The sequence below is a fragment of the Panthera onca genome, chromosome B2 (assembly GCF_046562875.1).
Source record: "Panthera onca isolate mPanOnc1 chromosome B2, mPanOnc1 haplotype 2, whole genome shotgun sequence".
Classification (NCBI taxonomy): domain Eukaryota; kingdom Metazoa; phylum Chordata; class Mammalia; order Carnivora; family Felidae; genus Panthera; species Panthera onca.
Window position 1 is genome coordinate 120,351,632 of NC_138343.1, and position 144,179 is coordinate 120,495,810.

At 42.4% G+C, this 144,179-nt stretch overlaps 2 protein-coding genes and 1 long non-coding RNA gene across 11 annotated transcripts; 2 read left to right on the forward strand and 1 right to left on the reverse strand.

Annotated features, from left to right (window-relative positions):
- The first annotated feature begins 4,520 nt into the window (after positions 1–4,520).
- Positions 4,521–40,349, forward strand: TBPL1 (TATA-box binding protein like 1). Of its 8 annotated transcripts, none has more exons than XM_060616711.3 (8): positions 4,522–4,939; positions 11,688–11,770; positions 32,335–32,513; positions 34,562–34,644; positions 34,795–34,858; positions 37,528–37,631; positions 37,735–37,829; positions 39,806–40,349. In XM_060616711.3, the coding sequence occupies exons 3-8, from the start codon at positions 32,379–32,381 to the stop codon at positions 39,883–39,885; spliced, it is 561 nt and encodes a 186-aa protein (XP_060472694.1). In that variant the 5' UTR covers positions 4,522–4,939; positions 11,688–11,770; positions 32,335–32,378; the 3' UTR covers positions 39,886–40,349. The 8 variants fall into 8 exon arrangements, with proteins under 8 accessions (XP_078303465.1, XP_060472698.1, XP_060472694.1 ...); XM_060616710.2 differs by lacking the exon at positions 4,522–4,939 and adding an exon at positions 5,570–5,913; XM_078447337.1 differs by lacking the exon at positions 4,522–4,939 and adding an exon at positions 5,992–6,070.
- A 1,898-nt stretch (positions 40,350–42,247) lies between these two features.
- On the reverse strand, positions 42,248–100,684 carry SLC2A12 (solute carrier family 2 member 12). Of its 2 annotated transcripts, XM_060616707.3 has the most exons (5): positions 100,413–100,674; positions 79,691–81,022; positions 60,705–60,827; positions 56,062–56,194; positions 42,248–44,285 (listed from the first exon to the last, which is right to left on the reverse strand). In XM_060616707.3, exons 1-5 carry the CDS (start codon positions 100,525–100,527, stop codon positions 44,180–44,182), a joined length of 1,809 nt encoding a protein of 602 aa, XP_060472690.2. In that variant the 5' UTR covers positions 100,528–100,674; the 3' UTR covers positions 42,248–44,179. The 2 variants fall into 2 exon arrangements, with proteins under 2 accessions (XP_060472690.2, XP_060472691.2); XM_060616708.3 differs by lacking the exon at positions 60,705–60,827 and having other exon boundaries at positions 100,413–100,684.
- LOC132667656 (uncharacterized) lies at positions 81,662–91,000 on the forward strand. Its single transcript, XR_009605286.3, has 3 exons — positions 81,662–81,755; positions 85,552–86,266; positions 88,569–91,000. It is a non-coding gene; the product is annotated as an uncharacterized LOC132667656 (long non-coding RNA).
- Positions 100,685–144,179: the final 43,495 nt, after the last annotated feature.

The following is a 144,179-nucleotide window of genomic DNA, read 5'->3' on the forward strand; positions in this document are numbered from 1 at the left end:
TCTGGGTTCTAGACTGTCTTTCTTGCCTCCACTGTGTGTAAGTAACCTAGTGTCCCAAACAGTGTCACCATTTAAGAATATCATCTCACGAACAGTTTACAGTTTTGGGTAGGGATTTTACTTGTTGTTGCTAATTTAGTAAATATAAGAGGGAGTTCAAAATGCCTCTAATTAGTTTGTGTGTGCCTTTTCTGTATACTTTATTTATATAAATAAATGTCATAATAGTTTCTTTATATATTTATATGTTATTCATGCAGTAAACGTTTCGCAGAAGTCATATATATATATATATGTATACACGTAGTGATATATATGTGTATATATATATATATATACACACACACACACAATTAGTGTATATGTACATACATACATATCTCTATGTACATACATACATACATATTACTCCAGCCAGTAAATTACCTCCTGTTTTTGCTTTTTGTGGCAGTGGTATAAGGAACCCCAAATGGCCAGATGGTAGTCTCGTCTTCCAATTCAGTGAAACCATTGATATATCTCATGAAAGAAGCATTCTCCCTTTGGGGACTAAGGTCTCTACTCCGGCAGCAAAGTTTCCAGGTAAGGGAGGGAAAATTTCTGAGGGGATTATAAGGTGAGGTTGTGAGAAGAGCCGCTCCCACTCCCATACCTTGATTCTGATGTGTTCTGGCTATGGAAGCGAGGGTACCATGTGATGGTCTCTGATGCAAAACGTATCCTGTAAGACAGGCTTTCATTTCTTTCCAGGGTGTTGCCTCTCAGCTGGGCTATGGCTGAGGCTTCAGTAAGTCATTTCACTGTTCAGTTCAGCCGGCTGCTTTCAATCGACGGGGAATGTGGTAAGGCCCGTTAATTTCCTATGCATGGACGCATGGCTGCACTTCCTTTGCCGTGAAATGAGTTCCCCGATCGGATGCGGTGCCGTGTGGAATGCACTGCTGGTAGATGGCACACCATTTTGTGAGTTCACAAACACTAGGTGCTGGCAGAAACATTATGAGCAGCAAAGACTATCCATTTTCAGGGTACAGGAGTACTCCAATAAGGATGAATCTGTGCCCCCTCAAAGGTGGAAGAGGTCCAGTACGATCAATCTGCCGTCAGACAGCTGTTTTTAGTAGCCCAGGGAAAGGGGGCCGGATCAAGGACTCGGTGTTGTTTTCTGCTCTCTCTCTTGACAGCAGTGTCAGCAAGGGGAGCCTCGGTAAGGAGACATTCAGATTGTTGAGCGTATACATAGCCTGCATCCCCACCACCATGGCCACTTTGTTCAAGGGCCCACTGAGCAAGCCCTGGGTGGCTAAGCAAAGAGGCTGCCTGACATCCAGAGACAGTGCCATTTTACCCACCTGATTATTAAAGTCTCCTCTGCAATGGGTACCTGTAGCGTGTATCCAAATGGTACACACGGATCTTCACAGTTTGTGCTCATGAAAAGAAACTTATCTATATACCTCTTCCCCACACTACCTCGTCACCAATCTTCCAATCTTATTCCTTTCCAAGTCCCTGTACATCTAGAAGAAACCACTAGCAATCGCAACTCCCACTTGGACCCACATTAGATTGGAGGTAGGTAAAGAGCAAACATAGTTCTCCAAATAAGAGGTGTAAGTACTTTTCCCAAAAGAAGAGAGGTGTTCTTGGCTGACAAACCAATAAATGTTCCCTACATGTTACCCTTTGGCTGTTCAGTGCATGCGCGCGCACACACACACACACACACACACACACACACACACACACACTGGTTTTCACATAGCTGTAGTTTCTCTTAACATAAAGCAACTATCCCTTATGCAATTGACAATGTACTCAATCCCTACCCAATGCTAGAGGAAAACTCAATGTCACCTGCAGCCCAAATTCAGGATCTTTGAGTGTAGCCAATCTTGATAAGGTCCAGATCTAGCTAAATGATAATGATAATGGATTTTTTCCCCAATGCACAAATATATAATAGAGGGGGGTGGGGAACAGGATAACAAAACCTAATAAGAAAGGGCAAAAAGGAGACTCACTGTGCCATGGTTGAGCATATACTGTATAATGTAGAATAAGCATAAGAAGGACTTCTCTTCTCCAGGAGCAAACTGAGATCTCTTGTCAGTCACTCAAAGTGCCAAGATCTCCTTTATCTATTATCCTCAAAGGCTGTCCTTTAGAGAAGTAGTGAAAAGGAATTTCCTGGGACTTCCCTGGCAACTGAATTCATCTTTCTGCAGATCCCAGATGTTGTCTTTGAGACAGCACAGCAGTAGAGGCCTTTTGCAAGGCTAAAGGCTTTCTGGCGATCCCTTAAAATTTACTTGGCTGTCAGTCAATGTCATTTAGGGGAAATCCATTAGCTTGTTATCAGAAATCTCATTTAGACAGCAAGCTTTAAATAGGGACTTTGCCCTTCTTGTTTCCATCTCTTGGAAACTGGCCTGGCAACTCTACTCTGTCAATCACCCTAGATCTTAGTTCACTGTCTTTGCCACAGACTTTATCTGAGGGCAGGGAGGGAAGCAGGCTGGGATTGTAAAGCCAGGTTACAGCTTCAGACTGTCCCCTAAGTTGTGCCCCACTCAACTGGCACAATGGGAGAAATTATCTTTCAGTTGGTAAGGGGGCAGAGCAGAAGATATTTGAGAAGAGCCCCGAGGAATGAGACATCCCTGACTCCATTGTCCTGCTGGGTCTCTGCAATCCTGTCTAGTGTTTTAACCTTATGAGGGATGAAGCGGGGGGGGGGGGGGGGGGGGCAGAAAATCTAACTGTTTGAATTGGCAGAGTAGATATTATCTGATCACTATCAATGCAAGATAACTAACCCACTGGCAGAAAGGACTCCTCTTACCAGCTATGTAAGTACCACTTTATTATTGCCCATCTCCTTCTAAGTGGCCCTGCTGAACCAGTCTGTCTCTCTCAGAGCACCAAGGGAGTAAGAAGTATCCAATATATTCCAATAGCTTGATTAAAAAAAAAAACAAAAACGAGTTTTCATAAAGCTAGAAGCCTTAGTGGACACAGATATCTGTTGTGAAGGATCACTTTTTGCTTGTTTGTTTTTAGTTATCAACTCAACACAGACAAATGCTTTCATAAATAGAAAACTGCATGCTTAGGGGCCACATTAATGTCAAATTACTAAAAGTTTCAAAATGCTCCTCTCAATTTCTATACCTATTTCATTGCTGATCAGTACAGTTTACAGACTGGCTTTGGTCCATACATCACATTTTAAGGAGCACTTATCTAACAGATAAATCTCACTAGGTTCCCAGCCTAGGTATCAATTTCTGTATTAATGGAGAGTCTTGGTTCAGAACATATACTGTATATTCTAACCTTACCTACCACCTGAATAATGAGTAATATTATAATCTTACCTGGCACCTAAATAATGGAGCACATTCTAAGGCCAGTGAAGCCCACTGACTCTATCTCATTGTTTTACGTCTTCCGTGGTGAAGTGAATTCCTTGGTCAGAGGAAGGGTGTATGGGCTAATGTGATAGGTCTACGGAGAATGGGGCTTGCTTGCAGCAACATACATCCATTTCCCGGATGAGGCACTTGTAGTGTGACAAATTGTCGACTAATCTACGACGAAAGGGAGTCTGAAGTAATTGACTGGCTTCATACTAGGTATCTTGATGGTCCCCTGAAAGAAAGCTGCCTCATGAAGACCTTAAAATTGGTCACCATTGATGTGAAATTGACTTTTCAGCCTTGGCACTAATCAGGGGATTACAGCCTTTCCCTTGCCATTTCCTTGGCAAATCAGACCATGTTACACTACAGCTTAAAACCCATCACTTCCTCTAGCACTTGGAAGAAAATCCAAACTCCCTTCTGTGTTTACGAGGCACTGAAGTTTTAAGGCCTGACTTTCCCTCCAATTTCATCTGATGTCACTCTTTCCCTTGATTTGATCAGGATGCTCCATCCACGCTAATGCTTCGGCATAGCAAACTCTTAGCATATCTTGTTCCCTCTGTCCGGAACACTCTCTGAACATCCCTTCCACTCCCATAGCTTTCAGTTAACAGATGAAATGTTACCTCCTAAGAGTCATCACCCCAGTATGACACAGACATTACTTTCCAGTCAAGCCTCGTTTATTTTCTTCACTTATACCTAACCAAGCTACAATTATTTAATATTATTCGAAAATAAGTTAGTACAAATACTGCAGCAAAATGGAAATTCCATTCATCTACAGAGCTTTTTAAATGCTCAGATATTTTTTGAATACTTAGAGTAGGAAGCAAAAGATCAAGAGCCATCCTTAGAGACCCAATAGATAATAAAATACCCAAATGGTTGCATACTCCCAAATCCCCTGAAGTCAGCCCTTGCCTTCATTTTCAAACGGATAGTGGCATTATCATTTTTCACCCACGATTCACACCAATCAGAGACCAGATACCCATGACCCCGCCTTGTGGCCTTTTATTAAATCAGAGCTGCCCATCGGCCTTTTCTGTGGCCAGAGGCTTCTGGCTGCAGCTGAGCTCGGGAGCAGACGCCCGTGCCAGCCTGAAGAGTGGGACTCCGGGGGCGCCGCGGGGTTCTGCGCTGCCTGGCGCTCCCCAGGCCGTTACCCGAGTCTCGCTCCCGCGGGCAGCGCCTCTCAGGCCACCCCCGAGAGCTCATCGGACCGCAGCGCGGCCGTTCAAACTGGCGAGTGTGCGCCTCTCGGGGTTCCCGGATTCCAGGGCTACTTGGGCGCAGAGCCGTGAAAGAGTCTCAGTCCCCAGGCGCCCAGCTTTCGAGTGACCGCCCTCCTACGCCCGTCGGCCTGAGCCACCGTTTCTCCTGCTGGGCTCCCCAGCCCTAGCCTGCAGCCGCCCTCGCCCCGGTCCATCCTTCCAGGATCTGACTGCGCCGCGTATAAGCCTCTGAGGTGCTCGGGCTCCCAGGCGGAGTCCTGACCGCAAACCCAAGTTGAGTAAGGAATAGGGAAGGGAGAGACGACAGAAGTGTGACCTAAGCTCCCTGCCTCTATCTCTCTGTCTGTCTATCTATCTATCCATCCATCCATCCACCCACCCACCCACCCTTCTATCGATCTGTCCATCCATCCTTCCGCTATCATCTCCTGCCGCTGTATTTTAGGACTAGAATTAGAATTCCTTAATGAGAGGTTTATCATGACGTCGTAAATTAACGCGTTTAACTGAAAAAGCGAAAATAGGACTTTTTCAGACAGAAAATGTCTTAGAAAATAAATTTACTTGTTGAGAACTAGTTTTGCTAATTGCGTTAAATGGTGGACCTTGAAGTTGAACGAGCTAACGAGAAAGTTCTAAGGTTTTGACAAAAAAATTAAAGTCCATTTATACTATACTGTATGCCAGGAACAACGTACTCATGTTTAGAGATGAGCTAGAAAGGTACAAAGATCACGCAGTTTTTTCAAAACCTTTTTAGGCGGTCCTCCAGCAAAAGAAGTCTAGCCCAGTAGCACTCCCTGCCCCCAACACCCGGACGTCGCCAAGCCCAAGAGCGGGAGGGGCCTACCTTGGGGGACCAGGAAGGAGGAAGGGAAAGTGGGGAAAGGGGCGGGGGAAAGTGACGGGAGCAGTGAGAGCCGGAAATGAGTGGCTAGCGAGGAGCCCAGGGGCGCCCTGTCCGGCGGCGCTCTAGCCCCCGCGCACTGTCTCTATGTTCCCCCTGCGTCTGGTCTATTTATTGTCGCGGGGAAGAAGCGGCCGCCCAGTACCCGGAACAACAAAGCACGAAAGACGGAGCCCGAGCCTCGGGGGCTCCTAGCAACGGGTCGGGGCGGGAGTTCCATGGAGACTGGGGAGCGCGCCCGCCTCATCATCATCCTTGTCCTCCAGCTTATCCTCCGCGTCCGACGTAACCGGCAGCAGCGCTGCCGCCGCGTTCTCTGCCGCCGCCCCCTCTTCCCACGGTAACCCCGTAGGCGACCCTGGGCGGGGGGAGCGCGGGCGACCGGGCGGCCTGAGCGCCGGGTGCCGGGCATCTGGGCGCCGGGGCTGGCGTGTGCGAGCCGGGCCGTACGGTTGGTGGGGTGTGCGGGGGCGGACGACCCGAGGAGAGGAACTAAGGTGGGAGGAATTGGTCCGGGGGCCGAGGGAGGGTCTACTTCTTAGGAGGACCGGGTGATATTTGGGGAGCTCATCAGGGATAACGGCGTGGGGGGCGGGGCGTCCCTGCCTGCGAGCTTAACCGAGCGGGGTGTAGCAGAAGAAAAGAAGTGTTTTATTTTTCCTGTTAGCCACCCCTGGGAAAGACAGAAGGGAGATTCCCCATCCGTTTCTGTGAAGCCCTCACCCTGGAGAAGAAGAATCGTGCAAAGATGCTGGGGGTCCATTGCTTCCCAGAAAACTTCCAGCGGCCTCTGCCGCGGCGGGAATGCTACCAAATAGCATCTTCCCCGGTTACTGGTGCCGGCAATGCCAACAGCCCCGCTTTATTATTATTATTATTATTATTATTATTATTATTACCCAAATTAGGTTTGATGAAGGATCCGGAACTGAGGAAGATAAAATGAATTGTGGGCAGAGCTAAGCGAGGATCAGAATTGGGATAAGCGCTTAATGATAGCCCGTAAGAGCCCTAAAAGTAATTTAATTGAGAATGATGGTTTTTAAGACTCCTTCAGCCGCGGTGTGCATCTGCGGGCTCTGTCAGTGTGCTCATTGCAATAAGACTCAGACTGCAGCCAGCCAATTCACATCTGTGAGCTCTCTGGCTGCGTCTGTCACCTGCAGTTGCAAAGCGACACTGGCAGTTAACCAGCGTGGGCTTCTGTATTTAGGGTTAAGAACAGTGCCTTAAAATTGGCTGTGGGTAAAAAAGAGAGAGAAACAAGCCTGGTGTGATTTTTGTGTGAAGAACCAATTACAGAATCCCTGAGAAAATTGAAAAATAGAAATATAAGGAAAAGATTTAGCAGTCGGAGCGTAATCTGCTGTCTCTTTTAAAGTTTGAGAAAATGGCAGGCCATTCAGATGGAGAATCTGGTTTAAAGAATTATTTGCAGTTTGGTACCTCCAGGTAAATATTTGTCAGCTTATATGATCTCTGTGCTTTACATCACTATTTAGTGGTTTTATACTTTCCCAAATCATTCCAGGTCAGTCAATGAGGTTTCCCTATGGCATACTGAAATGGCCACATATACCTTCAAGAGAATATCATCTTCATGTCCAGTGAGAATAAAGCTCTTTATATAAAGTTGAGGATTAAAAATGAAAATAAAACTGATAAATCACAGAAGCAATTATGTCAACCACAGCTTCTGTTTGTCTCAAGCTTTTTTTTTTTTTTTTTGGCTAAGCTGGCTTGTCTTAAGCAAAATGTGTCATCCTTATTCTCAGCCCCCTCTTTCATACTCTTTGCCTTCAAGATCAGAAACTAATGGTCTGCTAATAAGTGCTCTTGATTGGTTCACTATAGCCAGAATAGCGTTTTTAACACAGGCATTTTCATGGAGTTGGGGTTCAGTATCTCTTGTTAAAGGACTTTCATGGATGTGCAGTTACCTTTAATGGAAAGTATAAACATTGGGAGACTTAGAGTTGCGTTTTAAGATTCTAAGAGGAAAAACCCAAGATTGTCACCTTTAGGTTAATGAATCAAGGATTGTTTAATCTTTTCATAAAGCTCTCCTTCTATGAAGGATATCCTGGGGGAGGACCACACTTGAAGCTGTTGGATGTTGAGTCCCAAGATTTCCATAGTGCACATGAGACTTAAGTGAATTCCCTCAATCACAGGGTTGCCATCACATACTTCACCTAGACCTGTTTGTGGTTCCCTGTCTGTTCCGTGTTTGAGTGGGGGTCAGGCCCTAGCTTCCACCTTTAGTAGCAATCCAAATTCTGTGTTCCCTGCTCTCTACTGTAACATTCCCAGTGTTTGGTGTTGTTTTAGTTCCTATCCTTATTTAATCATGTAACAGTCCAAATGATTTTTTGGGCTATTTGTATTGTTTGTTTCTTACGGAGTTTTCGGTATACATCCTTGGGCTATATATCCTTTTCATTAATGTTACTTTGTTGTATTTTCCTTCTTCTGTATGCCTCCCCTTTATTTGTAGAATTGAAGTGGTCATGTCAGATGTTCTGTATTCATTCTGTTTGTGCAGAACAGCAGGTTAAGAGCCTCATGCTGGGACTGTATTGAAATAAAGCATGTAAAAAATATTGTCACTTTTCAGAATTAAAAGGTGTTTTACAAGTTCAAGTGGTAGTACTATAATTACAGACACAGTCACTTTTTTAAAGGTTAAAAGTATTGTAGAGCTCACTGTGTGTTTTTAATTGAACCTCAGATTTTCATAATTTTTATTCTGAAAACCTTCTTAGTATCAGTCTTTTCTGATCATTTTGCATCTGAATATTTAACTGAAATTACATTTTGCCAAGTTTGAGGGAACAATTTAAGTGATTCCCACAAATTTTTCTTTATGTGGATAATTTTTATATCAAAACTTTTGTGGATATACAGTAGTCCCCTCTTTATCTGTGGTTTTGCTTCCTGTGGGTTCAGTTCCCCCTGGTCAGCCAGGGGCTGGAAGCAGACAATCTTCCTTCTGATGTATGGTCGGAATGTCAGTAGTAGCTTAATATTAGGTTATTAGGTCATAGGGCCTACATCATTCACCTCATTTCATCTCAACATATATGTATTTTATCATCTCACATCACAAAAAGAAGGGGGAATAGAGTACAATAAGATATTTTGAGAGACCACATTCACATAACTTTTCTTATAGTACATTGTTATAATTGTTCTGTTTTATTACTCTTGTTAATCTCTTACTGTGCCTTATTTAGAGATTACACTTTAACATAGGTATGTATGTACAGAGAAAAACATAGTGTATATAGGGTTTCGTATTACCTGCAGTTTCAGGCATCCACCAGGGGTCTTGGAACATATACTCTACAAATGAGGGGAACTACTATATACGTGTATAGAATGTGCAGAATTTGCTCTAAAGTAGAGCAAATACATATGAAATATGCAACCGAATGTTATTGGAGAATGTTATTTCTTATCATGGATGTGGCACATCACTTACAATAAATATTGTGTAATCTAGTTGAATGGGTGTCAGCATTGTTTTTAGGCAAAGGGAGCCGGTAAGAATCTGGTGATTGAACGGATTTCCTTCCGTTGCATCATTGACCATGTGATGAAATTATTATTGCTTTGAAAAATAAAATTTAAATTGATTTTAGAAGAATTTATAGTAGAATGTTTCCCCCGTGTGTTTAACTGAAGACCTGTAGTGCTTTGAAAATTTAGCTGTGTTGTGACATTTGAATTAAAAAATAAGGATTTCCTGAAACGTACACTCAGATTTGTTACACCTTTTATATGCCTAATGCTGCATCGAGTACGTAAAGCTGGAAGAAAGGTGGTTCTCTTCAGGTGCTTTTTGTGCACTTGTAGATAGCAGAGAAATGGACATACCATGAATACCGAAACACGACACACAAATTTGTATTTTAAATCCCTTGTTACACACTGCCTGGTGCTATTGATGTACAGATTTCATCATGCCTGATAAAATTAGGACTTTCTGGAGGATCAGGACTATGAGTTGCCATCCTGTTGTATGCTAATGTCATGCAGGTGTGTGTACATATTTTGAAGATTAACATGTTAATAAAAGGGTATATTTATTTTCTTTGACTTCGGAGGGTAATCTGGTAGATGAGGGGAACCTTTAATTATCTAATCTAATTAGTAATCTAATTCTTGATGCCTACAATTTCAGTTATTTTGTTTTTTTGTTTTACTGGCTGCAAATTATAAGCAAAAACTTCTCTAACATGATTGGGGATTTTTTTTTTTAAACCAGTTCAAACAGTAAAAATAATGATTTACTGCCTTGAGTAGCTGCAGTATTTGCTCGCATGAATACCACCTTGGGAAATTTCGAAAGGGTGAAAGAGTATATGCGTGTTTGAGGTCTTGCCAGGCTACGTATACAAATTTGACTTTTGTGATACAACCTTTTATTAAGACGAAAGATACGGAGTGTGTGTGTCTGTGTAGTTGTGGAAAAACCAAGATTCTAGAAATAGGTCATTAGTGAAAAAGAATCAGTTTGTATCAGAAGTTATATTCATCTGTCTTATCGTGTGATTGGTGATAAAACTCAAAATTTGGCTTCGATGGCTTGTTTTGGATGGGACACCTGCTGCTAGGGATCCCATTAAATGTTAAACACACTAAAGTGAGTTCTGGGACAGTTCGGATGGGCCTTCGTGCAGGAATCAATAATGAAACTGTTTAAAATTTCACGAAAAAAAAAAAAACGTAGCACAAAAGTTTGGCTGGCAACTTCAAGCATGCAGTATTCATTCATCAAGCAAGAGTACTGAAAATCAGATTGTGTACTGAGGACGCTTTTGTCAGGACATGTGTGGATGAGGACTCTTACTGTTTTAATTGTATTTAGCACCACAGAGATCTGTTTATAAACATTGGTCCGTGGTATGTTTTTTTGTTTTGTTTTGTTTTATGTCTGTTTATTTTTGAGCGAGCGAGAGAGACAGAGCAGAGCTTGAGCAGGGAAGGGGCAGAAAGAGAGAGAGGGAGAAACGGAATCGGAAGCAGGCTCCAGGCTCTGAGCTGTCAGCACAGAGCCTGATGCATGACTTGAACCCACAGACTATGAGATCATGACCTGAGCTGAAGTTGGACGCTTAACTGGCTGAGGCACCCAGGTGCCCCTGTTTTTGGTTTTTAACTCCCTTGATGAGAATGCATAAAATTTTAAAAGAAGTAAAAATTTGTTTTTGTTAATTAAATAGTTCCAAAGAATCAGGTGCGAGCCTTCTTTTGTTGATAAATTACAGGTATTTTCATTGTGAGGCAGAACAATTTTAGTCAAAATCAGTTATACTGTTTTCTTAGGATTAGTCTTAATATAGCACTTAACCGTATGGAATCAGGATACAGGCTGTCTGTGTTCAATACAGTGGCCGTGCTGCTCTTTGATGATATGGCCTGAGTAATTTATTTCACTGCCTTGATTCCCCAGTTGTTTCAACTACAGTATGGGACTAATCCCAGTACGACCCTGTAGGATTGCTGTGAGAATTAAGTGAAAAGCATTTGGAACAATGCTCAGCATAATTAGGTGAAAAAATATTCCCTGATGCTAACAGCATTGGTACTAGGCAGCACATGAAAGGTGAACCAGCTATATAGTTTGTGTCCTTCATATGGAGGCTTTCTGTTAAAGCACTGGAATTCTTGATGTGTGATTACCGACTTAGACTCATCCCTGCTGTTAGGTTCCGGGGGGAGGGAAGCACTTTTGTTTTAATTTTGAATTATCACACAGGCATCTGGTTAGCACTTACGGCAGATGGACTAAGTAAAAAGAGACATCTCTGTTTCTTGGGAAAGGAAGGCCAACAAAGCCTGATCTGGCACCACGTTGCAGCTATTGAAATGCTATTACCCTGTGGACTTGACCACTTGTTTTGCTGTATGGTGCTTCTGAATAAAAGCAATAGACCCTGATGGTTTTATTTAGCAGAATTCCTCTTTCTTTGGAGGATACTATTTTTGCTTGTATAACCTTAAATGGTGATAAACTTGAAACTTGTTGGTGTCTTTGTCAGGCCATTTAACTTGTGTTTTCTGTTATCACTATAAATGTCCTACATTGTAGCTTTCTTGTAATTTTAGAAGTAGCTGAGACTGCTGCTCTGCTCCAGTAATTCAAGTGACTCAAGGATGACCGCATAGAACTGGAAAATTATTTGTTTATGGTAAGGCTAACACCAGATACCGAGGCTTACCTAAGCAGGGGAATAGCTTGATAATTGTAGTTTTGTTTAGGCTGTTATTAAAATGGTTAACTTTTTAAAGTGAAGTACAAATGTTTTAGTTTAGTTAGAAGGACATTTGAAACTGCTGACTAGAAAATAAATGTTTCTGCTTAAATACAGTGAATTGCAAACTGTTCTTTTCTGTTTTGGCTGACATCCAGGTCTTGGTTTTTAGTTGAAATAATGTTTTCATGAAAGGTATATTACAGAAGTTTATATGAAACGTGCTATTAAAAATATGTTTTGCTTTAAACGTACAGGGGTCGAGTTTTATAACCCTTCCATATTGTGCTGTTTTGTTTTAGTTGCTTTTTATACTATTTCTCCCCTAAGAAGATTGGCGTATATGCTTGTATGTAGAGATGTGGCTTTTGTTTTCCTGTTTAAAGAGAGGGAAGTTTAGTTGATGTTCTTGATTTAGTTGAGTAGTCATTTCGTTGACTAGATTGATATAGTATTGATATAATATTGTTAACATTATTCCTATAGCCATCATGGATTCTGGATCTGAAAAATATTGAGATAAGCAAAGAAATGTTCATGGCTATTTCACTGATACCTATATCCATATGTATCTATATATATCTCTGTAGATATCTATATCCATAGATATATATCCATAGATATATCTATAGAGATATAGATATATAGTTTATACATACACACCTCCATATATCCTTTTAGATATTCTAAGGACTATAGTGGGAGATTTTTACGAAAACAGGTCTCCAAGGTGTTAATATTGTCCAGAATAAAAGCCCGTTTTGAAATAAAGGTCTGACTGACACATTGTTAAATGTTCCCTAGTGTTCTTTCCACCACACTTTTTCAGGGACAGGTGTTGCTGACCTTGAGATGTAAAGATAATAAAGCTGATGTGTAGTCTAAAAGCACAAATACGAAGATGGGAATTTGGTTTTTGACTATGGGCACCATTTATAGAACCCATCGTTGTTTGAACCTCAGCTAACATTCCTGGTAAACCTGAACCTTCTGTGGAATAAGAACCACCCCAGTCCTTGTAAATTGCTGCAGAGCCTCTTTCAAGGTGCAGAGCCTTTTCTTTTCCTTACCAGCTGATGGCTACAGTGAGCTTCTTGGCTGTCTCCAGTTATTCGTATGCATGTGTAACCCGGTGAAGTTGTGATGAGCATCCTTTAATTGCACGGCTTGACCATATATATCCCAGAATCTCTGCTGGGGGCAGGTTAGGGTAGATGTGTATGGTACAATCTTCCTGAAGGCATAGTCACCAGTTCATGAGACCTGCCTCAGCACAACGTTGGTATGCTAATCTCAAAGGTACACTAGATTTCTTAACCCAGTTCTTTCCTCCTTTTTTGGTGATGGTGGCAGTTAAGGTATGTGACACAGCTGAACAGTTTATGATTGACGAAAAGCCACGCGAATAACTCTTTTATCATCTCAGCAGCATACTGCTAGTGTGAATCCTTAGGTTAGTAAAGCTGAGAAAACCTTTGGCTGGCCAGTGATCTTGAAAATTCTCCTTCAGTGCATAGTACAGTACCACTTGGATAATTGTTTAATTTGTGTGTCTATTAAGAATGTGTGTCTATTAAGAATGTGTGCCTTTTAATTTACTCTTTCTAGGCTTTTTGTTTGGGGCCGATTAAATTGGAAGAGTTTCAAATGTCTGAAGCTACATTCTTAATTCGTCTTGTGTTACATCCTCACTCTTACTTTGTAAAGAGTGGAATGATGGCTTTATTATCATATTCATTTAATTGCGCGACTGGTAGGCTGGAGGCAGCTGACCTGTTGGCTGGTCTGTGACCAGCTACCATGGAATGAACTTTGGGTATGGATGGTTTAGGGCTCACAGGACTCCTGGGGTTAAAATGGAGAACGTAACCCTTAGGAGAAAGGAAAGGGAATATATACATCAAAAACGTTAAGGATCTGTATGGGTGTTTTAATTAAAATAATTCTTTCTTTACATCAGAAACATACTTCTGTATTTGTAAAAGCTCCTGAGACACAGTTGCCCTTCAGGATTTGGGGGTTTAAACTGAAACCAATAATAACTTGTTAGGTGTGTGAACACTAAGCAGAACATACCAGTAAGTTAAATAAGGGACATAATAGATGCTGTTAGAGAACTTGAGTGGTTTGGGGCTACTAAGATTCTTACCTGTTACAGTGAAAAATGTCTGCCCTTCCTACTTACTCCCCAACCCCACAATTCGGTTTTTCACTTGTTCTTGAAGTATTCATCTAATTTAGCAACTATTTGTTGAGTTGATGACCCAAGTGCCAGCTAAGCCAAATTCTAAAGGTTACACATTTATATTAAACAGCTCTCTTCAAGGCGTGTGGTGCCTACAGCACACGGTCATCATGCAGACGGTACCTCTGCGGTACCCTCTGCTCGGAGAGCTCCTCTTAGTGTTTCGTGACTGGTTCCTTCTTATCCTACAAGATCGCACGTTAAGAATAATTTTTCGTCTCTGAGGAACTTAAGAGGCCTGCCTGCATCATTCCTCCTAGAGTTTCCCTTGTGTCCTCTTATTCCCTTCACAACATAGATCACATTTTCTTAATTATTTTAATTGCTTATCTGTTCATTGTCAGATTCTTCCGCCGGAATACAGCTGCCGTGAAGTTTCCTTCCCTGACCGTTGTTCTGAGCTGTATTCCCAGTGTCCAGCTACAGTGCTTGGTTCGTATCCATTGTGTATTCAATGAGTCTAACCACAAGTAAGAGTCTGTTAGTGAAGCAATGAGGAAAGGGCATCCTAGGCAAATTTAAAATTAAGAAAAGGTCTGCTGGAGGAGAAATAGTGAATAGCTGAGATTGTTAAGGTGTGTTGGAAGTGGAAGAAGATTAGGTCACAAAAGGTAAATTGGAGGCTCGAAGCTCACTGCTTTCCAAGCCAAGCAAGTTAGATTCCATGTGTCCCTGCAAGAGAGCCAGACTTTTCTTTAAGCAGGGGTGTGGCACAGTTAGGAAGAGAGCTTATTTGTTGGACGGACTAGATTGCGGATACTGCAAGCAAAGTTCCATTAGAAGGCCGTGGTCATAAGGACACGTGAAAGCCTAAAATAAAATGTCGATGCTTCGGATGCAGAAAAGAAGCAAAGTGAAAAGTTAACTGGGTATAAGAGAAAGAGAAGAGCTGAAGGATGATTGATTCTGAAATTTCTGATTGAGGTGTTGAGTGTTGGAGGGTGGCTTCATCAACTGAAATTAAGAATTAAGAGACCACAAGTATTTCTGAGGGGATTAACTGATTTTGGATATGTTGGTTTAAGTTAATGAACATACCGCACAGCCAGTGAAGAAAATGGATTCAGATCTCTGATAGGTTAGGATTGATGTAGGAGTCATAAACTCAGAGATAACAGTTGAAGCTTGGAAAGCTTATAGAAGAAAAGGTTTATAACCTTCAGGGCTCTTAAATTCATCGAGAATATGAAAAACAAATGGCCTCCTCAGGTACACTTCCAAATTTGTGTGTGCACAATTTCAGGGGTTCCTCACCTCTGGAACCTATTGTTGAGCTTTTCAGGAACTGTCCTGGGATTCAGTGAGGAACTTCCAATTTGCGGAGCAGAAGAGTATTGTAGATGGGAGGAGAACCTAGGGAAAGGTGCCTCAGAAGCCAAAACTAGGGGTGGTGAGGGAGAATTTTGAGAGTCAGGAGTGCCCCGTGCTTTGTGCTCTGGAGAGGTCCATCAGGAGGGAGTTTCAACTGCGACATCGGATTCAGCAGTGAGCCGCTCGTTCCTAAACATTTCATACCATGCAGAGGCACAGGGCAGAGTGTGACAGTTTCATGCATGAATCAAGTTAAGGAAACAACGCATGGTAAACAGACTACAGAAGTCTTGATGTTCTCTAATGATAAACAGGCCTAATATGAGAATAGAGTCCATTTTAAGGACCTGCCGAAAGGGAAATTCCATTATTTTGATGACCTGTTGTGGTGTTGCAGCCCAGTGGTTCTCAGCTGGCTGTCCACTAGAAACAACTTGGCAATGTTTTTAAAAATTAGGGCCCCCATGAAGGTTAGTTAATCAGTATCTCTGGGGGTTGAGATTTTGGTAGTTGTTATTTTGTTTTATCTTTTACTTAGTAGTTAAGAGCTAGTGTTGCAGTCATTATCATTCCTGATTTATGTTCTATGTAAGAATACTTTCTTTTACTTGTATGTTATCTAATTACTCAGTTTACTGTTGTGCTGTTTTAAAATATTTTGTCTTTCTCGCAGACCTTAATTTCCAGTTTAAAAAACGTGACTCAGCCCTCAGTCAATTAAAGATCTGACAGTTCTGAGTAAATTAAGACGTTCTTAATGGTGCTTACATGTGGAAAGATATTCATTCTGTAACCCTGTTTGCTTTTATTTAAGTATGTTACTTTTTTACTAAATAGTAAAAACTGCTTTTTACCTAGAAAAGTTTGAACTCTGTATTACTATTTTCCAGCTAGCTGATTTATTTCATAATTCTACCTTCCTTTTCTTAAAATGGCACTCATACATGACATAGACCTTAAACAGGTTGTCTACACTAGAGCACACATTTTATACGAAGGGTAAGCCTGTAAAAGCAGTTGAAAGGAAACCATCAAAATAGAAAATTTCTCATGTTGTATTCTACCTTGGGGTGCTTTCTCTTGATTAAATTCTTGGTGAGCTGTCGGCATTCAAGTTTGAACCCTGCATTCACATCCCTGACATAAAAATCAGAATACAGAATACGGAGAACTTTGAACTTTATGGGTGTCAACCCTGACACCAACCAGAAGGTGAAAGAGGGGTTGTTCAGCTTACTAGCCGCCTAGGGAGTTAATATTTACACTACCAAGAAAATTATAATCTTTTTAAAATTATGTGGTTTTATTAGCTTATTAGTGGCTTAATTAGTTTCACAAAGTGTGGTTACTTATGAGTAAGTTAGGACAAATATCAGGATTCTCTATAAAGTGACAGACGTAACTAGTTTTTGAAATGATGGCTCACAATATGGGAGAATACGACATATAAGACTGGGGAGAAAACCTGTGCCATACACTTGAAATGAACAGAGTAGATTTACACTTTAAGCGAAATGAACATGATACACAGTTTTGTTGCAGTTTAGTTTCCAAATCTGTTGTACCTCTAATTTTCCTGTGTTTGCAGGTACCTAGCTGAGTAAAAGCAAAATATATATTTTGCAATATGTAATAGACTTGGTCAGATTCTTTTTCCCTCTCTCTCCTTGTTCCCCTTCTCCCCTAACCCCAACCCCCCCCCCAAAAAAAAAAAACTCTGCATAATAAGCACTTGGTTTGAAATGGTTTTATTATTGAGGATTTTTTTTTTTTTTAACGTTTATTTATTTTTGAGACAGAGAGAGACAGAGCATGAACAGGGGAGGGTCAGAGAGAGGGAGACACAGAATCTGAAACAGGCTCCAGGCTCCAAGCTGTCAACACAGAGCCCGACGCGGGGCTCGAACTCACGGACCGTGAGATCATGACCTGAGCCGAAGTCGGACGCTTAACCGACCGAGCCACCCAGGCGCCCCTATTACTGAGGATTTTTTAAAAAATCACTGTTAAATCTATTTTTTTATAATACTAAACAGACACATCAAAATTCTTTATTTTTCCACTTGCTTTTTTCTTTTTTTCTTTTTCCTTTTATTCTTTGTCCTTTTTAGAGTTTATTTATTTTGAGAGAGAGAGACAGAAAAAGAGAGAGAGAGAGAGAGAGAGAGAGAGAGATCCAGAGTGGGGGAGGGGCAGAGAAAGAAGGGGAGAGAGAGAGGATCCCAAGCAGACTCTGCACTGTCAGTGCAGAGCCCGACTTGAGGCTCCAGCTCACAAACCACAGGATCATGATCTAGGCTGAAATTAAGAGTCAGACACTTAACCGACTGAGCCACCCAAGCACCCCCAACCCCACTTTTTTTTTTTTTTAAAGAGAGAGAAAGCAGAGGAGAGGGGCAGAGGAGCCTGACATGGGGCTCAATTCCATGACCCTGAGCTCATGACCTGAGCTGAAATCAAGAGCCTGACTCTCAACTCACTGACACCCCGGTGCCCCTCTACCCCTTGCTTTTAGACTTGAAAGAACATGATTTGTTTTTGTTTTTGTTTTCCAAAGCTTGAGGACCACAGCAGATAACTGGAAATCCTTTCCAGTTTTGAACACTTCTGTATTCATGGAAGATAAAGAAAGGAGATAATAATAACAATGAGAATTGCTAAGTTTGAATGCTTACCAACTGTTAGTACTGCACTGTGTTTTGCATGAAATTTCAATTTTTGCAACACTCCAGGATAGGTCCTATTACCTGCCTTATTTAATAGATGAGGACATTTAGGCACAAAGGCATTAAATAACTTACCTAGGGTCACACAGCTGATAAATGGTAGGGTCTTGGTTTAACCCAAGTGATCTATTCCAGAGTCTGAGCTCTGAAACCTCTGTGTGTGTGTGTGTGTGTGTGTGTGTGTGTGTGTGTGTGTACTGCTTTTTAATCTCAAGCTAACAGTTAAGCTCTTCCAGACATTTTATTGAATGTGTTTAGTGTCTTGGGAACTATGCTAAGGTTTGGGTGTAAAAATAAGTAAGATTTGATTATGTACTTGAGGAGTTTATTGTCTACCAGGGAGACATAAATAAATACGAAATTTTACTATAGTGTGGGGAAATCCTGTGATAGTGGTTTGCATAGCAAGATGGTACTGGGACTCAGAATAGGGACACCCTGGCTCAGTCTTAGGGATTGGATGTCTCAGTTCCTTTGATTTCTTATTTTATCCGTCGTGGTTTTAATTACCTTCTCTACTCAGGTTTTCAGATTTTTACCTCTAATCTGGACCTGTCCTGAGTGATGGACTGTTACCTAATTGTCTGCTCTGTACCTCCCTATGGATGTCTTCTAAGTTCCTTCAACTCAGCATTCCCCAAACAGAATCCTCACCATCGCTCCTTGTCCTGTCTGCTCTGCAGCTTGCTCTCCTTCCAGTGTTTCTGTAAATAGTATGTTAGGCAACAAACCTGGAGTCATCCTCCACCCCCTTTTCCTCTTTCTGTATCAGCCACAAAGCTGTGTTCAGTCATCTCCTAGAAATGTCACTCTTCTACTTCTTTGCATCTTCATCCACCCTGTCTCCACTGCTTCCCTCTCTCACCAGGACTGCTGCACTGGACCCTGACTGAGTTTCCTGCCCGTTCTTATCATCCAGTCCATTCTTCCATTACAGAAGTGCCGGGGATATATTTTTAAAAAGCAAATACTTCATGTCATTTCTTGCTTCTCTTTTAGTTCATTGCTCTTGGGATGAATGTGAGAATGTGAAAATCCTTAACGTAGTCTGGAAGGCATGACCCCTCTGTGCATCTCCAGGCTCGTCTTGCGCCACTCTTTCCACTTGAGCTGTGCTGGCCCTTCTTCAGGTCGGAATAGTTTTTACTCTTCACCTTGGAGCTGAGAACACCTGCATTCCCTCTACCAGGTCTTGCTCAGGGCTGGATCCCCAACCACCCCCCACCCCCCACCCCCCCCCCCCCCCCGCCCCCAGCATGAGGCCTAATGCTTAGATTTCCAATTCATTTCTACAGAATTGATTGAATGAAGGGGATGCTGAGCTATAGAACAAATAGGAGTGAGACAAGTGAAGAATTTTAGCGAAGGAATAGCATAAGCCGGCAAAAGATTAATATTCTTTAACATATAAGAGCTTGTATAAAGCAGTAAGAAATCTCAGAAGGAAAATGAACACAGAATCGAAGACAGTTAACAGAATAAATACAAGTGGTAGTATTTTAAAAGTGCATTCTTATCAGTATTCAAGGAATTTCACCCTCACCAGTTAATTCACTATTGGTTTTTCTTGTATCTCAGATTGTCAAAGACCTTTTCAGAATACTTTGTTGGTGAGCTATGACAGAATATACATGTGATCTCAGTCTTGTTTAATATGCAGATAAATGTAAGGATTCAGCAGCCTAAAAACATGTGCCTTTTTGAGCATGGGGGAGGGGGGACCTTAGTAATTATAACTGTGGTAGGACTTGTTTTTCTTTGAGTATTTTGTATGTGATTGGAAAATGATGTGGTATCTTCCTTAAAATCCTGCATTAAGGCCATTTATTTGAAATACTAAGAAAGCTATCCAAAGTAAATTTTGTTCTTCATAAGGAATTGGTACACTCAATTTCTCATCTTTTGAGTTTGAATCCGCAAATTTCAAGTTATATTCAGTAAAATATACTTATTTTCTTGTTATCCACAGTAATACATTAGTTGATGTTAGCATTGACTAATATGGCATTAATTGGGCACATTATGATTTGGGAGGTGTTCATTAATTTCTCAAAACAAATCATGTGATGAGTAAATGGTGTATGCATTTTGCAAATAAGTGTAGGAACGTTCAGAGCCAGCCCACTTTCACAAAGCTTCCACTAGGATCCAAGTTCTCTTACTTTATTTCTGAGAGAGAGAAAGAGAGCCTCTGCTCAAGCACTGGGGAGGGGCAGAGGGAGAGAGAGAATCTTAAGCAAGCTCCATGCTCAGCGTGGAGCCCAACCCGGGGCTTGATGTCAAAACCTTAGATCGTGACCTGAGCTGAAATCAAGAGTCAGACACTTAACCAACTGAGCCACCCAGGCACCCCCAAGTTCTCTTATTTTATAGATAGATTTTAGTACATGATGAAATAGTGAAATTCTTAAGTGGGCTACTATTTAAACATTATTAATATGAGGTAGATATTAGTTATTCTTAAATTGCAAAAATACTTTGTTTTGTTTTAACTGGAACTTTTTCTTTGAGTGTAAACCATTGATTTGCCTTTCATTAAGCACACATTCAGAAAATCATCAAGTTAAATTAAATTAAATTTTCCTCCATTATTTTTTAGGCACCATTACAAATATTTTTACTGACTGAAACATAAAAATTTTCCTTACTATTTTTTTTAAATAGATAGTTGCTGGCAACCCACACTTGTTGTTAATTAATTTCCATAAAACGGTATTTTTGTAGTTTTCTTAATACAGATTTAAAAAATCGTAACAGTTCATTTTGATGCAAGGTATTTACATGAATGCTACCAGCTTGCTGGTCTTCAGAATTGTTATTTAGACTGAGTCATAGTAGGTGGACGCAAAAGTAATGCAGATACTTTAACTTTCTGTTTAACTCAATGTAATCATGGTTTGTATATCAAGTACTTTTTGCTTTATACTTAAATACTTGTTGAATGTTTTATGTAATATGGATGGCATAATATATAAGCTTTTCCTTTGGAAAGTACAAGGGTTTTTTTTAGGCCAGGCGTCCTGTTAGTAAAATTTTCTTTCTGTGGCTAGAATGCAAAAATGCCAGCCCTAAGGATGGGTCCCGGAAGTGCACCAGGTGACAGAATGATAGAATGTCACCCTGCCACACGGGTTCAAGGTTTGCAGCTTCGTCCATGTGCCTGTGCTGTTGCCCTGTAGTGCTGCCAGTCGTCTCCCTCCACCTGCCCCTTTGAACATACACGCATGTTGAAGGCAAAGCGGGAAGTTGAGAATTGGGATGTTAATTTAACTAAACTGACACAGTAGCTCTAGAACTGAAATAAAAATTTAGTGTATAATGCCTAGTTTGTCAGTAGCCTGTCTTCATCTAAGATGTTAGAATCTGGGATTTGAGAATTAGGTGGGACCTTAGAAACCATCTAGTCTCATCTTATACTCAATCGAAGACTCATTCTATAACATTCTTAACTGTTGGTTAATTCTCTAGCCACACCTCCCCCCCCCCCCCCCCCCCCCGCCTCCTTTTGTGACACTTCTCTTCTGTGGAGTCCCCTGCTTTGCAGTGGTATTTGTTTATCAGTGTGGCTTCATGAGATCTGCTTCCATGTGACTTTAACTGGTTCTGTCAGTTTCCTTTTTATTCAGATATTTGAGAACAACTGCTATCTTTTCTTTCCTGCGCTAAATGTCCTGAGACTTCCCTCACACACTATTTTTATATCTCATACCATCCTGCTTCCCTCTGGATATCTGGTTATCATTGCCCTCTTTAAATGACAATGTTTGGATATTGAGATATTTTGGTAGCAAAAAAGGCTATAGGCACTCCTTTGCTGTAGGTGCTCCTATCTAACCTAGGTTCTGTTTGTTTTTTAAGTAATATAATCACAACTTCATGTTGTCTTAGTATGGCCTAGTGTGAAGTAAAGTCTTTTCTTAAACACTTTTTACAATTATTGTGGAGAGGCACCTGGCTGGCTCAGTCGGTTAAGCATCCAACTTCGGCTCAGCTCATGATCTGACCTGGGTTCGAGTCCCACGTCAGGCTCCGTGCTGACAGCCTGGAGCCTCCTTCGGATTCTGTGTGTCCCTCTCTCTCTGTCCCTCCCATGCTCGTACTCTGCCTCTCTCTCTCTCTCAAAGACAAACATTAAAAAAATTATTATGGAAATTTTCAGAGAGAATTAGAGGGAGAATAGTATAATGAATACCCATCTGTATGTCTATCACGTACATTTAACAATTGTTAAGACATGCAACAGTAACATGACATTTTTTTGGTCCTAAAATACAATTATATTTACTGTCCATATCTATTCTGTATCCCAGAATAGATTGTCCAAATTTGTTTGGTTCCTGTAGCAGGATTCCAGCATCTAGGGAATCATCTGAAACTTTATCCAAATCTATTTGTTACTGAGTTCAGATAACGAAAAACACTTGCATTTTAACGTAAATTATAAACACGACATGCCTCCCTGAATATTTTGGTAGTGTCTCTAAAAAATAAGCATATTTGTCTATGTAACTAGTCTGTCATTGCACATAACGAAATGAACAGTAACTCCCCAATATATGTATCACTCAGATCCATACTGATGTCCTTCAAATATTGCCTACAACTGGTTTGTTCAAACCAGTGTTCAATCAAGGACCATGACAAACATATTTTATGTATTTTAATAAAAATGTAGGTGGGGCGCCTGGGTGGCTCAGTCGGTTAAGCATCCGACTTCAGCTCAGGTCATGATCTCACAGTCCGTGAGTTCAAGCCCCGCGTCGGGCTCTGTGCTGACAGCTTGGAGCCTGAAGCCTGCTTCAGATTCTGTGTCTCCCTCTCTCTGACCCTCCTCCATTCATGTTCTGTCTATTTCTGTCTCAAAAAAAAAAAAAAAAAAGTAGGCTTTAAAATTTATCAGTGTTGCATTTTATTTTATTGATACAGCCTCATTGGGCCAGCCCAGGAATTAACAGACTTTTTTTTTTCCTTAAAGACCGGATGGTAACTATTTTAGACTTGTGGGTCATCAGGTTTTTGTCATAACTGCTCAGTTGTGCCACGTGGTCATTAGGTAACACTTGAGCATGGCATGTTCCAATAAAACTTTTTTTACAAAATGGCCACTGGCCCATTGTATGATTTGCTGACCCCTGCCTAATCTGCGGCGATCTCCATTTTTTTCCTCTCTGTTAATATGGCTTCTCAAGGTTTGCATCGGTTCATGAAATAATACTATTTGGTTATAAAATTCAACTACCTGTGAATCCATCAAGCAGTAATAGCTGTCATTTAATTAATGCATGCTGTGTGCTGTATGGACATAGATAACCGTACTTAATCCTTCACGGCACCTTGGTGGGGGGTTGCGGTGATACCGCCAGTTTCCAGACGAGAAAGGGAAGAAGTAAGGTTTCTCCTGTCCCGTGAAACAGATGTGAAAGAACGTTGGCTTTTTCAAAGGCACAACGTTAGCTGGGTTACAGGCGTGTGCTGAGGGACTGTCAAGTCGTCTGTTGGAGTCAGGACACAACGTCTGTGTCCTGATGTGCTATTTTGAGAGCTTTATGAAGAATATGAGGTTACTTTGGACGGCATGCCTCACCTGTAGAAAAGAGCAATCTCCAGGAGACCGTGAGGGTTCGTGTTGTTTGCAAATGGGTCTAAATCCAGCCTTCCCCTACTTTTGCCATTTCTCAAATCATGGAGGGTGATCTTGTGGTTAAAGCGTTGGAGGCCGCTCTCCCGGTGTCCTCAGATGCAACTTGAATATCCTCAGAGTAGCTAAGATGTTATTCTTCTGTGCTCTGTTTATTTCGTTTTGTTCTTCTGGCCTTTTATTAGGTTTTGGGGGTATTTTTGCCTTGTTTTTACGAAGAGTGTTTTTTGTGGCCTTTCAGTTTCAATATCTTTCCTGGTGTGGAAAGTATAAAATGTACTAGAGCTATTACTGGTCTTAATGCGCTCCACAGATACCGCGTTTTTGGCAGACGGGAGGTTTGTGACAACCTTGCACCAAGCAAATCTGTTGGCACCATCTTTCCAACAGTTAGATGATTCCCTCGGTGTTTCAGACTTACTCATTATTACTGTGTTTGTTATGGTGATCAGTGATCTTTGCTGTTACTCTGTAGTTGTTTTGGGGCCCCGCGACATGCTCCCGTTTAAGGTGGCAGACTTGAGACGTATCGGGTGTGTCTGCTCACCAGCTGGTCGTTCCCCTGTCTGTCTCCTCGCGCCCCCCCCCCCCCCCACCGTGCCCTGAAACACAACAATATTGAAATTAGGTCAGTTTGTAGCCCTCTGATGACCTCTAAGTGTTCAAGTGAAAGGAAGAATTACACTCCCTTGAAATCAAAGCCAGATACGATTACGCGTCGTGAGTGTCAAAAGCTGCAGTAGGCCAAAAGCTAGGTCTCTTGTGCCAGTTAGTCAAGTTGTGACCGCAAAGGAAACGTTCTTGAAGGAAATTAAGACTGTTACTCCAGTAAACACACTAATGGTACGAAAGTAAAACAACTGTATTGCTGATACAGAGAAAATTGTAGTGGTCTGGATAGAAGGTCATACCAGCCCCGACATTCCCTTAAGCCGAAGCCTAATCCAGAGCAAGGCCCCAACTCTCTTCAATTCTGTGTAGGCTGAGAAAGATGAGGAAGCTGGAGAAGAAAGTTTGAAGCTCACAGAGGTTGGTGCATTTAAGGAAAGAAGCCATTTTCATGACCTAAAAGCAGGGTGAAGCAGCAAGCGGTGATGTAGAAGCTGAAGCAAGTTATCCAGAAGATCTAGCTAAGATAAGGAAGGTGGTTACATTAAACAACAGATTTTAAGTATACACAAAATAGCTTTTGATTGCAATGAAATGCTGTTTAAGGATTTCATAGCTAGAGAGAAGTCAATGCTAGCTTCAAAGGATAGACTGACTCTCCTGTTGGGGGCTGATATAGCTGGTGACTTTCAGTTGAAGCCAGTGCTCATGTACTATCCCAAAAATCCTAGGACCTTTAAGAGAATCTACTCTGCCTGTGCTCTATAAATGGAACAATAAAGTTTGGGTGAAAGCACATCTATTTGCAACATGGTTTATGAATGTTTTAAGCCCACTGTTGAGACCTACTGCTCAGAAAAAAAGATTCTTTTCAAAATATTACTGCTCATTGACAGTGCGCCTGGTTACCCAAAAGCTCTGGTGGAGATGTGCAATGAAATTAATGTCGTTTTATGCCTGCTACCACAACATCCATTCTGTAGCCCATGGATCAAGGAGTCGGTTCAACTTGCAAGTCTTATTGTTTAAGAAATACATTTCCATAAGCCTATAGAACTGCCCCAGATAGTGATTCCTTTGATGGATCTGGAAAAAGTACATTGAAAACCTTCTGTAAAGGATTCACCATTCTAGATGCCATTAAGAACATTCATGATTCATGGGAAGAGGTCACAATATCAACATTAAGAGGAGTTTGGAAGAAGTTGGTTTCAATCCTCATGGATGACTTTAAGGGGCTCAGTACTAAAGTGGAGGAAGTAACTGCAGGTGTGGTGGAAACAGCAGGAGAACTAGAATTAGAAGTGGAGCCTGGGGGCGCCTGGGTGGCTCAGTCGGTTAAGTGTCCGACTTTGGCTCAGGTCATGATCTCGTGGTTCACGAGTTCAAGCCCCGCATCGGGCTCTGTGCCTGACAGCTCAGAGCCTGGAGCCTGCTTCCGATTCTGTGTCTCCCTCTCTCTCTGACCCTCCCCCCATTCATGCTCTGTCTCTCTCTGTCTCAAAAATAAATAAACATTTAAAAACAAATTCAAAAGAAGTGGAGCCTGAAGATGGGACTGAATTGCTGCAATCTCATGGTCAATCTTGAATGGCTGACGAGTCGCTTCTTAGGGAAGAGCCAAGAAGGTGGTTTCCTGAGATGGAGTCTACTCTTGGTGAAGATGCCATGAAGATTGTTGAAGTGACCAACAGAGGATTTAGAATATTACATGAATTTAGCTGATAATGCAGTAGGTTTAATGGATTGAGAGGACTGACTTCAATTTTCAAAGAAGTTCGACAGTGGCTACCTACTATAGGGAATGCATCACTTACTATAGGGAAATCGTTCATGAAAGGAAGATCCGATCCATGTGGCAAACTTTATTGTCTCAAAGAAATTGCCGCAATCACCCCAATCTTCACCCCAACTGCTTCACTCTGATCAGTCAGCAGCCATCAACATGGAGGCAGAACCTTCCATGTTCTCCTTTTCCTTTCCGCCAGCAAAAAGATTGACTTGCTGAAAGCTCAGATGGTTAACATTTTTTAGCAATAAAGTACTTTTAAAATAAGGTTTATACATTGATGATTTTAGACATAATGCTGTTATATAATTAATAGACTGTAGTATGGTGTAAACATAACTTATATGCACTGAGAAACCAGAACGTTTATTTGACTTGCTTTATTGAGTTACCTGCTTCATCATGGTGGTCTAGAACCAAACCCACGCTATCACCTGTAGTCTTTGATGCAATTTGTCTTAAAAGCCAGGAGGTGGCGGTGTTTTCCAAGTAATGCTTTAAGGTTGCAGTTTGTGAGGGTTACTGAAGTAATGTTTTTGAATACCACTGAAAAGTCAGAGAACCTAACACACAATGTGTTCTTACCCATAAAATCATTGAGTGAGGAAGAAGCTGCTTCAGCCTCTATGAGGAATTTTTTCTAAGACTATTTAAAAATTTTTATTGAGATACAATTGACATATAATATGTTTCAGGTATACAACTTAATGATTTAAAATATATATATATATATATGTATATAGGTGTGTATATGTATATATATGTGTGTGTATATATATATATATATATATGAATTGCAAAATCACCACCACACTATGTCATTAGCATCCGTCACCACACATAGTTACACATTTATTTTCTTGTGATGAGATCTACTCTCTTAGCTTTCAAATATACCATATGGTAGTACTAACTCTAGTCGCCAAGCTGTACATTATATCTCCAGGACTTACTGGTTTTATAACTGGAAGTTTGTGCTTTTGGCCACAACTGTAATGGACTTAATAAGAAGCTAGAAATATGATAGTTCCTGAAGTTAGGGCAGGGGCAGTTTTGAATTCTGCTTTTTATTAGGAGGAAATATTTGACAACTCATAGTAGGCATACTTGGAGCACAGGACGAAACACCTGATTAACCCATGCCTTAATGTTAGGCCCTGTGCAGTGAGAAAGTCATTGATAATTCTATTTAAATCAAAATAGAGTTAACTGTGCTTTTCATATATACGTTGTTTTTCTCTAATATATATGTTATTTTTCTATACTGTACAAAGATTCTAATATTTATGTTGTTTTTCTATACTATACAAAAAATTGAAGAAATTAACTTTTTAATATTCCTATATGGAAAAACTATTGGAATCTTTTACATTTCAAAACTTGGAGTTGAATTTTTCTTTTATTTCTACCATGTTTGTTAGTTATAACTACCATGTTAGTTATATTATTTCTACTTTCATTTACCATTTTCTTCCGTCTATTTTGTGGTTGTCATTTACTTGATTTCTTGGATCGAATGCTTAAGTCATTTATATTTGTCCTATACTTGATTTCTTGGATCGAATGCTTAAGTCGTTTATATTTGTTTTCTTTTTTATGGCCGAGAAGTATTCCATTTTGTATATATACCACATCTTTTTTTATCCATTCACCCATCAGTGGACATTTAGGTTACTTCCATAGCTTGGCTATTGTAAATAATACTGTGATGAATGTAGGGGTGCATATATCTTTTCAAATTAATGTTTCCCCTTTCTTCAGATGACTGTCCAAAAGTGGAATTGTTGGATCATTTTTAATTTTTTGAGGAACCTCCATACTGTTTTCCACAGTAGCTGCACCAGTTTACATTCCCACCAACAGTGAACAAGCATTCCCTTCTCTCCACATCCTCACCAGCGCCTGTTATTGTGTGTCTTTTTGTTAACAACCATTCTAACACATGCGCAGTGATCTCTCATTGTGGTTTTGAGTTGCTTTTCCCTGATGATTAGTGATGTCGATTGAGTATCTTTTCATGTGCCTGTTGGCTATCTGTATGCCTTCTTTGGAAAAATGTCTCTTCAGTTCCTCTACCCATTTTTTAATCAGATTGTTTGTTGTTTTTGCTATTGAGTTATAAGAGTTCTTTTTATTTTCTGGATATTTACATCTTACTGAGTATATGATTTGCAGCAATTTTCTCGCATTCAGTAGGCTGCCTTTTCATGTCGTTTGCTGTGCAGAAGCTTTTTAGTTTGATGTATCGCTCGCTTGTTTTTGCTTTTGTTGCCTTTGCTTCTAAAGTTAGATCCAGAAATTCAGTGCGAAGACTGGTGGTATCGTGGAGCTTACCACCCGTTTTCTTCTAGTTTTATAGTTCCAGGTTTTACATTCAAGTCTTTAATCCATTTTGTGCTATTTTTATGTGTGGTGTAAGATAGGAGTGTAGTTTTATTCTTTTGAATGTGGCTGCCCGGGTTTCTCAGCACCACTTCTTGAAGAGACTGTCTGTTCACCATTGTGTATGCTTGCCTCCTTATTCATACATCGGTTGACTGAACGTGCATGGGTTTATTTTGAGCTCTATCTCTATTACTATAGCTTTGTAATATAGTTTGAAATCGGAGTCCAGCTTTGTTCTTTCTCAAGATTGCTTGTGTGGTTCCATACAAATTTTTGGATTGTTTGTTCTATTTCTGTGAAAAATACCATTGGGATTTTGATAGGGATCGCATTGAATCTCTAGATTGCTTTGAGTGGTATGGACATTTTAACTATTAATTCTTTCAATCGATGAGCATGTAATAAACATTTACTTGTTTTTCATTTTCTTTCATCAGTGTCTTACAGTTTTCAGTGTACAGGTTTTTCATCCCCTTGTTTAAATTTATTCCTAGGTATTTTGTTCTTTTTGATGCAATTATAAATTGAGTTTTTAAAATTTCTCTTTCTGATAGTTTGTTATTAGTATATAGAAACAGAACAGATTTTATATATTGATTTTGTACTTGGCAGCTTTTCCTGAATTCATTTATTAGTTATAAAAGTGTTTTTGGTGGAGTCTTTAGGGTTTTCTATATATAAAATCATGCCATCCACAAAAAGTGACAATTTTCCTTTTTCCCTTTCCAATTTGGATGCATTGTCTTTTTCTTGCCTAACTGCTCTGGCTAGGATTTCCAATATTGTGTTGAATGCAAGTGGTGAGAGTGGGCATCCTTGACTTGTTCTGGATCTCCGAGGAAAAGCTTTCAGCTTTTCACCATTGAGTATGATGTTAGCTGTGGGGTGAATCTTTGTTAATATCCAGCACTGCTTTCTTGTTTTACAAGGTAGCTAAATTGACTGCAAGTGGGTTTTTTGTTGTAATGCTTCAGAAATGTGGAGTCTTTCGTGTAGGATACCTGACTCTTTTTATTTTTTATTTTTTATTTTTTAATGTTTATTTATTTTTGAGACAGAGAGAGACAGAGCATGAACGGGGGAGGGGCAGAGAGAGGGAGACACAGAATCTGAAACAGGCTCCAGGCTCTGAGCTGTCAGCACAGAGCCCGACGAGGGGCTCGAACTAACGGACCTCGAGATCATGACCTGAGCCGAAGTGGGCTGCTTAACCGGCTGAGCCACCCAGGCGCCCCGCCTGATTTCTTTTTTAAGTACTGACTCCATATTCTGTCCTTGATTTAAAACGTATTAAAGCAATAGTGTTTTCTGAGGCTGCTTGCCAGGTTATATTCATCTAAAATATGAACATTGAGTAACTTCGAATGAACTACGCCTGTGATCTCATTTTTAGAGTTTAAGTTACTAAAGTACAGGCACAATTGTATTAATTTCAAGTCTTCTTTGCAGTCACCGAGATTTGCTTTATACCTACTTTCTTGACTTATTTTTACCCTACATATTGTCCTGATATTCTCGCCTTAATTTGTTTTAACTTGTTTTAATGTAAAAAACAAAATCTGTGTGAAACAGTAAATTTAACAGTTTCTTCATACGAGTTTCTTTTTAAGTAGTGCTTTCTGTAGCCTGTCTCTAGGGATGTGCATCCGTTAGGATTAGGCTTGGCTGCATATGACAGAAATTCAGCAGGTGAGGGCCTTGAGATGGAAATTGATTTTTCTCCCACCTTCATCAAGTCTGGAATTAGGAAGTACAGGGGTAATAAGGAATTTCATTGGATTAGGGACTCGGGCTTGCTCTGTCTTACTGTTCCACTGCCCTTATCTCATAGTCTCATGATCAGATGGCTACTTGAGCTCCCAATTCTTGCATCTAAAGTCCAGGCAATAAAAGTGAAGAAGGGTAGGAAGGCAAAAGGGGTCTTGGCTGGCTTAGTTTGGTCACTCTAAGCAATCTTTTCTTCGCAAAAGATACAAAACCATTTCATTTTACATTTCGTTAATCGTGACAGGATCGTGTGGCCCCTTGGCTCTACCTGTTCCCAGGGAGCCTTGAAAGTATGGATAGTATTTTATTTCTCCCAAACACCTGGGTTCTGTTCACTGTGCAGGAAGGGTGGAACGGATGTTGGGGTATGCGGCTAAGAGCCTCTTTACCTCAGTTATTTCATAGTTTTTACAGGAAAATAGAAAACCTGGTGAGGTCTATATGGCTCAGCATCTGGGCTATAATATAATCATGGGAAATGGTAGTAAGAGATCTCTGCTTATTGATTATTTTATCTATATTAACTGTCATTTTTGTGTTATTATTGCCAAATATGTATGCTAAGTACTTTTTATACACTCTGTATAATCCCCACAACACGTTCTAGTAGGACACTAGATTCCATGCCACAAATGAGAATACCGAGGCACAGATAGATTGCATACCTTTTTCAGGTTCTCGTACCTGGTGTGTGGTGAGTCAGGGTATTGATCCTGCTGTTTAAGATCAGTGTTGATAACTGCCTCCATCCTCTTTCGTAATCCGTCTACTTGTATATGCACTGCTACTCCTGCCCCATCCCTTGTACGTAACAATTATTTGAGTTGACTTAGAGATACACAGAAAACAACAAAACAAGGAGATAAGCAGATGGAAGGGAACATAAAAGTCAGAAATTGGTGAAGCGGAGATACAGGTGGTGCACAGAACTGAAGGCTCCATCATCCTAGAGAGGTGCCACAGGCCTGGTCTGACTTGTGTTCTGTCAGATCCCAAACGGCGGGAAAACAAGCTTGAATTTTCTTTATCGGGACTCTTGGCATCTTCATTGTTTTAGTCATACAATAATTTGAATCCTTATAAAGAATACTAGTTTATCATATTGTAGCTGCAAGGGATCCCCAAGATCATTACAATGGTATTGTTACTGTTTTCTGGTATTCTCTTTGTGGGTTAGGTGAACTAAATTACCATTACTTGTTTTTTAAGATGTGGAAACCTAGTCAGAATTTTTTAACTGGAAATGGGTCATATGCTTACTGGTAAAAACTGGGGCTCTTTTTTGTTGGTTCATTTATAGAAATGCTCGTATCATAGTTTTAAAAGGATACAGACCTTGAAAGACTGTGATCCTGACGAAAATGGTGTGCTATTTGTGAGAGCTTCTTCCTACACTCATAGACTTGTGAGCTCCTTGATGACAAAAGATTTTGCCTTATTCATTTTTTTCCTGGTGTCCTCAGTGCATAGAAGGTATTCAGTAAGTGAATAATGAATGGCTGACTAGCAAATGAGAAAAATCTATTAATATTATAATTAATATTTCTGCTTCTTTAAACAGGTAAGTCAGTTACCTAAAATAGAGGAAAGACAGGTCATCCTTCTTTTTGCCCTGGCAAGTTGTATGAGGCGGGTTACAGTACCACTAATGATTGGACATTGGGACCACAAAGTCCCACCCTTAAACTTGGTGTGTTTGGAGAATTGCCATAATTATGATACACCCGAAACATAGTGGTTGTAAAGGGAAGTAGCAGGAGAAAAGTCTGGTAGGCTCCTGGCACGTAAATGTTACTTTCAATTGTAAGGAATAAAAGGTCCGGATTTTGAAAGATTCTGTACGACATGTTTGTTATCTTTTTAAAAATGACATTTTTAGTGAGGAAAAGAAGGGACATGATTTGGTTTGAGTCACATTTGAAAACTAAATAGTCTAATTCATTTCTTATATTTTAATTTTCAAGACTATTTATGAAAAATAAATTAACAGGATATTTAAGTGTAATTACTTTATTTTGTTTTCTTTCTCAGGATGTGATCTTCGTGGTGGGAAGCTCAGTTTTTAAACTACCCCAATGGATGCAGACAGTGATGTTGCATTGGACATTCTAATTACAAATGTAGTCTGTGTTTTTAGAACAAGATGCCATTTGAACTTAAGGAAGATAGCTTTGGAGGGAGCAAATGTAATTTATAAGCGTGATGTTGGAGTAAGTATCTAAATTTTGGCGTGTGGGCTACATAGACTGGTTTTGTAGCGCTGTAAATGATATACTAAAATACATTCACTTACCGATAGTTTAAGAGCACCTTACCATGTGCCGGCTGTACTCAGTACAATATGGAGCCCTGTAGAAGCGCCCCCCTGCTCCCATGAAGTGCCAACTTTTGCATATACATATCTCTAAGTCTTAGCAAAGAATTCACAGGCTACTAGACATTTTTTTCTCTTAATTTCTTTTAACTGAAGAAGGGGACATCTGTACAGTGGTGTATACTTAATTCAAATGTAATTTTTTAGTTGCATGAATGATGCATGATATGAATGAGGTCCTAATACGTATGTTGTGATTTTTGTAGTATGTTGTCATACCCCTCTTTATTTAGCTAAAATAAAATAGTTGGAATTCTTAGTAACACATGGCTGAAAATAATATGATTCATATCCTAACCTGGATACTTTCAATTTTAGTTTTTGTTAGACCTCTACTATTTAAAATAAAAGCATTGATAACTTGCCTTTAACCTTATTGAAGATTAACGTTAGAAGTGACAATACGTGTTCATTGGATTTTGTAAACCACATGATGTTGAGATGTGTATCTTATACATTTATTATGAAAATTATGAATGTATATGAACGCTCCAAGCTCTAAAAATAAGGTGCCAGTATACCTCAGTAAATTATCATTAGTTCTTAGTACTACAAACTAAGTTAAGGGGAATTGAATTCAATTAAAACTTAATAGTGACACAATTAAAGATTTTCAAGTTCATCAGCAATGCCATCGTCACCTAAATAAAGGAAGGAATATGTCCCCTGAAGAAGGTTAGTGAGTAAAAGGCCTCGTACTGCTTTGGATCTTGTGTGTGCCATGGGACAGGGAAGTCATTTTTCCTAGGAAGATGAACTGAAAAGGCTGAGTTGATGGTAAGCAGGTGCTGAAAGGCACTTAAATGCAGAATAAACTCAGTTTAGTGTTTCCCAGCCACTTGTGTGTGAAATTTTATACTATCTTTTGGTTCAGATTTTATTTTGACTCTTTGGGAAATTTTATCCTTCCAGATTTAATAGCTTTGATAATAGGTGGGTAATACGGCATATGACAGAGAAAGGGCAAAACTCAAAATGCCAATGGAAGTTTGAAGGCGAAACGTCTAATTCATATGCTATCGTAATCAGTATACATTTATTTCTCTTATGCACAGTGGGCATATAATTAATATTTCCATAAATGAAAAACTACAATGAAAATTTAAATTTGTTGTTCTCTTGGACCTTAGTCCTTGACCGACTTATGCTCATTCTGTAGATAATTTCATTCAAACCCACAGCTTTAAATAAATGGCTCTCATATCTAAGGAATCTAAAATTACATCTCCAGCTCCACCGTTTCCCCTGCATTCAAGATTTGTGTATTGAACTTGAACATGTAGTAGGCATCTCAACTGTAAGGTACAGAAAGTAGCGTTGAGTCCCATGAAGCAGAATAAAGCAAGGTGGGAGGTGGGGAGCGACAAAGGGATGGGTGCATTGATGGAGTGGTCAGGGAAGGCCTCTCTGACATCTGGTGAGAGACCTGAATGAAGTGAGACTATTGAGGGAAGAACATTCAGGATGACAGTAACAAACACTGCAAAACCCCTGAGGTGTGAACAGGTTTGGCATGTTTAAGGATCCATTTATGTGGATTGCGAATTGCAAATTCCAGTTATGTAACCAGCGGGGAATGAGAGTTGGAAAGTGTACAGACTTGTGGCGTATTGATTTCAAGTATATAGTAAGAGGTTTATGCAGACCTTGTATTTTTGATTAATTGAATGTCCTTTTGGATTAATATGTTCTTTGTGTTCGGTATGGAGCTCGATTTCCGAGTGGATGATTTGGAGAACAGTTATTTATTTCAGACTTGGGTAAGCGTTGAGTAGTCAACTCGTATTAAAATGGCCACATAGAGCAGCACCATAAGTGAAAATTAATATTTAATGTGTAATCAGGTTTTGGGTCTTGTGTGTGTGTTTGTGTTGTTTTTTGCAGAAAGTATTAATGAAGCTTAGAAAACCTAGAATCACAGCTACAATTTGGTCCTCAGGAAAAATTATTTGCACTGGAGCAACAAGGTAAACTTTCCTTGGACTTTTAATGTTTCCTTTGTACAAGGGGAGGACGTTTTCCTGGACTTAAAATCATGTGTGAAGTTTGTCATGTTTGTCAGTATAAAGTTTATTTCCTGTGTGACTGATAATCTTTTCGTCTCCTTAAAACTGTAGTGAAGAAGAAGCAAAATTTGGTGCCAGACGTTTAGCCCGCAGTCTGCAGAAACTAGGTTTTCAGGTAATGTTTTCAAAAAAACATCCAAACTGCAAATATGAAAGGATTTAGTTTGTAAAGGTAAACTTTTTAATTTAATAGACTGAAGAGATCACACAAAAACTTCCTCACGATTGGCCTTTTTCTTACTGTCCTTCAGTACAAAAATTACGCAGTGAACTTACCCACGTGAGTCCTTGCAAGGATCCTGGCTTTTTCACTGCCCCCTTTCTCAGAGAGGCTTGTTACCTTACACGTGACCTGCCTTTTCAGCTCTTCAGGTTGTTCACTCCTCACACACACACCAAGTCATGTTTTTGATGACCTCAAGAGTAGTTTGTCAGGATGATGAGTAGGGAGTAGGGCCCTACGTTCAAAAAGTTGAAGCGCATTTGTTTTTATTTATAGATAGCTATCACGTAAATTATAAAGAAGAAAAAAGATACTAGAATGGAACTTGCCTAGATCTATACATTTTATGGCTAAGAGTGAACAGTGTTCCTACATTTTATGGCTAGTGACAGCATTACCATTATAACAGGAAATTGTGATTATTTAAAAATATGCAGAACTGACTGAATCTGTGCTTGAGAAATAACAGCACTTGCTGGTGTAAGTTGAAAAGGATTCACATGAATAACTAATACTAAGTATACACCTGTGTGTAAGAACTCAGAAAAGGCTGCATTTTGTAAAATCAATCAGCTGTATTAAAAATGACATGAATCCTGGGGCACCTGGGTGGCTCAGTCGGTTAAGTGTCCGGCTCTTGACTTCGGCTCAGCTCATGGTTGATGGGTTTGAGCCCCACATCGTGCTCTCTGCTGTCAGTGTAGAGCCCGCTTCAGATCCTCTGTCTCCTGCCCCTCCCTGACTTGCGCTGTCTCAAAAATAAACATTTAAAAAAAAATAGCATAAATCCAAAACAAAATGCACAGTGTTTGAAAACGGACATTGTAAGATTGGCCTGCTGTGTTAAATCCACACTTTAGTCCACAGAAAGTACATACTGGTTGGTGGGCTCTTACTTGTAAAGTGACCATCACTGGGAGGTTAACTTTATCAGATACCATTTTATGGAGGCATACATTTGGTAAAATTGCTCTGTAGTATGGACTTGTTATGTCACTTGCAAATGATGAGTAAACGAAAGAAAAATAAAGATGTGCTGTGGTCTCTGAAGAGATGGGCCCAGGCTGTGTGGAATTCAAATGAGCAGTTGTGGGAAGTTGAGTTTCTCTGTGTCTTCCTCAGTCTTCCCTGAGGTGGAAGATACTAGAAAGGTGCCGGAGTACTGATGGTGGGAGAGGGGGAGGGTTGGTGCTTAAGGAAAGTGGCAGTATTGAGAGTCGTGACTGATGGTGGGGCCACTTTGGACAGCGTAGTGACTTTCATCAGCTGCCTTGTGCAGGTACTCAGATGGAAGATAGTTAACCCAGAATTGTGGTTTTACTGGGAACGTTTCAAAAGATAATAAACTGCTCCATTCAAGTTATTGGTAGGAGTGGCTGAAGTTACTTTTCAGCCTTGGACCTTGTCTTATTATAACATTAGACATGTTGAGAAAAATCCCAGTCAAAAACACCACTTTCTCACTCTACCCTCCCGAAAGAAAACGTCTAACTAAACTCACAGAAAGGTCATTTTACCTTACTCCTATAAGCAAAAGTCTGACCTTTCAGAGCTCAGTGTACACGCAGTACTCAGTATTGACTCAGCGTATACTCAGTATTTACTTATTTAAGTGGCAGCTTCCATTTTGACTCTTGAGAAGGATAACTCTGCTTTAATTTTTATAATCACTATTCTTTCTCCTGTCCCAGCAGATTAAATATCCCACTTAAAGTTTAAAAAAATACAACATAAGATTCAAAAGGCCCAGATGTTTTAATCTTGCAAATCTCTCAAGTTCTATGTAATTTTTTGATGAAGTTTTTGACCTTTTTCTTTAATTACAGTGGGCCCTTGAACAACACAGGTTTGAACTGTGCGGATCCACTTAAGTACAGATGTTTTTTGATAAATATATTACAGTGCCATATATGTATTCTCTCTTCCTTATGACTTTCTTAATAACATTTTCTTTTCTCTAGCTTTATTGTAAGAATACAGTATATAATATGTATACAAAATATGTGTTAATCGACTGTTTATGTTATGGGTAAGGCTTCCAGTCAATCGTAGGCTATTAGTAGTTGAGTTTGAGGAGTCAGAAGTTATGCGTGGAATTTTGACTGGCAGGGGCACTAATCCCTGCATTGTTCAAGGGTCACCTGTATGGTAGTAAGAAGTCACCGAAAACTAAATCAGTTCGTCAGGTGTTGTTTTTCTTTCTAGTTTGTTCTGACTTTTTTTTTTTTTTTTTTTTAACGTTTATTTATTTTTGAGACAGAGAGCGACAGACCATGAATGGGGGAGGGTCAGAGAGAGAGGGAGACACAGAATCTGAAACAAGCTCCAGGCTCTGAGCTGCCAGCACAGAGCCCGACGCGGGACTCGAACTCACAGATCGCGAGATCATGACCTGAGCCGAAGTCGGCCGCTCAACCGACTGAGCCACCCAGGCGCCCCTTGTTCTTACTTTTAAGGATTGAAACAGTTATTTATAGTTTCCCTGATGAACAATTTCTATTTTCTGCTGAGCAATTTTTTTGTTGCAAAATAATTCATTGAGTTGTACTTCTCTCCTGAAGGTAATATTTACAGATTTTAAGGTCGTTAACGTTTTGGCGGTGTGTAATATGCCATTTGAAATCCGTTTGCCAGAATTCACAAAGAACAATAGACCTCATGCCAGGTAGGTCTTCGAAGAATCAGGACAACTTACCAAATTTGTAATTGTTTGTCAGCCTATAAATATTTATATTAATTGTGTTTTGTTTTTTTTTTTTTTTGTACAGTTATGAACCTGAACTTCATCCTGCTGTGTGCTATCGGATAAAATCTCTAAGAGCTACGTTACAGATTTTTTCAACGGGAAGTATCACAGTAACAGGTATTTTATGATACTGAAAGCAAGCGTATGGCCAATTATGGTTTGAATGAAGTGCTTATATCCAAATACAAATATTGTCTCATTGTCCCCCTTCAGTCACTTCTGCCCTTCAAAGGGAACCAGTCTCCTGACTTTTGAAACTGTAGTTTCGTTTTCCCTGCTTTTTCTACTAGTTTTAAGTCTTACACATACTATTTTGGGTCAGTGTTCTTTCATTCATTATTATCTAGTGAGATTCATTCGTATTATTCCATGTAGTTGTAGATTCATGACCTAAGCCAAAATCAAGAGTCAGACGCTTAACCCACTGAGCCACACAGGCACCCTAAGAGAAATCCACTTCATAAACTTCATAGAGGTTTTACATAAGCAAAATACTCATATATCACTGGTGCCTATTTATCACGTCTTATGTGTATTTTGTTATGTATCTTCTGAGTCCTAAGTATTTGGAAGGGGTGGTTTCAAAGACCAGGCATAGATGTCAAAGGATCACATTAGCACACAGGATGGTTTTTAAAAGTACTGTGCGTATAAATTGTACGGAGACATCACTTGAGAGTTAGGCCCAACCTTTGACTAAATTGGATTCAGGAAAATTTCTTTGGTGTCCTTGAATTTTTCTTTTTATTCCTTTAGTCCTTAAGAGAAAATACACGTTACCAACACCTTTAGACTCTGAACAAGTAAGTTTTAGTTTTGACTCATTCTATGGGCTTTCACATCTTCCTTGGAGACTTTTAAAACCTACTGCCAGGGTCATGCCGAAATCTTAAAATGGAGTGTGGGGGAACAAATCCATTTGTTCCCTCCTTTCAACTGCCTCTTCCTACATTTTGGAGCCTAGGCCTCTGCAGAGCCACAAAATCTGTTGAGAAGTCCCCATTAAGTGTAGAGTTTATGATGCATAGGTAAAATCTACATTTGAGTTAATAGGTAACTAAACAACATCACAAACTGAAGACAGTTAGGTTGATTAGTATACGCTATATATTTACATCTGGAACATCCTATGAAATGTTAACAATTCAGTGAACAGATACTGAGTGGTTCCCATAGGCAAAGCACTATCCTATGTGGGGGAAGGGAGAGGAATCAGGAAAGAGCAGACCCTGATAACACGTGGTCAGTACCTTCAGAGAGTTCACAGTGGGTACAATATGTGTGTTTTTAAGATCTTTCGAAAGAGTTAAGTGTACGTTAGTGAAACCATTTTTATTAAAATGTTTTATGAAAATATTTGGTCTTTTTTTATGTTTCCTTTTATCTATTCAAGTGGAATATTAAATTTTTTAAAAACTAGTTATTCCTAGCATTATATGGATTAATTCATATGTAGCGTCACCTCATTCCCGTGTGTGTGTGTGTGTGTGTGTGTGTGTGTGTGTGTGCACGCGCGTGCGTGCACGTGCACGCTTCCCTATTTACTGAGTGAACTGTGAGGATGAATGGCCAGGTTAGTAATAAACGTGGGGGTGGGTAGTGAGTACTAATCTGCGGGGCGTTTTAGACCAGTTAGCTAGTCACAGCCCTCTGATTTCCCAGAACTTTGGAAGCAGGCTTGTTGTACTTTACTGGGTTCCTCAGCACTCCTGTGAGCCTCAGAGGCGGCCTAACCAAAGCCAGACTACAGCGACCAAAAGGATAGTGCCCAAAATGTCTACTCCCGTTTATCATTCCTTCCTTTAATCAGTATCTCACATCGCTTCTTATTCTCCTTCACGGCAGTCTGTGTGTGGTTTTTATGTACACTGTCTTCACCCTGGGGCCCGAAAACAAGACGAATCACATCATTTGTGTTTCAGATTGCCTTTAATTGTTCAGAGAGGATTTTATTCTCTTGGTTTTTGCTGTGACTGTCTGACTATGTAAAGTGTAGATCTTTTTAAAAACAACCCCGTATATTTTCAGTTCTGGGAAATCCGCGTTCCTGGCGCTCTTCTCACCCCTTCCTCTCTCTGTTGTGTTTGGTACAGGGCCCAACGTAAAGGCTGTTGCTACCGCTGTGGAACAGATTTACCCGTTTGTGTTTGAAAGCAGGAAAGAAATTTTATAATTCATCGCTTAATTGGTTAGAATCCCTAACTGAGCACCTTTTAAAACCTGCTGCACATTGGACTCAAAACAAAAGGAAAACTGGACCAACAGTAATTGAGGAAATAGACTCTTTTATTCATTCACGGCTACAGTGTAAGCTCCAGGCCCTTTGGATTTTATTTCAGACCTTGCTGTAATATAAAAAGGAAGTTTACAAGACATGACATTGCTGCTTTTACAAAAGGACATTCTATTTATTTTCGCAGTAATTCTCATGTCCCCGTAAGCAGAGCTGTCACAGTGTGCACTACCTTAAATTGTTCTGTTGTTGTCATTAGTTTTTTCCAGTTTGAGCTAATGTGTTTTATTTGTGAATAGTCTTTTACATTTTTGTATGCTGAATATGGGCACCAAAGAACCTGTAAAAGTTATCTTTTTCAATTGAATGTGCACAAATAAAAGTTTGGAAAAGATCTCTCTTCATATCCATTCTGTAACTTTTATTCCCCATTTTCTATTTTAACAAAAATTGTATTCACAATTCTTTTTTCTTTTTGATCTATGCAAGCTTAGACTTTTGCTAAAAGTGTGTTGGCTTCTTTTTGAAGTGTATTTTGTAAATATATATATGCCACGTGTGTATAGTATCTTTTAATGCTCTGTTACCAAATATCAAATAGGCAATTTTTTCTTGCAGATTAGAAATAAAAATATGTGTATAAATTCTAGGGAATGAACCGGAGTAGAACTTTATAGATTAAGCATAATGTTTTATGTTGCTAATTTAATATGATAGAGAATGTTAAATATCTTTTAAAAGTTACAGAATTGTAGTTTTAAAAAGCAAAACCTCTTACCTATGAGATGGATGTGAGAAAGAAGCTGTGATGGGTTGTACCTCGTATGTACTTCTGTGATTCTGGTAAGACTCAACTCTAGTTGTAGGAAAGTAGTAATCTGAGGTTGGCGTTCGAGGCTATACTAAGAGTCTTGTCAGAAGTTGATACGTTGTGCTGTTTTAACAAGAAGTGCCCACAAGCTGCCTCTGTGCCACAGTATAATTATAATATAGTTCAACTTGAACTTGAAAGCCATTTTGCAAGACATGTCTTTCCCCTTGCTGTGTCTTATTCAATGCAGCCGAAGAGTGACTGCCTATCCAGTATTTGGGATTGCTCCTCTTAAAATGACAATAAATGTGCATGTGTGAAACATTGGCTCTCTGGCTCACCCGCGTGAGCCCTGGGATGGTGGTGTGCGAAGCAGGCTGCAGTTGCGCTCCACCCCTGGGGTGAGGAATTCAGTAGAACCAACAATAATTTCAACTGGAAGTGAAGTTGAGTGGAGAGTGCAATTAGCTTCTCAGTAGAAACTTACTAGAGACAGTATTCCAACACAATCCCCCACTAAAACCTGAATTTCCAAAACGTTTTGAAAGCTTCGTGAGAAATGGCTGCGTCCTAACCTCCATATTCGAGTCCATTTTCCTCACCATCTCATAAAGTCTCCCAAACCTCACTTACATCCTGCCCTGAACAACACACGTTATTTTATATTTATTTTTATCTTCTTTCCTCTCGATGCCTTTCCCTACTGTGCCTCTCACTCTTAATGGCGGGGGGGGCGGGGGGGCAAAGGCTAACTTTTATATTTTCTTTCTTGTGAAAGACTTGTGATTTTCAAACTTCCGTGCACCCTCTCTCTTTCTCTCTCTCTCTCTTTTTTTTTACATTGTGTTTATTTGCTTCACATTAAGAGCCAATAGGATAGGTAGACCTCATAAAACACAGAGGATACCATTCCGTGAAGAAGTTACAGGTTCCGGGCAGACTATTTTAAAAATTGAGATTTTCCACTTAGCTTTAATTAACAGTAACAAGTGACCTGTTTTGTAACGTTCCCCCAAAAAAGAAATGTAGGAAAGGGGGGGGGGGGGACATGATTATATGGCCAATGTGCGGATCCAGATGTTGTAATATTTTCAGCATTCGAGTGACTTGAAAAGTGGGTAGATCAGTAGCGCATCAAAACGCTTTCTCAGAAAAGAGGAAGAAAGACAATCTAACCAGTTTAGGTTTCAGGGCTGCTGTGTGAGCGTCACCTGGCAAAATGTCCTGGCTGACCCACTAAACTTAAAGCTGGGAAGAATGAGCATGTCTGAGGTCTTCTGCTGGCTCTTCACAAGTGCTGTAAATTTTTTGATAAATAAAAACTGTGACTATATACATACACATTGTAAGTATTCCCCCTTTTTTATTTTTGAAAACCAAAAAAAGCTCTGATTGGGGGCATGTTGGGTAAAAGTTGGTTCGAAGACAGAATTATTTAGTCACGGACTCAGGGTAATAAAAGAAACGTGTAAGAGTGTTTAAGGTACCGAAGTTGAAATCACCAGTGATAAACCACCTAAGTTTATGAACAATTTCCTACCCATTTATGATGTATGGCTAAAACAAATTGCTAATGTATACGTAGTGCTCAGACTTTGAAGGGAACATGTAACAGTTTTGTTAAATATCTCACAATCTGGGATGTTTGGCAAAGAAAAATTCGTATCAATTCCCTGTCTTGATTAAAAAAAAAAAATCTCAGCATCTAATTCCACTGAAGATTCATAATAAATTTCTTAAATTGATCCTCTAGAACATACTTTTCCTTTTTCCAAAAAAAAAAAAAAAAAAACCACCCAACACATGCTCTAACTTGCATAGGAAATGTGCTGTGGTAGAAGGAAGATCTCAAGTCTCCCTCATAACTTTCCCTGCCAATTTTCATTATGTAATTCGTTTCAGAATCAGGACTTTTAGTCATTCTCCTGAGTCTCTGCTAGTACAGTTTCCCTATTATACAGATTTGTAGTCTTTCCATTTTGTTATAGGGAAATGACTAGGTCATATACCCTTCTGTCAAACTGGGGCAGTTTGGTTGGGGCCAGTAGGAAAATCCCAACCTAAACAACAAAGGGTTTTGGCTCTTAGGATTCTCTTTTCTTCAGGCCAAACATACTTGGTTACTCTTTTTCAAGTTAGGTTATTCGTGCCTTAAGTCTTTGTGTGCCTCCCATAGCTTATAATAGTAACTTAATGGGTTACTCCTGAAGTGGGTCAAGATTCTTTATTGTAGGTTCTCTGTCATCATATCCAAATTGGTAAAATGCCCCACCAAGTCCTAATATTCAACTGGAGAAATACAGAGGAAAGCAATTCATTGTTGTGGTAAAAACTCAAGCTTCTGGTATAGCTGGTGACCTCTGTTTCATCATAGAGAAGAACATAGTGAAGGAGTTGTCCTGATGTCCTATGTCTGCAGTCATCTGAAAGTCAGCATCAATTATAGCCAGTATGCCATGACCTGAGGTAGTGATATTCCTGAGGAGTGCAAAGAATTGCAGGAAACTATGGATCGCTATTAAGTCATGAAAGCCTTACAAGGAGAGAGTTTTATAAGCTTGACTGCATAACCCAAACCTAATTGATTATAGAGATTTGGATAAATAACCTAACGGCCTGACTCCTTTTCTCATGTTTTACTAACAGCTACTACTAAGTATATATGGTCCCAGGATTTGGAAATTGCCTTTTCTATTCATATATATTTTTTTAAATGGATGGAAAAGTGTTTGTTTTTCTTAACTATGGCAGAATTGCTTCTTTTAATATGTGATAATACATAAAATTTATAAAGGTATTTTGCATTACACTGTTGTTCATAATTCATAGAATAAGCTGCATAATCTTTGTACTTGTTGAAATATAATTAGGAATTATCACTGAAATCCTAGCCAGGATCCTATCCTAATCTAAAACCTAGGTGCAACTGTCCACATTGTGTCCTGATTCTTTTTTACAGAAGACCCAGTGTAAGTACTGTCGTAGTGGGCAAAAAAAAACCCCTGTAAGCTCGTGTTCAGGCCACTTACGTGTCCGGATAATAAAGCTGCGACTGGCCTCCGTACGTACATACCTTAAGGCAGAAGTTGATCGTATTACTAGTTCATAGTTTTTCAAAGGCTGCTATGTGAAAAGGGTGGGAAGTATTGAACCAGCCAGTATTTTTCACCTAGTATCCTACTCAGAGTAAGAGATCACTTGGGATCTTGCACCCCATTTACACTTCGAGAGGTGGACATGAAAGGTTGTCCTTATCATTTCAGGGCGTCCCTCTAAAACTAGCTCCGTGACCCTAAGAAAACATGGGAGTGGCCAATAGGTGTTGGTACAAAGACACCCTTCTAATTTGTCAACACTTGTAAGGTTTGAGGCCATTAGATCTCTGGAGAAAGCCACCTTGCTCGTCCCCTACCACACAGCTTTTTACACTCCAAGAGCTGCTCTTGGGGGTTTTCTTTTTTGAAGCTGTTTTGGCACTAATTCCTCTTGATGATGACTCATAAAACAAATGTTGTTTTTCACAAAGTTCCTGAAAGAGAAAGAGGCACTAATGAAAATGTCGTTCTTAATTTATAGTACTGGGGTGGGGGGGGGTGGGGAGGAGGCGCAGGCTTTTTTTTTTTTTTTTTTTTTTTAAACCACCTGGGGCCTCTCGTGTTTTAGCTAAGCAAAAAAGACATTTTCATTGGAAAGCCCTGACGTATCCTGACATTCAGTACCCCACAGAACTTGTGTCGATTTCATGCAAAGGGTAAAATGGGGAGGGTGACTTCTCCGAACACAATCAAGGCATTCCTACCAGCAGAGTTCAAGGACAGTATTACACAGAACTAATGGAGATAACGTCCCAGATCCTAGTTTGTCTCCATTTCTCGAACCCAATTAACATGCCTGTTTGTATATCTACATTGTCTGCCTTCTGCATTATCCCCTTGCTCCTGCAGTAATCATTTTTTTCCTACAGGATTATTCCCATTATGGGATTATTTCCCATAAAAATATGCCCTAGTATTTTACGCTCATTTAAAAGTGAAACAAAGGGATGCCTGGGTGGCTCAGTCGATTGAGCATCCGACTTCGGCTCAGGTCGCCATCTCACGGGTCGTGAGTTCAAGCCCTGCATCAGGCTCTCTCCTGTCAGCGCAGAGCCTGCTCTAGATCCTCTGTCTCTGCCCCTCCTCCCCCTTCTCTCTCTCCAAAATCTACATTAAAAAATAATAATAAAAAAAATAAAGCCACCTTTGAACCTCCTCTTTCAAAGATCTTTTCCTGTAATTTAGCCAGTTACTTAAGTGGCTACTATGCACCTAGTACTACGCTAGATACTGAGGATAGCGTGGATATAGAGTCCTGCTTTCAAGGAGCTTACATTTTAATAAGGGAGACAGGCACATAAGCACCTGATTTCAAGTAGTGAAAGTGCTAATGAGAAAAGTAAACGGAAAGAAAAAAAAGAAGGAAAATAGTTGGGAGAGAGGCGACTATATCCCGCTGGCATCGCTCCCAAGAGGTGACATGTGATCAGAAACTGTAACGAGAAGGTAAATATGTGAAGCATTAGAAGCACTGTGTTTTCAGAAAGATCAGAGCATGGTGAGTACACGAACGACAAGACGGGAGGTAGGTGGCAGCCACAGTAAGAAGTTTGCATTTTATCTGAAATGTAATTTGCACCATGGCATTTTGAGCTGAGGAATGACATTTGTAAAAGATCAAGCTGACTGCCCCATGGAGGGCAGACTGTAGAGGGCCAGGGCTGGAAGACCAGTGTGGAGGTTAGTGTAGTCCAGGAACTCCGAATGGTACTGGCTCAAAGTGTCAGATTCATGTATGTCATGCCGACAGATTTAACGAGAATTAGTGACAGTATGGTTGTGGAGCATAGTGATTATCGTGGATGAATCCTAAGCGTCTGGCCTGAGGAGCCCCTCCCGACTACCCCCAGGCAGAAGGCTTATGGAGGAGGGTGTGTGCATTTGGGTGAGTGGGTCTGAGAACCAAGAGTTCTGTGTAGGTCATGTCAAGCTAGAGACGCCTATTAGACATTCCAACCAAAGATGTTAAGTAAGCAGTTAGATTTGGAAATTTGAAAGTCAGGTCAAAGGTCAAAACCTGGAGATCGTAGACATTTGGGAGTCCTCACTTTTTGGATGGCTTATAATGCCTTAGGGATAGGTCTAAGAAGTAGACGTAGGTATAGATCTAAGGACTGAATCCTGGGCGCTACTGGGTTTTTTATTTTTTATTTTTTCTAATCTTTATTTTTGAGAGAGAGGGAGACACAGAGTCTGAAGCAGGCTCCGGGCTCTGAGCTGTCAGCACAGAGCCTGATGTGGGGCTCAAACTCACAGTTCGTGAGTTCATGACCTGAGCCCGAAGTTGGACGCTCAACCGACTGAGCCACCCGGGTGCCCCTTGGGCACTACTGTTTTTAAAGGTATACAGGAGGAGGGGGAGAGGGAGGAAGCAAAGGAGACCACGAAGTGACTAATGAGGTAGGAGGAAAATCAGCAAAGAGTGGTATTCTGGAAGACAAGTGAAAACAAGTGTTTGCAGATAGGGAGCATGAGGAACCGGGCAAGTGCTTCTGGGAAGTCGAGTAACGGGGACTGAGAACTGTCCCCATGTTTGATAACTTGGAAGTCCTAAGTAGCCTTCGGAGTAAGAACATGAGCAAGTCTGAGTGGAGTAAGTTCAAGAAAGAATGGAAGGTGAGGACACAAAGACAATGCAGAGTACAGTAAAACCTTGGTTGGCGAGCATAATTCGTTCCAGAACGTGCTTGTAATACAAAGCACTTGCATGTCAGTGCGAATTTCAAGAACCATTGGCTCAGTTGTGATCACGTGACATTCGGTGTCACATACCACTCGTATTGCAAGACATCGCTTGGATATCAAGTTAAAATGTATTAGAAATGTTTGCTTGTCTTGCACAACTCTCGCAGAACAAGTCACTCGCCATATAAGGTTTTACTGTACTTGAGAACTGAAAAGTAGGCAGGGAAGGGGTGGGTTCCTGGAGGAAGGAGGTATATTGTTTATGACCTCTAGGGAGGTATATTGTTTATGACGGTAAATACTGCAGCTCTGTGTGTGTGTGTGTGTGTGTGTGTGTGTGATGATAACCTCACAGAAGGGGGAAGTTGATGACAGCACATAAAGGGAAGAGCTGGCATAGATGGATATGGGCATAGATGTAGGTAGTTTAGTGGATGGCATGCAGGATGAGTTGGTCTCTCTATTTCTGTTTTGTCAGCGAACTGAAAAGGCAAGATCGTCGGCAGAGAGGAAGTGGGAAGGGTACTCAAGGCTTGAGGAAAGAGTATAGAGTGTAAGGTAATCCTCTTGGAGAGGAGGGAAGTCAACTCTCTGGGCCACGTGGGTTGTAGGACTCGCCCGAAGACCTACTTGAGATTTATGTTCATAAATCTAAAATCAGTCTTGTCAACACGGTTGTGTGTTTTCTTCAGCCATGCTGCGCCCCTTGGGTGCAGGGATAACATAAGAAATGGTTTCGTCAGAGTTGGGTTTTCCCGAAATGATGGAGGAAGCGAAGGCAGGGAAAAGGCGGTGGTGGTCCATGAAGTCTGAGCAGGGGAAGCCGATGGCTACTCAGTGGATTCCAGGCCCTGGTGTGGCGCGGATTTGTTGCGGTGCTGGTACTTGGGAAAGTGAGCTGGGGCGCAGAGGGGTCACAGGGCGAGGGGTAATGACAGTCCGTGATACGACCATCCTGTTTGCTCCCCTTCTGAGCAAAATGACAGAAGGGCTGTAGCTGATTCCCTCACTTCGTGAACTTCTGTCCCATCTCAAGCCTCAAACCTTCTGTCCTGTCACTCCACTGAGACTGTGCCTGACAAGCCTGTGGTCACCTTACTCTTTGTACTTGACCTCTCAGCAGCTTTTGGCACCATCTGGTCCCATCTTCCTAGAACACTTTTTTTTTTTTTTTGGCTTCAGTGATCCCATGGTCTCCTGGCTTTCCCCCAAACTCACTATCAGCTCCTTTTCAGTCTTTTTGGATACTCCGTCTCCTCTGTTGGATCTCTAAATGTCGGGTTAACCTAGGGCTTGGTTCTGGACTTCCTTCCCTTCTCTCGGCTCTTTGACTAGATTCCATCCGGTTCCACAACTTAAATGCCATCTACAAACTACATACCAGCCCAATCTGACCCTGTCCCTGAGTGTCTTTCAGACTTATTATATATCGCACAGCTGGCTAATAATATATCTCCCCGATGCCTAATGGTCATCTCAAAATGAATATATCGAAAATAGTACTCTGGACTCTCTGCATCCCCGAAACCTAGTCCCCCTTGTGGCTACCCTATCTTACCATCCATGTAGTTTCTCAAGCTAAACATTTAGGTGTCATCCTGACTACTTCATTGCCTTACTCTTATATCCAATTCATTCATTCATTCATTCATTCATTCATTCAATAACTTTAGCTGAGATCAATTAGCCAGTGAGGCTGATAAAGAAGTTCTCTAAGAAATAAACCTTAGGGCACAAAAACTTTAAAATAGTGGGAAGATACAACGGAACCAGTAGAGGGTGCTGACAGGAGACAACCGGGGGGGGGGGGGGGTCCTCGAAGGCAGTGAAGCCAACTATTTCAGGAAGAAGGGCATGCTCACCTCGGTCCAATTCTGGGAATGGTCACCACGCTAGCCATTAAGATGAGGAAGGAGAATTGACCACTGGCTTTAGCATTGTAGGGGGTAACTGGGATGCTAAAAACAGCAATTTCTGTAGAACGGTGGCCATAAAAGTCTTACTGGAGCAGGTTCATAAGAGAATGGGAAAAGAGGAACTGACAATGAATATGCTAGAATTTGCTATAAATGGTAGCAGAAAAACAGCAAAAGCCAAAGAGAAAAATGGAATCAAGGCCATTTTTTTTTTTTTTTTAGATGGGGAAAAATTGCACAGGGTTTCCCTGCTGGTGAGCAGTTGAGATAAAGGGAGAGGTAAAATGGGCATGATGCATGGGTGAGCAGAGAGAACTGTCAGAGAATGTCCTGGAAAAGGCATGGGGGGAGAACATGAAGTGATTGGCCTCAAACAGGAATGCTGAGGCTAACAGAGAAAACCCAGAGGGATGGTGGCGTATTTGGATACAAACACGTGCGGGTTGGTGTGCCAGGTTACGGAAGTGTCCATTTTTCTCAGTAAAGTCAGAGGGGCAAGGCCGTCAGTGGGAGTGAACAGGGCTAAGAAAGAAGGGAGGTTTCCAGACAGAGAAGGCAGTATGGAGCAGTTGTCTAGGAGACAAGCAGTTAATGGACCAGGGACACGTGCGATCGCCAGGCAGCAAGCACTGAGGGCCATTTGAGGTCAATGATCGTGATTCAAAATGAGAAAAACCCAACACCGCGCTTGTGTGCTTTCTCAGCCACGTTCCGCTGTGCGACTGCACAGGCTTACTTGGCACACCTCAAAATGTAAATCAGATCATGTCACTCCCTGCTTAAAATATTTTAGTGGCTTCCTATTGTACTTAGAATGAAATCCAAACTCGCTGGGCCCGCAGAGTTCTGTATGCTCGTCTCTACCGACTTTCTGACTAATCTCACACAGATTTCAGCTTCCTGGGCTTCCTGCTGTTCCTGGAACAGGTCAAGTGCATTTCGGATTAGCCTTTGCGCTGTTCTCTCTGCCCGAATTCTCCTTCGCCCTACCTTGGTTGGCTCCTTTATTATCACATAGATTTTATCTTAAATGTTGCCTCTCAGAATAACCTTCTCGGATCAGCTGATCAAAAATAGCCCCCTGGGGCACCTGGGTGGCTCAGTAGGTTGAGCATCTGACTCTTGACTCTTGATTTTGGCTCAGGTCATGATGTTGAGGTTCGTGAGATCGAGCCCCGTATTGGGCTCCACACTGACAACAGGGAGACTTGCTTGGGATTCTCTCTCTCCCTCTCTCTCTGCCCCTCCCCCACACTCGCTCACTTCTCTCTCAAAATAAATAAACTTTAAAAAAAAATAAAAACAAAAAACCTAGGCCCTGATTAGGAGGCTCTCTTATTGCCATGTTTTAATACGGCCTTTTTGCTTGTTGAGTAATGTTGCCGTAGCACCTAGAACAGTGCCTGGCACATATTAGATGCTCAGGAAATATTTATCGAATTAGTGAATTTGGGTGAATGAATGAAGCAATGACCACATACAATAAACTGCTGGAAGCGGAAAATAACCTAAGTCTCAGAGCCAAAATATTTCCAAAACGTTAGCTTGTTAATTTTCTCCATTTGTTCCCGCTTAACCTGAGGAAAAGCATCAAAGTCACAGCTGAAATAGCAAATATGGCAAACATCCCATTTTGAGTTTGTGGCTGGCAGGGCAGAAGTTCAAAACAAAATCCTTTCAAATTACATTCTTGCTGAAATCTTGTCCGATCTCTCAGCTGAGTCCCTGCTTATTTTATAAGAAACTTAACAACCTTGGGAGAATATTTGTTTTCTCAGCCTCGCGGAGATGGAAGCACAAGAACTGAACTCCGGAGATGAGGAAAGAAAAGTGCTAAGCGGTATGCAGGCTCAGCTTCGAAGTTAATTTGACATTATAAATTGCTTCCTTTCTTACTCCTTAGGAAGTCATTGGGAGATGCATGTCAGGACTATCTCTTTCCATGGTGGCAAAAAATGATTCACTTGTTTCATAGACTCCTAAATTTGCAAAGACTTGCTTGACGTAGCAGCGTCCTTCCGCAGTCTCTAAGCTCCCTTAAGCTTCCGCGTCCAAGCCAGCTCCCTGGGCTTTCTGCTGCCCCGCATTTACTTAGCTGGTTGGAGAGCCATTATGTATTTTATCTTTTTATTTTTGTCGCTGACATTTCCCTCCAGGAAACCTTTTTTTTTTTTTTTTTTTTTTTTTTAATATATGAAATTTATTGTCAAATTGGTTTCCATACAACACCCAGTGCTCATCCCAAAAGATGCCCTCCTCAATACCTGTCACCTACCCTCCCCTCCCTCCCACCCCCCATCAACCCTCAGTTTGTTCTCAGTTTTTAAGAGTCTCTTAGGCTTTGGCTCTCTCCCACTCTAACCCCTCCAGGGAACCTTGTCTAATGTACAGACTTTGGCCAGTCTGCACAATTCGGGCTGCTTACATTTTCATTTGAAAAGCCTTTGCCGACCTGCTTCTTCGAGCTCAGACGAACCGCAGGCTCTCTACTACTAGATAAACAGGAGTTAGCCAAGGGTTCCCAGAGCAACTCTTTCCTTTCCGCCCTCCGTAATGGGTTTCCTCACACCATACACCCTAGGAGATGCCTTCACTGCTGCTGTCAATTTCACGTGCAGGATTGGTTTGCCACCTCCTCTTTTATAATTCTCCGCATCAGAGCTCGCATCTATTTTTGGTCTCCAACACCTGGTACCCGTGTCGTCTTGTCTAGGGTTCACGGTGCTTTGGCTTCTGGATTCCTCTTACTTTGCCGTTTATCACTTGAGGTTCGGATTGAATACCTTGCGTGACTCAAAAGTAACAGAAATGTGATTCTTTCGAAAACCTTTCATAATCCAGAGCTTTACTGATTTAGACGGATTCCTTCCCCACGCTGACGCTGAATGAGTAAGTTTTGTTGCGTTTTAGACAGCCAAATCAGATACTGTTAGGGAATGTCTTATTCTGGAGGTCTATTAGATAGAAAGATTGGCTTTTCTGAGGGTTTGTCCTCAGATTTTTATTTGGTTTGCAATTGGATACATTCTGACAGCCCCGTGTGAAAAATAGATCTGAAAGTTTCTTAACCTTAGCTCATCCAGAGCGTTCCTTCCACTTTCAAGTTAGACTTAAAAAGTTAATTCCTAACTGCTTTCTCCCTGCCTCAATTCTGTAGTGTTGTTCACGAGAATTTTAACAAACGTTAATGTTTTAAAGGAATTTCACACCCCCAGCTAATAAATGGGTAGTTAAAAAGTGCTTACGCACACGGTGGACGGACTTACCATGAAGCCAATGACACATAAGCCCCAGGGTCCCTCCCTGCACAGCCTCTTCCAAGACCTACATAGTCACACCTAATTTCACATTCATAATTTGTATTTTTTTTTCCTTCGACAGGGCCCCTCAAAAGCTTAGGCTCCACGAAATGTGGATCAGCCCCCACTTACATCCCTATGCACTGATGTGTTGAGGGCCATCTTCCTACCGACACCGGTCTCTCCGCTCCCTTGGTCCATTTGCATGTCCCAGAGGCACCTCACAGACAGTCCGTACAGACTGAGTTCAGGGTTGTCCCTGAGCCCTGCCAGGCTCCTGTCCCCCAAACCTGCTCCTCCTTCTCCTGGTCTTACGAGGGCACATGTCGCCATTGTGTATGGGGTTAGTTCTCTAAGCTTGAGGGAGATTTGCTCCTTTCCCTTGACCATCTTTTCCAATCCAGGTCTAAGTTGTCTGGTTCCATCCCTACACGCCAACCAGCCCCATAGTTTTCTATCTGGTTTCGTCAACACACTCCCGTCGGTCTCCCTCACTCAGCTGCCCCTCCACTTCCATTCTCTGTATTTGGCCAGAGTCCTCCTTCAAAAATCGGTAACTCTTCCCTCCTGTTCGGTTACTTTATTTTTTCATTTTTATTTTTTGAATTTTTAATGTTTATTTTTGAGAGACAGAGCATGAGCATGGGAGGCGCAGAGAGAGGGGGAGACACAGACTCTGAAGCAGGCTCCAGGCTCCGAGCTGTCAGCACAGAGCCCGACGCGGGGCTCGAACCCACAAGCCGTGAGATCGTGACCTGAGCCGCGGTCGGATGCACAACCAACTGAACCGCCCAGGTGCCCCTAAACATGCCCCACTGCCTTTAGCACCAACTCCAAACTCTTTACCAAGAAGGATGAGCCCCTTCCTGACTGTTCTCTGCCTTCTGCTCGGCACTCCCATCTCAATCCTCTTGTCCTCTCCAGACCACACCAGCGAGTATACTGGCCTCCGTGTGTGATCCCCCTGTGTCTCGCACATACACCTCTTTGCCCAGGCAACTCCTTCAGGATTCTGCTTCAGTATTATCTCTTTCAGGAAGATTTTATAGGTGAGATCCTCCAATATAGGCGATCTTCCTTTGAGCCTGCCAACAACGCTAAATATTTGTAATAGTCTGTTTTCTTGCCTGCCTTCTAAAGAAGCTATGGATTCTTTGTCTCCTGCGTCTTCAGTTCTTTCCTAGAACGGTGTCTGGTGGAGAGCAGATGGTCAAAAAAGAGTTGAATGAGTAAGATGAAACCGTGGGGAAGGGAGTGGTGTGGTATAGCCAGTGGTGTGGTATAGCCAGTCGGGCTCACTTATCTGAACACATACCTCTGCCTCTTCCCATTGCACAGGCTCCATTCAACTGTAGATGAAACCACACCCTACAAGCCACAGATCAACACCTATTGTGCTCCACACGGTCATCCCAGCTCTAATCCCCCCACACAATGAATTCAGCATTGGCCTTGTTCATAGGTTATCAAATTGAACAGCGGATACTTTTCCACCATCCTCTAGGAATCAAGATTATGCTAGGCACCACACAGAGGTTCCGGAAGAAAGACAATGGGCAGAGGCCACTCCTGGAAACCAAGACTTTACCGCTTAGTTAAGGAGGGGAAACCCCTAGAGTCCTAGCTATGCCAGTAGAGAAGAAAATGGGACTCGAAAATGTGAAAAATCCAGGAGGGAGGAATGCTATCCAGGGCTGGGGTTATGCAGGGCTTCTAAGATGAGGCTTTGCATGGTCTCTCAAGGCATAAGGATGACCGGCTAAATCGGCAATGATAACTATAATGTAGGAAGAGAAGGAGAGATAAAGAAATAAGTATCAGTGAGGCAGGAGGGAAGCCAGGAAAGAAAACTGTTTCACAGGCGCTAAAAGAGAATTTCAAAAAGAGTAGGTGTGGAAGAGTCAATGTGGTTAAAAACAGTTTTTTGTGTGCGTGTGTCCATCTCATCAAGAGATTAAGTCAATGTCTACAGCCCTTGATTCTGGGCTGGCCTTGGGACTTGTAGGATGCTAGATAGTAATGCAGGTAATGCAGTGTGACTTCCAGAACGTATACCCCACAGGGCCTTATAGCTCCGGCTCTCACCGCCGTGGAATGCTGCCCAGAGTCTGCCGCGTGAGGAAGCCATGTTAGCCTGGAGGCTGAGGCCACGTGAAGGGCAATGGGAGCTCCCCACTGAGTCAGCACCCACCGCCATCCTGTGGCTGAGACTCCCTTACACCGTCTATTACGGCGTTCCCTCCTGCTGATGGAGACACATGAGTGCAGCCAGGCTAACCGAGCAGAGGCACCGCGCAAGCAAGCCAAAGAATCCGGGGAAATGGGAAATGGTGTATCTTCAGCCACCACATTTGGGGATGGTGCGTTCCACCTGAACAGACAGCTGATGTGAAACAGGTGACAGGGAAGAATGAGAAATGAAGAATGAACAGCAGATTTGGAAGTCTTTAGCGTCCTGGCATCTAAGTCCCGGAAAAAGGCCTTGAATCTGAATCAAGTATTCAGATGAATCCATAAAGTTACCAAGGTCTGAGGCTACTAGTTGTTGGAATCAGGTATCTGTGACAGTCTTGTTGAGATTCTGTGCTCTCCAAGAAATCCAGTCAGTTGGTTTCAACTAGCATAGGGCCAGGCGATGTGCTGATCAGGCCAAGGGTACAGCTGGCTTTCCTGACAATTACATATCTTCGTAAATGAGTAACCTTCGTTTTCATTGTGTTTTTTAAAAATGGGGCCTTATCTGTATTAAAAAGTAATCCTACAATTTGATGTTTAACTTACAGCTTGAATTAAGAGAAAAGTCCTTCCGCTCACTTAAGTGAAATATTTACTTATGTATTTATTTATTTTTTAACGTTTATTTATTTTTGAGACAGAGAGAGACAGGGCACGAGTGGGAGAGGGTCAGAGAGAGAGGGAGACGCAGAATCTGAAACAGGCTCCAGGCTCTGAGCTGTCAGCACGGAGCCCGACGCGGGGCTCGAACTCACGGACCGTGAGATCATGACCTGAGCCGAAGTTGGATGCTTAACCGACTGAGCCACCCAGGCGCCCCTTTAAGTGAAATATTTTAAAAAGGCAAACCACTCTCGGGGCTCCTGGGTAACTCAGTCCGTTAAGTGTCCGACTCTTGATTTCGGCTCAGGTCATGATCTCACAGTTGGTAAGATCGAGCCCCGGGTTAGGCTCCATGCTGACAGCATGGAGCTTGCTTGGGATGCTCTCTCCCTCTTTCTCTGTCCACCCCCCCTTTCTTTCTCTCTGTCTTTCTGTCTTTCTTCTCCCCCCTCAAAAATAAATAAATAAACATGGGGGGAAAATGCAAACCATCTAAAAGTGTATAAAATACAAAGCGAAAGTTTTCCAAACCCTACTCTACATGAATATGTACATGTCCGGCTACCATCAAATCACCTATCAGGTATGTTCTTCCTTCAGGCAAAAGCTGAAGCATCACGGTGCCCACATTTCCTGTAGCAATCACACATTTTTCTCCAGCGCATTGACAGACTTTCTGGAAGAAATTCCCAGACTATAAATAAGTCGTGCCCTCCCAGTATATTGAAACCCAAGAGCAAGAATCTCTCCATGTTCAAGTGTAATGATTTAATCCGAGGAAGAACGAGTTCCCCTTCATTCCTGGCCCCTGTGCATCACCTCCTTGCCCTCAGTTGAGCAGTCAGAGCTGTGAGCTCTGTTACCAAAACCAAAGAGTTTTCTACAGCCCCTAAGTTAAATGGTCTAAACAATCTCTCTATGTGAGATGTATTCCACCAGTTTTCTGAATGCTATCCCTGCGAGAAACTCTTTATCTTCTTAAACTCGTTTTGATTGTGCCGCATTTGGAATGACTGCAGTCACTGAAACTCGAGTGTTCCTGATAATCTTAGCCTTGACAGGTGTTTGGGGCTTAAAGACGACCTACAAGCGTAATAGGAATAGAAGCCTGTGGTTCTGGCACAGGATGGGCATGGCATTCCAAGACTTACCTGAAACCCCAAACAAACGAACTAACAAAAAACCCCTCCTTGGTGGGGGACCTAGGGAGCCGAGAGAGGTTCTTTGAGCATTTCTGAAAAGAGCTTTGAAAAGGTCCCCTGTTCGAAAGCACTGGTTATTCTAGCTCCTTCACTTAGTCACCCAGATTCAACACATGGCCCTAAAACCTGCAGTTGTGCTCTGAGATATGGCTTCACACCGTAGGGAATATCCTGAAATAATTTCTGATGTTATCATTATTCAGTTGTACATAAAAGCTGCATTTTTCTGGACCAGAGTGTTGTGCAGAGAGCAGTGCATAGAATACTTACCCTTTGGCCAGCTCTGCTGATATCTGTTCCAAAGAGCATCCCTTCGTCTCAGGTATAAACACAACAACAAAAACCAGGGATGCGAGGCTCATGATCGTGTATATAAAGCACACCCATGGCAAGCCAATGAGATCTACAAAGGACAAAAGAGACTGATTAAAAATGTGGGTTTTGCTTTTTGTTTTTTATTTGAGAGAGAGAGAGAGAGAGAAGGAAAGCAGGGGAGAGGGAGAGAAAGAGAGAGAGAGAGAGAGAGAGAGAGAGAGAGAGAGAGAGAGAGAGAGAATCCTAAGCAAGTTCCACCCTCAGTGTGGAGCCCAACACAGGACTCGATCCCAGGACCTTGGGATCATGATCTGAGCCGAAATCAAGAGTAGGACACTCAACTGACTCAGCCACCCAGGCATCCCTAAAAATGTGTTTTGTGTTGCTTTGACCCACTTTGTGGACAGCTGCTTCTTAGAGCATATAAAAAACATGTGTATTTCCAAACACGCTGGTAAGGTATATATCCAGGGAAATAGCAACTACAAATTAAAAATACAGTCAACCTCTGTAAGTGTCATGTTTAGCAACTACCCCAGCTTGCCCTGTCAAAGTAAATAGAAGCCTTGTGACTACCACCATTTAAATCCAATGCCATCATGCCATCTTCCTGCTGAATATGCTCATCGCAAAAAAGAAAAAAAGACCTCAAACAACACAGAAACAGAGAAAGCAGAAGGTAAAATATCTCCTCCCTCTCTCTCTCCTCACCCCACAGTTCCCCTCCTGGGAGTACTGGCTGTAGCAGTTTGGTTTCTATTTGGTGGATATTTTAAAAGACATTTATACAGATGCACTTTTCTTGAAATGAGCTCACCCGTCTTTACCCTGACTCAAATACGTCACTTGTGTTGGCAATATTCATTTTAGTAGCTGGCAGCATTTTTGTGATGCCTCTTCCTGGATTCAGAGAAAAAAGTGATAACAGTTCTTTTTTTTTTTTTTTTTTTTTTTTAACGTTTATCTATTTTTGAGAGACAGGGTGCGAGCAGGGGAGGGGCAGAGAGAGAGGGAGACACAGAATCCGAAGCAGGCTCCAGGCTCTGAGCCATCAGCACAGAGCCCGACGCGGGGCTCGAACTCACAAACCGAGAGATCATGACCTGAGCCAAAGTCGGACACTTAACCGACAGCCACCCAGGTGCCCCAGAAGTGATAACAGTTCTAATGAAAGGCATTAGCTTGCTAAGATTCATCAACAAGAAGCCGCATCCTCTCCTGCCAGCCTGGTGTTTCCTCTGACTTCTGGTCAAAGATACAGTCCTTTTGTAGTTACTGACCAAGGTTCGAGGCAAGTTAACTGGCGAGAAGCGGCCCCCAGGGCACCGGAGCCTGGCATGGGCACTGCGTTGCCCCGGGCTTAGCAGCAAGAAGTCCAGCCTGGTGTAACTTGTGGGAAAGAAACTGGCTCTTAACAAACACAGGCTCAGACTGACCTCAGCCAGAGACAGTGCAAACAGCCCTTAATAGCCGCAGCCACGAATCCCGACTGGTCAGTCAGGGAAAAGTGCAGTGGGGAGGTTTGGCGAATGCAGCGTGGAAGGATCTGGGCATATAAACCACCTGCCAGTCAGTGAGGTGAGGAGAAGCAGGAAGAAGGGACAGTGCTGCAGTTCTTTGGACAGTTTTAATTAAAGTCCGATCCCTTGTGCTTTCCTTGCTGCTGGCACAGGCTTTTGCCCCAGTGAGGGCTTAATAAAGTGCTTGTAGAATCGGTCGTCTTTTCCTCTCTGGGACATAAAACCGGAATATAGACAGTGGGGGAAAAAAAAGTCACCTCATCGAACTCGTCCTCTGTTCTGTTTGAACACTTTCAGTAACATGGAGTTGATGAGTTGATGGCTTCAGAGATTCTCACCGCACAGTGGGCTGGCCCAACTGTTACAAAGGCCTTCCTCACTCATTCTGAAGTCCAAGTACTACCTTTCAAGAGCTCTGGCTCTGGTCCTGCTTTGCCCTCCGGGTCAGCTCTCCAGTCCCTTCGTCATGACAGCGTGACAGCCACGCAGGCCCCCGGGCGAGCTCCCATCCATCCTTTCCCTGAGCATCTTCTCGCCCCAAACACCCAGGACTTTCGCAACTTTTCTGGATAGACCACGGGTCACAATGCCCATCCAGGTGCCCTCCCGTGCTGGGCACACGGCAGCCCTCTTTTTTTATTTTTAAATTTTTTTTTAATGTTTATTTTTGAGGGGGGGGGGGGAGGGGCAGAGAGAGAGGGAGACACAGACTCCGAAGCAGGCTCCAGGCTCCGAGCTGTCAGTACAGAGCCCGACGCGGGGCTCGAACCCACGAACTCTGAGATCGTGACCTGAGCCGAAGTCGGACGCTCAACCGACTGAGCCACCCAGGCGCCCCTTGGGAAGTTGACTTTTGAAAGTAAGCACAGCCTTCCCTGTTCTCGGCAAATTCGTGTCCTGCCACTTTGCTTTTATGAGAGACCTACCTCGGTATCTGTTTTTGCTAACTGAGAAAAATCCAGAGAGGATTTTCGCTCTTAGGAAGTGCGAGTTGCTTTGCTTCAGGCCATTGTGGCTTCTGAGTGGTTTCGTGGACACACTCTACTTTCGAACATCGGGAGAAACCTGTATCGAATTTCAAACGCAGCCCGGTGAAATGTCATCTACAGGTTCATTCCAGGATTTTTAAGTGAATGTGCTTTCCCAACGTTTGTTCTAAATGCAGGAGAACTTCTGAATGTGCATTAGCTCATCTTACACATTAGCTAGCCTTCCCAGAGATTTATGTCATCTTTTCCCATCCCTGATCGTTTCCATTCTTTCTTCTATTTTTTAATTTCAATTTTAAGTATAGTTGACACACAATGTTACACTGGTTTCACGTATCAGGTTAGTGATTGGACAAGTTGACACATTATGCCATGCTCACTCCATTTTTGCATTTATATTTCTCTTTCTCCACATCAAGGGGCAGATAAGGGGTGTGTGTGTGTGTGTGTGTGTGTGTGTGTGTGTGTGTGTGAAGGTGAAAGGTACAGGCCTATGCATGTGATCTGAAAAGGACACGTATGGTTTGGTGCTAATGACCGGTTTCTTTGTTTCCTTTAATCTTAGGCTATTTCTAAAAAACGTGGGACGTTTGAAAATGTTATGTAAAAACCCAAACCATGGTTAATTAATAACTCCAAAACTGAATTTCCAAAAGTAGATGTACTCAAAAAAAAGTGGTTGACAAGTATTCAGAAATATAGATATAGACCTTTTCGAGTACACATCCACTTTTCAAAATTCATATTTTATATGTATTTTTTAATATGTGTATCAGATACACATATAATGGGAAAAGGAAAGGAAGAAAACAGCTCCTTAGTAATTTTGGAAGATGCTGGGGAACTATCTCATTATTTTGAAAACTAGAAAATCAAGAGAAAACGTCAAGCATTTACCTTGCCTTTTTCCTACAATTCATCCTTTAGGGCAGGCAAATAACTAATGAGAAGAAATTCCTCCTTAGAGAAATATCAATGACAAAAATACAGAAGGAGCGATGCAATGAAAATAACGGATCTGGGGTGCCTGGGTGGCTGAGTCAGTTAAGCATCCAATTTCAGCTCAGGTCACGATCTCGCAGTTTGTGAGTTCGAGCCCCTGTGTGGGGCTCTGGGTTGACGGCTCAGAGCCTGGAACCTGCTTCAGATTCTGTGTCTCCCTCTCTCTCTGTCCCTCCTCTGTTCGTGTTCTGTCTTTTTCTCTCTCTCTCTCAAAAAAAATGAATAAAATATTAAAAACAACACTTAAAAAAAATAACGGATCTGGGTGATGATCCTCGAAGGGGCCTGCATGACAAAGTGGGACACAGACAGACAAGCAGACACACAGGGTGTGCCTTTGTGGCAGGACACCCTCCATCATCTGTGAAGGAGTTTATAGACAAACAAATGAGAAAATCTAAATCTGCTCTCAAGCCTCGAGATCTAAAGAGCAGTTCTCAGGAAACCCAAAAGACAGAAGGCCACGTGACATGACTATAATCAGCAAAACCCAGCGTGGGGAAACTCTGTGAAACAAATGACCCAGTTTCTTCATTACAAATCCAAAGATGGGCAGGAAAAGGAGGAAATGGAGATGAAACCTACAAATTAGGAGCCATGTCAATCAACGGCAGATTGTGTTATTTGGATCGTGATTCAAACAAAGTATAAGAAAATATAAAAAGTGTATAAAAGACATAAAAAATAACACAAAATATAAAAAATAACTATAAGACATGGAAGAATGTGGATACAGACTCGATATTTGATACTAAGGGATTACTGTGAATATTTTTATTTCTGATAATGACCTTGCAGGTATAGGTTTTAAACGCCTGATCTTATAGAGGTCCACGTGGAAATTTTATAGACAAAATGACGTCCTGTCTGGGATATGACCCAAAACAATTCGGGGAGAGAGAAGCTGGGGTTATAAACGAATTCAGAATGATAACTTTAAATTGGGTGGTTGGTACATCAGATACATCCTCTTTATGTTTGAATGTTTTAAAAATGTCCACAGTGAAATGTCTTTTAGGTGAGTGTGCTTCCCCAACATTTGTCCTATGAGCACAAAAGGTGTTAGAGGCAAACAGCAGGTCCTTACCGGTCACAGTCAAAAATGTCAGCGAGATGATGAGATTGATGCCCCAGTTCATGCTAGAAGTTAAAGCCATGGCTCGTCCTCTAATTCCAGCAGGAAAAATCTCGCTCAGTAGTAGCCAGGGCACTAGAAGAAAGGGAAGAGAGGGTGGGGAGCAGTGAAATTATCAAACACCCATTGAAACGGAGGGCCAGCTCCCTGACCTCCAACCTCGGCTCTGGCTCCGAGTGGTTTATGGTTGGAGAGTGGTTTATGGTTTATGGTTGGGTCCTTCCTTGGCAGGAGGGAAGAGGATAGGCTTCCTGCTCCTCTCCAGCCAAGTGAGAAAGGATTCGGGAGAAACACCAACAGAGTCTGACAATCCTGGAGGAGGGGTGGGGCAGGGGTGGGGGGCGGGAGGACAGAAAGTGCTGGTATGTGACACAGGCCTGAGAAATGCAAATGGGAGGGGCAGTGGCTGGGGCCACCTGCCAGGGAGCAACCAGAGAGGCAGCTTGGGACCTCTGCCAAGCACAGAGCCTCAGGGCCAGACCAGCGCTCTACCTGCTCCATGTCTGGGCCCTTCCCTATAATTTCCTTTGCCCCTGACCTTGGAGAAATCCAACATCATAGCTAATGAGTGGGTAGGAAATGGAGCCACGAAGGCAGGAGGAAGGAGGCTCTCTTATTCCCCCTTCTCCCACTTGGTCTTCCTGACCTGGGCAAGCTGAATGGACAGAAGGTCTGAATTCAACAGAGCTCTGAAATTTGATTATTATACTTGACTTAATGTTTGAGTGTCTGAAAGGAGACTCTGGTCGGCACAAAAACTGACCAGAGCACTTTTGATTCTCTGGGAGTGACGGGGAGCATTATAGGACCCTCCTGATGGGATGAGGAGGGGCGGCCGAGGAGCAAACGCACTTGTCTTCTGCTTACAGCCTTTCAAGTCCAATCTGCCCTCATAAAGGAGCTACGAGTTCATACAAGGGGCGAAGCACGTCCCGAAACTTACTTCAAACGAGTCTCCTCAAATCTCACACGATAGGAACTATTACTATCCCTCTTCACAAGAGAAGAAACTCGGGCTGAAAGAGTTAATAATTTGCCAAGGTCACGGCGCTCACAAGTGGCACGGGTGCCACTGAGTCCTGGTGGTCAGTCTGTGAAACTCATGCTTTTTAATCACGGTGCTCTCTTGCTGGTGGCTCAATAAATATTTGTTAATGAATAAGTAAATGTGGAATCTAAGCCTTTGATTCTGAAGAAAGAAGGACGCAGGAGCTGCCCCAGCCCGGGCTCACTGCTGGCTAAGTCACCTTGTGTTGGAAAGCCATCAGTCACATACAGCCCAGATGTACTGTCCTAGCCCAGTGGGGGTGGGGGTTGGGGGCGGGGAGAAGCTTGAAGCCAGGGAGGGGCCCCACTGCGGGCAACCACTGGGAGGGATCATGTGGGAACCAAGCTGTCAGCTGTGCCTCTAATTTAACAACTTGGCTCTCATGACAAGAGCAGGCTCTGGGCTGAAAACATCTGCTCATAGTAAATTTGTTGTTTCAAAGTAAGAAAAACAAATTGAATTATAGAAGAGAGCTGGAGAAACATTTTTTTTCTTGATTACCTTTTCCACGTGAATCCGTATCGAGTTACCTTTAGGGCATGGAAGATACTTTTAACAAAAGGAACACGATGATCATTGTTTTAATTAACAGGGAATTCAAAGTCAACATTTTGTACCCCCCCCCCTCCGCTTCCTACCTGCAAAAAAAAAAAAAACAACTTTATTGGGTTCTTGCAGATTAGACCCGAGGTAGGATCACTTTGCTCTTAATGAGACCAAAGCAGTGCTCGGGTAACCTCGTCTGGGGCTTTGTTAAGACTGGGGATCTGGCTCTGACAGTTGTGTGATTCTAGCAAAGTCTTTGTAATGACCTGCCCTTGGACAAATGCAAGATGAATTTATGTATATGCAATTTCTTTGGAGCTAAATAATCTACGCCACAGACCAATCCCCTCTGCCCCTTTCTGCCATGGTTTTTTGTCAAGGTAGAGCAGAGGATCTCTTATCACCTTTTGCTCTAGCGGCCCTAAGGAGGAGGTGGGGGATGGGTCACTCTTTCATTCTGTTTTCTGGAAGAGTTTGCACAAGTTTGCGTTATTTTTTAAAAAACTTTTTAAATGTTTCCTTTTTGAGAGGGAGAGACAGAGCATGAGCGAGGGAGGGGCAGAGAAAGGGAGACACAGAATCCGAAACAGGCTCCAGGCTCTGAGCTCTCCGCCCAGAGCCCCACGCGGGCTCGAACTTACAAACCGGGAGATCATGATCTGAGCCGAAGTCGGACGCTTAACCGGCTGCGCCACCCAGGCGCCCCTCACACAGGTTTTCTTGATCTACTTTCATCCCCACTTCGTCACCTCTGAAACTCCCTTCTTACCCTCCCCACTTTCATCATGAGCTCCTCTTGGAATTATTTGGTGGGATTTTGCAAAATCATTGCTGGGGTCATCAGACCCATGCTGGCATCGGATGAAAATGAGCTGATCTTTCTGTCGTAGAAAGTGGTAGAGCTCGCCAACAAGAAGATGGGACAGTTTCCTAAAGCCCTAGTTACAAGCACTCAATCTGAACTGTCAGAGGCTTCCTGAAAGGACCCACAGTCTACACTGAAAGCCTGGGTACTAGGTGTGCATTCAATTCAGCACCTGAGCCAGCTTCGCGGGCAGTTGAACCAGTCAGTGAGCAATGAACTGAATGTTGAGAGAGGGACTTCCCTTCGTCTCTGATAAGAGCTTGTCAGGCAAACCTTGCACCTGACGTTTCCAAAAATAACGCATCATTGTGGAAAGCTTCCACTTCTTTTTTGATCTAATAGAAAGAATTCAAGAATCGATACCTTGGCTTATCTAATACTGACAAACTGGGTGCTTTGGCAGTTGACAAGCATTTTGACAAGGATGGTTCAACCTCCCAATAAGAAGCCTGTTAAGTCAAAAATAAGGATTTTAAGTGTTAAAATTATTGTTAAAATTGTTAACATTATTTTAACAATGAGGTCAGCACCCTAACATCACAGACTTCCAAATTCAGAAAGTGAAATAAAGTTCTGAAGATGGTCCTTGCAGCAAGGGAAAACTTCCTGAAAGGATAAGAATCTTTCCACGGCAGCCTCAGGAGCAAGATGATGAAAAGCTTCCACGTTCCCTGGGAAGGGGCCACGAATACCCAAAGCAGAAAGAATGGAGAAGCTCTGTGTCAGTTCACAAGGAAGGAGCGCGGAGATGTAAAATGTCACATGGGGATTTACTATGTTGATATTGGTAATGGCAAGTAGAAGTCTTCTGAAATCACCAACGTTGCGTTCTCATGAGATGGCCTCATCGCTCTCCCAGGGAAAATTGAGCTATTGTCACATGGCACCGTGAGGAAGTGCTGGCTCTCTCTGGGAGTCCTTGTTCTCTCCTTCCCTGATGACAGAGCCAGAGGGGATGCTTTGTGCCCACCGCATAGCGAACTCTTCTACAATGAGTGCCACCGCTACAGTTTAGCAGACCCTGAAACAGTCCTCCTTGATTTCTGTTATTCCACCTTTAACCCTGACGTTCCAGGACTACCTTGGCAATTCGTGCCTCCATAAATGTCAGTCTGCACATGCCTTTTTTTTTAATATTTATTTTTTTAGTTTTTTTATGTTTATTTTTGAAAGAGAGAGAGAGACAGAGTGTGAGTGTGTGTATATGGGGGAGGGGTGGGTGCAGAGAGAGAGAGGGAGACACAGAATCTGAAGCAGACTCCAGGCTCTGAGCTGTCAGCAAAGAGCTTGACGCGGGGCTTGAACCCACGAGCTGCGAGATCACGACCTGAGCTGAAGTCGGCCACTTAACCAACTGAGCCATCCAGGCGCCCCAATGTTTATTTATTTTTGAGAGAGAGTGAGAGAGACAGAGCACGAGCAGGGGAGAGGCAGAGAGAGAGAGAGAGAGAGAGAGAGAGAGAATGTGAGGCAGGCTCCAGGCTCTGAGCTGTCAGTACAGAGCCCAATGCAGGGCTCGAACTCATGGACCACGAGTGCGCAACCTGAGCCAAAGTCGGATGCTTAACTGACTGAGCCACCCAGGTGACCCTCTGCACAGGTCTTCAAGGCCTTCTTTTGTGGCCGCGAGGATAGAGGAGATTTTGGACTTGCCAGGACACAATTTGTCCACAAGTATTGGAACTTGTATTTCACATGCTACTGAATCACCACGGCTGCCCGTCAGAACGCGGCTGATCCGGGTGAGATCTGCAGACAGTGTTGACGGCTGGACACAGTGTCAAAAAATATGTTGACGTGTCCCCATGTGCCATGGAGGACAAGGGCTTGCATTGGTAGGGGCCATCAGTGGAGATGACCCAGCCCACCCAAAGGTAAACTGCCTGCTTATCTCCACCCCCTCCATATGAGCCACCAAGGCTATCACGGCTCTCCAGGCACACCTTCCATTTGGCTCGAGCTTTTCCTGAACCTCCTGGCATGCTAGCTCCAGGTTTGAAAAGTTCGTGGAGGTCTCAAACTCTTACCAGAGAATTCCTAGCAACTTTGGAGGAAGTTCTACACTCAGGGTGCAGAATTTTCAACAACCTGACTTGCTGAGAAATCAGTGTTCCACACTTGGCAGAAGTAAAGCTAAATCCCATGACTTTTATTGCCTATGCACACAGCACAGGGCAGACCTAGCTCTCTGTCTGCCAAGAGGTCCTTTAAATATGAATGTGAGAGGGAAATAGGCCCATTTCCTCCCAACCAGATGTTCAAATCCTGGCTTCGGAAGTTCCCTAAATAGGAAAAGTGTGCTCTTTAAAAGTACCCTGCACTGTAGAGCACCATTTCCAACATCAGTGATGACACAATAGCTTTCGCTTATTTTTATTTTTATTCTTATATTCTCCTTTCTCTCAGTCTCTCTGAGTTTTGCTCATGCCTGGCCTCTTCTCAAATATTTTATTCAAGAATACTATTTTGTATTACTTAAACCAAGAAAAAGCAACAAAAGAAAGTCTCAATGTTCCCTAATCTTTCTATCTTCATGATCTCTAGTCAACACCAACTGATTGTTTGAAAATATTGTAGGGGAAATTGGAATAAATCGAATAACCCTCCGTTTAAAAAATGCCAGAATTGATCATGGAACTCCTTTGTGAGCAGGAACCAGTTGGAAATAAGAAAAAGCTATTGGCAGTGGTCTTCAAACTTTCTTCTTGTGTAACCTTTAAAATAATTTGAAAAACTAAGTACTTTCTTTCTTTATAAGCCAGCATCAAACTCCCTTTCACCATAAATTTAACTGATAGCAAAGAATGCAACTTCTATGGTATTATACACTCTAATATAAAATAGAACACTTATCATTCTATGAAATACTATACTTATCTGATATTCATCATCATCCATTTAAAAAATACAGGAATGAGGTGCTTAACATCAATTTTATATAGTTTTTTCACCTTGAACTTGGTATTTTATCCTTTTTAATGAATTTTTAAACTGGAAAGTCTTTTGATCACTCCATCATAATTCTCTGAAAAAAATTACCTTAAATTGAAATTTTAGGGATTTTTAAATTTCCCCTAAGAGATTTTGGTATTTTTTCCCTCAGGTATTAACACAATAATTAATACAAAATGGATGAAAATTATAGAAATACGTTACAAATCTTTAGAAATAACTATCAGATATGAAAAGTGAAATGTATTGAAAAAAAAAAACTCTCTTAATTGACTGGGGAGTTTTTTCTTTATCATGTATGTGTGGGTGAATGTCACTTCTAGAACAATATGGTACATTTCTACTCTTTAGATGAAATTCATTGTTCTCAAGAATAATGAGAAAAGATGGGGAGTTGAAGAAATTTTATAACAGCAGTATCACTCGGTTCTTTGCATTAACAAAACAAGTTATTTGTAATGATATATCAGCTCATAACTTGGTTAGATCATTCTTTAATTTTGTTGAAAGTAAATTATTGGAAATATCTAGGTTTATGAAAAGATGATTATCTAGTCATTCTCATTTTTCCATACCATACCTACAGCAATATTTCCTTTTTTTGAATTCAGTATATGAAATTTATTGTCAAATTGGTTTTCATACAACACCCAGTGCTCATCCCAAAAGGTGCCCTCCTCAATACAGCAATATTTCCAATTATTTTTTTGATTAGTGCTCCTGAGGTTTTTATAATTTGGGACATGTGTCATAATAAAAAGGTTTCCTGATGGGTAATGGGTGTGCTTTAACAACAGTTATTACAATGGAGATGAGGAAGAAGAAAATTTAGGGAACAGATTTTCCCTAAAGAATCAAGAAATTTATTTTCTTTGATGTACCATTGAAGGAGTACTCTGGAAAATGAACCTCTAGGAGTACGACTATCCCAATTTTCGGACCACTGAACTAGGATTCAAAACGAAAAATAAAAAAAGGAGTTACGAGAAATTAGTCTTTTCTTGTCTAAACTATAACTTGAATGTCATGCTTCAGAGCTAATACATTATGCGGCGCTTTTTTGATGATTGCTTTGGGCTTAATCAGAAAGGTATTCTGGTTTTTAAATGTTGCAAATATTCCTCGGAAAAATTCTTAACATCGTGCTCCGGAAAACATAAAGTAGCAAAGGAATGCTTGGGTTGATCAGGACAGTATTAAAACCTTAGTCTGTTTCTTTAACATCTTAACTGTGTGATATTCACAGGCTTCAAGGGCACAGGACTACGCTGTGGTGCCGACTGAGAGGGAAGTTCAGCACTTGTTTTATGGGAACAGTTGCCCATGGTAACGGAACTGATGGTGTCATTTCATTAAGTGTTGAGTTGTGCTCACGCTACAAAAATGCAATTTTTACACTGCTGCTGTTAGGTACTGGTTTCCTGCTTCATGTAACTCCAAAGAGGAAAATAGGACTTCACTGGGCAAGGGCACATATTTCTTTCAGCACAGAGCCCGAGGCGGGGCTCGAACTCACGGACCGTGAGGTCGTGACCTGAGCCGAAGTCGGACGCTTAACCGACAGAGCCACCCAGGCACCCCAAGGGCACGTATTTCTTTAAGCCTTTCCTCTTTCGCTCAGATGCAAACTTAGTATAAAACTATTCAGATACCATTTTTTAATTTACTTTGCATTATTTTAATGATTCACATCAGAGCACCAAATAAATCATCATTTTCATCAATCAACATGGCCTTTAACTTCATTAATTGGAAAAAAGGAAGAGTACGGGTGGGAATATTGGTGATAACTGAAGCCTAAGATCTAAAAGAAAAAAAATTTGGAAAGATCTTAAACTTACGCACTTAACACTTACACTTAACACAGACTAATGTGTGACTATGATTGTTTAGTGGCTACAGTTGATAATAAGATCCACACGTTTGTAGCATAATAATTTGGGGGACACCTCGTGGCTCAGTGAAGCATCTGACTTCAGCTCAGGTCATGAGCTCACGGTTTGAGAGTTTGAGCCCCGCATCAGGCTCTGTGCTGACAGCTCAGAGCCTGGGACCTGCTTCGGATTCTGTGTCTCCCTCTTTCTCTGCCCCTCCCCCACTCACACTCTGTCTCTCTCTCTCTCTCTCTCTCTCTCTCAAATGTAAACATTAAAAATTAAATAAATAAAATAAAGCATAATAATGTATGCAGTATGCCTTTTCTCTAAAGGTATGTAACTATCCTATAAGAATTGTAGGGGAAAAAAGACGATCACTAAAACTGCCTTGAACAGTCATGATTCTGAATATTAAAGCCCTAGAGCCTAGGAGGCAATATGAAGAATACTGAAATCTTTTTTGAAACATTCAATGTACTCTGGTCTGTATGCTTCTGTGTTCTAAACCCAATATATCTTAGAGTGAAGCAGCTTCCAAATTAGAACCTGCTGTTTCACATCCCGGAACTATCAAAATCTTTAGCTATGCAAACATCACATGAACAATTGCTTTTTGAAGAACTAGACTTATTTGGGTATAAAATCTAAATTTGAATGTTATGGCAGAGGAGTCTTATGCTTCCTACTGCTAACCCATCCTCCAAAAAGCTGGCTAGACTCCGTAAAACTAAACCACACAAAAAGTTAGACTCTACAGTTTTTGCAACTTAAAAAAATTCTGGTTTCTTATTGAAAACATAAAATCAGCTTTTGGGGGTTACTTGACTCGAGAGACAATTCTCTGTGGCTCTCTCGCAGTTCTGCATATCTTCTGAGCAAAAGCGCTGTCTTTGGTCTGGGCTGTCTTCCTAAGGATTTTTGTATAACAAACAGCCTTGGAAGACAGAGATAGGGTCTCCTCCGGAGCAAAGGTTTGTTTACAATCCAATAAATTAAAGATAATGTCTTCCATGGAAGAAATCAGGCTGGCTTACTGTCTATTATAAAAGATTTGGGTTCTCTAGGCTTGGGGCTCCTCTTCTCAAAAATAACCCATAATATGTGCAGGGATTATCTCGTTCTCTTTGTGGTTAGTTTGTTTTCTGTTGTTAGCTTGCAAGTGGGTTAAAATATCAGTCAGTTTACAGTTCTTGAGGGTTTGATTACTTGTGGCAATGGTATGATTTTTCTACAAAGGTCTTTTATTACTAACTGTGGACTGCCCATTTACATCTGATGGATTCAATGGGATTGTTAAGCCTGAGATAATCCATTGAAATATTTCTGTAAACTCTAATATTAATTAAAAAGCAAAAACAAGTCTCAAATGCCAGGTTCAGATTTTCACATATTTCTCTTAGGAAAACTGTGAAGGAATTGACTCAAATCTTTTCTGTAGAGTCAAGTTTAAATACACCTAATTACTAAACCAAGGTATGGAACATTATTCCATGACATTGCTAATCTTAATCTTTGTTTTCAAAGGAAGGACTGGGTCTCGTATTTGGGGAAAACAATAGAAATCTGGAGATGAATATCTTGTATAACGCTACAACTTTTTAATGGCCTTAATTTTAGGAAATTTAAAATGTAAAACTTCTTAGGTCATCAAATATCGGAGATGGCCTTGCATCCTGAATTGAGTAGCTGTATTCAGGTATAATTTTTGGTGAAAGGTACACAGGTTCCATACACCATACATGCATCTCTAATTCCCTATACACTGACTCATATACCAGAGGAGATCAGGATGTATCAACCCCAAACTAGACAGAGAGCTCCGCTTTAGTCCCAGAAGCTGAGAGAGTTCCAGAAACACTTTTTTGACTCCTACAACACATATTTATTGCACCCCTGCTGTGGGCCAGGCCCTAGGTTAGGCTGGAGGAAACAACAATGAACAAGATAGAGGTTGTGTACACATAGGACACATAGTCTGAATTAGTTGCACCAACGTAGAAGAGTGGACAGGTGGGTGTTTCTCAGCCTACCTCACACCTTTCACCAAAGCTTCAGGACCTTCTCTAAGCCATGTCTGGTTTCCTAGGAAGCTCTCTTGACTGCAGGTAATCCAGAATTAAAAGATATTTTAAGGCCCAAATCTATTCATTTTAGTCTTGACCCAAGTGGGATAGTGTATAGAAGGGAGGTGATGAGGACCATGGCATCATAATTCAACATAGGGCCGTGAGGTACTTCCCATGTGTCCTGACATGGCTTGAACAAAACGCCTGCTGCGGTCAGTGGTGGCATTATCAGAACTATTCACGTCTTGTCTGACATTTATTAGCATAATAACTAGCTGTATTGAGTCCACACGGGACATCAGGCACTGAACTAGGAATGCTTGATATAGATTGCCTCACTTAACCCCACAGATTACACTGTGAGGCAGACAGTATTGTCCCATTTTCTAGATAAGGAAATTGAAACCTCGAGAGATGAACTGACTTGCCCAAAGTTCCATACCCTGGACCTGAGATTCGAGGCCAGGCAGTCAGATGTCAAAGCCTGGTCCGAATTCAAATACCCCGTGGTACAGCCTCAACAGGCTTTCTTGCTGTTCTGCTAAATCTTCAGTCAAACTCATGTCCCCTCAAGGCCCCTTGACCTGCCATCACCCCTGATTCAAACTCCCTGCCCCCAGATTTTCACACCACTTTCTTCATACGAGCATTGGCCCAATGTCACCACACCAGAAAGGCTTTCTGTGACCTTTCGACCTCCTCCACACAGGCTGTTCCATTTATCCTTTCCATTATTTCTTTACTACTCTCACCTAAAGCTAGATGTGAGCATTTCTCTCCTCTTGACACTGTATCATGCATGTAGTCATTTTCTTGCTTATTGCCTGTCCCCATCACTGGGCTCACGAGGGCACATCGTGGGCCTCGCTCACCCACCCCGAATCGCCACACCACTGAGCCCCGTATGTCATGGGTGAGCAATACACATATGCCGCATAAGCGAGTGAACTGATGACCCCTCCCCCCAATCGCTGCTTCCTCGCTCTCCCTCCTCCTCTGGGTCCCCGCAAGTCGCTTTCTTGCTGGAACTTCTGCCTATTTAGTAGAAGGGCTCTGGGAGGCGTTTTGGTGGCACCTGTCACTCAGCCTGCAGTGTAAGGTTGTGCTTGAATGGGTGAATACAAAGGTAGTTAAAAGATAACAGCCACAGTCTCATTACCGAACTTAGCATGTGACGTCGGACAAATTCCTTCCATCTGCTTTCATGAATAGAGACTAGTCATGAGATGGAAGAGGTTAATTCATTAATTTATGAACATAGTAAGGTTTGGATTTTAAAAAGCCCTAATTATTGTGAAAAGAACAGCCACACACATTTTTCTGTGTTACGGTGGCCACTTTAAGGAGGGCTGGGTTTCTACACAAATGTCACCTCAAATGAACTCATGAGCTAATAATTCCACGCCTCGGGTTTGGGCTCATCTGTGCTTTACTTTTGAACGTGAGTCAAAGAGAAATCTTCCTGTGGGTCTATGTCCTCACGGTGTAAGGAACCTCTGGTTCAACCCTGAAGTTGGAACCATGATGGACAAATATTCTGTAATTAGAAGGAGCTAAGTGACGATCAGGACCACCCGAGAAGCACAGGAGAGGGTAAGATTCCGATTTTGAACGTATTTTAAAGTGAAAAACGAGGTATGGAAAGTAGAGTGTTAAATAAATGTCTCTAATAGCAGCAGTGGCGTCTATATCCTGATTTCTTTTGATGGAAGAGTTTTTGGATGAGTAACAGAAAAATGGAAGGCAGAGACTTTAGGCCATGAGCCCTTCAGCAAGTGGATTAAGACTATGGATTCCTTCCCTGAATAGTATATTAGATGCATAAAATAAAATACATAAGATTACTTGGTACCGACCAAATTCATGCCCCCTTCTGAATTCAAATTCTAGGCCAAGCTTTATGATGTTACACGGAGGGAAACAGAGGACCAGAAAATAAAATGATGTAGGGCATGTACTTTAACCTAAAAATAGAAACACTTTTTTTTTGGCTGAAGAAACTATGTTGTGATCTAATACAATTAAGGAATGTTGTTCTAAGCCAATCCAGATTTAAGAAGACTTAATAAAAACAGTTTAATCTTGCTTTCAATTTTACTTTACAAAAGCAGCTAACTCCCTTTATACACAAAGGATTTGCATCTATTACAAGCAATAAACTCTTTAAATGAAATACCTGGGCAATAATCACATCAGATTAGTAAGTTTTATTATGCATTCAAGATCTGGTATGAAAACCTTGCTCCTAATAAAAATCTTTAAACTCCAACTGGCTTGCAAGGTTTATACTAATGATCTAGAATACAATTTTGGTGACCAAATTGGGATTCCTAGGTTACGTTTTCTTTAAAAAGAAAAAAACTACAACATAATATACAGACATAAATGACTGACTCTTGGCAAGAAAAAAAAGGACAGTTACCAGATCCCTTCTGAAAACTCTAGAAGAATCAATAACCCAAACCACGTGTATGAAATAACCATTGGTTCTCACCAGAGGGGAAGATTTGGGATTCTGCCTCAGACTGCGTGCCCCCACAGATTCATGAGTGAATACCCAATCTTTAGGCTTCTTTCTTTCTTTCTTTCTTTCTTTCTTTTTTTTTAAATAATGTTTAGTTTTGAGAGACAGAGAGAGACAGAGCATGAGTGGGGAAGGAGCAGAGAGAGAGGGAGACACAGAATCCGAAGCAGGCTCCAGGCTCTGAGCTGTCAGCACAGAGCCCTGTGGGGGCTCGAACTCACGAACCGCGAGATCATGACCTGAGCCGAAGTCCGACTGAGCCACCCAGGTACCCCTAAGCTTATTTATTTCTTTTACTCAACATGTACTTATATGGCACTCTGAGTGCCAGTCTTTAAGGACTTTATTATGAGCCGATTTAATCTTAACAAGGCTATGATTTAATTATTAATCATATCCATATTTACAAGTGATAAAAAATGAGGCACAGAGAAGTTAACTAACTTCCTCAAGGTTGCACAGCTAGCAGAGTGGAGATTCACCTCCATGCAGCACCCTACTCCAAAATCCACACTTTTCCTTTTCTTAGTAATTGAACCCATATCTTGTTACCTACATGTCACCCAGCTCAGTCCTTGGAACTGCAATTATAAGCTGGGGAAACCATGAGACAAAGGGTCATTTCTTCTCCCACACCCAAACCTCCTTCAACCATGAGATTCTCTACCTCCTTAGCAGAAAGAACTCTCTTCTCTTTCTAGCAGCAAAAGGTAGAGATGTCCAAGAAAAACTGGGGCGACTTTTAGATACTCTGAGTCTGAAATTCCCCAATAATGCTACACGACTTGACAAAGAAAAGCCCTAAGTGCCTCCCAATACCTCTTTTCAAGGCCTCCTAACTTCCCTATATCGTATCTGACGGGCCAAACCAGAAAGAGATTTTTGGAAATATGCCCAAGTGATGGATTGTTCCGCAAAGAGCCTCGCGATGGTGGCTAGCAGGGATAGCTCATACGGTGCCTCGCCTGCCCTGGAAGGCTTGACACACGTAAAAACCACACTTCGAGATCTTTCTTATATTTATATCTCATTTTAAAACTCCTTTTCCCCCAACTCCTCCTCTTAGAAACACACATGCCTTCCTTCATGGTTTTCAAACAGACTTATGTAGTGCTCACTTAAAGGAGGAGAAGGAAAAAAACAACATGAGATGTCATTTCTTTCCCCAAAGGCCTTATTCTAATAACGATGTTTGCTTAATAAGCCAAAACAAACATAACGAAGCAATGCACTTCATCATTAAGGCCTCAGTGGTGTTATCACACATGTGACTTCCACTTACACCAGACTCAACAGCATCCCAAACAGTCGCACGTGCTTCAACTCACTTGGCACTCACTCTATCCTGTGAGATCGAGCAAGGGTCATTATGCACAATTCATAGATTAGAATCGGCTTCAGAGAAGATACATGGCTTTAAGATCCCACGGCCAGTAGGTAGAAAAGCTGGAATCAGAAGAACCCAGCTTTTCTGATTTTACATTCAGGCTCTTCCGTGGCCCCGGACCAGACCGCTCTACACTAGAAATACTTCGTAGTTCATACAAACAAAGACCTCTAAGAAACCGAGTGAATTCCTAAAGGAGACAAGGCTTATACTGAGCTCTAAAGATAGGCGGGATCTGGGAAGAGGGGAGGGGGGAGGAAAAGGAACCATAACAAGGGCATGTGTCTCTCGACCGGGGTGTGGAGCCGTGGAGACACAGCAGCACTGAGAGGTAAAACGTGACCTCACTACACCGGGGGCAGGGCTGCCCCTCCCTTTGCCGTCCATTCGGAGTCTACACGTGCTTCTGTATGAGTGGTGGCACCGGAGCACAAGGCCACTGACTACAAAATGGAGCTGGGGAGATGATGGAGGGCCTTGGAAATCATACCATCTTTCCCTCAGAGGTGGGCGAGGGAGTACTAGAAAGAGGACGGATGAGGCTCCAGATGCCTGGCGATCTGGTCCCACGTCTGTGTGTTCTCAATCTCATGGACTTCTTTCTTTTCTACAAAAGGAATACGTTGGACTAGGGAATGTCTAATCTTCGTTTCATCTTGAAAGGCATTGGACTTCTCCGATGTGGTAGAAAGCGGGAAACCATGGGAGATTTGTGAGCTGTGGTGATACGAGGAACAAGGTATTTAAGGGGGCCCCTATGTTGGACGGGAGGGCGTGGGAAGGATCTGCAATGTAAGAGAATTACGGGAAGCGTCTGCCGGGAATCAAAGAGCGAGCTCCTAAGGGGTCGACTACGATGGCAGAAACGGGAAGGAAAAGCTCAACACAGGAGGCATTTGTGAGCGGGAATGCGAGAGCGTTTGGTCATTGACTGGATTGGGAAAAGGCATCAGAGCATCAGACTGAATGACAGCATGGAAAAGAAAGGGCCGTTCCCCCTGGTCTCAGGGAGAAAAGAATTCAGCGCTGAGCTTCTTGCATTGGGCTTACAGTGAAGCATCAAAGTGGAAAAATCCCGTACTCATTAGGAAAAAAAGGAGCTCGAAGCCCTGTGACACGATAGAACTAGAGATAAGTGAGAGTCATCAGCTGCCGGGAGATAATGAACATTCCTGAGAAAATAGATGTGGAGGCTTTTATAATGCATTAGCAAAAGAGTCTTTTTTGTTTGTTTTATAGCTAAAGAAACGAAAGACAAGAGACATTAATTTAATGATCTCACCTCTTTTTTAGAAGTAGATGGAATGGAAGCTAGTCATACATGTTAACAACTTAATAAATATCTATCACAGGAATAAGAGAAACAATATCTAACAGAAATAAATATCTATCACGGCATTTGAAGACAGCATTCAGGGCCCTTGACCTTCTGGAATGTTTTTGGCCACATTCACATCTATTCTTTCTTAGTCCGGAGTTCATTACTATGGCGGTTTTGTACTGCATCCATTGAGCTGAGCTGGAACTATGTTTCCCAGAGTTCCCTCCCCTGGGTAGTTCTGGTGAGGGTTGGCCAGAAGAGAAATTTGCACGAGGCTTGGAAGGCCAAAGTGACACCCAGCCTCTGCTGGGTCCTAGACGTCACTAGGGCTGTGACCGGCTGCCTTTCCCTGCTGGTCATGAGGACTAGCCAATGGCACCCAGTCTCCTCCTCTGGCCTCTCCTGCTGCTGTCAGGGCTCTACGGAGAAGGACACCTGCTTTTCTGCAGGTGGCCAGCATCACCAGAGTCGATGTGGTGGGAGACAGACGTGGGCTCCAGTTTCTTCTCGCGGATTCCAGTTTGTCGTGGCTTTGAGGCCATCCTTTCTTCCCTGGGGCCCTGTGTGAGGGGCAACCCTTGTGACAAGTTCCTTGTCCCCTATCACTTACAGTGGTCCTGCTTCCCCGACAGAGCTGCTCACAATCCTCCTTACCCAGGCCTTCCTATGCCCCGCCTCCCTCTAATTGACTGTACTTTGTGTCTTCCACTGATTCCCAAGGGCCCATTAGCCATCAGAAAAGGGTGATGAAATTTTAAAACGCATCTTTGTATTTTTAAAGAGTCAGCATGATGGACAGAGAACCAAGAAGGAAGTACTAGCTACAAGGAGGTTTGGGGGACACCATCTAGGGGCTTCTGGTACCTGACCGTGGAGGCCTCCACAGCACCCAGAACTGCCCAGTCACTAAGCGAGAGAGAAAGAAACTCCTATCTTATTGAATTCACTGTTATTTCAGTCTTTGTTAGGGCCGGGCTTGAAATCTAACCAAACAACCAGTAAACATTACCTTCGTCAACTTCAGTCATTCAAGTAAGTACACATCAGAAACTTCTGTGTTCTTATCATTACCCTCCCTCTCTCTTATCCTGCAGCTCAGCCTTATAAATGTACATGCTCACTTACCCAGCAGAGCTTCCGAAAAAGAGAGACTGTCTCTATCTTGCATAAAATGCAGAGTGGTGCACTTAACAGCCTCATGTGATGGGCAATGACACACGATTTCCATTCATTCTTGCCTCTACAGCGTCCTCATGGAGGACGGAACTAAAAGTAATTAACATTTATTTTCGAGACCAACAGAGACCTGCTTATTCTTGCCTGGGACGAGGATTAACACTGAATTTCAGAAGACGAGTCTTTTCAATTATTTGAGCAAGTCACTTCGTTGGCCTCTGTGAGACCCAGTACCGTCATTTGTAAAATTTGGTGGCCATTCTTTCTTCACAGGCTTGTCCCGAAGGTAAAACGAAATACTTCAAAGTATGTAAAACCTTCCTAGCACAGTATTTGACCTAACAGGTGTCAAAACGTATGAGTTGGATCTACAGCCTAAATTATATTTTGAAAGAATGAGTAGAGAACACGATTTTAAGAATCCTAAAGGGTAAATAACAAACAGCTCCCAATAATTTCTTCCAAAATCAAACGGAGTTTGCTGAAAAGGGGAATTCTTGCTCTAATACAATAATGTAGGAAGCTAGTGACGGAGAATTTGCTGCGTGTTTTCAAAGTTACCCCAAAACTAAAGACAGAAAGGGAGTAGGAGCTCATACCATGAGTATGTGGGTTCTGGAGGTTTATGATCAATGTCTGATATAATATGTACCATATCATCACCTCTGTTCACCTGAAAGTTTCTCTGACTTAAAGCAAGAAAAGCATCCTTTTCTTTTTGCTCACCTTTCCTTAGATTCTTAGTTGATTCGTGATATTGTAAAAGACTGGATCAAGAAAATTGATGTAAAGAAGATTTTTAGTTATATGATGAACGTATAGGAAAAAAAGATGCTGGCAAAGGAAATCAACGAGACAATACCACCTGAAGTTTATCACATGAGCAAAACTTATTGTACTCCTTCATATGGAAAAGTTCACAAAGGAGCTTGAGTTGTTCCTTGGTACGAGACAACACTTACATGTTGCCCTTCTGGTGGACTTCAAGGAGCTTCTGAGAATAAAAGCGTAAGGTGCTCTCTCGAATTTCATTAGCTTTATGCATCAGAGTAACCACGTAAGTATTGTCTGCACCGCACGCACGTTTGTGTTCCCCATAAAATTCATATGTTGAAGTCCTAATTCCCAATGGGATAGCATTTGCAGGTAGGGACTTTAGGAGGTAACTGGGTCATCAGGGTGGAGCCATGAGAAAGCTAGCTAGCTCTCTCTTGTCTGTCTCTGTTTCTGTCTCTCTCTCTGTCCCTCTGCCATGTGAGGACACACTACGAAGGTAATGGCCAATCACAAATCAGGAGGGGGGCTCTCACCAACAACCAAGCCTGCCAGCACCTTGATCTTGGACTTGCCAGCCGCCAGACGACGAGAAATAAACGTTTGCTGTCTAAGCCATCCGGTCTTTGGTCTTTTGTTATAGCAACCCGAACTAACTAAGATAAGTGTCCCACAGATACACACACCCAAGACGCCTGATTCCTGAAATAATAGTCGAAACCTGTTTTCAGGAAACTGTTCATTAATAATATTTGCCATTGCTAAGTCTTAACAAGGAGGGCCCGGGTTCAGAAACAAGTCAGAGAGGTCAGAGGCTGATGGTGTCGTCGAATTGACTCGTATCTGCCCATGCACAGTCCCTTAGAAGGAAATCCATCCACTCATAGCGCCAGATGAAGGGCCAGCTCTGGTCGTCCATGGTTGGGACCATGTGGCCCAGAGGTGTCCTGCACAACCACTTATGACCGCGTCGCAAAGGACAGAGTCCATCAGATTCCTTCTCTTTCTCTGGAATTTGAAAGAATCAATATCTAGAGACTGATCTCGGTTAGATGTGGGAGTAGGCTTCAAAGTGAGGAAAGAGAGCAGCTGTAGAGGCCATATAAGTCATGTGCAAATGCAGATATTAATTAACTGAGATTAAGGAGGCCAAATCTGCTGGTTGCTGACCAGAAAGAAGCAGACACGGGGAATATAGTTCAGTTAATTCAAGTATCATCTCCTTGAAGACAGGGACAGTGTCTGTCTTGTTCATTACGATTTCCTCAACATCTAGCATAGTTGTTTGCTATTAAAAAATTAGTCACTTGCTACACATCACCTGAATGAATAGTTAATGACCTAACAGTAGATCACCAGAGCAAAAGCCCTAAAGAGACTTTCTTTCTAGGAACATTGTCAGGTCCTGGAACCAGAAACCTAAATTTGTCCATGAGATTCCCTCTCCTTCAACATGACCAATGTCTTCTCATGTTCTTAAGCCCCAATGTTTCCTTTTATCTGAGCAACTCTGCTGGGTCCCTGATCCTTGTAAACAACAACAGCAAAACTTTGTGGGAGAGAGGAAGAAAGGAAGAGGGAAAGAGGGAAAGAATGGGGGAGAGGGAGAGCTGTAAGAGTTGACTTATACTTCCCTAAAGAGAGGTTTGGATTTTGTGTGTGAGGCTAAAAGACAAGGAACTGCTACCAACAACCTGTTCTAGAAAACCGTAGAGAGTTTGCTCAAGAGAGGTGTTTGAACTTTGTCATTGGACTAGACCAGCTATACAAAATTAAACAACCGTGTAGCTATCTCCCTGTAAATTGTTTATATTGTACTGAATGGGAGTAACTTGACTCCCATTCTCCTGCTTAATGAGTAAAGTGCTCAGGGAGGTTACTCTGGTGATAAAACATACAGTACTTACAGGAATAATCCACCCTCCTTCCCAACTCATCGTTCCCTGTTCTTCATTATTACTGAATGCATCCACCAGTGTGTCTTTGAGAAAATCTAAAAGCTTGATTTTTTTCTTCCATTCACGAAGACACTCAGGAATGATATGGGAGAAAATGTTATTCCAGTAAACTGCTTTCATAAAACACACACATTTCTTGCACAATACTCATCTTTTGAGGTCTGGTTTATCCCCAATCAATTGCTGCTAAATTATCCTCCTGCGACAGATAATGGAAAACTAATCCTTCTGTTGAATACCAGCCCTGCACATCTCACAAGAGAGGTATGAGCCAAGCATACTTTCCACATGAGTAGAAATGTCAGGTGGCCAGTATTATCCCCATCTTACGTCTAGTAGGTTCATGTGCAAGGTACCATAGCCCTAAGATGTTCTGATGGCCAAAGGCAACAAGTTAGCATTCATAAGGGCAAAGAGGGAAGGGATAAAAAATGGGATACTTACTTGGTCCTAGACCAATGGAAAAAGCAGCAACATAAACAAGCAAGCTGGCTAAGGAAAGCCATTTCAAGAAAGCTGGGACGTCCGCGGGATCTGTGACTATCTGGTATTGAGCTTGGCTCAGTCCAGTATTTGGCAAGTGTGTCACTCCTTTCTTATCCATGTCATTTCTCATGGGCATTAGGGAGCTTTGGCTGCGGGCAGTGAGCTCCTTATAGAGCTCTCTAAGAGTGTCATCACCGGCTGACAGGTTTCCGGGCCCATAGAACACAGACTCATCCAATGATTGGTTGACAGGGCTATGGCTTCTGCAGATATTGGTGAAGTTCATGGGGATGTTGAGATTCACGATGCCCATGGTCATCAATGAAGCTGCCATCACAGAGGAGCCGATACAAAGGAAGGTTTTGCTCCCAACGTGGTCTACAAGAAGAGTGGCGGGGATGGTGCTGATGACCTTGACGACCCCAACCCCAGTGGAGGCGAGGCTCGCTGCCTCATTGCTTTGGAAGCCAACGGACTTCAAAACAGTTGACGCATAGAATAATATGTTTGGCTGACCAGTGACTTGCACAAAAAATACCAATGTTAGGCCTATCATTATCCGGGTCCTCATGTTGTCCTTTGATCGAAACAGATCCCAGAGACTATACTGATATTCATCTTTCAGGGAAGATTTGATCCCAGTGAGTTCCTCAGTTGTATCTGAGACGGCTCTCAACCTTCTGAGAACCTTGCTAGCAGCTTCCTCGTGTCCTTTCATCACCAGAAACCGGGGACTTGGAGGCAGAAAATACATTGCAATTGCCTGCAAAATTCCCAAGGGAATGACAAGGCCAAACATGTACTTCCAGCCATGGGAAACATTGGCAAACGCATAATTTGAGATGTAGGCAAAAAGTATGCCGATGACAATCATCAGCTCGTTCAGTGACACAAGCAGGCCTCTTCTGTGTTGGGGAGCAATCTCTGCGATGTAAACACATGTGGCAATTGAAGAGAGTGAAATGGAAACCCCTAGAGCAACGCGTCCCGCTATGAGGACCGTGTAAGATGAACTGAGTATCAACACCAGGCTTCCGAGTCCAAGTAGGCAGGATGACAAGATGATGGCAGCCCTTCGTCCATATCTGTCAATCAGGACCCCTCCAGTGAGAGAGGCGAGCAAGGCCCCCATGAGGAGGGAGCTCACAACCATCTCCTGCTCGTGGCAGGTTAGGGCTAATAAGGCTCTTATCTGCAGAAGGGCTCCAGAGATGAGCCCAAGTTCATAACCCACCAGGAGGCCACTGACAGCAGCAGTGACGGATGACAGGAGAGTAAACATGCCGCAACCTACAGGCAGAGAGGAGAGACAGAGAGGTCAGTTCTGCACCATTAGTTTAAACATTTTATGTCTGAATGGAGACTCAAGCTTGTGTGCGTAAGCTTTTCGAAGCACTGAGTATACACACACACACACATTAATATAGTAAAGTAATATATTAACAAAAATGATTAGATATAAATGGAAATACCCTTTTTCTTTCATTTTTGGAGGAGAGGGGTGAGGACATTTAGGAAGTCATTTCCTTCTATTTGTGGTGCCACTGTTGTTTTTCAGTGACCAGCAGACAGCTACGCAAGATAAGCAGATGATAGATGATAAAGACTGAACAAACAAGAGCAACCCCATTGGGTTCCCGCTTTGGTGTTGGATCAGAAATTCAGCCAGCCCGGTTCCTCGGGCCCCATGGCAGGCTTTTCTCTAAAGGCAAACCTCCAAGGCAGAGTAGAAAGGGTAGAAACCTCCAGAAGCGCTAAAGGCTTCCCCTTGTGTAACCTGGGGAAAAATGAACCACAACCTCCAGGAAACCTGCCCTCATTTCTCCTTCGTCACATCTGGCCACAGTTGGCTCTTGCTGAAATATGAGGGTAGTGTGTGTGTGTGTGTGTGTGTGTGTGTGTGTGTGCGCGCGCGTGCACGCGCCCACGCGCGCGTATGCCTTAACAAAGTTAAGGTTGTATCAGAAAGAAGGAAGAAGGAAATGGATGCAGGGGAGGGAACCAACAATATCCATTACTTGCTGTGAGTACGGAGGAAGGGGAATAGGACTTGGGGGAAGAAGGACAAAAGGGACTTCGTCTTGTTTTGTTATTTTAATGTTAACAACTGAGGAAAAATAGCAAAACGTTAACAGGCATTAATTTTCAGAAGTAGGTAGGAGGGTGTTTATTATATGTGTATATCTGTAGTTTGTCAAAACGGGAACAAAACGAAACAAAAAGTAACCGAGGGCAGCGCAGGGAAGAGCACTGCAGGCACAGGAAACAGTAGTTTGCAACTGAAAGGCATGACACAGGAAAGCAAATTCTGGAACTGCTGGGCAGCTAGTACATCATATGTGGGGTGCAACCCCAGCTTGGAGAAGTAAATAGGATCCAGTAAATCGGGGTAGACACAGAGGGCACACTTCAAACAGAGCCCTGCAAGCCACAGTGACACCTTTTATTTATTTTTTAAATACTTATTTGGGGGGAGAACGTAAGCAGGGGAGGGGCAGATAGAGGGGGACAGAGGATCTGAAATGGACTCTGTGCTGACAGGCTGACAGCAACGAGCCTGATGTGGGGCTCGAACTCACAAACTGCAAGATCATGACCTGAATCGAAGTCGGACACTCAACTGACTGAGCCACCCAGGTGTCCCACAGCGACACAATAGAAGTATTGTTTTCCAAGAATAATGGGGCCAATGCACACCGAATAGCATGGGGGGACTGACACCAAGTTTCTTGCTGCTGGGTGCAGACTAGTTCTTCCAGAAGCAAGACTGGTAACAGAGAAAAGTGTGTTGCCTTAGAGTTGACAAGAGATGATAGTAGCTTGGATGTTCAGAGTAGACCTGGAGACACGTAGACAGATTCAAGAGTTAATTTGGAGGTAGGGTGTCTGGGTGGTTCAGTTGGTTGAGCATCCAATTCATAATTTTGGCTCAGGTCATGATCCCAGGGTCATGGGATCAAGACCTGCATCGGGCTCTGCACTGAGTGTGGAGTCTGCTTAAGATTCTCTCTCTTTCTCTCTCTCTCTCTCTCTCTCTCTCTCTCTCTCTCTCTCTTCCTCTCTGTCCCCTTCCCCAGCTCACAAGTGCTCTCTCTCTCTCTCTCTCTCAAATTAAAATAAAAAAAAAAAGAGTGAATTTGGAAGTAATAACAACTACACTTGCTTGTGAATTGGGAGTTAGAAGGAGAAGAGGTGGGCCAGAGCCCAAGATGGCTTCCTGGTTTGACCTGTTGGTTGAGTGATTTTATAATGTTCAATACCCTGTGGACAAATATGTACGTGGGATTCAGCGGCATTTATTTGGGATTTAAAAGCAGGGGAATGAATGAAATCAGGTAGGGAGGTGAAGAGAAGAGCTGAAGAAGGAGGAGTAGTCCTGGGACCTGGGGAATGCCAACATCTAGAAGACAGACAACAGCAAAGGAGTTGGAGAAGGAACAGAACTGAGATGTGTACAGAATAGACTAGAAATGTGCATAGGCACACAATTATCACAGGCTGAGCAAGGGCTATTTAAGCCTGTCATTGTGGTGGGGGCGGGGCGGTTAAAAATGATGTTCAGCTCTAGGAAGTGAAGCAGGTCAAATAAAGTTGGTCTGAGTCTCTTCCTACCAGAAATACCCAAGGTATTTTACATCTCCAGGATCCTGGGACATAGGTGACTTCAAAAAATAAATCTAAAAAGGATTGAACATTTAGATGGAGGAGAAAATAAAAGGGCAAGAACCCACAATAAAATAAAAGTAATTCATGAGCATAGTGATCATAAACCATTAAAGTGAAATTAAATTAGCAATTTATCCAGCTAAGTAAAAAACAAATATTTAGCACCAGTACATGGAAGATATTTCTGTAGGTAGTGGGAAGTACACACACACACACACAGAGAGAGAGAGAGAGAGAGAGAGAGAGAGGGAAATAAGGACAACCAGATGTAGTTATATAGTTGCCCCCAAGAAACCCAAAATTCTGGTGATATGTCTGTTATCTATTATTTATTATGCAGTGTTTTAGTTTTTACGTGCAAAATGGCTTTAAAGTAGTCTCTCATAGTGGCTCCTGGGTGACTCAGTTGGTTAAGCATCTGACTCTCAATTTCAGCTTAGTTCATGATCTCATGGTTCGTGAGTTCCAGCCCCACATCAGGCTCTCCTCCTCCTCCTCCTCTGTCTCTGCTCCTGCCCCACTTTTTCCCTTTCTCTCAAAATAAATAAATCAACAACAACAACAACAAAAAAGGTACTCTCTTATAAGATCATTCATGTGCTAAATTTCCACATATTTCCCCCCCATGTGATCTTGAAATCCTCAGCATCATATTTCTCTATGACAAGGAGAATCGGGTCAAATTCTCACATTTTGATAAGAATATTGTATTACTTCGTATCTCTATCTCCCACTGTTCATTTTATCTATTATTTTTTAAGTTTCTTATTTTATTTATTTTTGAGGTGGGGGAGGGACACACACAGAGAGAGAATCTCCAGCAAGTTCCACACTGTCAGCATGAAGCCCAGTGTAGGGCTTGAACCCACCAACTGTGAGATCACAACCTAAGCCAAAATCAAGAGTCAGATGCTTGACTGACTGAGCCACCCAGGCCCCCCAATTTTATCTACTTTTGACATATTGATTAGCTTTTATATGTTTTGGCAATTGGCCTCTGCTATTCATATAAAAAAAATAAACGACATTGAAGAATGAAACACTTGTAAGGCAGATTGAGGGAGGCACCCCAGGAGTGGATTTAGAGTGACACAGGGCAGCAATGAGGGGATACTGAGTCAGGGGCATGGCAGAATAGATGCTGCAACTGCTTGAGTGGCAGAAGATTGCCCTTGCCACTTCGCCCTCTCCTTCCCCTCTTGTTTCCCCCCTTTGTTAGCTGGGAGATAGTGTTTTCCTACCAAAAGAAAGACTTCTTGACGTACCAGATTCCCTTCCTTTCATGCTCTATCATGTTACTTCAGACAGAGTCTGAGGTGGGCAAGTCACAAAGCCTGCTCCTTATACTGTGGGGGAAATGCTCCTGACGGAAGAGAGATCCAGCTTCTTCGTCCACTTTCTGGACTTAGCTTCATATGCTGATTCTTTTAGTCAGCGTTCACGGGACACGGACAAATTGGGATGTGTGCAAAGGGTCTGGAAACCATCCCAGTTTGTCAAGGTCCCTCTAGATACCCAGCAGCTAGCACTGAGTATAATTCTTCAGAGTTACAATAACTTTATTTCCATACGAATTACTAAAAAGTCTTTTTACAAAATTACAAGTGTAAAAGGTTTTTTTAATTAATTAATTAATTTATTTATTTGAGAGAGAGACAGAGCATGAGCAGTGGAGGGGTAGAGCGAGAGGGAGACACAGAATCTGAAGGAAGCCCCAGGCTCTGAGCTGTCAGCACAGAGCCCAACATGGGGCTGGAACTAGTGAACCATGAGATCATGACCAGAGCTGGAGTTGGACGCTCAACCAACTGGGCCACCCAGGCGCCCTGAGTTTAAAAATTTTTTTATATATCACAACATTATCTATCTATCTATCTATCTATCTATCTATCTATCTATCTATCTATATCTATCTTTCTGTCTGTCTATCTAGGGAGTTGGCCTTTAAAATCTTAAAGGGTGCAGAGGACATTCTATGACCCTATTCCCACACAGGGGGCATACCAACAGGGGTGATATATCACAGAATTGAGCTAAGGGCTTAACTGTGTGTATTTCATTTGAGGGGCCTGTCCTCCCTGAGATATGCTTTAAGGGATCCTGATCAAAACAAATTTCACTCATCTTGGTGCTGCTCCTTGTTACTGCTGAAGTTCCCTTACAGTCTCCAGCTGCCCATTTGGGATTTTGAATTCCAATCAGCCCATGGAAGGTTAGTCCCTAATCACCCTAGATTGTAGCCCTGTGACACCTCAGGACTTCCACGACAGGACATTTTCCTGGTGCTAATTTACCATAAAAAAAACAGTGAAGAGACATAAAAAGTGGACTTTTTTTTTTTTTTTTTGATGATGATGATAAAAGCAAGACATTATTCTACGGATGCCAGAAGGTAGAAATAACTTTTTCAAGAAATCTGGCCATGAACAGGAGGAAAGAGTGCGTCACAGGCAGGTGGGGTCTGCCTAAACACAGATGAGAGAGTTTGGGCAGCTCGCTGGACCCAGAAGCAGCAGCCGGTCCTGAAGGAGAGGGCAGGATGAGGAATTCTGATGAATGCCCTTTCAAAGAACACCCAGCCCTGAAGTCAAACACCCTGCACTTCACGTTCATGGTGACGTTTAGCATTTCCATCCCATTTGCTCACAGCCTTGCTCAATGGGGGCCTTTCCTTAACATTCAAGGAAATGGCCCCAAAGGGGCCACAGGGAACTCCCAGCCTTTCGTGGACATCACAGAAATGGCAACTACGTGCAGAGTCACACCTGGGACCCGCAGTGCCGCTGGGTCATGCCTAGTTCTCTGCCTTGCTGCTTCGCTAGAAGTCCAGCAGCGTCCCTGTTGAAGCCACGACGCCTGTGCTACAAGGTAAGGAAGTAAAAGCATTTGCGGAAGATGCCATCACAGCCACGGGGCCTCACGTACGTGCACTGAGACCCACACGGAGGGCACAAAGGGCAGGAGCCTCCCCAGGCGAGGCGAGGCCACAATAGCTGCATTGTCCGCCGCTTGTCGTGACTCACATGAAACCACGCTGTCACTGGCTCGCACGCGACACAATTTTCCATAATATTTGCGTTTCTGCCTGCTCTCTGCTTTCCTCTCTTACCCCATATGTCTGTTCCAGCCTGGGTACATAATGGGCGCACCAGGAACACTTGTCGGCTCACTAAATCCTACAACAGACGGCAAAACATGCACACACAGGTTCCTCTGGCAGGCAGCCAGGGAATTGGACGGCGTGCCCCAATGCGAATGCCTCTGAGGTTTCAAAGACCCCCCACTTCACGTTTTGCTCGGGGGGAAAAACTTGCAGTGGCCCCCAAATGGCCTTGCAGATGTGGTCTCCCCTTTCTCCACTCCTCCTCCCTGAATATCTTCCATCCCAACTCATCTTTCAAGAGTCATCCCAAGCGCCACCTCCCCCAGGAAGGCCACCCTGCTCGGCCTTATTTTGCGAGCTTCACCCCTCACCCCCCCTGGGCTCCTGCCGCCCAAAGAATGTGTTTCTAGTGCACCTGTCATCGTTCAAGGTGCTCACTTATTTACCCATTTGTCTCCACCTGTTGAACCGAACGTCTAAGAACTCTACTTTCCTTATGTCTGTATTCTCATCTGTGGTCTCTGGCGCAAGGTAAATACTCAGTAAATGTTTGCTGAGTGGTGGAATAAATGAACGAAGGATAAGAGCCTTCCAGAACACTGATCCTTGGTCCTCACCTCCCCAAGGTTTTGTCGGCAGACTAAGATTAAGGCACAGTATTATGGAATGGTTAGCATTTACAACTTTATATTTACATAAATGCTTAGCATTTGAACAGCCTAGCATTAGCATTTCTATAAAGCTTTCAGCCCTATTTTTAGCCTGTTAATATAGCACCACCGGAGACACCTTAAACCGTTTCGTTATCACTCATATATTTATTCTTTATGAAACGTGAGCCCCGTGTTCTCTGGCTGTTCAGACTCACTGTTTAGCAGCACCCGTCAGGGACTCGGGTTTTCAGCCCCCACAACAGTCTCCAGACACCGGTTCCTCCCAGCCCATCCGGACTACTTGCTGTTTCTGGAAAATGCCATGCACTTTCCCAGACTTGTGCTTCTCTTCCAGCTGTTCCCCCTCAGGGTATGTCTCTCCCCTAACTTCAGAGTCTAGGGGAAACCTGAGTCATCTCTGAAGATACAGTTTGAATATTGCCTTCTCTGCAAAACCTTTCCAGACGCCCTCTGGTTAGCATTAATCTCTCTCCTCTCTCTTGCCTTTCTGTCCATGACCTGACAGCACCCTGGATCATATTTAGTTGCGCCCGTCTCCTGCCTTAGATTGGGAGCGCCTTGAGAGTAGGACTGTCGCCGTCAAGGGACAAAACTCATCAAGGGACCCACACAGGGCCTGCCAGGAGAGCTCAGTACAGACTCCTGGTTGTCACGTGGGGGAAGGGCGCTGGCCCAGACAGCTCCCCCAGGCCCAGAGGGTATGGCCCCTGGAGAGTTGAGGTGTGCTGCTTCCACCAGCTGCCAAAGGTCCCGGATGCTGCCTCTGGGCCCTAGACCACGTGTGGGGCCCCTGGTGGTGGTAAATACTGGGCACTCCCAATCCCCCTTAGCATACAATGAAACTCAGCCCAACCGAAAATTTGGCCTCCCTCTCTACCTGCTGTTGTTTGGCCTTTCGAAAACAAAAACCGATAGGAACTTTGCTTTCTTTTTCATTTTTCAAATCTCAGGTTTGATTTAGTAGTACGTATACAGCCACACTTTCCGGAAACCAGGCTTCTCCAAATTCCCTGGGCTAGGGAGGTACCCAGAGGGGACGCTGCTTACACTGGCTTATTAGCCCTTCCCTTCATCTTGCCCTATTAACTCTCTTTTTCTGCCTGATTATTCACAGGACTTCCATTCTTTTCTTTCTTTCCTTTTCGCTTTTTTGCCTTTCCGTCCTTCCTTCCCTCCTTCACTGTGAGACTTTCGCCGGGATAAGTCTGGCTACTTGTCTCTTCCACACTTTTCTGCTTCTACTTGGGTTCTTCTACTCAGGAAAGATTTCTTCTAGTATTTTGGGTTTCCCCCTATTTGTTTAGTAATAATTATTTATGTGTTACTTATACATATTCATCTCATTTCCCGCCTGTATCTTTTTTTTTTTTAAATGTTTATTTGTTTTTGACAGAAAGACAGCACGGAAAGGCGAAGGGCAGAGAGGGAGACCAAAGCACTGAGAGCAGAGACCCCTTCGTGGGGATCGAACTCACAAACCATGAGATCATGACCTGAGCCGAAGTCGGATGCTTAACAGACTGAGCCACCCAGGCGTCCCCACTCTCTGTCTTCTTGTCCTGCTTATGTGCACCTAGAATAGCCTCTCCTACGTCGCAGATCTCAGAATATAGTTCTGCTCCGGCGGCGTTAGTGTCCTCACGCTCATGACAGGTTCACACAGGCCTGTCCTGTCTGCACCTGTCCTCAGCTCTGTCTTCACCTAGATTTGTTCTCGTCATCGGGCGTTGTCCTAATCTCTTTTTTCAGAGTCTACTCTTACAAAATGTATAGAGAACAGAAAACAGATGCTTTCCAAAAATGTATGTATGTTTCCTATAAAAAGAAATCTTAAAATGCATCCTTCGCCTTTGTATTTAGAACATACTTGCCAGTGGCCAGATTTGTTGCTTTCTCTGTATCCAGCCCCCAGATCAGTTATGATATTTTTGACCGTAGGAAACCAAAACCTAAAAAACAAGGCTTTAAAACATTGTGGCATTCGCTGTTTAATTGGTGAGAAGACCGAGTTGAGTTTGGTATCTCCAAGGATTCATACTCTATCCGTCCTTCTGTTCCTGCCTCCTCAGAGGGTTGGCTTTTGCCCCTGGTTTGTCACCATAGGTGCAAAGAGGCCGCCACAGCCCCAGGCTTAAGATTCTCTCGCTACCAAATTCAAAGGCAAGTGACGGTGGAAGAAGGCTTGCGGTAAGGCCTCTTTCTTTTTTTCATGGAGGGAACTTTCCAGAAGCACCCTGGAAGAGGATGGGTTTCAGAATACGCTAGCCCCGAAATGTGGTGCCTTGGCTTATTGAATGCTTTAAGCTGAAGGAGTTTGAGAAAATGGCAGAAGCAGGAGGGTCCCTCTGGCCTTCTCCCTGCCCTTTCCCCCTAAAGCAGGTGACACCCTTACATGGGAGGTGCCCTCCCCACACCCACAGGAAGGGAACAATCTTATCTCTGAAGACAGAGAGAGACCACGAAGGATCCGAACAAACAGGCCTTGCCCAGTCTCCCCAGTTCACGACACTTACCTCACACACCTTGACCTGTCATATGCTCCGCGGCTGTCCACGCTTCATCAAACAGAGCATAACAACACTCAGATTTAACCATTTCTTACTCTTTAGTTCCCGAGGGCTCCCGTGTCATGTAGAACTCGCATTAAATTCACGTGGATACTTTTTCCCTCTTAATCTTTGTCAGTTTAATTTTCAGACCTAGCTGAAGACTTCCCGTCATGTCTCATTGGCCAGAAGCAGAGGAAGGTTCCCTGGTCAGACTTGGCTGCAAGGGAGCCTGAGATGCGAGTCTCTGAATATTTTAGCTCCCCAGATAGGAAAGGCAGAACATGAGAAGGGAGTTGGAACAGCTGTTGGGTTTTCAGTGTCTTAACATACCTTATTCTAGCCACCCGGCTGCCGTCGAGAACTCCTCTTAGCGAGACCGGGGGGAGCACTTGGTGTGCAGAGCGACTGGCCAAATTTCTGATGCCTGGAAGTAATTTTTCTGGTGGGATGCCATTGGACGGAGGAAGGACTTGTATTGCTTCCATGTTTTGGTCCCCTGACTAGGAAGAAGAGATACCATTCTTGCATGATTTAAAGCAGTCTGGAAAACCAGTACGGGCAAAGCTACAACTTCTGGAAGGCACCATTCCAGTGGCTCATCCAGGCTTTGTCCCTTCTTAACACTGATCTCATGTTCCAGAACTCGGTGAGCCGCTGTCTTTCCTATCTGCCCAGAGTTGCTGAAATCTTGGAAACTGTAGCCCCTGAGAGAGAAAGAGAAGTAACGGCAACGGGATGCCTGGGAAGATCGGACCGTGCGGCAAAGCTTCGACCCTCTGCCAGAGTGGCCCCAGGGGTCTGTGGCGATGTCTTCCCTATATCTGGCTCCCGAAAATCCTCTCCATTAGGGATGTGCAGTGGGAGCTTGTGCAAAGCTAAAATGTTACTGCCTTTTATACATCAGGCCCGTGTTTGTACCTAACTTTGGGTTAAATGCTAACCCATTGATGAATATATCTGGCTTGTATGCTTTTGTGACTTTACATCTCTTTCCATGTTTTTATGGATATTTTCAACAGACAGTTAAGGGGGTGTGATCTGGAGAACAAACCAGCAGCCACGTCACCTGGAGACGTCTGAGGACTCCACCACGGAGATTCTCAGTGTGTGCGAGCGCGAGTGAGCTATGGACATGTGAGAATTCACGAAATCTTTAATTAGTGAACGTTGGAAAACATAGTAACACGTGTATCTGTACTCGAAGATTTCAAACGTATGCAGATGTGATGAAAAAGTTATAAAAAAGTTCAACTTCCGGTGATGGCACAGTAGCATTCCTTCAGTCTATATTTTCTTTTTTTTAAAAATTTTTAAATGTTTTTATTTATTTTTGAGACAGAGAGAGACAGAGCATGAGCAGGGGAGGGGCAGACACAGAATCAGAAGCAGGCTCCAGGCTCTGGGCTGTCAGCACAGAGCCCAACAGGGGGCTCGAACTCACAGACTGTGAGATCAGGACCTGAGCTGAAGCTAGAAGCTTAACCGACTGAGCCACCCAGGCACCCCCCGTCAGTCTATATTTTCTAATCAATAAATTAAAATGGCAGAAACTATTATGTGAGGATCTAAAGTTGTTTAAGGAGTTGTTAAAGGGGTCTACATACTTGAAAATGACTGGGAATCATCTGTAGTGCATTTAAACATTTTAAATTGGGAAAATACAATGGGAAGAGAACAAATAATATTGTAAAGGCTGTGGATGTAAAGCTCTTAGGAAATGCACTTTGTTTACTAAAAATAAATACCTGCATGGCCACCTGGATGTTAAGGGAGAAGTGCATGGGGCAGGTTGATAATATACAAGTGGACTATGGGAAAGAGAGAGAGAGAGAGGAAAAAAAAAAAGGCCGAGATGTTTTATATAACATAAGGGAAGAATTTTGACCTGTGTGTGGATGTGTGTATGTGTGTATGACAGAGAGAGTTCAAGAAAGACTGGCGAAGAATGCCCAGAAATGGAAGAAATGGAAGAAAAATGGAGAAATGGAAGAAAAGGTCCAGACAGGTTATCAGGTTGTGGGGGAGAGGACAGGGATAAGGGAACAAAAGGGCCACAGGCCTACAGATTTTAGGAAAGTTGGTTTACAAGAAATTCCCTATGGTAGATTTGACAGGATAATTTTAAAAATGGGCTCACCAAACATTTATTTGGATGATAGCTGTCTGCAAATCGTAGTAATGATCCACAAAGAGCTTATATGAATGGGATTTGAGAATGTGAAGGAAAAAGGGGCCATGATCTGCACATGGATCAAAGCAAAGATAAGAGAAAAAGCCTAATTGTAGGAAGTGAAGGTTAAGAATCCAGTGGAGACAGGAAGTTGATCAGAAGAACAGCCAGGCTCCTCAGGTATTCTGTGTGTGCACAGCGAGGGCGGCGAGTAAGAAAACATGTGGACTTAGCCTCATGGGGGCTGGAACTGTGTTTATTTAAATATTAAAATAATGGGGGCGCCTGGGTGGCTCAGTCGGTTAAGCGTCCGACTTCGGCTCAGGTCACGATCTCACAGTCTGTGAGTTCGAGCCCCGCGTCGGGCTCTGGGCTGATGGCTCAGAGCCTGGAGCCTGCTTCTGATTCTGTGTCTCCCTCTCTCTCTGCCCCTCCCCCATTCATGCTCTGTCTCTCTCTGTCTCAAAAATAAATAAAAAACGTTAAAAAAATTAAAAAAATTAAAAAAAAATAAATATTAAAATAATGGTGGCCCCATGAAGCTGGAGGATTTTGACATGCAGATAAGGTTTTCTAGAACTCTCTAAGTCTGTCCCCACTACCATCATTTTCAGACACTTGCTTGGTTTCTCTAAACTGATATGGTCTCTTCCTAAGAATGCTTCCTCTCATGGTACTTAGCACACAAAGGTCTTGTGATATGGTCCCCGCTTACATCTTCAGATTTCTTTGTCGTCCTCTGCCCTCCACCCTTCTTTGAACTCTGTGCTCTCGTCACACAGAAGTAGCTGGAGGTCCCTGAATGTGCCATTTTGTCTTCTCAAAATTTGTACGCAAGCTATTTTCTCTGCTGATAATGCTCTCCGTAAATGCACTGCCCTCAGTTATACCTTCTTGACTCAACTTCACTCTACTATCTTCCAGAATCCATCAAAACCTGGCTGAGCTGCCCCATGGGCATTAGTATGGCATTGTATCCCCGGCCACCTCCTCCATCTTGGGTTTCCTGAACGCGTGTCTCTCTCCACCAGTTGGTAATATGTATCGGCATTGCATGGATGTCTCTTATTCACCCTGGACCCGGCTGTAGCACGTTTGCTAAACGATCATCTTATAATTATTTCGATTCTGGTAAAATCTACGGACATGGATAATGTCCTACATATTGCTTTTCACTCTGAAGCATCCAGCATGGAGTAAGTGCTCAATATGTACTGAATTCCCATGTTCTTTAGCTGAACAAATGCTCATTTACTCATTTAACAGCTCAGCATGTACTATGCGCCAGCACCACGTTGGGCACAGATGGTAACAGGCTCATCTGGATGAACAGTGCAGTCAGCAGGATGGTCTTTATGAGCACTGTGTTGAGAGATTTCCCAGGTTACATCTGGATTTGGTAGCTCAAGATGGTGGTACTTGTCCCACATGCACGTGATCCCCGATGGAAAAGGCATAGCTCCTACCTCTTACGGACAGTCTTTTCCAAGCCCACAGTGCTTGCAGTCCTCTCAGAGCTCTGACAAATGTACAAGAATGTGTATTTTATCCAGGAGCTTATAACCTTATAGCAAAAGACGCGTTGCATGGAAAATCAGGGAGCTAGCTAAAATCGAATGCAATAAAGTTCTGAAACGAGTTAAACAGGTACCCCAAATCAAAGATCAGATAACAGAACAGAGCAGGGAGTAGAGACATTGGTGCTGGATGGTATTACGGGTCAAGTGGGTAAAACCGTGGATTGGATCATAGGATACCGACACTCTGATATTATCCATGCTACCTGGAGTGAGTCCCTTTGGTTCTGTCTAGGAGGTACCCGGGCTTAAGGTGAAGGTACAGTCAGGAATCAGAGTGCCTGATTAGTTACCGGCTACATGTCCCTTAACCTTTCTGTTCCTCTGTGTCCTCATTCCTAACATAGAGATAATAATATTACCTACTTCATAAAGTTGTTATGAGAATTAATGAGGCAGAAGAATGTGTTGGGCATGGTAGTAAGCATTTGGTAAACGTTCGTTGTTGTTCTCTTGGCCTCAGTTTCCTTAACTGTGAACTGGGGGTAGTATTACCTCATTGCGTTATTGTAAAGATAAGAAGGAATAATAGTAATAGAAACATTTGACCCACAATAATCATTCAACAAAAATCTGTGTCGTCTGGACCAGTGGGGTAAAATCTCCATGACACGGAAATAAACCTTTGAAACAGTCTCTCTTACTGATAGCAAAGGAAGAAAAATGATACCTTGTTTCCAGGATAACAATTATGCCTTTTCATAAATTCTTGAATTCCTTTGTTTTTGGTAGTACCTCCATAATTGGGTTTACACCATGAAAAATTCTTCCCGTGAGTTTGCCTGGGGTTTCAACAATCTTGTTTCCCAATGGAATTGAAACATTTTATTAGCTTGGGAATGCTCTCTCACCACAAACTGATCTTAATCACAATTTATTTCTCTGTTCTTAAAAGTCTTGCTGGGGCACCTGGGTGGCTCAGTCAGTTAAGCCTCTAACTTCAGCTCGGGTCATGATCTCGCAGTTCGTGAGTTCGAGCCCCGCATCAGGCTGTCTGCTTTCAGCATGGAGACCACTTCAGATCTTGTCTCCCTCTCTCTTCTCCTCCCCCACCTGTCTCAAAAATAAATAAACATTAAAAAAAAAAGTCTTGCACCGCTGAGGCTGCGATGCCATTTCGGGCTGGTTTCTAAATTAACATTGCACATTTCTCCCAGCACCAACTTCCACAAAGTATGGAAGCAGGTGCATGTAGAACAAATTTTGGAGAAAATTATATGGACATAACCAACAGCCCCAGAGTCTGCCTAACTGTGCCAGGCAGACCTGAGTCATGAGTGTTCCGGAGAAACAATTACTTCCAAGGGGAGCACAATTTAACAGCTTAAAGGTGAATTACACTTGATTTACTCAAGGAAAAAAATACTCCTGTAAGTCAAACAAAGGACTGCATTTTTCTCCCTGATATTTTGGCAGAACAATATAAAGTAAGGGATTGTTCGAAAAGAATGAAACCTACTGAAATTAAAAGGATGTAATTAATTATTTTAGTTTTATTATTACTCCTATACCTCAATTGTATAGAAAAATTAGTATATCATTGAAGTATAGCCACTTAGCAAATGTATAAATGAGTGTGCTGTGTTGTGTGTGTGGGTTTTTTTTTTTTTGTTTTCATTTTTTAATTTTTAATTAATTAATTTTTAGGATCCTATGGGATTAGCAGTACTTCCTATAGGAAGTAAAACGGTACCAATGAGCCAAAAGAAAACAAAATTAAATTTTAAAAAACATGTATGATTTTATGATTTACTGTAAAGGTTATATAGCTGACTCGAAGTTTCAGCTGGGAACTATCTGGGGTGATTTCAAGTCCTTTGCCTTTAACGGAGATTAGGTGCCTTCTGAGGGAAGACGGGATGAGAAATTATCCTTATTTGGTATTTGGTCAAACAGCCCCTTGAAATGAAGCCCATTCTAACCTTCCCCCCCTTTCTCACCGTATCTTGGTATCTTTTTACATGGCTTTTATTCTCTATTTTATTCAATAACTCATCTTCTTGGGGAAGACTGTGCCCGAGGAAACCATTGAACTAGGGAACCCAACTCTGCTCAATCTAAGAATCTTCTACAACGAGTTCTGGCTCACATCTGAGTCAGTAGGTGTTTTGCTGAGAAGCAGAAACTAATTGCACACTAACAGGGGGCGGGGGGCAACTGGGAGCTCTCAGAACTTTTTAAACCCTGAGGCTAATTATTACTTGGTTCCTACTACTGAGAAAACGCTACTTACAAAGCCAGATTCAACAACTATTATTGAACGAGAAGACAGTCCCACCTATCTATGGCAATTAAACATTGCATTTTCAAATTGGCTGACTCCCCTTGGATTTACACATTTAAATTGGAGTTTTCCTCGGGCAGCTACCGGGTGGGTTTATTTTGAGGTGTTTTTGGTTTTGTTTTCATTTGTTTGTCTGTCTGTTTTTTTTTACCTGCGAACATAAGATTTAGCCCACCAAAAAGTACCCCCTTGAAAATTCACAAACAGTAGAAGTTAAGGACTACCACTAGGCCTGTTCCTGGGATCTCAGAGGCCTCAGCTCCTGCGAGCAATCTGACCAGACTATGGGCGATATTACAAATATTTCACAACGGGGATGGGGCACTGACCCATCAGAAGAGGCATTAGCTGTGAAACCAGCTCAGGCACAATGTGTCTGCTGACTGATTTCAGTCCTCTGGGTCAGTCACACCGCTTGAAGGCTTCATCCATGTCTGCAAGGCCCTGCCTCCTGCAGGCTCCCTCCAGTGCATGTCCGCAGCTGTGGTGGCAGCCAGGGGGTAGCCTGTGGAAGCAGCAACCTCTCTGCCCTCTCTAGGGCACAGCCATTTCAAAGGGAAACAAGAGCCCTGGCTGTGTGAGCCCAACGCTACCCGGAGTCTGTGGTGAAACAGCTTCCGCCATGTTGGTTCAGAGCCTTCTCTCTCCCTAGATCTCAGAGAAGCCATTTGCCTGGCCCTCACAGTCACAAGGAGCCTCAAACTGAGGCTTTTGATGTGATTTCCAAGTGAGGTTAAATGTACAGTCATAGAGATAAGCTGACCGAAGTGAAAAGGGAGATAATCATCTTTAAATCTGTTCTTATTTCCAGACAAAAGAGTCGACAGTCTCTCAGAGATTCACATGTCTATCAATCCTGCCATTTCCTTGGCAATATCAAGCTGTATAGAATATTTTTTTATTGTGATCAGTCATCAATGTGTTAAATGCCCGTGTTTTTAAAGCACAATAATCTGTGTCACAGGTTTTGCCACTTTTTAATGTAGGGAAAGCCTGGGAAAATGCTAATGGCTAAGGCCTGGGTCTTCCCAAAATGACTGGTTTGTTATTAGACTTGCCCTTTTCACAACCAAGGCTCTGTTAAGAGGTCGAGTTCATTGGCCTGACTTGCTCTTCCCTGGGGACAAGTTTCCTTCTAAAGTCTGCTCAACTCTCTTACAGGTAGACTCTCCATCGGGCTGCCCAAGGAAGCCTGAGAGAGCTGGGCCTGACTGAGTTCAAGGGGGCCTGGTTCAGGCTAACCCTGGGAACCCAAGACTCAGTAGGAGCATAGTAAAAATGCCCCACCCTCAAAATCATCGTCTGCATAACCAGAGTAGTGACAGACCTGTGGTTTGCTAATGTGGTCCCACCCAGGACCCAGCTCAGGACTACAGGAGATGGGAAGGGATCAGGGAGCAGCCTGCCTCAGGCTCTTCCTTTTCTTCACCCCCCTTTCCACTAAAGAGGTGCCATGATTACCTCTCTTACATACTGACCACCTATTCAGCTTTTCCTTTGTCGAAAGGAGTTTCACGGCTTTAAAGAAGTTTGAAAACAATTGCCTTTGGATACTCATCTGATTAGCCCAAGTGTACATTTCTTAAATCTCAGCCTGCGGCACCTTGGATTTAGAAGGGTCTCAGGGGGAACGAAGCCCAGCCCCTTCAACTGGGCCAGTGAGTCCAGCCAGTTATACTGATCTGGGTTCCAGTGCATCGGGCAGCCGGGGCTCCATTGCTTGAGAACTTGCACTCATACAGTGAATATTGTTCTTGGTCTCTGATCCTTTGGGCAGGTGCTGGTGGGGTAAAAAGGGCCTCAAGAAAACTCCTCTTAACCTGATCTGAAACATGAAATTGGAGGGGCGCCTGGCTGGCTCAGTCGGTTAAGTGTCAGACTTCGGCTCAGGTCATGATCTCACAGCTTGTGAGCTCGAGTCCCGCATCGGGCTCTGTGCTGACAGATCGGAGCCTGGCACCTGCTTCAGATTCTGTGTCTCCCTCTCTTTCTGCTTCCCCACTCATGCTCTGTCTCTCTCTCTCTCTCTCTCCCCTTCAAAAACAAATAAACATTAAAAAAAAAAAAGAAACATGAAATTGGAAGAGTCTGGAAGACCCATCTGCTGAGACAGAGGAACAGGCATCCAGCCCCCCAGGCCAGAGACCTCAGGGTGAGTTTTGCACCAGCCCTGCGAGAACCTGGGCCAACCACACATCTTCTCTCACTTGTGTGAGATGTTGTAGCACTGTGCTTTTCTAATATCACCCACACAGCGGTCGGGTATAGGCACCAGGATTATGAATTGAGCTTAACGCTGCCTATAAGGTCGGTTATAACATGCCCGTGAATACTAAAAAAAAAATTACTAAAAACATACACGCTTTATGTCGTAACTGATTGAAAATGGACTTAAGTTCGTTAGCTTGTAGTCACTGGAACAAAGAATTCTTTCCAGTTTCAGAGGAGGTTCCCCGGGCGAGATCTGCCAACACTTTTATTGGGCGTAAGAGCGTTAGGAGGCGCTAACATGGAGTCTGGAAATTTTTGTGTGGATTTGTTTCTCAGTATCTCACATGATCTAATTACTTTGTCCTGGGTTGTATGACTCATTCGTCTTTGTGCTTTAATTTCCCCATCTAGGAATACAGAAAAACTTGTATCTTCAAATGCAGGACTAGGATGGTAATTATTGAGCATACGTAAATACTCTGGATTTCCTGGATGAAACTATGGGAATGTACAAAGCGGTCAAAAGAACGATTCGACACACATCATTTCATTAAAACCTCAGCATTTTCATAAAACAGACTACAGTATAATCCCAAATCGTACAGCGAGCCTGCACTATGCCTTCCGTAGGTACAAGTCCATACACATAATTGCCTTGGATACCACGACACGTCTGAGACAACTTATGAAAATTTGTACTAATAATCCTAAAATGTTTGTATCCATCTAAATATAAACTCTAGCACAAATCAAAGCTTTATTCATTTAGGATTTGGGGGAGACGTTTAGGCTTCCTTTCTTTTCTACGTAATAAAGGTTCATTTACAATTAAGTTAAAAAATAATTTACCGTGTTTATTCATTTTATCATTTCTTTGGAACACGGTTGCATTGTCAGTTGAATCTTGTGCCTTTCCAAACACTAACACCTGTGACCTTCCTTCAGGATGACCGTGACCTTGTGCAATTTAACCTATTAAGAGTACATGGTGCTTTCAAAGCCATATCAGAATTAAATAGTCCATATTTTTAATTGTTGCCCTGGAGGCCCCTTCAGGACAAAGTTTCTTTTCATCCTCTTTGTGACGTTCCCACGGGCTATTTAGCGAACACTTTTGTTGACATGGCCACTTGAGCAAGCTCGGCGGTTCAGTCTTTCAGGAACTCGGAGAGAACATTGCAACTCTTTCCTTTACCCTCAAATACAAGCTTCCCTGGCCTGCTTGGAGACGTAGGAGCCAGAGAGCACCCTTGGAGAAAGGGGTAGTTCTGCTTAAGCGAGGGAGAGGCCGTCCTGAAGGATGACCTCAGGTACTCATTCTTGACCAGAAGTGGGGAAGTAGGAGGACGCTGAAGGGAGAAAGGGCAGGGAAGAATGACAGCCTCTCATTGTGGAAGAGCCAATCCATGCCTCCGTCAGAGGGGTCGTGGATTCAAGTCCAAGATCAGACAGACCCACGAGACAAACGTGGTTTGATAGATCCACTGCAAGGTGAGAGGCACATGCCTTTTGAATCAGTTAGTGTTCTGGATTGTTCATGAAAATTGGCCATTTTCACATTGGCCATTCCAATAAATGGCCTGGGAATCTATGGTAGGCATGGTGAAGGGGCACAGAGCTGAGGAAAGCTTCAGAGAGACAATTATCTGTGTTCGATTTAATTTCCTATTACGATTAGTTTCCATTCCTTTGGGAACCAACTAACAGAGTAGGAAAGGCTAGCCAAGAGCTTGCAGTGCGTTTGTGGGAACTGTAAATGTGGAAGTGAAGGAAAGCATTTGCTGTAGCAAAGATAACTGGAATGAATTAAAACTTTTCCCAGTTTCGCCTCCAGAAGGAAAAAGGATTCAAGGACCCTCGGTTTGAAAGGCCAGTTTGACAGTTAGGCAGGAGCAAACGGAGCACAGGTTTGAGGCTTCCCTAAGGCTCAAATGCTCAAATGCATTACCAACTAGACGCTGGGAAGTTAAAAAAGAAAGTTGGTGTTCATTGATTACGTAACTAACAATTTTCCAGAGCCTGCTTAAAATACTGACTTAAAACATGGTGGTTCTCCATGTTCCCTCGTTACAGATTGCCCATTTGTGGCAATCAATGAAAAAGTGTGTGTGCGCGCGCGGGTGTGTGTGTGTGTGTGTGTTTACACTTGTGACTCCTTTGCCAGTCACTCTTCCCCAAATGAAAAAGAGTTACACATTATGTCAACACAGTCCACGGACCCATCGTGCCAGCAGTGGGACTTCAATCTCCACGTTACAGCTCCTTGCCTCTCTTCCTCCCACCGGATCCCGTTCCCTTCTCTCCACGCACCGTGCACGCTCACGTGTACACACACACACACACACGCGCGCGCGCGCACACACACACACACACACACACACACACACACACGCGAGCGAGACCCGAGCACAGCTTGCTCCTCCAGCCGGTCGGCGCCTCACTTTACCTCTGGCCCCGGGAGGATGCCGGCTGCCGCTGGCCGCGCCGCTGCCGTCCGTCTCGGCCGCTCTCCCCTTCGGGTTCAGCAGAGCGGGGCCCTCTCTGTTTTCAACAGGTACCATGGTCGCGGAGAAGTTACAGCCGCTCCCGCGGCCCCGAACCACCCCGGCTGCCCCCCGTGACAGCGGCGGTCACTGTCCCCATGGTAGCATGCTTAAAGAAGGGTGGGAAAAAAAAAAACTTCGGGCAAAGCCAATGTGATTTGTAACCAACTTTGTTTCTATTTCCGAAGGCTTTGCCCTTTTCGGTGACACAGGCTGTTGCTATTTGCAAGCAGCCTATCAGAGGCAGTGGGAGGGCCGTGTCTCCGAGGATTGTTTTTGCCTTCAGATGCGGAGTTGGAAGCAAGGGGTTAAAAGGCCGGGGCGCTCAGGGTTTGGCCGCAAGCTGGGGTGGGGGGGTTGGGGAGCTCTTGTATGCCCCGCACCTTTGAAAAGAGGCAGAGAAGAGAAACCTGCAGATTTAAAGGGAAGCTGAGAGGGACGGCCCAGAATGTTCACAGATGGTATCACTTAATCTTGCAGAGAGGGGGACAATTTATGCAAAGACATACCAGAAGGAAAAGTGTGTCAGTTTTTCAGCAAGGCTGTTACTCCAAGAGTCGTGATACTCACCATTTAAACAAAGCATAAGACAGCTTTGCTGTTTCGGCCTGATTTTGCTCTAGGTGAGTGTGGTATGCACTCTTCCTCCACAAGGCCCGTCAGACAGATCCAGGCCCGAGACCAAGCGTGCATGAACTCATACTGCATAGATTCTTTCGACTTTTTACACCCTGGGATGATCGCAAAGTAATCCAGTTTATTTATGCATAGTTGTCTTTATGAGAGGAACCAACCCCCCCCCCCCAACCCCAATCTTCGTCAGGTTGTGTGATTGCCTGCTTGTGGGAGGAGGGTGTTTCCAATTCAGAGACGTCAGACCGATGACCCATTGTGTGAGTGTGGTGGCCATAGACTCGGAAACAAAACCAGGGAGTGAGAAGAAGATTTTGCCCCCCGATTGGTGAATATGATTTAGATAAAAAGGTCTTACAGAGTTGTGATATTTTACCTTCGGCTGTATGTTTCAGCAAGTCGTGTTTCGCGAAAAATCTTAGGAAATTGGGATCGTTTTAGAAAATCATTAGGCGTGAAAACGAAAATTTACGGAGCACTTATTATGTGCCAGCAATTGTGCCGAGGGTATTAACTCAGATGATTCTTTTCTTTGGAGATGATTCTTTTGAGAAACGACAACAGCAACAACAACAACTTGTGAGGCAGGTACCCGTGTTACAGAAGAGGCAATGGACGCTGAGAAAGTTGCCTCAAGTGTCACAGCTGCTTTAGTGGTGGGGCTGAGACTGCAAAGCCAGGCAGCCTAATGTACTCCTACATCCGAATTTCCCAGCCTTTCCTTCTCTGACTTTCTTGGCTTCCTTCCCTCATCAGCCTTTCTTGATTTTAGGAAGAGGCCGTGAAACATGCCCTTTTGACCTAGTCACTTCCCTGGACGGAGAGGCCGATCTGTGCTGTCGGCAGAAGCTGAACCACTCTGGACTCACTTTTGATGCCTCGGCTGGATCATAACACAACTGTGAAGTAACTTATCATGTGTATCTTTCCTTCGCTCATCACCAGATCGCTTTATATTTGTCTTATCTGTCCAGGAATCACATAGCGAATGGAAACAAACCTGTAGGAACTCGACTAGTATTTACCGTGCACCTGTCATATGTGTGCTGACCCTGCTGAAGCTCTCCAGATATCGCCCAGCCCCCTCCTGGTTCAGAGGTGAATATACCCCCGGATCAGCTTGTCCCCACCGAAGAATGCGTAGTGCGATGATGCTTTAGTTTTAATTTGTTCCCAGAAGGTGTTATGATGGTAAGAGCTGTACTTTTTATCTGCGACACACATACATCTCTCATCGGCTCTCCATATTCTCTTTGCTTCTACCTTTAAAAAAAATTTTTTTAATGTTTATTTATTTTTGAGAAAGAGAGAGAGACGCAGCATGAATGGGAGAGGAGCAGAGAGCGAGGGAGACACAGAGTCCGAAGCAAGCTCCAGGCTCCAAGCTGTCAGCACAGAGCCCGAGGCGGGGCTCAAACTCACCAGCTGTGAGATCATGACCTGAGCCAAAGTCAGATACTTAACCAACTGAGCCGCCACCCGCGTGCCCTTGCTTCTCCCTTTTCTGCTCAGAACCAGTGACCTCAATTGGCGGGGAGTGGTGGAGGGGAGGACATATTCTTGCACTTGGTCAATCGCGTAATCGCCTTGTTTAATGATCCCGGGGCCCTGCGTCTCCTCCAGCGGCTTGTGGGCATCATGAAAGTGTCAGGGTGTTTGCTGTAGTCTTTGATCAGAGAGAAGACAAACTTAATTCTAGAATTCTTTAAGTCTGGTTAAAAGCAATTCTCACTTTACTTTCTATGGTCTAACTCTACTGGAATTCCTAAGGCATAATCCAACAAGAAACCAAAAGGAATGAGCAAACAATGTGACTGACTACCTCGCCTCCTGGTAGAACTAATTCTGTTCCTCATTCCGTTGTTGCCCTGATGTGAGCTGTGGCTATCCCGGTCTGTCCTGTGCTCGCCTTACTCTCTTAACTCCGAGCAAAGGGAGGAGATTCCTTTCACCTGGGCTACAGGGGAATATTCTTCTGCCTAAGTTTCCTGAAGTAACCTGTATTTCTTCATCATAGTTTGCACATTTATAATTTATAATGTATTTCTTGGTGTAGATTGATCAACTTTGCCTTTTCTGCTAGATAGCAAGCTCTATGAGAGTATGGAGCATGTTTCGTTCATTATGGTCCAAGTGAATATTCAGTAAATATTTGCTGGCTAGCAGGCTGATCCCTGTAAATGCAACCGATGCTAGCACTGTTCGAATGCAAAGTCCGAGAGAACACGTACCTACGTCTGGGTGTGCCCTCGTCCATCTCTGTCCCCCCAGGTCCTGGCACAATACCAGCCATGCTGTATAAATCCTTGATCATATCTGAATATCGTATATCTGAAATAAGCGAGTGCTCACAAATGAAGCTTTTAGTGAGCTGAAGACCTGTTTAATTTTTATGTATCAAAACCCATTTGATGATTGCCTGTAACACTCTGGCCTTCCTCTCTCATTTCCGTTAATATCTTTGGAGCAAGTATCACCATCGGCTTTCTGTCCCTCTTCCATGGAGTTTGAGCCACTGCTATCCTTAAAAGCTGTTCCCCACCCCCAAGAAATAGATCTTAGCAGACAGCACACAGTTTGTTCCTTATAACCCCAATAATTATGCCACACACCGTTTTAGATCCTCTGCTTGTAGATCATGCTGTGGAATCCTAAAAGACATATCATGGCTGATAAATTGGCAAGATAGGTAAGAGGGGACCAGAGACAAGGCCGGAAGCATTGCCAGGCGCATGAATGTCTACTATATTCCAGGCCTATTTTTGTGGCGAGTTTTTTTTTTTTTTTTAACATCACAACTTTGTGAAGTAAATACTATGACCCCCATTTGCAGAAACTGAACTTGAGAAGTTTATGAGCATGCCCAAGATCAAAAAGTACTTTGCAATGTTTTATCATGAAAATTTGCAATAACACAGGAAAACCTAGATTCTATAGTCAACATTTTACAACATGCTTACTCTTTGACTTGTATGTCCACCCCTCTATCCATCCATTGATCCATCCTAGTTTTCATGAATTTCTTTTTTTTAAATGTTTGTTTTTGAGACAGAGCGAGCCTGTGTATGCTCGCACAAGCAGGAGAGGGGCAGAGAGAGAGAGAGAGGGAAACAGAGGATCCAAAGCAGGTTCAGAGCTGACAGCAGAGAGACTGATGTAGGGCTCAAACTTGCGAATCTCGAGATCATGACCTGAGCCCAAGTCGGATGCTTAACCGACTGAGCCACCCAGGCGCCTCAGTATTTATGAATTTCAAAGTGAGTTGAAATACTTTGGGATGTGTATCATTCCCTAGAGTTCAATATTTATTTTAGTTCTTTTTTTTTCCCCTTTGAGACATTTTACATACAACAAAGTGCACAAATCCTAAGGGTACCATGACGTGATTTCATGTGCACAGTCCAAAGCTCTGTTAAGTTACAGAACATGCCCATCATCCCAGAAAGTTCTTTGTTATCTCTTCTGAGTAAATTCCCATTTCAGCCTCTGGAAACAACCAGTGCTGTGGGTTTTTCTCACATGGGTTACCTTTGCTGGTTCTGGCTCTTCATACCATGGAATCATAAAGTATGTACTCTCGTAGAAGGCTTGTTTCACTGAGCGGAATTTTGAGATTCACCCATGTTTTTATGTGTATTCTGTTCATTCTGTTCATTTTATGTGTATTATGTTCATTCTGTTATTGCTGAATAGGATTCCATGGGTGACGATGACACGGTTTATTTATCCATTTTCCTACTGATGTGTACCTGGACTGTTTCCAGTTTGAGCTGTTATAAATAAAGCTGTTATGAACATTCTTGTACAGGTCTTTTTGTGGAACATAAAATTTCAAAGCACAGTGGTCCAAGTCCATTTGATTCCAAAACCCACATGTTTTCCACTACACCCCGTTGCTTCTCCCCAGTGTATCCTACGGCACTGTGTTTATGTGCGATGTACCTCTGGAGTTTTTTAATCCTAAAATGGTTCATTACAGTGTAAGCACAAATGGGGAAATATGATCTTTAGAAAAAAATTACCCAGATACAAAGTCAGCTCTTCCTTAGCCCTGGTCCGATCAACTACTCAGCTTGGTACGATTTTTTGGAAAGATAGTTATTATATTACCTGTTTATACTACCTAAATAACTTCTTTCTCTTAAAAGTTTTCAATATAACTTTGTTTCTCATATGTAGAATCTTACCAATCATTACCTATGGATTCAAGTTCCTCACATTATAAAAGAAGCACGGTTGAATTTATTATAATATATTTTCTGGGTAGAAAATGATAAACCATTAAGACAGTTTAGCAATAAAATCATTAAGGACAGTATAGCAATAAAAACTGTTATTTTATTATTGTGAATGAGAAAATCAGAGTAGAAAATTGCATGCTGATTACCATTATAATAATTTTTAAACATGCATGTGCATAGCAGTAGAGATTAGAAAGGAACTTGTAAAAATTGAAAGTAACTGACAATGTTGGAATGGTAATCTTAGGCCACGTTAAGAAATTTAGACCAGTCCTAATCATGTGTAAATCATGTGTAAAAAGTATTTTCGGAAGAAATGTTTTCTTAATGTTGTGATAACATTGTATAATATATATACATGTATATACATATACAATATATATAATATATAATATATAATATATAATATATAATATATAATATATAATATATAATATATAATATATAATATATAATATATAATATATAAGTATCCATCTAAAGAACCATTCTTCAGATTTAGGGCTACTATATATTATTGTGCAATTTAGACATTGCACAATAGGCGGACCATTCCTATTCACAGCACAGGTTGGTTTTATTTAATCGTAAAACAAATTTTCCAGAAAACGATACTTGAAAATGTCATGGGGGGGTGGGGTGCGTCTGGGTGACTCAGTTGGTTGGGCGTCTTACTCTTGATATCGGCTCAGGTCACCATCAGGTCATGATCGAGCCCCGCATCAGGCCCTGCCTTAAGAGCATGGAGCCTGCTTGGGATTCTCTCTCTCCCTCTCCCTCTCTCTCTCTCTCTGCCGTTCCCATGCTCACGTGCTCGTGCTCTCTCAAAATAAATAAATACGTTTTAAAAAAACATCATGAGGAAGGGGCAGCTTTTTCTAATTTGCACAAAGATGTATCTGAGCAACTAAGAAGGCTGTTCAAATTATAGTCTTCCTTTAAATTTCCTTTTTGATTTGTCTGGCCTTCATCTGCTTTTTTCCCGCTTGGCTATACAAATGAGTGCCTTTCTTCATTCCGTCAGCTATTGTTCCTAATAAATCATTTCTAATTTTTAAATCTTCCTCAGTACTCTTACACGGTCTTGCAATGGATCCTTTTTCATTTGTGCAGAGGTAGGTTAAAAGTAAAATATTTACCTGCAACGAGTTAAGACTAACGAACTCTTTGCACCATGACTCTGACATCCTCTCTGTCACATTTTCTTTGCGTCAGGTGACATGGTGGTCCTCGAATATTTGGGATCCAGCTTAGGGGCAGTTAATTTGGAAAAATATTTGGTTGAGTTTCAGTTAGATGGCTCCCAGGAGCTTTGGTGTATATAGTTAAGCTCTTGTTAGCTCTCTTTGTAAAAGAAGGACTTCCGGGAAGTCTCCCATGTCACACATATTCCACGTTGTCACTCATGGGGCACCGCGATGGAAGGGACAGAGCTGGAGACTGCCTCTCAACATGAACCTGTCCTATGGCTCTCAGCACAAGACGTGTGTGGACTGTGGAGGATGGCCATGCTAGGGGACACACTGGATTCTTTTGATTCTCTCTGTAGAAAATAATGTCACCAAAAACATGTGTATGGAGAGGAGAGGGAGAAAAAAGTACTGTCAGATGTATCAGGCGATTCTTGGATTGTGTGATGTTTGTAACAGTGGCAGCTTTTCAGTACAGTAAAACCTGGGATAGCGAGTAACTTGTTCTGTGAGTAGTGTCCCACAAGACGAGCAAACGTTTCTGATAAATTTTAACTTGCTAAATGAACAACGTCTTGCGATACGAGTAGTACGTGATGTTGAACGCCACATGATCACAACTGAGCCAAAGGTTCCTGAAATTCGCTTTGATATAAAAGTGCTTTGGATTATAAGCATGTTTCTAGAATGAATTATGTGTACACACCAGAGTTTTACTATATTTGGAATTTAGCTAAATAAATATTCACATTCATATGTAATTTTGAATTCTTATTTTATTTATGTATTTATTTTAAGGTTTATTTATTTTGAGAGAGAGAGAGAGAGAGAGAGAACACAAGTGGGGGGAAGATACAGAGAGGGAGAGACAGAATCCCGAGCAGTCTCTGAGCTGTGAGAGCAGAGCCCGATGTGGGGCTTGATCCCATGGACAGTGAGGTCATGACCTGCGCCAAAATCAAGAGTTGGACACTTAAATGACTGAGGCACCCAGGTGCCCCATTTTGTATTCTTATTTCTTAAAAGTAGGAGCCCTCAACTTTTTAAAACCTTCAGGCCCCACAAAACTTAGATCAAGAAGCATGAATATGTTTGGTAAATAGAGTTCTCTCCGGATGAGCATGCTTACTAAACGTCTCTCAGATCCCTTCCCTTCTCCCCTTCTCCACCGCTGCTCCCTGAATCCAGGCCACCTGACCGCTGGCCCTGTGGGCAGCTGCAGCAGCCTCTAACGAGCCCCCCTGACTGTGTTCTTGCTCCTGGAGGCCATTTCCAAACTGCAGCCAGGAAGATTTTTTTTCTAACATCAAGACCCTTAAATGGATTCCAGGTATTTTAAACCTTTCGCCAGCTTCCTCCGTTCTTAGGATCGGTCTCAGTTTCTTAATGAGACTTGAGATGCCCTGCACAGTGTGGCTCAAGGTGGGATCTCCAGACCTGTCTCCTGGCCCTTGAACTCTGCTCAACTTGAACTCTGCAGTCTCCTCCCATCTCAGACTCTACAGTGGGCCAGCCAATCAGTGCCTCCTTGACTGGATCCCCTCTCAGAAGGCCTCGTCTCACTCCTCACCGTGGTTGCTCTAATCCTACCCCAGCACAACTAACTAAACCAGGAATAGAATTCTTTTTTTGCCCAGGGAACAGACAGGATGGGCCAGAATCCCCTCTTTCACATCTTCTCTCTCTGAATTAAGTTAGAGACTGGTCATATCAGTCAGAGTTCAGTGCAGGAAGTTTAAGCAGGAAGGAATTTAACACAGGGAAATGAATGCTTATAAAATCATTAGAAGGCCTGAAAGATCAGATTCCAAGCACTCATAAATGACTCCCAGAATGATACAGAGCTGACTTATCAGCTGAGCTCCTGTATCTAAGGCCAGAGAACAAAGCCGTGAGTTCAAGAATGTATTGCCTAAATTCAGACGATAACTGCCCCCATAACTGCATTCTCCAGGAAGCTATCGATGCAGGAATGCTGTCTCTGGAAAATGTCACATCTGTCTGAACTCACAGGGCAGCAGACACTCCCCAAAGAGCCAGAGAAAATAGCCCCCCCCCCCCGCCCCCGCATCGTACCTATCCCTATACAGATGCACAGAACTGACATCCAGAGCTGGTTGCAAGAGTCTGGGAACCGACACTGAGTTTTCTCATCTCTAAAATGGGATAATAATAGCACCCATCTCATAGGATTCCTACAAGGATGAAATGAATTAATATACAGAAAGTATTTAGAACAGTATCTGACCTCAGTGATCCTCAGTAAGTCATAGCTGTTATTTGCATCCAAGGGACTCCATAGAAATATAGGGCAATAATAGAAAAAAATGCCGGTTCAAGAGTAAGGTAATATAGATTCTAATGTTGGATTTTTTGTTTATTATGCACACGACTTTGGCCAGTTCGAATCATCCCTCTAGGCTCGGTTTCCTTATCTTGAAGACAGGGACACATATACTTGCTTTGCCTAAAGCTGCTAATTTTTTCTACCAAGCAGCTAAGCTCACTTCTTTTGGCAATATTCTTGAAATTTTCTTTTGGGACCTGCCAACTAGTTCACACCACCCTTAGCCAAGGGGTAAGCTTGGACCTGTCCGCCATGACAATTAGATGTTCTGTCTTTGGAATGGAAGTCTTCCAAGGTGACACAAGGGACTATACCTGAATTGGAGCAGTCAGTCATTCTCAATGGCAGAACTCTGAAAAGACCATCCATTAGTTCCTACTACCCATTTCTCTAGAACTTTCCTGATCCTTCCCAAGGCTTTGTTCTCAGTATTCTCTCCCTTCGTTCTTATAAACCACCCCAAAACCAAGCAACAGACTCATTTTTAGCTAATGCTGTCCAGAGTCCAAAATTCCTAACATAAACTCTTTGAAGGGATTTCAGTTACGATAAAATCAGATAAAGTATTTGAAAGCACTTTTAAAACCGTTCGGGTGCCATATAAATATAATTTATTCGCCGATGCAATAGCAACAGTAAGTGTAAAAGAGAATCTGTTTGTTTATCCGTCCAAATCATGCACTCCCTTTCTAAAAAGGACAGAAACAGCATATGACAGTAGACTGGCAATGGATACAGTGGTAATAAGCCAGAAAAGTCCACGTATCTCCAGCCTTTACAACGGCATGACCTGACTCAACATTTCCCAGAGCCATGTACCCAACTGGAGGCCCCTGGTTAGATCTTTAACTTTCAGATGAAAATCTGGGGTCTGGCCTAACTTCCCAGGAGAGAAGGTGAGACAGGAAAGTGCCAAGTAGAAAGGTGTGAAGGTGTATCTACATTTTTCAAGCTCCCTCTTGAGATAATTTACTCTATGAAATGGCAACATTGTCGTCCTTTCCTCCCTGTCGCCCAATAAATGTTCTCTTATCTTTAAAGCCGAGAGAATCAACCTCCGCTCAAGACAGTACGAATTTGCTAGGACAGCGCTTCCTAATTCGTCCTCTACAGAGTTTTGGCGTCGCATCTTCAGATGCGAATAGATGTTCTGAGAAATTAAAAAAGCGAGGGGGCCCTTTCATTTTCCAGAAAGTTTGAGAAATTGTCTGCATGGTATGCTACTCTTAGGACACCAAAGCTCTAAGAAATATTTTCAGTGTAGACACCAAACCATTTTAATGTAGATTTCTCCCAACGTCCTTAATTTTAGATATTTAATTTTGCCACAAAACAAAACAAAACAAAACAAAACAAAACAAACATTACCTTGTAGGAGGACACAGCTTGGAAAATCTGCGTTGATATTGGTGGGAGTGGGGTGGCTTTGCTCGCAGAAGGCTGGAACCTGAATTTGCTTCTCTCTGCTGCCCCCTACTGATAGATAGAGGGAAGAGTGGGTTTCTGCTGCAAGGGCTGAGGAGATTGAGAGAGCACCCCACCAATTATGAAGTTGTGCTTTGTCAACCTTGTGGTTTCTGTGGGTCCAATTAGCTGTTTGTTCCTGCTGCATCTATGCCTTCCCAGGTGTCCTTGGGCCCTGGACTGAAGGCAATACGGGCAATCATTCAAAAATTCATTTATCTATACGTACAAATGTTTGTGTGCTTACTAAAACAGCAGTGACAAACCAGTGCAAAGCGATGGGGATAGAACCATGAACGACGCGCTCCTGTGGACGAACCAGAGACTTTTCCCAACTGTGTGATTATATTCATTGCACCTGGACCTGGCCTTCCTTTGGACTCTAACATCCTTCCTTGCTCTCTGTGAATCTCAAAGACTGAAACTGCTGATCGAGACTTCTTTCTTCTTATCAAATACAACAGCCATCTTTTCAGTTTTCCAGATCCTGGATACTATTTAGTAGGGACATTTTAATGTTTAGTCATAAATGCCCACCTTAGGCTTATATCATTTTTGCTGCCTCCACAACTCTTTATTCTGTTTTGTGCTGAGATTTGAGGCAGGACCTGGGTCACAGAGTCTACCTGAAGCTACCCTGGGTGTGGAAGGGTATTCACTTTGGGAAGAAATCCGAATCGAGTCCTTAAGGTATAAAAGTGTCATCATTTTCAGCATGGCTCACAACAAATGGAACACTAAAAAATATCTCCAGAAAGAAAAAATAAAGGAACATTGATGAGGCGGTTTCCAGCTCTTCCATCTCTTTCCTGGCTACTTCTATCCTCATAGAAACTTCTAAGTGACAGTGAAGAGCTTCCTGGCAAACTCCAGTTTTGCCCCACTGCAGAGCCTCACAGAGTAGCCCAGACCTTCTGAGACACTTTGTCATTTCAGTCTCATTACTGTATGGTATTTATGTCATTCATTGCCTGAAAGAAAACAGTTGTATCTTATTGTTCTAGAAACTTTTGCCAGACAGGTGCAAGCAGCATCTTTATCTGCCCTTGGAAAAAAGTGGAAGACCTAGGATGCATCTATTTTGAGGGGAGGACAGCAGTGGGACTGCCCACGCCAGACCCTGTCCCCAGCACCAAAATCACCAGCAACCAGAGATCGGATTCTCTCCAAAACTCCACCCTATCAAAACTCATCTTGAATCTTTCCACAACCCCCACAGTCTACCTAACCTACTCAAGGGTCTTTATTGGATAATAATTGGATCTCATGCAAACTGTACTTTTCTCTTCTCCAAATGGTCCCTTTAAGCAGACATTTGAGAATGAAAGAAAAGAAACTCAGGTTTGAAGATCTACGTGTCTAAGAAACATGATGAAATTGAATTAGCAAATATGTTAGTTCAAAGAGGGAGTACCTTTCAGAAGCAGAGGCCTTTATTGATTTATTTCCAGAAGACAAAGAGATTGGCACCTTTTCTAGAAGATTCTACCCACAGTCTAACTTTTCTCGAGCTCAGGAGAGATCTGTTCTGATGCACAATCATTACTGAGTAATTACGCTGAGACCTGACCATTTCTTCTCTTCAGCTTTATAATGACATCACCCACCATGTAGAGACCAAAAGCGACCTCAGGTTATCAAGTTCAGTGTTCCCTTTTGGCAAGTAGAGAAATTGAGGCCTTAAATAATTAAGTAATTAACCATGTTGCAACCTACTCCTTTTAGTTTATAAAGGAAGCTGTTAATTATTATATGGTAGAATTATTAACTTCATGCCGTCTTTGATCTTGAAAACTATCAAAAAACATTAGTTACCTCCAAATCACCTTGGCTGCCGAGCCTAATGTGGGGATGCTATGCCATGGGCCCTACAGATACAACTCTTCCCTTGTCTCACCTCTGGGAAAGGACTGACAAGGAAAGAGTCTTGCCCAAGGTCAAGGGACAGGTGAGGAACAGGACAGAGATTAACATCAAGCCCTAGTAAATAGAACTTTCTCTGTCCTTATTCTCTCAGGTGCTTTTTTTCTCTTTCCTTCTCTACATGCCAAAACATTTCAACACCACGGAGGGCAATCGGATATCTAAAGAATGGCCAAATTTTCAGTGGTTAGGGAATTAGACGGTGAGTGAAGTTTTTGATGAATAGTCTGAGAGAGATGTTACTTTAGTCACTGCTGTAATATGCATTACTTACTTCCCTGCCTGAGTTACCATAGGGTAGGAACCAGATGGAAAATTTTCTGGATTATTCTGGGTAATGACTATATTCAGTTGTCATGCAATGATGTCCTGAAGAGTAACTAATGTGAGAAATAAAAAGCCAACGTAACTCCTTCACTCAATTGCTTCTGGCTTGTGGGCCCTCAAACATTTTTGCTCAAGTACGCCACGAAAGTATTTGAAAAACTCTTGAGAAATTCTGTACCTCTTCATGCATTTTTAAGCTGACATCTGAATGTTTTACCATAAATTTAAATAGTTGCAAAGTCTGTATTTTCCAGGGTACTGCATAATATATATATATATATATATATATATATATATATATATATATATATATTCTTTGGATGTATTAATTAAAAGCAAAGAACTATAAAGATTCAAACTGTGGCTAACATCTGTCACACTTCACGATAGGCCTGAGTGTCAAACCATATAGTCAAATAATACTTATTTTCCACCAGGAAATATTGAAACTCATTTTTAAGTTCAAATAGCCACACTGATGTGCATCTTTCTATGATGGCCTTCTCATTTCTGAATTTTTATTCTAAAATAGATTGATGATAGATGGGAAGAAAGAAAGACCTTTGCCACGAGTTGGGACTTGAGACCTGAAGTTTTCAGGAGGAACAGGAAGGCTCAACACCCATCTCCCAATGAAGACGTTGTTAAAAAGCAGCAAGGGTTGTCAAGTCATGACAAGACATGGAGGAACCCTAAAATCACTAAGTGGAAGAAGCCATATAAAAAGGCTTCATTCTGTATGATTTCAACCATAGGACACTCTAGAAGAGGGAATGTGGTGGAGACAGTCAAAATGATCAGTGGTTGCCAGGGGCCGAGGGGAGAGGGGATGAACAGGTGGAGCAAAGAGGAATTTTAAGACAGTGAAACGGCTCTGTATGATAATCTAATGATCGATATGTGTCGTTATACATTTGTCAAAATCTATAGAGTGTATAACACAAAGAATTAATCCTAATGTACATTATGGACTGTGGGGGATAATAATGAGTCACTGTAGATTTATCAGTTGTAACAAATGTACCATTCTAGTGGGGGTAAGGCCACTAGATAGTAAGGCCAGGGGGAATATAGGAAATCTTTATACCTCTGTTCAATTTTGCTGTGAACCTAAACTGACTCTAAAAAATAAAGTCTTTAGGGGCATCTGGGTGGCCCAGTTGGTTAAGTGTCTGACTTCGGCTCAGTTCATGATCTCACAGTTCGTGAGTTCGAGCCCCGCATCGGGCTCTGTGCTGATGGCTCGGAGCCTGGATCCTGCTTCGGATTCTGTGTCTCCCTCTCTCTCTGCCCCTCCCTTGCTCAAGCTCTGTCTCTCTCTCAAAAATAAATAAACATTAAAAAAAATTTTGTAGATAAAGTCTTTTTAAAAAAGCAAGTGGACTAGATTTGACCAAGCTCAGCCTGAACTGGTCCTTGGGTGTCTGGCAGGTGCTGTGACACCAGACTAAATCACTCTGGCCTGGAGAACTGTGCCAACACTGGTTGGCTATGCATGGATACCGTGGTCTTGCCAGGGTCAAAGATGGCCAACCCCTCTGAACTGGGGATGCAATTCCAGGAAGCAAGTGGAAATTTCCACAGTCACCCTGAGAAGGAGCAGCTCTAGAAACCAAAAATGAGAATTCTGGGTCTGGGATGAGATTGGGCTGGGAGGGAGGGTAAAGTTCTTTCTTTGGGGCTTTCAGGAAGAAGGGTCCAGGATGAGAGGCAAGGATGTGCCTGGGGAACCCCCGCTGAAGGCCCAGCAGGGAGAGTGTTGGCTCCCGAACCCAGAGGCAGCACATGTATGGCCACAAAATTGACATCAGGCCATCCTTGAGCCCCTGAGCTGTTAGTCTTTGTGCCTACATGGTCTACAGATTTGGCAAAAGATGGTGGCCAGTCTTAGCTGCTTTGTCAGAAGTTGAGGCAATTGTCTGTGCACATACTTAGGACAGAGGCAGAGAGACGGGAGCAGTCTTTTCTCCTTCCTTATAAATTCTGCTTGCTGGGCAGCCTGCTGAGTTTCTGGAAGACCTAACAGGCTGTGGCTCTTCACCTCCTCTTTTCCCGTATCTCACCTCTCTACACCTCCACTCCCCACTTAGAACCTAGGAAGGAACTCCAGGCTAAAGGAAAACGGGTCCCCAAAAAACATTTATATGCTTTAACAGCCTCTGTGCCTGAGGATGGAAGGCGTGACTCCACCTCTCTCTTGGTGAGTAATGTGCATGGACTTGTGATCTCTCTTTTGAGTAGCTGATGCCATTTTTGGGTGTTTATTTCTGAGTTTGAGCCCTCATGAGTGGGTGATGACACCAGATACGTGGGATCCAAGTATATCTGGAGATAGAAAACTACAAATCTAAAGATTCATCCAAGAGCAAATTATTCCCCCATCAACTTTCAAATATTGCACGAATTCTAAGAACACCTCAGTGTATTCCGATCTGGCCATGCCACATGAGTTACAGGCTAAGCTGTTGGGATTTAGGGCAGGGTGGGGGGTGGGGGTGGGGAAGCCCCTTGTTTTCAGTCAGAAAATAAGTTGCTGTAGCTACCAGTCTAAGAGAAGTGGGGATATTAACTAGATGGGCTGACAGTAACGGGTGTCCAAGGCCAGAAATGATATCACTTGATGAAATATCCCAGGAGCATTAGATTCCTAGGGTTGCTGTAACAAAGTATCATACCCTGAAGGGTAATGAAAATTTGTTGTCTCATAGTTCAAGAGGCTAGAAGTCTAAGAAGAAGGCATCAGTAGGACCACACTCTCTTCGAAGTACTAGGAAAATCTCTGTTCAGACCTCTCTGCCAGCTTTGGGTCATTTCTTGGCACGTGGTAACATGATTCTGGTCCTCACGTGGTGGTCTCCCTGTGTGCGTCCATCTCCTTGTGGAAAGAAGACGGAAGTCATATTGGATTAGGAACCCACCCTACTCCAATGTGGCTTCTTCTTAACCAACTACATCTGTGAAGACTATTTCCAATAAGGTCACTTTCTGAGGTCCTGGGGGGTTAGGATTTCAATATATTAATTGTGGTAGGGGGAGCACAACAGAAACTCTGCTCCGAGAACTCTTTCTTCAGATGTTGCATTAAAATGTCTAAGAAGTCGGGGCACCTGGGTGGTTCGGTCAGTTAAGCGTGGGGCTCTTGATTTAGGCTCAGATTATGATCTCATGGTTCATGATTTTGAGCCCCACGACAGTTGTGCGCAAGCTCTTGCTCTCTCTCTCTCTCTCTCTCTCAAAAGAAATAAATAAAGGGGAAAAAAAAACCCAAAATGTCTAAGAATTTTGGAAGAGGATTTAGTGTCCACTAAAAAACAGAGGACAACCTGAGTCAGTTTCCTAAACACCCCCGTGAAGGCTGTTGGAAAGGCTGGGGTCTGTATTTGCACTGAGATTAGAGTTTCTGGTACAGAAGGCTTAGACATCTGTTGCTTGGAATCTGCTCGTTTAAAACAGGGCATGTACAAAGCACAGTGTCTCACCTTGCTGCATACAGCCTCAGCCTCCCTAGACCCTGTATACCCCCTCTCTCACCCCAACTGCTCTCCTATGCACTGAAATAGGTGAAGGAAAGGGGAGAGATGAGGAGTGAGGAAGCCGTTGCCCACTTATATAAGTGTAGGAACAAGGCATGGATAGGTTGACGTCAGCGGCCCATATCTTGCCTGTTGTGATAGATGGAAGTTTGCCAGAGCAACAAAAGCCCTGACTTCCCTGGGCAGGCTTTGGGAAACATGGTGTGGGCACCCTTTTAGGGAGATGGGTGCTGAGGCATCCTACAGAGAGTACCCTCTGGTCTAGTATGCCGTCAAAGAGATATGGCTCTTACTTGGTCCTTGAGACAGTGGCTTGGAACCCAAGTAATGCGACTAAAACATGGACTAGGCCCCAGTGGCTCCAGGGGAGACAAGGAGCCCTCCTTAGCCTTAGGGTGGGAAGATCCAAGCGAGTCATTGAGGATTTAGGGAAGCCCAATGGGCTTTTGTTTGCTTTTCTTACAGTGGACTATACTCAGGCATGAATGGGCAGCTGATAAAAGGAAACTAGCTATGTTTATGGCAACTGTGGGGAATCTGGGAGGGAACAGGAAGTGGAGACATTGCAAACAATACGAAATTAGGCTCGGCTGGCTTCTTTAGTTTTCCCTTTTACTCCACACTACAGAGGTCCTGAAAATGGGGAAAAGAATAGTGAGGAAGAAGAGGGCACAACCCCCAGTTAGGAGACCAGATCTGGTTTTGTCAAAAATTGACTCTCTTCGTCTCTTGTTGCCAATAAGCCAAACATTACTCCCCCAAACATGAGGTTTACTAGGGATTTCAGAACCTAAGAGAATTCTAGACCTCAGGCACATAATGGGTTGAGGAATTGCTTCTTGGTACACTTGCCGTGAACCCAGATGGATATTGGAAAGATCCCTCACCAACTGATAAGCTGCTTCAGGTCAGGGAGCTAACAGCCTGGGAAACCTAGATCTGGTCTTCTTGGGGGAACCACAGGGTAGGGAAATGTTTTTTTTCAGGGACTCCAAGATTATGTGGGGAGATGGGAGGCAGAGAAATGATATAAGATCATTTTTTGAAAATATCAGTTTGTGTTTTGGTCTTGCTGCTAGAGTGTGTTAACTCCCCCATCCCAGAAGATGCCAGGCCTTTGTGTTCCCAGCCAGCCTGAGTGCTTTTGTGTGGCACTCCAGGAAGTAGCGGTTGCCAGGCACCCAGAAGACTCCCGCCCCCCCCCCCCCCCCCCCCCCCGGCTTTTGTTTTGCCTAGGTCTGGGCTGCTGGAAGCAAATTATGCTGCCTAAAAGGGAAATCAAGAGAAGTGAGTAGTCAGGATTGAAAAGACTCAATCAACTGTAGGCGAGGACTACTTTTCCAGAGCTCCCTTCCAGAACTGGAAAGGAAATGGGGGCTTTTGTGATTTCCACACCTAGAGAAGCAACATCGCCCCGTCCTAATACATCCACACTGTCTTGAGAATTTTAGAACAGGGCTGTCAGAAGTTCAGAGGTTCGCCAAGAGATGGCTCCGCCCCTCCCTACCAAGGGCTCTTGGAAATTAGAGATGGCCCCAAGTTGTCCTTCTCATACACACAGGATGATGAACAGAGTGCAGAATGGATTTCATTTCTCACTGGGTCCTTCACTTAGACAAACCTGTCAGTCCCAGTCTCTTTTCCCAATTCATTGTAACTATTTTTAATTCTTCGATTGGATTTTTCCATATGCCTCCAATTCTCACTATAGCATCTTCCAACTTCTAAAACTATACTTATTTCTACATTCTCAATATTTATAGTATTATGTTTATAGTGTCTCCAACTGTAATTAATTTATTCATGCTTTGTAGATTGTTTTTAATAACTGGTATTCCTCATAACCACATTTATAACAGGATACTTAGGGATACATTATTTACCATGGAACTAATTGAAGTAATGTGGTGGGATAAATACAGAAATGTACCAATGTGTCATTAAAAGCTGTAATGCTAAAAGGAAAAAAAAAATATGTCCAAATGTTAAAACCAAATAATTTACTTTCTTACACTCTGTCAATTCTTTAAAATTACACCACATTGGGGTACCTGGGTGGCTCAGTCGGTTAAGCGTCCGACTTCGGCTCAGGTCATGATCTCACGGTCCGTGAGTTCGAGCCCCGCGTCAGGCTCTGTGCTGGCAGCTCAGAGCCTGGAGTCTGCTTCAGATTCTGTGTCTCCCTCTCTCTCTGACCCTCCCCCATTCATGCTCTGTCTCTCCCTGTCTCAAAAATAAATAAAAACATTTAAAAAATTTTAAAAAAATAAATAAAATTACACCACATTTTTTTATTGCTTCATGTTTGAACCTTGATTTTCCTGTGTATGTTTGTTCTTCTTTTAGTTTCTAATTGCCTTTGTATTTTCCAAAAAGAAACATATATATTTTTCACTGAGGTCGTCTAGCTTCTTAAAGATGTTCGTCAAGGTGAATTCACTGACCTTCTTCGACTTCCTGTTTTAATTTGAACAGATTGCTTTTCAGGGCTGCTGCATAATCTTCATCATGGGTTGGTCTCCTCTCCCTTGACCTCATACTTTTTTTTTTTTTTCTTGCATTCACTTTAAGTTTTCCTAAAGTAAATTCTCAATTTTTTTCCCCAAAGGGTGAATAGTAGAAAACCATTTGTGTTATGTATGTCTTGAAAAACCTTTGTTTTGTTTTTATGTCGGAGTAATGGTGTGGGTTGGTATATAACTCTAGGTTAAAATAATGCTTCCTCAGAACTTTGAAGGCATCCAGCATATAGGTTGCTCACCTAATTTTCACTCCATTTAGAGAAACTGTGGTATACTTCTCCCTCTCTCAAAACCTCCTAAGCTGGATTTCTGAAATTTCATATCTTGGTATGAATCTTTTTTTTTCCTCCACATCTATTAATCCCTCTGAGTAGTTTTCAATAAGAGTTTTAATTTTATTTTTTTATTTTTTTAATGTTTATTTATTTTTGAGAGAGAGAGACAGAGTGCGAGCAGGGGAGGGGCAGAGAGAGAGGGAGACACAGAACCTGAAGCAGACTCCAGGCTCTGAGCTGTCAGCACAGAGTCCGATGCGGGGCTCAAACTCATGAACTGTGAGATCATGACCTGAACCCAAGTCGGAGACTTAACCTACTGAGCCACCCAGGTGCCCCCAGAGTTTTAATTTCTTAAATATTTTATTTATTTTATATTTTAGAAATTCTTATATTACATAATGTATTACATCTTCCTTTTATTTTGTCTATTTTTTACTTCTAGAACTCCCATTGACCAGACTTTGGGTTGATTTCTCATGCTACAAACTCAGTAGCTTAAAACAAAACACATTTACTATCTCATGGTTTCTATGGGTCAGGAGTCTAAGTACAGTCCAGCTGAGTCCTCTGCTCTGGGTCTCAAAAGACCTCAATCAAGACATCAACTAGGTTGTAGGCTCATCTGGAGGCTTGACTGGGGAAGAATCTCCTTCCAAGCTTGGCAGAATTTATTTCCTTACAGCGATAGGACTGAGGGCCCCAGCTTATTGGGGGCTTTGGGGTAGAGGCTTCCCTCAGCTCCCCAAGGCCACCTGAAATACTTGCCACATAGCCCCCAACATGGCTATTCTCTTTTTCAAAGCCAGCTGGGGAGAGAGAATCCCTGGCATTAGCCTGTTGGCAAGAAAGGAGCTTGTATAACGTAATGTGGCCACAGCAGTGACATTTCATTACTTTTGCCTATAGTCAGTTCACTAAAAGAAATTCATAGGTCCAACCCACACTCAAGGGGAGAGAACTATTCCAGAATGTGAACACCAGGAGGTGGAGATCATGGAGAAGCCATCCTCGCATCTGTCCACTGCATCCCATGGCTTTTAATCACCCCTCACCTGCCTTTTCCTCCCTCTGTCGTGTTTATTTTCCAATGCTTTTCATTTTTTTAATCTATGCTCTGGAAGATTTACTCTCCTTTGTTTGCCTCTTCTTCCCGAGAATAAGAGGCCCATGAAAGAGGGGGAAAAAAAAATCACAACAGTGTCACGTTCTGGATGGCTAGTGAAAGATACGATTCAAAGAGGAGGGAGTGGTCCACAATGTTAAAATTACGTTTTCTTTGCTAATGAGTCGGGAAAGATGAGGACTGATAACTTCCCTATTGGATTTGGCCACATGGGATCATTGTGACTTGGCGGTTTTGGTGGAATGATGAGGGTGGAAGCCATTTGGAGTGGGTTCAAAAGAAAATGGGAGGCAAAGAACTAGAGTAGAAACTAGACAGCTCCTTGGAGGAGTTTTGTGGGGTTTTTCGTTTTTAAAGTTTCTCCCCAACTCTATTGCAAAATAATTGATATACTGGAGGAATTTCTCTGTTAAGAGAAACTGAGAAAATGGGGCAGGAGTTGGATAAGGATGCAGGATTGAGAGAGAGTATTTAACATGTAAGAAGTTATTACGTGTTTATATGCCGATGGCAATAATCTAGGAGAACGGGGAGGGGGGGAGGAAGGGATACAGGAGAGAAAGGGAACAATAGCTAGAACAATACTTTTTAATAGATAAAGGACAACGGGATCCTTTGCACAAGTAGACAGATTGGCCCTTGAGAGCAGTGTAGACAGTTTATTGTTGTAAAAGGAAGAATTCCCCCCCTCCCCCGGCAAGCGAAAGGTTAATAGAAATGTGACCTCCTCCTGAGGGGACTCGGCAACTGGATGGTTGACCTTGACCAGACCTCCTTATAAATATGTTAATGATGTTTACTGTTAGATGGAGACACACACATGCACCTACACACACAGAAAGAGAGCTGCCAGGTGTCAAAGTAGTCAATTAAGACAAGCTAAGGTTGTGTAGCAACCCACACTACTCCTTCAACATGAAGGCATTTTCACACATGCGTGTCTCAGATTTTTTACCATTCACCCTTCTGAAAAAAGAACATTGACGCAATACTTCAGCAAAACTTACAGTGAATTCAAGAAAGCAAGCAAGCATCAGGTCCATACTGCTTATTGTAAATAAGCCTGGAACTCATGGACTTAGGCAGCCTGATGGTCTGGGGGCGCAGACAATATCCTTTTCCACATTGTTCAGAAACCAGTTGTTGATCTGAAAACAGAATGCATTCTAATGATGGAGAAAGAGACTTTTTTTTTTTAAAGCTGAGTCTGACAGATTGGGGCTCCTCCTGAAAGACATGCCACATCTATTTCTAGTTCTTGCCCATCGTCTTCCAATTATCAGCAAAGTTTGGTGCTGGGTGAGATCTATTATTCAAGTGAGTTTGCTTTGACAATTCAACCCTTCTCCTCTGAAGGCAGGTAGGTAGGCAGATGCTCCTGTGGGCGTGTGGTGGGCACAATATCTTTTCTGACTTTTTTTTTTTCTTTTGGGTTTCCTGGGTAAACTTTGATTTCTCCAGAATTAGTCATTCTGTTTATTCCTCTTGGTCCTTCTCCTGATGACTAATGTGGGAAATCACTCTTGGTCGCCTGGCAACAAGCTGGTAAAAATGGTGGTTCACGCCTCTCAGGGGCAGAGCCTGAAATTTCCTCTGTAATCAAGTGCCTTCCCTGGGAGGACTGGTACCCAAATTTCACAGTAGTGGGCACCCTCAAGTTCTCCAGATGTGGCCAAATGGCATTTCGCAGAAGGTTCCTAAATAATTGGCACCTAAGCTCAGACTTTTTCGTATGCTGGGCCAGAATCTTTCTTTTTCTCCTCCAAGATCAGTGTCACGCTCTTGGATGAGAGCAAGAGTGACAGGAATCGCGGTGTTCGTGGTCGCGACCAGCCCCGCCATGTGTTCAGCTGCTTCAAGGTCAAGCATGCCTCTCGTAGGGTGCCAGAAGCCAGGGTCCTCTCAGCGTCCACCATTAATAGCCTCTGGTGTTTGGCCAGATCTCTGTGGGGATGGTCTGGTGATCCTTGGTTGTCCTTTCCTATTTTTGCATAAAGGGCTAGACTGATTAATGGAGGAGCTTGGCATGGTTTCCAAAGCTATTGCGTAGTTCTGTTCTCCCAATGAGAATCTTTCTCAAACCAGCATCCTGTCATGGGGGGAGGAGTGCGCGAGCATCTGCGCATGCACTGAATAAGGGGGTTTACTTCCGGGCGGAAGCCCTACACGGAATACATGGGCTAATTCTGTCAACAAAAAAGCTAAGGCTTTACTTCAACTTGCCGGCGTCCACTCTTGGAGCCCTAAACTCGGCGTCACAGATCACTCTCTTTAGCTACTACATCTCTGTGACTTTCTTCCCCTCGGGCTAAAGACAGCAGCCAGTTTCTTGTCAAGTGTGAGGTGAAGTATGATAGATGGGAAGACAGCCACCAGCTCTACTGTTCTGGAGAAAGCCTTCCAATAAACACAGGTCTTTTACTCCTGCTTGGAACCTGGTGATGCTAAGCTTTGCACCACCTTGGAGCTTGCAAAGAACAGCTGTCACCTCTACTGAAGCCTTCTCCCGGGGATGCTTAGAAAGTACCCCCGATCTTCTTTCCATTTTCCAGAAATCAGTCAGAATCACCAGTCCACTCATTGCCTGTTGTGGTTGTTTTCCCTGTGTTTCTTACGTGTAACACATTTATTCATACAAACTTTTTTTTTAATGTTTATTAATTTTTGAGAGAGAAAGAGAGAGAGAGAGAGGAAGAGAGCATGAGCAGGGGAGGGGGGGAGAGAGAGAGAGAGGGAGGCAGAGAATCCCAAAGCAGGCTCCCCACTGTCAACACAGAGTCTGATGTGGAGCTCAAATTCATGAACTGTGAGATCATGACCCGAGCCAAAATCAAGAGTCAGATGTTTAACTGGCTGAATCACCCAGGCGCCCCTATTCATCCAGAAACCTAAACGCTTTATTTTAAAGAATCTGGGTATGAATTGACAGGCTACTATGAAGCCTGCCTTTTGTGTTTGCATAGGATGTTAAAATAGGACGCTTTTGCCCTCAATTTTGGCTATAGGTTCAAAAAGTTGAGTAGCGAATAATAGGTGGCAAATGTTCCCACTTTCCTAAGTGACATACTGCACCTCCGATGCAGGGCTAGCAAAGTTGCAGATCAAAAGCTGTTTCCATGACCCTCCCATCCTAACATTCATTAAAGGGTATTCGAAATGGAGGTTGAAGAGAGAGTTTCTTTGAAAAGATGTGGGTAAGCTGAGGCTCCTTCCCTCTCCCAAGCAGGCTCTCTTCTCCTTGGAGAAGGGAAAGGGCTGCCTCTTCTTTACTCAAGCTGGTGACAAGGGTTTCAAAGGCATACTTGGAAAGCTTGATGGGTGTTTCAGAGTTTAGGAATTGATTTGAGCCATACTTATGAAGCCAAAGCTAAAGGGCTAAGCTGAAGCCACCTGTGGAGACAGGAAAAGACAACGGGCTGTGCTGGGCAGGTGGTACATTCAAGGATACATGGGCATACCATGGACCAAGTGGAGAGTGGAAACTGATCCTGGATGCATCCGGAAGGAGCCCTACACAGAAGAGCCGCCAAGTGAAGTAATCCCATCAGTATCAGCTCAAGGGAACACACTGACTCTGGTGCTAAGGGTAGGGGTTGTCACCACAGATCAGTTAGGGAGTGTGTCACTCATGTCAGGGGCTACGAAATGTGGCGTCTCATAAAAGGCCTCTGGAGACCCCATTGGAGCACTAAAACAAAAATATCAACTTGGAATGTCCATAGCCCATCTTGAGTTAGAGCCCCAGATCAGCCAGCAGAAGGGAGAAAGTAGCTCAAGGAAATAGAAAGGAAACTGACCAGGTCTCTCTTCTCATTGCAGGTTTCCCCCCTGAAGGCAGCCTGGGCTAGGTGAGAAGGAAGCCTTTACTCAATAAAGTTTGGAGTTTTTACAACACATGGAACTAGATATATTGATGATTGAAATAAAGCTGTTACTGTGACTAGAAGTAACTGGAGGTCTTTTTTATTTTATTTATTTATTTTTTGTTAGAGAGAGGGGGCACAAGTGAGCGAGGGCAGAGAGAGACAGAGGGAAAGAGAGAGAATCCCATAAGAGGGGAGAGACAGAGAATGAGAGAGAGAGAGAAAGCAGGGCTCAGACTCACAAACCACGAAATCATAGCCTGAGTTGTGACTTGCCTTAGATTTTATCCAACAGGCAGAGAAGAAATAGTCTTATAGGACAGGTTGGTAAGGGCAATCAAGAGAAAGAATAAAGTTTGTTTTTTCTGCTGGCACCCCATGAAAATTACATTTCCATTCTGCTCACTCAGATCCAACTTTCAAATGTATCTTTTCAGGAAAAATGAAATTGGAATCAGAGGTAGCAGTTTAGGTGAAAGGAAACAGCTTGTGCACTGTCAAAACATCAAAAAGTGAAAACATTCATTCGTTATTAATTCATTAAAAATAAATTGTGCACCATGACCTGAGCTGGGCATGTGGGTTACAAATGTGTCAGAGCGAGCCCACACATTTCTTAATCTGGTGGGAGAGCCAGACATGTAAACAAATCGTGGCATCATGGGACATCATACTACAGACGTAGACGTATAATTATATGGAAGCCTCTTCCTATCTCATTCTGCTCATTTGCATTTCTTACCTGCATATTCTTAAAATTAAAAGTATACCAGGGGAGAGCCACTAATCCTAAATTTGGAATTTCCTAGCAGGGAAATAGGGAGGCCACGACGGAATATGTAGTGGAGTGGGGCCCAGACAATGGAAGGGTTGAGTTGGATTCACCAAAAGGGTGTTTTCCCACTTCATGACTTTGCTGAGAGCCAGAGCTCCTTGCCAAGGAACAAGTTTTGTGATAGCCATTATGAAAATTAAACCCAACTTTCTGTGATTAGAGCATGGTGGGAATTGGCACAGTGATATGTCTTTTTTTTTTCCCCCACATATTAAAAAAAAAAACAACCTTAAAAAAGCTAAAGCTATTTCTCACACACCACTTTTGGATTTGGCAAACACAATGAACGAGGAGAAAATGGAAAAATTTTAAAAGCTTGTGGCATTTAGCCCTCGTCAAAGACAAGAACTAGAAGTGAGAATAATAATAATTGTTAGCATTTCAGCCTTCAAATCTTTTTCCTTGGAGACAGAAATGAGCAAGCTACAAGGACTATAATGATTTTTTCAAAGGTCTTGAGGATGATAGTTTTTTTTCTGTTGTTATCGTGTCACATTAAATAATATTCCCTCCTCAGAAATATGATATTTTGGCCCCCCAGTTATTTACAGATTACATTAAATCAGAAACCATTGAATTAACATATTTGGATATATTTCTCTGTACAACAACTTAAACATTTTTTTTTGGTATGGATATAACAGAGAACACGTTTAGCCTTTTATTTTATTTTATTTATTATTATTGTTTTTAATGTTCAACCTTTTTCTGTTTGAAACTAATTTACTTGAGGTTTAGGATTTTTTCCCCAAGCAATAGAGTAGCTTTGTTGAAAACAATGATCAACTTTTACACTGTCCGTATAACTGCCATATAGCTTGAGAGAAGGCCCTATCTTTTCCCTTCCCATCCTACCCTCCAAATATCTCAATGACAGCTATCCTTTCAAAAATAAATTTAAATTATTAGTGGTAGTTATGAACGTGATCTATAGTCCTTACATGTGAGAAACATTATGTATTCTAAATTAAATACATCTGTCATGTTTTGGGGGTCACATTAAAGATCTGAAGACTGCCATGGTGTCCTCAAACACCGAAAAGGTTTCTAGTTTTCACAACATCATTGCCATGGTTGAGATACCCGTCTGCCATATTTCCCCTGCTGACAACTGCACCTAGCATATCAGTGAAAGTTTGCTAAATAAATGAATGAATGGTTGTTTGCTAAATAAATGAATGAATGGTTGGTTGAATGCCTGTTCCAAATGGCCAGGAGGCTCTGTAACCACAGTGCCCACGGCCATTATTCTTAATTGTTCATATCTGAAAGGGTTGATACATAGCACCTCCCTCTCTCCCCACTTGAGTTCAGGACCAACTGGGAGATGCAGGAATGTGCAGCAGGAGATCAAAATACTACTTTAGATACAGATAAAGCTACATCAGGGAGAATGGTCTGGAACTCCAGAGCTCAACTGGTTCACCCACCTAGGAATGCTGGTTCACTCACCCAGCCAAGGTTGCTCCCGGCCACTGCCATCCCCCTCCATTGGGGGCAGAGCAGAAAGCCATGGGGAAGAGCTGGAGTGTGCAGGCCCATTTTCCTCCCATTTCACTCATCAGAGCATTTGCTTCTTCTCCCCTGGGAGGACTGGGAGGCAAGGGGGAGAGAGAGCAGGCGTTCGACTTCTGCTGAGTTCTCTCCGCAAAGGAAACATCAGGAAAGAGAATAAGAGCACACCCCTTGACACCAGTATTTGGTCCCTCTGGCAGTTATGAACCACCTTGTAAGGGAGGTCTTATGTCCCTTTGGGGCACAGTGCCCACCCATCATGAACCCCAAGCCACTTGCTCCTCCTCAGGGTCTGGAAAGAATCGGCATCCTCATCTGGCAGGTCCTGGCTCTCCTCCCTCCCTCGATGGTCCTCCTTCAATGGGCCTTCCTCAATGGGCCATTCGCTCAGAACCAAAGGGTTGGTGGGCCAGGAAAGGTCTAATTCTGAGAGCCTTCTACCTTCTGTTCTGCAATAAAAATATCCCCTAAGCCATGGAACGTGTAGTCAGAATCTAGTTTCTTAGGATGAGAAAGGGGGGCAAATAATCTGATCCTTCAGTTTTCCTGTGGATTAAGAATAAAATGCTGAGGCGCCTGGGTGGCTCAGTTAGTTGAGCGTCAGACTTTTGGTTTCCGCCCAAGTCATGATCCCAGGGTCATAGGATCGAACCCAGTGTCAGGCTCCATGCAGACCATGGATCCTGTTTAAGATTCTTTTTCTCTCTTGCTCTCCCCTGCCCACACACTCTCCCTCTGAAAAATAAAATAAAATAAAATAAAATAAAATAAAATAAAATAAAATAAATAAAAAATTTTAAAAAAGAACAAAACGCAACTACGTGTTCTAAGAATTTATTCTTCTCACCTTTGAAAAATTGCATTTGCTAAGTAAATAATAGGCATTTTTTGGTACATTGGTTTAGAATTCAGCACTGATAAGGGAGATGGAAGATAGCAAAGTTGAACTCTTCCTTCCCTTCACGTGCCACTGGAGATTTAGCTCCAGAGCCCAGGAATCGTATATTGACAGAAAGAAGCCTTTTGTGGAAGGATGGGACTCTGGCCAGTTACAAAACAGTCAATTCTGAACGTTCCCTTGCAAGTGGGCCTTCTGGTGGCACAGGCAGCTGTCTGCTGAAAGAAAAGCCTGAGTCGATATGATGTTCAAAACAGATATACTCTCGGGAAGGGAAGCATCAAAATAGAACTATAAATACAGCGCGGACAGGTTTTCTCCCCGGACATGGATGAAGAAACAGGTCACCCAGATATCTTGTGCCATGATCTTGTCAACACAAAACAGAGCCAGGTTTATGCGGTGAGAATAATAAAAGGAGAGATGGCTGGCTTCTTCATAACAACTTTGAGCTTACAAATCAAACCAATCCTATCCCACCTTGGACATTTTGAATTACACCAACCTATGCAACATATTATTTGAGCCAGTAAGTAGATAGAGAGAAAAAAACTTTAAAGGAGTGCTAACACCCTTAGCTGTTTTCCACCCTAAATTTGTTTTTTAAATTAATTCCTGTGTCTAGACTGACTTCCAAGAAATGTAGCACAAGGCAGTTACCTTATGGTAAGAGGGGAGAGAAAGAAAAAAGCAGGAAGAGAAAAAGGAGGGAATAATTTTTCAAGCCGACTCGAAAGTCACATAATGTTATACATCAGTTACATCTCCAGTTTAAAAGTAATTAATTAAAAAATAAGTTAAAGTTTAGTCCAGAAGGGAAGGGGGTTAGGACTTTGCAGAATCTTGCTTTAATTTCTGGAATTTAAATTCATTAGCCGCAGAAGTACATTTGAGAAGATTAAAATAAGCAATTTTGGCTTCTCTAAACTCACAGATGTAAGATTTTTACATCTTACTAAAGTTGGTACTGGTCCTTAATTCCTTAATTAGCAATAATGGGAAAGGAATACAACATAAATGAACAAGCCTGGGAACTGATTTTAGTGCCTCATGAAATTCACTATACATGTATATGCCTGCACATAAAGGGGTATTAAGCACAACTCAACGTACAATGAAATTTACTCCAGATACCTTGCCTTGATTATATGCTCTTTAATCCTACACTTGGCCATTGTTCCTAGAATGTTCCATGTTGATAAATCTCATGATCAAACCAGAGACTTTTGTCAGAAATGATATTTTTTTGTCCAATCTATAGCTGAAACATGATGAGGCAGCTGGTTCAGCACTTAGTAATAAAATAAAACTCATTCTCCCAATTCCATCTGGAATAGATTTATATAGCCTTTGGCAACTGACAAATCTGGAGCTTTGTACAGCTTTGATTTAGAAGTTTCTCAACAATGACCAAGCCTAGCATCTATCCCTTCACCCTTGCTGAAACACTAGAAAGAAAAAATTCTCACTGTCACAGTAATTCAGGACTTCTTCAATGAAGCAAACATATATGGAGTTTTGAAAGCTCCACATATCCAAGGATGTAAGCACAGCCCTCTGCCCCCGACTTTCCACGGAACGGAATCTGTCTTTATATATAAAACACAGGGATTGACTATTTCATATATTCTGAAAGTCTGTTTGCTAGTTTGTCTTTCCACTGACGATTTCTCAACTAGGGTAAAGTTGGCTTTTGGGGAAAGAATGAAAAAAAAAAACAAAACTCCAGACTTTTCTTTTTTCTTTTTTTTTTTTTTTAACATTTATTTATTTTGAGACAGAGACAGAGCACGAACGGGGGAGGGTCGGAGAGAGAGGGAGACACAGAATCCAAAACAGGCTCCGGGCGGTCAGCACAGAGCCTGACGCGGGGCTCGAACTCACGAAACGTGAGATCATGACCTGAGCGGAAGTCAGCCGCTTAACCGACTGAGCCACCCAGGCGCCCCAACTCCAGACTTTTCAAAGGAGAGTTATATAAGAGCTAACTCTGAAGTTCAAATAGTTCAAATAGGGAAACGGGCACCACGTTCTCTGGAAAACCCCCTCATCAGCAAATCTTGGCCACAGCGAAGATCTGGAAATCGTAAGTTAGTGTCCTGTGACCTCATTCCATCTACTCTTGTTCAAAATGGTAGAGTGGGGATGAAGAGAGTAGCCGCCTCGTATCCGGGAGCTGGCCTGGTATTACACATTAGGTCTGGGTTTTGCTAGCACTCAGGGCTGGTACTCTCAGCTAAGTTTTATCCCTTGCTGTTGAACAAAAATTGTTTTACAGAACATCAGCACCAGGCAAGGCCATCTGGGACCATGATGGATCAGGAGGAAGCCAAATTTGCTCTGTAATCATGCCTGAGCACCGAGAAAACCGAACATTCTCCAAACCACATAAATGACCAAACATCCTCCCAGCGAGACCAGTAAACATGACTGCTGCTTCTTTACCAGGTATAGCCTCAGCTCCGATCTAGTCTCTCTTTCAAGGGTAAGATTCAGTAAGGTACCTCTTATGGATGGAATTGTGTCACCCCTTCATATACCGGCGTTGCAGCTCCCAGCACCTCAGAATGCGATCTTGTTGGGAGAGGTGGTTGTTGCACATGGAAGTAAGTTGAATGGGATCATGGGGAAGTCGGGGTGAGGCCCTAATCCGATGTGATCAGCGTCCTTGCAGGAAGGGGGAGTTTGGACACAGACATGCACACAGGGGAGAATGCCACGTGAAGATATTATGCTAAATGCTATGAAAAATAATAATACACATCCCTAGATTCGATGCATTCCCTCCTTGTCCAATTGTCTTCCTCAAGTCATAGTCCCTAAATAAATATAAAAAACGAGGCACTAAAAGGAGCATGGAAATGGTGGATAGAGGTGGGAATGGCAATTTGGGAGTCTACAAAATCAACAGCCACAAAGGAGAGGGAGAGATGCCTGGTTTTCTTTTTAGGCAGGCCTTGCATTTCTGGCCCAGGGGCTGGTGGTCTGGAAGGTATTAGGTTGTTCCATTTTCTGTGTCACAGTACGAGCAAGGCATTTCAACCCAGATTATCCAGTGGAATTAAGCTAAATTTCTCTTAATCTTTAGTGTTGTAAGCTTTCATATATTTCTTTTTTTCCCCATATATTTCTATTTTCATAAGAATTTCAATAAGCCGAAAGAAGATGGGTGGGAAGCTTTTTAGTAAATGTCATTTTGAATTAGGGAATACAAGTGAATACAGGTGATATGACCAGAGTACATGTTTCTCATGGGCAGAGACTGATTTACACCTCTTAACTAATTTATAGGATAGTATCAGCCCATAGTTCAATACATTTTCTTTGATGGGTAAAATCAGTGTGATCTAAACCACAGACAGTCCTTAATGATCCAGTCGGCATTTTGGGGCAACCGAGAAATAATTTCATACCCTTTTTCCAAGGTCAAAAGATCAAGCCATTCAGATCATCAAGCCAATTCACAATTCACTTGATTCAATTAGGACCAACTTTGTAAGTTTATTGTGAAGATTAGAATATTGCTTAAAGCTGTCGGTATAATCCCACTATAACAGCAAGTATGTCTTACCCTTGACTTAAATATTAGCTTTTATCATAAGTCACTCAGAATGTAAGTTTCTTGATGGTAAGACTTCAACAGTTTTATTCAACCCTGTAAGCCCTAGCATCGAGGTGCTTGGTATACATTTACCGAATGAACGAGTGAGTGGGTGAATAAATGAACTGGTGAGTGAAGAAATTAAGTCACACCCTGCCTTAAGTTCCTTGCCATCTACTTTGGAAGATTAATCACTGGTTACTATTATCTGTATAAAACTGACCAGCCGCTATACAACTTTACCATTTGGTGGCACCAACACAGGTAATGAAAACGGCAGGATGAGTAAGCTCAAAATAGGTACAGTCCGCTAAAAAGAAATTACTCCTAAGTCAAAGGAGATATTCTCTGCCTAAACTTGTTCATGATTTACAAAATCGTGACAGGTATTAACAGCAGATAATTCCATTTAAATTAGTACTTGAGCCCTGAAATAAAGCTGCTTAGAGAAGTTTTCTTTAATTTTGGCGCAGGGACTCTGAAATATTCCACATTTATGGCAATGTTGACGTGTGTTCATTACAAAGTATTTTTAAACACAGTTAATGGAAAATAAAGGTTGGCAATAAAATCAAGTACGTTAGGACAATCAGGCAGGTAGATTCTTAACAAGCAATATTTACATAAGACCAATGATTTAAGGGATTTTTTATTAAATGATTTTATTAATCTTATTTTATTGTGCTTTGCCTCAGTAAATCTTCAATACAATGAAGGATTTAAAATTTAATTACCTTCTAGGCTTTAAATTCTATGATTTTATAGTTGTTCAATTCTGGGGAAAAATGTATTTCACTTCTCTTTTATTTATTTTTTTTTAATGTTTATTTATTTTTGAGACAGAGACAGAGCATGAATGGGGGAGGGTCAGAGAGAAAGGGAGACACAGAATCTGAAGCAGGCTTCAGGCTCTGAGCTGTGAGCACAGAGCCCGATGCGGGGCTCAAACCCATGGACCGTGAGATCATGACCTGAGCCAAAGTCGGACACTTAACCGACTGAGCCACCCAGGTGCCCCTTCACTTCTCTTTTAAAAGTAAATGAGAGAGGGGTGCCTGGGTGGCTCAGTCGGTTAAGCGTTCAACTCTGGCTCAGGTCACAACCTTGTGCCCTGTGGGTTCGAGCCCCACGTTGGGCTCAGACAGCTTGGAGCCTGGATCCTATTTCAGAACATGTGTCTCCCTCTTTCTCTGCCTTCCCTCTCTCATGCTCTGTCTCTCTCTTCCTCTCTCAAAAAAAAAAAAAAAAAAATTAAAAATTTTTAAGTGAATGAGATAAAAAGAAATATTTTAAGTTTTTGAAATGATATATAAACAAACTTCTTTTTTTCTTTTTTTTTAATTTTTATTTTCAGTTTGTCTCTGATAAAGTGAGTCCAACCAAAATGTTACTTCAGAAATCTTGTAAATTTAAAGTTTCTAGAATTTTCCTTTGCTCCAAGTCTAAATTTAATGTTTGGCGTTTAAATCATAAAATAATAAAGCAACAGTGTCACTAAGTAAACAAGAGCAAAAGTCCTCTTTGAAAAAGCCATAAAGAGCTGCTTGTTGCTTCAGCTCCAGAATTTTCTGTAAGGGTCATTTGTCGTGGGCTGGTGAGACTTTTCCACGCCACTGTTGCCATCTATCGGTAAAGTTACTGCCCTAGTTTACAAAATGTAATTTGGGCTGATAAATGGTGAAGGCTTTGTTTTTGCGTTTGCTTTGGTTTGTTTTCTAAATTTTATTCAAGTTGGTATGGAAGCAGAAGGAATCTTTTTCTTTCTGAAAGAATTTCACAATTTGGTGTTGTGACTAAGGATGCATTATTTCCCACCTGTGTGAACTCTGGGCTCTTTCTCATCCATAAAGTGGACATACTTCACATAGTGCCGGGCACTTACTATGTGCTCGGTGAACATTAGCTATTATCACTGTTTTCTTCTTAAGGCAAACCCGAATGAAAGCCTCTTGATTATTTTCTAGGAACATTGCTGATTTCCAAGCTATTTCTCGTTTGTTTGTGTTTCAATAGCAGAACATAATAGAGAGTCTACAATTCTACTGACGCTGTTATTTCTATGTCTTGAAATTATTCAAGCTCTTAGCACATACTTAATTGAGAGTCATTTCAGGTCATGACCTCTTTTTTAGAAGCAGTAGTTTTATTTTGAATTTTCCCATTTTTCTATAAACTCAATTGATTATGGTGACAATGCCTGAAAAGATACCTATGAACAAATAAAAAATGAGGCATGCTTTTGGGCATGTGGCACGTAGTCACTAAAAATAGCTTTAGAATACGAATATTCTTACAGAAGGCAAGCTGCTCATCAGTCGGGCCAGAAATTCACGGAAATTCACCGAGGGCTACTGTGGCATTTTCATACTGCTTCTGTTCTGCCATCAGATATCTTGTCCCCTTTTTTCCCTTTAGGACTTGTTCTGCAGGCTCATGCCCTTTCCAATGTAAATTTGCTTCTCTTAGCTCCTGCCAAATCCTCTCCTCATCGATTACCCTGATCGATATCAAAAAGGCCCAAGAGGACAGCAGACCCCTGCGGAGTTCTCCTCAGAAGGTCACGGAAAAGAGCACGAGGGATGCTCCCGTTCTAATTTCTGTGACCCAGGCATATCCATATTTTATAAACCACAATTCACACGCAGGGCAGTTTAAATAGTAACCAGTGTCCCTCCTCATCAGACGCCTGGTCAAACTGCTACCAGATGTTTCTACTTTAGTCCCGTTAGGATCCAGTGTGCCGGTCATTTGACTTCCAGATTGTCTTCTTTTCGGACTCTTGTGAAATCTGAATGGTCAACCTTTTTTGTACCAAGACTCGAACACTAATTGCCGAGAACTCCGCCGACCCATCCAGATCTGGTATTTGGATTACCACCCCCGGCCACCACCCGTCCCCCGTCCGACCCACAGCAGATTTACTTTGTTACCACTCATCTTCATACATGACACCACCTTTCATCTCATTGCTCAGGCCCCAAATCTTAGAGACATGTTTAATTTCTCTTTTTTCTCACATCCCAAATTTAGTCCCCAGACAACTCATTAGCTCCACCTTGAAAGTGCATCTGACTTTTAAAAATCTCCTCCACTGCTGACACTGGGCCAAACCACAGTCTTCTTTCCCTGGACTACTAAAATGTCTTTGAACGGATATATATACATATATATTTTTAAGTTTATTTATTTATTTTGAGCGAGACAGAGACAGCACGAGCGGGAAGGAGCCGAGAGGGAGGGAGAGAGAGAATCCCAAGCAGGCTCCGCGCTGCCAGCACAGAACCCAATGCGGGGCTAGAACCTACGAAGCCATGAGATCGTGAGCTGAGCTGAAACCAAGAGTCAGATGCTTAACCGACAGAGCCACCCGGGCGCCCCTGAACGGATCTTTTAAGAATGTAAACCAGATCACGCCTCGTCTTTGTTCTAACTCTTCAGTGTCCTTCTGTAATACCTAGGGCACCATCAGAACTCCTCACCACGGCCTCCTGCCCTCTAGAAATTGGCCAGCAGTGACCTTACTCATTTCCTTCCAGACTCCCTCTTCTGCTGTTCCTGGGCCCCACCTGCCTTGTAGCTCTCCCTGAACATTCCAGCACACTCTCACCTCAGAGCCTTTGTGTTTGCTGTCTCAGCCACTCGGCATGCTCTTCCCCAGATGTCGCAGTGATGTGCTCCCTGCCATCAATCAGACCCCTGCTCACGCGTGACTTCTGCAGGTAGGTCTCCCCAGACATCCCACTTAAAGCAACCACCCTTTCCTTGTCCCTGTCCCCCTGCTCTCCATCCCTGAACCAGCCCTGTGTTAATTTGGAGCACAGACCTCTCCCTGGCATCGTATAGTTATTTGTCGGTAGTGTGTCTCCGTCCTTAGAGGTCTACTTCTGCAAGGCAGGGTCTTTTCCTCTTGTTCACTGCTATAGCCTCAGTGCCTACCGCCTCGGAGGAACTTTTAAAAATTCGTTCAGTTTGGGTGAGAATCATTGAGTAAATGAGGCCTCGGTGTCCCTGCTGACTACTTCCCAGACATTACACTTAACTATTAAAAGTAATAATTACCGCTCAGAGACCTTACCAACGGACCGATACTACATACACTAAGCACTTAATGCAAGTTGTTTGATTTAACCCTCATAGTAATGCTAAAAGAAACCTAAGTGTTTTTTTTTTTCAACTGCCTGATAACCTTGCTTTTTGTTTTTACCAATTTTCATAAATGGAGGAAGTTGATCAATTGAAAAATGGAATAGATTTTCTCAGACATTGTGCAGCTACGGTTCTAAAACAACTCTTTTCCCCTGATTTAAACTGGTGTAGGCTAGTCTGTCCATTCGAGACAGGTTCTTTTCGGGACATGTCAGGAGCCTCTGGTGATGAGGTAGAAGAGATCAGAGGATCTCTTGATTTAAACTGGTGTAGACTAATCTGTCCGTTCGAGACAGGTTCTTTTCGGGACATGTCAGGAGCCTCTGGTGACGAGGCAGATGAGATCAGAGGATCACTACACAACCTTACGCTCAGTGTACGTTACCAGGAAAGCAAGATTCAGGTTGAATCATGCTATGCCAACAGCCTTTTTAGCAAGCTGGCACGGGAACAGCCAGGCAATCTGTTTTCAAAAGCTCAGTGACTACCTTGCATGCTAGATTCATGGGAGGTGATAAGATTCTGGCAACAGGATTTAGCTGATTTTGTGAAGTGGTTTGACCCGGTCTTATTTGGAACCCTAGAGTTAGAGTTTTAAAGGGTACAGGGAGTTGTGCTGAACTGATTCTCGTACCCTGGTGTATGCGGGGGCAAACGTTCCTGTGCAATATTTCTCAGCAAATCACATCACTGGAACACCATTCATTTTCACAGTACAGAATTAATCCTAACAGCTCTCGTGCTGATGAACAATCCTTATAGGGCAGACAGAAATAGTTGAACCCTTCGGCAGACCCTCTGAAGTGAGGCGTCCTGATTAGGGTGTTTCAAACACTAAGTAAGTACTTCTGGGGTGTGTATTCTTGAGTAGAGGAAATAAACTCCAGATGTCAAGTAACCGATTCGCAAGTGCTTGTACTGTCTTCGTGTTTCTCACTTTCCAAGAGGAAGTATTGAAGGGGAAATTACAAACAATGGAAGAGTCTTAGAGGGACGGCCAGGTCCAACGCGGTGCAGGTGCGTGGGCAGGCCGGGCAAAGAGCCGGAAGCTCCTTCATGGTGCCTTCATGCATAGCGAGCAGGTGGGATGAAGTCCTCAGTTGTCAGAGAGAGACTTCTCTGAAGTGGAGACTGCCCTGCATCCAATATTGGGTGCGGCTGTCCTTACCTTTATTCCCACTCGGCCGGTGGTAGAATTGTTAAGTTCCCTTGGGCTTTTATCCACATCTCTGGGTCCCCACGTGGGAGCTCTCTGAAGCAGGCCCCTATTTTTCTTCTAAAGCTGTTTTTGGGTTGTGCAATTAAATGAAGACCCATATGAGAAAAGCAAAGGTTATTTATTCAGAGCTGCAAGGGAGTCAGCCACCAACACGTGTGTTATGGCAGAGGCTGAAGGCCGTCAGAAGAGTGGGAAAGCTATATAACAAAAAGAGAGAGAAAGCTTCAGATGTGCCCCCATGGGGGGGGGGTGGTTGGACTAGGGAAACTGTAAGCAGGCTACCTAGAAGTGGGGCATCCCATGGGATTGACTGGGGGTGCGTGCTTGGCTTTCTTCGCTTGGTCCTAGATTGGACACGGGGGCCAAAAATTAGGGAAGTGGTCAGTTATGATTCCAGTCCTAGCCATTTTGAGCCAATTGGTACGGAAGTTCTTATTTCACTTCCTGGATTGTTACTACACGTAGCGGTCCAACTTCCTCCAAGTCTGACTTCTAGCAGGCTGGTGTCCTGGGCTGGCTACTGTAAATAAGGAGGGTGGTTTCCTGGGCAGGTTGTTACAGGTTGTGGATCAGAGTTCTCTTGTTAAATGTGACCTGGCCGTTGTTTGTGTACTCCATCTGTCCAGGCAGCGGGTAAGCGAGTTGGAGAGACTACCCAGCACCGGGTTCTTTCATGACCTTGGCTGTTCCTAAACCTGTTTATAGAGGCTGAGTGTTCCCCCAGGGCACTGTTCGGTTGTTCGCATATGGTTGGTCTTCCTTTAATTGCACAAATCTCCATGAATGGCCTCTTTCAGGGCTTACATCTATCGTGGTTCCTGGCTTCTCTTCACATCAATATAAGCCCATCTGATTTCTATCTTGTAGGAATTCTTCAAAATTTCTGTTCCATTCATGGTACCCTTCTATATTTCCCACATTGTTGTATCTTGTCTATTGTTTTGATGGCATTTTGGTAGGGAGATGAGCTAAGTATTTTTGTGCGGGAGGATCTATAATGCTCTCTCTATAAGAATAGAAAGAGAAAACGCTACTTCTCCACCCCCATTGCTACTTTTTGGAAGAAAGTCAAGGCTCTGATTTCTAGAGGATATGCTCTGCTCCACTGCCCCCCCCAGCTCGCAACAAACACAACTACTCTTGAACTTCTTTATTTTTTAAGAATTTTGCTGAAGAAAACCCTATCTGTTTTGTTTGGGAGATTAAGTCTATCAAAGAATTAAGTTGAAGCTGTCATTGACATGGGCATAGCGGGTGGGGTTGTCAGGGTGGAGGAAGGGATGGCAATAATTAACAACAAAAAAAATGAAGTTATTCTGTATATCTCGAGCAAATAAAGTCAGTTACCATAACCTTCCGGTTTTATTTGCATTAATGAGGGACTCAGTGACACTAGAATATAATAACGTGTTATAAAACTATTATACTTATTCCTTTCATAGAAAGGATTTTTTTTTGATAGTTTCAACATTGACTTGCTCTGATATTTTTTTTTTTCCTCCAGAAATAGTTACTAGATTGGATGGACATTCATGGGATATTGTAGACATGATGTCATTTTTGATAAATTTTCATTTTGAGGAGCCACATTCTCCACTGGTGACAGATTTTGGCAAAGTTACATATATTCTGTAATAGTAAAAGTTTTCAGAAATGCATCCAGGAAATTTCCTCTCAAAGTTCTGCTGTATTAGGCAATAGAAATGTATCAAATCAATATGTTGTATGCCTTAAACTTATATAATGTTTTATGCCAAAGATAACTCAATTAAATCATTTTTGCTGAATTACAGTAGGACTTAAAATGCATTTTGGGAAAAGACTTGTATGTTGCTGCCCTTCAGGATCACCTCGCTTACTATGATCAGTATTCTATCTAAATTGGAAATGTTTACAACCAGTACAGTAATTCTGCAAATCACTTTGGTAATCTGATGCTGAAAATGCCATCATGTTCTTTTGATATAGAGAGACCTTTTCTTTTTTTCTTTTTAAATTTTTTTTTTTTAATGTTTATTCTTTTGAGACAGAGAGAGACAGAGCAGGAACGGGGGAGCGCCAGAGAGAGAGGGAGACACAGAATCCGAAACAGGCTCCAGGCTCCGAGCTGTCGGCACAGAGCCCGATGTGGGCTCGAACTCACAGACTGTGAGATCATGACCTGAGCCGAAGTCGGAAGCTCAACCGACTGAGCCACCCAGGCGCCCCGACGTTTTCTTTTTTTTTTTTTTAAATGTTTATTTATTTTTGAGAGAAAGAGAGACAGGGACAGAGACAGAGCATGAGCAGGGGAGGGGCAGAGAGAGAGAGGGAGACTCCAGGCTCTGAGCTGCCAGCACAGAGCCCAACGTGGGACTCAAACCATCAAACTGTGAGATCATGACCTGAACCAAAGTCAGACGCTTAACCAACTGAACCACTCAGGCTCTCCAAGTGACCGTTTCTTTTAACATTAGTGCTTTTGCATCCAATATAGGAAAAGAATTGATTTTGAAATTTAGTTTTGGCTCATAGCTAGGACAAACCTTGTGATTTAGAGTTGAGATAAATCTTAATATTTGTAGTGTTGTCTATGTAGAAAAGTTGGCATAAATATCAATGTATTCTGTTGTCTATTTAATACCAATTATACATTTTTCATAAACACAATTTATTTTCCTTCAAAGACTTTCTCAGTGCCTTTGATCATTTCAAAGTCTTTGTTACCCTGAGTTCTATTTCTTGCCCTCTTTTGCTATAACACTAATTTCACTTAAAATATCATGTCAAATTATAAAGATTAAATAAATTTAATAACATTTATTTTTATAAAGTATACTTTTTGCTTGCATTCTAGAACTTATTAATGCATCAATAGCTTCTAAAAGATTGTTGCATATTGCTAGTATTTTAGTTTTTGTGTTGATTTCCCAATTGTGGTTTAAGTAAAGTGCTTTTATTATTTTTGAGAAAGAGAGAGAGTGTGAGGGGAGAAAAGGCAGAGAGAGAGAGAGAGAGAGAGAGAGAGACAGAGAGAGAGAGACAGAATCTGAAGCAGGCTCCAGGCTCAGAGCTGTCAGCACAGAGCCCAATGAGGGGCTTGAACCCATGAGCAGTGAGATCATGACCTGAGCCGAAGTCAGATGCTTAACTGACTGAGCCACCCAGGCACCCCAGTAAACTTTTTAAATATACATTTGTTAGAAGTGTTTTCATACACTATATTATTTCATTGTAGCCTACATTAATAATTTTTTAAGATCTTTTATTGAAATATTTTTTCCATTCACATTTCCAGCATATATATATATGTATTCCATATATATATATATATATATATATATATATATATATATATATGGAATCATGATGCATTCTTGGCCAGACTCTGGGAAAGTGGCCCTTGGAATGTTCTTTATATTAGTGATTGATGATTTTGTTTTTTAAAATCTAAAGCAGTGAATCCTGTTGTACAAGCTTGTCAGGTTGATTTGTACGAACAGCAAGATTGTCAAGGTTTACCTATTTTCATTGTTGGGGGTCTGAGTTTCAGTTACCATGGCTGGTTGAATAGTAGGATATGCCTATGTGTTGGGCACCCCATGAGAGCCTCAGACCCTGGGACTTGAATGGGCTTTCCTGGGCATAGACACCCCACTCATGTCCCTGAGCTCTCCGCCGGAGAGAGAGCACATCCTATGTGGGCTCGGATAAGGAAAGACTCAGAAGATTTCCTGGCATAACTGTATTTCACCTGTGTGTCTTCTCTGCTGCTTTTGCTTTGTATTCATTGCCTTAATAAATCACAGCCACAAGTACAACCTGCTATTGAGTCTTGTCAGTCTTTCTAGTGAATCAAATGATGGGATTCATAATATCAAAACATCATATTATGAATCCCATTATTTACCAGACACAATTCCCTAAGGGTTCAAATATAGAAATTTTTACCTTTTAGGAATCCGCAAATCCAAACAGAATTATCTGGATGAAACCCTTCATACATCAGGCATTTTATCTGAAACAGTTAAGCAGTGTTTAGCATGTATTACCTTATTCACAATTACTGGGGCTCCTGGGTGTCTCGGTCAGTTAAGCATCTGGGTTCGGCTCAGGTCATGACCGCACACTCTGTGAGTTCGAGCCCCGCATCGGGCTCTGTGCGGACAGCTCGCAGCTTGGAGCCTGCTTCGGATTCTGTGTCTCCCTCTCTCTCTGCCCCTCCCCCACTCTCTCTCTTCCTCTCTCTCTCAAAAAGAAACATTTAAAAATTAAATAAAAATTATTTTATTCATCACGTCTATTATAACTCTAGTCACTTGGTTTTGCATTTCATCTTTTAAATCATAGGTAGCAATATTTGATGTTTACGTTTATATTCTGTATAACTGTTCTGCTATAACGTCAGCAGATTTGTTATGATAAATGGTGACTATCTTTTCATACATTCTCATTTTCCAGTTAATTTTTTTCCATCCTCAGGGAATTTGCAATTTAGCAAAATGCCAAATCTCTTGAGGTAAAAGTAAAGAAACCAGGGAGTAGCAGGTTTTGGGATACTTAAAAGATTCAGGTGTAAGAGTTTTCTTTTTTTTTTTTTTAAGTTTATTAATTTTGAGAGAGAGAGAGAGAGAGCGCATGCCTGTGCGAATGAGGGAGAGACAGAGAGAGAGAGGGAGAGAGAGAATCCTAAACAGGCTCCTCACTGTCAGCGTGGAGCCCGTTGTGGGGCTGGAACCCCTAAACCATGAGATCATGATCTGAGCCAAAATGAAGAGTCAGATGCTCCAACTGAGCCACCCAGGCGCCCCTGTGTAATAAGTTTCTAAAACATCATATATGCAATTTGAAAAAATAAATTTCCTTAATTGACAGGGCTAATTTTCTGTAATAGTGTTCTACTGCTTAATGTTCAAATTATAAGGGTATATGCCTGGATCAGGGGAAAGTGTATTAGGTTTAGTGGGTTCTTCAGGTTTTGCTTTCTTAAATATTTTGAAAATCGTTTCTAGTTGACAGGAGAGTAAAAGTAACTTTACATTATGGCCCATCAGTTACACAGCGCACCCCATGCTGTTGAAATGAGCAGTTTTATTCTTTCCAGTTTTTGCTCGTCTCAAAATATGGCTGCAGTGAATCTCATCTCCAAGGCTCCCCTTCTGTGTGGATTCCGCAATGAATTTGGGCTGATTCTAGGACTGACTTTAATCAATAGGTTGTGTCAGAAATGATATTGGGCCAGGACACCAGGACACTCAGTCAGTTAAGCATCTGACTCTTGATTTTGGCTCAGATCATGACCTCACAGTTTGTGAGTTCGAGCTTTCCATTAGGCTGCGTGCTGACAGTGTGGAGCCTGTTTGGGATTCTCTTATGTGGTTGCAGCTTGATAGCTTCAGGCCAAAATCCCTAAAAGCACTCATTCACAGGTCTGGCAGTTGGTTCTAGCTCTTGCTGGGGACTTAGCTGGGCTATCCGTGAGAGATCTTCACTGCTTTCCATGTGAGCCTTTCTACGTGGTTGCCTGGGCTTCCTCTCTACGTAGTGACTACATTTCAAATGAATGTTCCAAGAAGAAAGAAGAAGAATTTGCTGATCCTCCTAAGGCTTGGGCGTGAGAGTCCAAGAATGTCTGTTGTATCACCTTCTATTGGTCAAAATAGACATAGGGCTTGCACAGATTCAATGAATGTAATAAAACATTCTATCTGGTGATGGGGGGTAGGGGGGGAATGCATCTGTAGAGACAGAAGGAGTTGACGGTGGTCTCTTTAAAGACAGTCTACCAACACCTGCCTTCTGGTACAACATTTATGTAGAAATAGACTCACCCCCTCTTCCCAAAATTTCTTCCCATTATGGTATCAGCCTAAATTCTAGATCTCTTCATCTAAATCAAGGATCTCCTTAGGTGCTGACCTTTAGACATAGCTCTTCAGATGAGGATTCTGGGTCAGAGCCCTGTGAACTAAATACACAACCTACATGATGAGGAAGGGATAGGATAATTACAATATATATACCTATTCAAGAAATGAGGAGGGATGGGAGGCACCTAGCAATTACTGGTCCATAGCAATTCTGAAATTCAGACAGGCACATGTTGCCACTTCCTCCAACTCTAGCGACAGAATTGAATTAGGGGCAGTCTTGAATTGGGTCAAGTGCTGCTCCTGGGGAGTAGTTCCCCTTGACTCTTGAGGCTACCCTTTGGTTTATTCTTCCGTTTCTTTTTTTTTTTTTTTTTTTTTTAATTTTTTTTTAACATTTATTATTGAGAGACAGAGAGACGCAGAGTGTGAGCAGGGGAGGGGTAGAGAGAGGGGGAGACACAGGATCTGAAGTAGGCTGCAGGCTCCGAGCTGTCAGCACAGAGCCCCACACGGGGCTCGAACTCATCATCTGTGAAATCATGACCCGAGGCGAAGTCAGTCGCCTAACCAACTGAGCCACCCAGGCGCCCCTATTCTTCCATTTCTTAAGAGATGGCTTGTGTTTGCAGCTGGGTAACTCTTTGCCTGCTTCTTACTTGTATGAAGTTGGGAGCCCAAATGTGTCTTTTTATTTTGAACTGCCTTTATTCCCTACATCCCAATCTTGTATAAAACTTTGTGGGCTTCCAGTGTAGTTTAACCACATGAGAGAACCCGAGTAAGACCCCCCAGAAAGAATCAGTCAACCCAGAGAATTGTGAGAAGTAATAATTTTCTGTTTTAAGTCACTAGGTTTTAGAGTAGTGTGTTCAGCAGCAAATTATTTCAATTATTTATTGCTGTATAATACTCAATCCCAAAGTTTAATGGCTTAGAACAAAAACAATGTATCATTTCTCACCATGCTGGGATAACTGGGTGGTTATTCTGCTTCATGTGGTGTCAGCTGAAGAGCTGGGATGAGAGAAAGTTTCGAAATTATCTCATTCTCACGGCTGGCCGCTGGGGCTGGCCATTGGTTGGGAGTTTAGCTGGAGTTACCAGCTGGGGTTATTCTCCCCTTTGTAACCCTCTCTCTACCTTGCTCCTTAAGCTTCCTTGCAACGTGGTGGCTAGTATGTGGCTAGTTTTCAAGAAGAGGCATTTCAAGAGGAGAAAGCAGAAGTTGCAGGTCACTTACATAGCGTCACTTCTGCCACATTCTGTCAAAACAGGTCACAGGACCAGCTCAGATCCAATGTGAGAGGGCTAATGGAGAGAGCCCTAAGAGGTGTTGTTTGTTGGAAGCCATCTTTGGAGGCTAACTGCTGAATTCTACAGTTTTTTCTCAGTCTGAATTCTACAATTTTTTCCAAAATTTCATTCAGTAATAAAAAAAAAATATTTTTCCATCTCCTTTTCCAGTGGCTTTCTATTTTCCATTTTCTAATCCTCTATAAGGAATAACATGTGTATATAAACATTTAATTTTTTTTTCTTTCCAACTTTGAAGGGTAATTAATATAAATAGTATTTTAGTTTAGATTTTGTTGCATTTTTTCAGTTGAAAATGTCTGATTGTGGTAAAAAATACATATGAACTTTATTACCTTAACCATTTTTCAAGGTACATACAGATCAGAAGTGTTAAGGATATTTACATCGCCATGCAACAGGTCTCTAGAACTTTTTCATCTTGTCAAACTGAAACTTCATACCCATTAAACACCCCCTGCCCACTTCCCCCTCCTAATGATTTTTCAATTTTAAATAATGTTAAATAATTTTAATTGACTTTTATGATTATGAAATTTCTATAGCAACAAAAACCAATGGCTATAATTAGCATACCATTAAATTATAGTTTTTAATTTATGTCAATTTAATTCTCATTTATTATTTATAGTTATTACATCACAACTCATATCACTCAAAATGGAAATATTTGTAGCTTTAAGTTGAGAACTCAGCAATGCCATCCTGGTATAGTAAAGAAGAAGCAGATTCTACAAATTGCATTATAACGTGTCAAATCGCTCAGGTATTAACAGTAGTAAGACGTTTGCTTTAAAGATACACATCAGTGTATCAGTTGAAAAAGCATCTTCTTGGGGCGCCTGG

What these genes read in the sequence shown, in the direction of transcription:
- TBPL1 (XM_078447339.2), top strand. Translation starts at nt 32,379, where the DNA reads ATGGATGCAGACAGTGATGTTGCATTGGACATTCTAATTACAAATGTA. An exon ending in TGCAGAAACTAGGTTTTCAG is followed by an intron (nt 34,859 to 37,527) that starts GTAATGTTTTCA and finishes TCTCTCCTGAAG; the next exon opens with GTAATATTTACAGATTTTAA. An exon ending in AACAATAGACCTCATGCCAG is followed by an intron (nt 37,632 to 37,734) that starts GTAGGTCTTCGA and finishes TTTTTTGTACAG; the next exon opens with TTATGAACCTGAACTTCATC.
- SLC2A12 (XM_060616707.3), bottom strand. Translation starts at nt 100,527, where the DNA reads ATGGTACCTGTTGAAAACAGAGAGGGCCCCGCTCTGCTGAACCCGAAG. An exon ending in GACATTTTTGACTGTGACCG is followed by an intron (nt 56,195 to 60,704) that starts GTAAGGACCTGC and finishes TGTCCTTTGTAG; the next exon opens with ATCTCATTGGCTTGCCATGG. An exon ending in TCAGCAGAGCTGGCCAAAGG is followed by an intron (nt 44,286 to 56,061) that starts GTAAGTATTCTA and finishes TTTCTCTTTCAG; the next exon opens with GAACTTTGTGAAAAACAACA.